Source organism: Fringilla coelebs (assembly GCF_963513975.1).
Source record: "Fringilla coelebs genome assembly, chromosome: 2".
Classification (NCBI taxonomy): domain Eukaryota; kingdom Metazoa; phylum Chordata; class Aves; order Passeriformes; family Fringillidae; genus Fringilla; species Fringilla coelebs.
The window spans coordinates 2,217,453-2,360,957 of record NC_140029.1 but is presented as its reverse complement, the minus strand read 5'-3'; the positions used below and the strand labels follow the sequence as shown (position 1 = coordinate 2,360,957).

Below are 143,505 nucleotides of genomic sequence, written 5' to 3'. Positions count from 1 at the left end.
TGTCCTTTACATTTATCTCTGCTCACTTCGAGCCACGGCAACCATCACAGGTTTGGCTCCATTTGCCCTCAAGATGTTTTAAAATTCAGCCTTTTTAAGGAGGAAAGAGCCCAGAGAGAGGCAAAACGAGATGTGTGAGTCATGGGGAACAGCTACAAAGAGGAACAGGAGGAAAGGGAGAGCATCGCTGCAGACCAAATGTGTTTCACACATCTCGAGCTCCTGCCCTCCATGCCCTGCCCCACATCTCCTTTCTGCTCCAGGAATTGCTTCCTCTTCCCTTTTTTATTATTCCTTTTCTCTGCTTCATGTCTGAGTTCTATAACCCTCACCTGTAATGAGATTTATTTTCTTTCCCTCGCTGCCTCTCAAGACAAGGAGTTGTTGTACCAACAGCTTCTCTCCTCAAATCCCCAGATCACTGGAAAGGAAAAAAAGGAAAAGCTTGAATTTAAGGAAAATAATAGAATTGTCTGCGAGTTTTTTATGGAGTAATTGTTATTTTAATGTACAGCCAGAGGCACTCTGTGAATATTTCTGCTGAATCCTGTGGTAGGAACTGATTTGGAAATGATGTAGCTCCTCCAGTACTTCACTGGTTGGGAAAATGTTCTCTCCTGTCCTTTGGGATACCTCCACACACAAAGAACTTTTTGTGGGGTTTTTAACTCTGCACAAAGCACAGAAGCCAAGTAAACTCCTGAACCTGCCACACTGGGGCCATGAGGCAGCTCCAGGGAGAATCTAATCACCAACCTGTCACCTTCCCTGAGCTCTAGGAGGACAGGGGAGATTACTTTATCTGTCCTCAGGAAATGTGCCTACCACCTGCTTCTGATGCCAAGAACATCATGGGGAGGTGGGACCCTAAATCCTTGCTTTTCATTCAAACCATTCCTTTCTGAACCTGGCCTCAGCTGTTGGGAACCCTTCTTCCCTGCACATGGGATCTTCAAAATTCCATTTTCCTCACATGGATAAAACTTTCACAAAAATCCAGGAGTGGTAGAAGATGAAGCCACTGCAAAGTACAAAGATAAATGCTCCTAAATCATGGAATCCCAGAATGGTTTGGGTTAGAAGGGACCTTAAAGCTCATCCAGTGCCACCCCTGACAGGGTCAGGGACACCTTCCACTGTCCCAGGTTGTTCCAAGCCCCTTCCAGCCTGACCCTGGACACTTCCAGGGATCCAGAGGCAGGGATCCAGGGATCCAGAGCTAGAACTTCTCTGGGCCTCCCCACCCTCATAAGGAACAAATTTTTCCTCACAATGTCTGTTGATATTCTGGAAAATGGTGCCTGCTGCCCTTACTGATCCCTCTTCCTTGCAGAGCAAGAAGTAACAAAGCTGAGTTCTGTGAGACACACCTGGGCCATGTTGAGATTTTACAGATGAAAGACAGGATTGCTGAACCTTTAACTGGACCAGGAGTTCAGGGCACTGGTGTGGAGTGCTTTGTCTGGCTTGTCTGACTTGGGAGACAAACCTGAACCAGCCATGGGTTCTCAGTGCCTTTTTGTGCCTGACTCCACCTTGAAAGTATAATCCTTGCCATAGCTGAACTTGAAGGTGATGAAAGCCTGATTTGCTCCACCAAGTTCCCCATCCAAACACGAGTGGCACGATTTCCTGGCTAGTTGGAGGTGAAATTAGGTTTTCCTGTTGTTATTTTGGTTTTTTCCTGAAGCAGAGAGAGCAGTGGGACCCTTGGCCCCACGTCCACCTGAGCTGCTGGAGGGCAAATCCTGACAGCATAGATGAAACCACAGCTCCTGCAGGCCTGATGCTTTCTCCCTTTTTTTTGCTACACTCCCAATCCTCATTTTCTCCAGGCTTAGCCCCTTCCCAGCTCCCTCAGGAATTCTCCAGCCCCTTCCCAGCTCCGTTCCCTGCCCTGGACACGCTCCAGCCCCTCCAGGGCTCTCCTGCAGGAGCAGAACTGGACCCAGCACAGAGGGACAATCCCTGCCCTGCTCCTGCTGCACACACAATTCCTTGTGCTGCAGATTGAAATGAAACCCTTTTCTGGGCTCAGCAGTCTTGAAAAGCCTGGAGAGCAAATGCAAATGTGTAAGTGAGTAATACATGTTTGTGTCTATCAGAAGAGGAGGCAATTAGAAGGGTTTTAATAAGATTATCCTGGCTCTTTTTGATGCTGAGCTCTTGCTGGAAAAACTTGTGGGTCACAAGAGTGGTTTCATTTTCCTTTTTTTTAAATGTCTGTGGGTCACAAGAGAGGTTTCATTTTCCTTTTTTTTTAAATGCCTGTAAAATTTGCAAATGTTGTGTGCACCCTTATTGACTTTGCAATTATCCTTCAAGAGCAGTGCTCGCTCTCTTGGCCTCATTTTGGAATTGCTGTAATTCTCTTTTGGGAGGATTCCCAGACAGAGGAAGATGCAGCCACTGCACAAAGCTGTGCTTGCCTCACTGGGTTCCCTCACTGGGCTGACATTTGAGAGCACACCGTGGAGCCTGCCCTGAAGAATTGCTGCTGGGGTGTGGCCAGGAAGATTTGGGCTCAGATCTGTGCCCTCAGAAGGGATCTCAGCTCTGTCTGGAGAAGTTTCCTCCTGAGGAAATGGGAAATGTGGGAATCGCTTCCAAGCACCCCTCCCAGTCTTGTGTGTGACCAAATATAGGAAAGACACAGAATTATTGGAGAGCATCCAAAGGAGGGACAGGAGGATGGGGAAGGGTCTGGAAGGGAAGAGGAGCAGATGAGGGAGCTTGGAATGTCCAGCTGGAGGAGACTGAGGGGGAAATCCTCAGGGGCTGCAGCTCCTCAGAGGGACAGCTCCAACCCCTGCTCTGGGACAGGGACAGCACCCAGGGAGGGCTGGAGCTGGGCCTGCAGGGATTTGGGTTGGGTTTTAGGGAAAGGCTCTTCCCCAGAGGGTGCTCTCGGGTTTCTGTGGTTGAGATGACCCCGAGGTGTTGGAAAGTCTCTCTTTTCCCAGCCCTGCCACCGAGGAAGTCGAGATTTGTCAGTTCTGCTTTCCAAGGCTGTTTATTTTCTCTTACCCATTCCATTCTTTCCCTGACCTGCTGAGATCTGTCCAGCAGGTCGGGTTGTGGCACAGCCCCTGCCCTTGGGGTGCTGTTGGCTTTTTATACAATGAACTACCTGTACTTTATTTGCAATAATTTCCCAATACCCATCACCCATGTCAGACAGTCTGTCTCTACTCTAAACCAATCCAGAAGTGCCACCATCCCAGCAGAGGATGGAGGACAAGAAGAAGAAGAAGAAGGACAGGACATGCCCAGATTCCTCCATTTTGCCTCCTAAACCCCCATTCTAAACCCCCAAAATTCTACATTTTCACCCTGTGATAAATTCACTGTCACTCTACTCAAACCCTTGTGGCTGTAACTCCTCACACAAAGTTGGTCATTTTTTCCCTGGGCTAAAATCCAAGGCACAGGTGTCTGTGAGTCCATCCCAAGGTCTCTGAGCCCCCTGCCAGGGTCTGGAATCACCCAGGGCAGCCAGAGGAATGTCCTGGGTCCTGACAGGTGCTGGCACTGCCCAGGCAATGGGCACGGCCCCCAGGCTGCCAGAGCTCCAGGAGCCTTTGGCCAGCGCTGCCAGGGATGCCCAGGCTGGGCTTGGTGGGCTCTGGGCAGGGCAGGGGTGGCCCTGGATGGGATCCCTCCCAAATCAGGATATTCCATTATTTTTTGATCTCTGTACCCCAATTTCTCCTCACCAGCAGCAAGTGAAACACCTTCTGTGGGTGACTCTGGTCTGAGCTCCAGGGTAACACAAATCCACTCAGACTTTGCTTTTAAAATACTCTTAGTCTATTCTTTTTTTTAGTCTATTTTTTTTTTTTTAGTCTATTTTTTTTTTAGTCTATTTTTTTTTAGTCTACTTTCCCCCTCCTAAAAGTGATTTCAGCATCTGGCACTCCCAGGCCCAAAGTGGATTGCTGTACAGCTGAACTGGAGCAGTGCAATAAGAGAGGTTTGAAGTTCAGATTGCTTTCATGGTGTGCCCAGGAGCAAGCCTTGCAACTGCAATTATTGTCAGATAATTTTTCATTTTATTGATTTAACTTTTTCCCCATGATTGTCAATAAGAGCTGCTTTTTTTCTTTTTCCCCTGGACCGTTGGGTGTAAGGCAAAATAACCTGCAGTCTAGTAAAAGGGTAATAATTGAGCAGTGATATACACAGATGTGGCTGGTGAGGTTTCAGGGTTATTTTCTCAGTGGAACTTACACAATTCCAGAAGTCTGAATTTGTCATTTACTTTTTGTTTCGGGGGTTGCACTATTCAGCCTAACAATATATAATTTTTACAAACAGAATCTAATAGAAATAACATACTTTTATTTTTTTTAAAAAAACCCAAAAAACAAAACCTCCAAGGTTTTGTAATAACCCCAGACCTCCAGTATTTAAAGATGAATGTAAAGCCTTGGTGCCAGCTACTCAAAAACCATTTAGAGACCAGAAACATGGGATCAGATTCTGCTGCTGTTCCTCAGCACAAGTGGTTTTTCTGCTTCAGCTCCAGTCTTTGGAGGCTAATTTTCAATCAGATAAATCTCTGTGAGAAAGAGCAGCAGAGCTGGGCCCTGAGTCACCTGGCACTCAGCAAAAATTGAAAAATACCAGAGGCACCTGAAATTTTCACTGAAGACTGGTGGTCACCAGCAAATAATGATTAAAATAGTGGTAACAGCAAGTCTTGGCTTCACTGGCCTTTTACTACTTGGAGTAAGCAGTCACTTGCCAGATTATTATTATCTTGGCACTTGATGCAAAAAAACCCCTGAAATTTTCCATGTTCCTTAAAGCTGAGCATACATTTATTGAAAGAAAGCATTTATTAAACATGTGGGGACAGATTCTCCACAGGCATTAAATAACTTCCCTGCATCTGCCAAGAACTCGTGCTTGTTACCTTTTATTATGCTGAGAACTGCAGGTTGAAAATGGTGGAAAAAGGGGGGGAAAGAGGTGGAAATGGAGCTTCAATATGAAAAGCCAAACTGGTTTCTATCTCCTGATATCAAATAAATTTGAACTCCATGTCTGCATTGCCCTCCTAGTGGCACCTGTGTTCCAGAGATGTTAAACTGGGAATGACAACCTGGCTTAGTGGAAGGTGTCCCTGACCATGGCAGGGATCTTTGAGGTCCCTTCCAACCCAAACTATTCTATGGTTCTAATACAGAAAGAAAGGAGTATGCAATAAAACTGGGATGGAAAAGGTTCAAAATATTAGGAAAACAAAGAGTTTTGTCCCTTTTGTTATGGGATAATTGACATCAAACTCCTTCATGGGTTCAAAAAATAACTGGAGAGAACAATGAAAGAAAAACTCATTAGGGTGAACCATTAAAGTAACACTTGAGGGTCAAGAAATCTGTGATGATCAGCTTGTAAAGATAATATTCTGCAAAAGCCATGCCACATCCTCTTCCTATTTTTTATTACCTAATCCACAGCTATTGGCAATGCTGGGACACTGTGTTGATCTAACCCAACACAATTTTTACATTCATAGGTAAAACAGATTCGTTGAGGCAGAGAATGAGAAAAACTCACACAAAAAGACTTCAGTGTGTGGAGATTCAACTTCAGCTGCAAACTCAGCCTAAACCATAACCCAGATCTCCCAAATCAGATGTGTCCAGGCTCAGGTTTTGGTGAGATCCCATGGCACACAGAATTATTTGGTGTAGGGATATCCTGACTTCAGAATTCAGGCAGGTTAAAAGGGAATTGTTTGTGTTATCAGGTAAAAGTTAATGCCTTTTAATCTGCAGGAGAACAGGGCAAAGCCTTGCTGAGCTTTGCACAGCCTGGCTCAGCTTCCAGCAGAGCCAGCAGGACTTGTGCCCTCAGGGAAGCATTTTTGAGTTTTTCCAGCAATGATAAATATCAGTGGACAGAGCCATGCTCCTGACTGAGTACAGGCTGTAACAAGGGTCAGAAATCAAAATGTGTGACAGGGGCTCAGGGACAGAAATGAACCTGCCCCACTGGTTGCTGGCACGCCTTCCTCAGCTCATGTGGACACCACCAAACAAAATATTTTGATGTTGCTTAACACAGCCTTGCATAAAAAGCATCTGCTGGCTCAAATTCTGTCTGTAATTTGCTCCTCTCTGAGCTTTTGATCAGCATTCACCCTTGTGAGGTTTCTTGTTGTCAACAGTGACAGGAGAATAACGTGGCACCACCCAGGATGAAAATCCTGGCTCAGTGGCCGCTGAATTCAGGTCTGACAATTCCCAATCCTTGTTCCTTCATGTCTTTTGTGTCATTCTAAGAACCCCAGGTAGGCAGCTCAGCAAACATCCAGGGACAGGCTCTGAAGTCACAGCAAGGTCACAGAGATGTCACAGGAGGCCTGTAGGCTTTTATTGCCTCCTTTCTTTTTGGCAAGAACTGCTTTTTTAAGCGATTCAGCAGCCAGGCACTGCTTTGTCCATCAGCATCCAGCTGGACTCGCTGCTACTGGGCAAGGATGGTGATTCCATAGCAGGGATTCACCCACAGGAAGAGGAAGGTAACTCAGTGGGTGTGGAAAGAGGCTTCTCTCCATATCCTTAATGAGCCTGTAAAGCACTTGGGAAGAGACAGAGAGTTCCCAGGGAGAATCCAAGATGGGATTCAAGGAAAACTCGACCTTTCCACAGCACCTCCATCCCAGGGCTGAGCAGCTGCTGGGATCTTCAGGAAGCATCCCAGCCTGGTGAGATGCAATAGAATGCAGGACAAATGAACCAGAAAGGGCAGGGATTAGAGAGTTTAGATCCAAAAAAAGCCCTAAATGGCCCCTGATAACTCCTGGGAGCTGTTTATTGATTCCTTCTCCGCGCGGCGCATTCCCATTAAATGATTTCATTTCCTTATTTCTCCTAATCACATCACTTGCTTTAGAAGTCTTTTGCTCCCTGAGACCTGGGGCTACACAGATAACTTCAATTTCTCGTGTGGCTCCGCTTTTTATGACATGTGAAAAGTTGATCCAGTAAAAAGTAACTCCTTGGAGCCAGCAGGTCTGGAGCTTTCATCACCAGGAATCGCAGCTCCAAGGAAGGACTGGAGGGGCAATTCCTGTGCTGGGCTCAGTCAGAACAACAAACACCTTTTTCCACCTCTGGATGGGCACTGATAAACTCTTTGGGAGATGTGGCTGCCTCTGAAAAGGGCATTGACACCATGGAAATGGGAGTGAGAGAGGAGGAATAATAAGATTAATGAGGCAGTGGTGCTGTAATGGTCGAATCCTTGAGTCCCTGTAAAAGCTGACGCTGCAAATTTTTCCTCTGCCGTAGGAAAACTTGCTCCATGCTGGGAAAAAGGCACTGGAAGCAATACCTTCATTTTGTGGGCAAAAAGGGGATGCTGCTTGGTGTTTTCCTCTGAAAACAAAGGAAGCTAGGGAAGGCATTAAGGGGCATTCAAAGGAAAAGAACCTGCATCTCCCAACACTTCCCAAATTTAACCAGCCTCCCCCCATCCTTGTACAGATTTTTGCAAACCAGCAGTGTGAATCATTTTCTCCTGTGTGACACTGAGCCCTCTGGAAGACCTTCCACCAGGTTTTGTGGGTTTTGTAGCAGGAGTGATTTGCTTGTTTTTAAGAAGATTTTGGTTTTCCACTGCAGCCCTTGGTCCTACACCAAGGGCTGGGGTGAGTTCCTGTGGGAAATGTGTCTGCTCTGTTATTTAGGGTCAGTAATAAAACCAGATCAGCCTAGACAGGTGTAGAGTGGGATTTATGGGATTTATGGGATCCTTGCTGCCAGAGGAACAGGACTGGGTGAGATGCAGGTGCCTGGTACTGCCCCGTGTTGGGCTGAGGGATGTTGTCCTTTCTTTGCTGTCAAAATTCACATTTCCAAAAGCCACCTCATTGTGGAGAGCCAGCATCACCCCCCAGACACTGAATAATCCTCTTTGGAGGGGCTTTAAATATTCTGTATTGCTAGGGCCCCTCACAAGGGGAGAATTTGCACCTAAAAATTCCATTTAATGCAGGAACCCCCACTCTCTGCTCACCCCCAGCAAACCAGGCAGTGGTGGGCACAGAACCCAATTCTCACCTTGCCATGCCAAGCAAGCTGAGAACAGCCTGTGATTGCTCCAGATGAACTCATTTTCTCCTTCTTACAGTGCTGCTTTATAATTCCATGTAGACAGAAAGGATCCATTTCCTTCTCCTGCTCAGGGAACACAGCAGCCATTACCTGTAATTTGTCATCTGTTTAAACCCCACCTGCATCAATAGGAAAACTCAATTCAGTTTCCTTTTAGTCTGAAATATCTCTGAAGATATTCCCCCATCCAGGACAGCCCTGAAACAAGAGTTTCACCTCAGGCCTGTGAGTGGTTCTGGGGATGTCAAGTGCTTTCCTGGACAGGGCTGTGATCCATAGCAGATGTGCACCTGCACTGCACAATGAAAACTCAGAAAATGCACAAAATTAAGGCACCAGGGTACCAGAAAAATGCTTGATTATTTTTGAGGTCCTGCAATTTTGCTCCTGTCTGCAAGGTTGGAAAAAAAAAAAACAAACCCAAAAAAACCACCCTCCAACAAAACGAGGGAAATTAGCTACAGCAAGGCCACGTTTCAAAAGCACAGAGCTCTCTGAGTCCCTTGAGGGAAATTTTACACAATCCTACTTTCAAAATAATGTTCAGGTTGCAAAATTGAGCAATCATAAAAGTCAGGAAATTTAAAAAGTTAGTACGTGTCTTTCAATGTTAGCTCAGCAACAGCAAATATATGTAGTGAGAGGAGCTTGTACTTGCAATTTCTGTGTGAAATTTGAACTTGAAAAGTCTTCTTGTTGACCATTAGTATGCAGCATAAACTATATTGGTTATTTCATGTCTTGAAGAGGCATCTTAATCATGAGAATTTCCTGGCTGTGGAATTCAGAGGGGGCTTGGTTCTGAAATAAATGAAATGGCACTGCTGCACGGCCGAGTTATTTTGGGGTTTTTGTCATCACCGGGAACGAAAGGGAATTTCACCTGTGTTATAATCACCTCAGAACAACCCTGTGATGCTTATAAAAAGCTGTGATTTATATAGTTAGGGAACTGAACTAATCTTTTGGGGTTTTTTATTTTTCAGAACTTCTGTGGTGAAGAGACCACAGTGCTTCCCCCTTGCTGGCAGGAGAAGGAAACCTCCCCAAACAAACGCGCTCTACCTGCATCAGCACCGAGCCCGCGCCACAAAATGTTTCAAATGCAGGGTGATATTTCCAGGCCAGATGCAGGAGCTCTGTGTGGTGGTTTAACTTCCCATGAAAGCCTAAATGCAGTGTGATGGCAGTGTTTAGATAAGGCAGATGGAGAGCCCAGCTCGGGCTGGGTACTGCAGAAATGCCGAGCCTTATAAATGAGCTGTACCGCGCTCTGGGATTTTCCTGGCTGAGCCTTTCAAACCCCAGGCCAGATTAAATCATCGCAGCTGGGGAGAAAATATCAAGAGCTGAATAACTACTTTATGAGAGCTGTAAGAGTGTGAAGGTTTTAAGAAGCTAAATAATTATGGCACTCTCTGAGAGCCACAGGAAAGATGAATGAGCTTGTGGCCGACAGCGCTGGTTCTGCTGATGTCATTCCGAAAAACAAATGAAAATATCAAAAATGTGGGGAGAGTTTCACACATGGCCAAAGGCACAGCTAAGGGAGCAAATACAGGTTAAAGTGTGGCAGTGAGGAGTCCAACAGGGGCTCAGCTCCAAGGAAAAATGACATTTTGGTGCTTCCAGGGATTTTTGTGTGAGGTTTAGTGCCCCAGGTTGGGTGCAGGGAGCCACGAGCATCCTGAGCTCTGTGCCAGTCAGCTTTGGGCTGGTTTGGTCCTGGAACTCTGCCAGCCTGGGAATAAAATGTCTCCCATGGAGGTATGCAAGTGGCAGGACCTAAAACTTTGCGTAAAATCAAAAATTCCAGAATGGTTTGGATTGGAAGGGACCTTAAAGATCATCTCACTTCAACCCCCTGCTGAAGCCTTGGGAAGGCTGAGCTGGAGCAGAGGCTGGGCAGAGCTAAAGAACAAAGCAGGGATTTATCCAAAGGATCTCCTGCATGGACCCACCTGGGGCAGCAGCAGAGCCCAGCCAGGGCTGCACCCAAGATGAACCAAAATGGCCCCAAAATGCCCGGCCGGGCACGGGGTCTCTCCCTGGGATCAGTTCTGCTCCATTTGCACCTTGCAGTTCATTGTCCCATCCCAGCTTCAGCCCCTGCAGTCCCACCCTGCTTGTTTTTCTCTCTCCAGCCCACGGGGTTTGTGCTCCTGGCTGAGATTTGGCTCATTTGTCCTTGGTGCCCAGCTGGAGCAGGAATTGTTTTGTCTCCCTGCTCTGTGCACAGAGCTCACCATCCCATAATATGAACCCAGACCCACACACTAAAGCAGCACAGAACCTGAAAAAGAGAAAAGCTCAAACCTGAGGCATCACTGCCATGGGCAGGGGTGCCAATCATAGACCAGGTTGCTTCCAAGCCCTGTCCAACCTGGCCTTGGACCCTTCCAGGAATCCGGGGTACCCATGGGTGTCACCAGGGCAAGGTTAAGGCAAACACCTAAAGGAGAAGATCTTTGGGTCAGGTTTGATCCCATCCCTTCCATCAGATGGGTTCTGGGGAGCTGCTCTCTGCTCACACCCACCCCAGCCAGTCCAAACCTCTTCTCAGAGGTGGCAGAGCACAATGGGGATGTTTGGCCAGTCTGGGGCTGCCAAACCCATTCCAGACCTGCATTTGCCAGCTGAGCTCCTGGGGCTTGCCAAACCTGGGTGCCACAGGTGCCACCAAGCCCATCTATTCAGGAGTGGTGCAGTTTGTGCAGCTCACACAGCTGTGTGTAAATTCAGGGGGAATTTGCCCATGGAAAGGGGGCTCAGGGCTTGGAACTGCCCAGGGAGCTCTGCAGTGCCCATCCCTGCAGGTGTGCCCTGGAGGTGGCACTGAGTGCTCTGGGCTGGGGACAAGGTGGGCATCAGGAACAGCTTGGACTCCATAATCTTGGGGTTTTTTTCCCAAACTTAACGATTCTGAGATTCTGTCAACCAGACTCAGCCTTTGCTGGGAAATGAAATGGCATCTGGGACAAAAACCAACAGAAAAAATGAGACATAATGTCCATGTTTAGCCTTCATGGCCTTCGAGGCCCAGCTAAGCACCGACTGCAAAATGATGTGACAATTTATGAAACTTCTGAATTCCTGCCAGCTCATGCCAGCTTTATTTTTATGAGCACAAGGGCTGGAAAGCCAATTTTTCCATCCAAGCTTTAGTTCTGCCTGATGCCTGTGCTGCACAGGACCAGCCATGTCTGGGATAAATCCTTGGCTGGATCCGTGGGCTCCATCCCAGCTGCCTCAGCCTTGGGAGCCACGGCTCCAGAGTAAACTCCAAACAAACAGCAGAGTCTGATGTCACTAATCTGGGTCTTTACCCAGGATTAAATCACAGATGCAGCATGTTTTACTGCTGTCTCTTTCACTGATTCTCATTTTACTGCTTCTCTGCCTGTATCAGTCTTATCCTTTTGTTCCTGCTCTTTCTCCAGACCTCTGAGCTGCTCCTCTCATGCAGACCGTGGCTGCAGGTGCTTCTGCCAGGGAATTCTGCCCAGTAATTTTAGGATTTCTCTGTGCACCCTTCCCAGCTCGGTTTTACCCTCAGCACCCTCCAATTCTGCACCAATTCCCTCAGAAGTGCCAGAAATCCCTTTCAGCCTCCACACTGGCAATGCAAAATGATGTGATGTGCTTCTTACCATCTGCTAAGCCCAGCCCTTAAGTATGGACTCATTTACTTTTAAAATTAATTTTATTTGATTAATCTCTCACAGCTTGATTAATGTTTAAGGATCAGAGATTTGGGTTGTGCTCAGGTTCACCAGGCAGGTGAGTGAGGTTCCACAGCCTGGCATTGTAAATTCTGCTGTTTCAACTTTCTCTCTCACAAATATTTTCAGGGGAGAAAAAAAAAAACCCAAACCAAACAGGCTGGTAAGAAGAGCTCCCTGCTTGGATGTGGGCGAGGGTGGGCAGATCTGAGGGGAAGCAAGGCCTGCCTGGCTCACAGCAAAATTCTTCTCTTCATTCCCAGCCCTCTTTGCTTTTTGAAAGAGGAGATTAGGAAATGAGGAGAAGTTTGAAAGGCACATTGTAACCCTGATCCCACACCTACTCCCACCCCTCTGCCATGGATCGGGTGGTGCAGCTGCTGCTCTCCCTGCCAGATGTGCAGCAGGAGCCCCAACCTCTGCTCACATCCCTGCAGCCTCCAGCACCTTCCCTGGTGGGAACCTCCCTGGATTTACAACTGGACTTGAACCACCTCAGTATTTCCCCAAATTTCCTCCTGGGTGCCAGGGAAGGTTTTTTTGGGGTTGTCTTGGCTTTATTTCATGGTTTATTCCTGCTTGGGACCAGTCCCACATCATCTCTGCTGGATTTAAAAGTCTCTCTCTTTGAAATACTCCTCAAAAGACACCAAAGGTTTTGTCTCCATCACAGAATTATGCAGCTTTTAGTGGTGTGTTATTTGGGGTTTTTCTTAGAGGAGGAAACTGGCAGTTTCATCTTCACCCTGAATTTTTATTAAAGTCACTAGACTTAGAAAAACTGGAAAGGCAACAAAAAAAAACCAGAATAAGGTCTACATTTTGGTTCCATTTAATTTTATTCCCCAGATTTTAGAGTTTTGTCCCCTCAGTCGCACAGATAACCAGTGGCTGAGGAAGGTACATTCAGGGAGAGTTTTGTGTCACATATGGCATTAATTGCCAGCCCCCTCAAGGGCTGCCACTTGCTTTTTGGGGTGGCTGGGTGGATCATTTGTCACTTCTTGAACTCAGTCTCTCAGTCCTTCCATAAAATCTGTGGTGTGGAAAAAAGAAAAAAAAAAAGATTGAAAGAGCAAAATGATCTGACTGTGGTTAAAAAATGATTGATGTGGTCAGAGGAAGGGATATTCACATTTAGCTCTTTGGTTGGCATGTGAACAAAAGCTCTTGCAGCTCATATTTTCACTAAAGGAAGCCAAAGTTATTAGTTTTGAATGATAATGAACATCCACCATGGGATAACAGAGAGGAGGATATTTTCATTTATTAACTCTACATTTATAAAGTATATTTTGCATGCAAAGGACTCTTTAGTTCTGCCCTTTATTTATAGTATTAAAATACATACCCAAACCCTTCATTTCTTTTCAGAAAGTGACTGGAATTGGTTTACTGGAATAAAATAATAATAATAAAACAATTAATTGGTTTACTGAATCCTGGAGGGGATTGTTTGCCTCTGAGACTCTGCTGGAGGAGTCAACACCCCCCAAAAATGGTTCTTTTCTTGCACTTGACTCTGTGGAAGAGTTCTCAGTACCTGTCTGGATAATCTCAGATTGGATCTGTCTGCAAGCACACAAACACAATGAAATCCTGTGTATGAACATGATAAATCAACATTTATTTCCTTTAGAGCCCATCCCTCCTTTGGTCTGGAGGTAAAAGGGGAAGGAATCATTCCCAAAGCTCCTGGGGAGGCTTGGGCAGATCAGACCTGCCAGATTCCATTTCCAGGGGGTACCAAACACAAAAATTTCAGTTGGTTGATGAGACAAGGTGGTGAAACGCTCAGTGCAATTAAAATCAGGTGATTGGTTCTGTGGGAAATGGATTTCTAGAAAATTCTAAAAGTTTAATAGAAGGCTCAGTGTGCATCTGTGTGTAAACTTTGAGATGAGAAATGCTGACTTAGAAATGCCATGGAATAGGACAGACATTGTTGAGAGAGAAATGGAGCTAGAAATAAGTTTTAAAGGATAGTTTTGTAAATAAGATTAGATATTTTAGAGAAACAGAACTGTGAATGGTGCATTGCAGTGGGACCCATGAGGGGCAATTTTAGATAATTGGCTTTAAGGCATTTACAGCATGGTGTGGTAAAGCTGACAGGCCAAGAAACACTTACAGTGCATTGTAATTAGGAAATAATTAGTTTCTAATTGTAATTCTGTATTGTCACACCCTTCTTATAAGATTAAAAATGGAATGAAAGTTGTTAAAACTCCTCTCAGTTTCCCCATCTGTAGGTCAGAAAACGGCATAATCCAACAGGTTCCACGGACACTGGTGGGCATTTTTTGGGTGATAACACTGGGTGATATTTTTTGATATTTTTGACTTTTTTCCTCTATGAAAATAACTCCAGCTGAGGGCAAATCCATGGGTGCTTGAATCCCTGATGTTTTACACTGAGACCTCAGAGCCAGTGCTCTAAACTTGACGTAGCATATTTTTTTATGAGACCACTGCTCTGAACTTCATGTAGCATTTCTTTATAAGCTGATACTCAGGGAAAAGACAAGACAAGATTTTATCTCAATATTTACACACGGGATCGGAGTAAAAATGAATCTTTGGCAAAAACCTAGACGTGAGAATCAAAACAGAATTTTTTTTGTGCAGTGGGGTTGTTTTCCTTCCCAAATAAGAGCAGGCAAAGCAAGCCCAGGAAGTCTCCGTGCTGGAAACAAGCATATCCACTTGTGGAACATGATCTGTGCAGCCAGGGCCGGGCTGTGCGTGGGCTGGGCTTTTATCAGCCCCGCAGATGAGAGGGGAAGGGGGGCACCAACATCTGCACCAACATCTGGGGCTGCAGTGACGCAGAACCCGCTGGGGCTCGCTGCCCCGGGGGATTCCTGTCTGTGGCAAAGAGAGAGCCCCGGGATCAAGCGGGGCGTTTGTTCTCCGGGATGCCAGGGGGGGATGGAGCCGGGGGAGCCCCGGGGTCCGGAGCTCTGCTCTGTGCTCGTATAAATCACCCCCACATATATATATATATGTGTGTGTGTGTGTGTGTGTGTGTATATATATATATATATATATATATATATATATATATATATATAAAAAATATTATTGTATCTGAGTTTTGTAATCCATGGCCTTCTATTCATATTGTAATTATTATAATTTATATATATATATAATATTGTAATTATAATATATACATTATATTTATGTATCATTGTATCCGAGTTCTTCTAATTCACAGTAATACAAATCATGTTGTAATTATTATATATTATAGATATAATTTATATTCATTGTATCCGAGTTCTTGTAATTCACAGTAATACCAATCATGTTGTAATTATTATATATTATAGATATAATTTATATTCATTGTATCTGAGTTCTTGTAATCCATAGCCCTCTATAATATATACATTGTATTTATGTATTATTGTATTCACAGCCCTCTATTCATATTGTAATTATTATAAATTATATATATAATTTATATTATTGTATCTGAGTTATTCAAAGCCCTCCATTCATACTGTAATTATTATACGTTATAAATAGAATAATATATTGTAATTATAATATATACATTATATTTATGTATTATTGTGTCTGAGTTATTGTAATTCATAGCCCTCTAGTCATATTGTAATTTTAATACATTATATATATAATAATCTATTTTCATTATTATATATATTTGTATATATATAATTGTATCTGAGTTATTGCAATCCATAGCCCTCTATTATTATTGTAATTATTATATATTATATATTGTATATATAATATTGTAATTATCATACATACATTATATTTATTATTGTATCTGAGTTTTCATAGCCCTCTATTAATATTGTACATATTATATATTATAAATTATACATATAATAATATATTGTAATTATTATATTTTTATATATATAATTGTATCTGAGCTATTGTAATTCATAGCCCTCTATTCATATTTCAATTATATATATATTATATATATAATATTGTAATTATATATATGTATGTATATTATATATGTGTATGCATGTGTGTATATATAGATGTATATTTTTATACATATATGTATGTATGTGCATATATTATATTATATTATATTATATTATATTATATTATATTATATTATATTATATTATATTATATTATATTATATTATATTATATTATATTATATTATATTATGTTATATTATATTTCATATTAGATATTATATATAATATATTATGTATAATATAATATGTATAATATGTATTATATGTTATATAGTATATATTGTATATTATATATTATATATTATATATTATATATCATATATTGTATATTGTATATTGTATATTATATAATATATATTATGTAGTGTGTATATACAATATATATATATTTTTTATATATATATACATATGTATATATATATATATATAATTCTCTCTGAGTTACTGTAATTCATAGCCCCTCTTGTAATTCAGAGAGTTCTGTGCTTGCCCAGTTCCACGAGCGTTTCCCTCCAAATTATTCTGGGTGGTTTTCCCCACTGGGTTTGCTTGCTACCTGTGCCTCACCTGGGCTCACTCCTACTCCCCTCTCTCGTGGGATTTGTGTTATTTAACTGTGCTTAAAGTGGTTTCCAGCCCAATTTAGCTTCACCTTTGTTGCTGTGAGGTTTTGTGAGTTTTGGGCTTTGCCCTTGCCCCGTCAGCCGTGGCACAGCCTGGTCGCAGAAGGGGATTGTGATCCCCAAACTGGCCCCTTGCAAAATCTTGGTCGGTGCCATCCCGTGGTGCAGGTGCTTCCAGAAACTTCTTCCCAGCATTTCAACCCCTGCTTTGTTGAAGACCAAAAGGAAATCTGATGTGCTGCCAGTGGCTCAACCTGCTGGGGGTCTGTGTGCTCAGCTCTGCTCTCATTCCCAGAGCGCCGGTGGCTTCCCAGAGCAGCACAGCCCCTCTGCTGACCCTCCCTCCCCAGGCTCAGCCCCGGGGTGTTGCTGTCCCACATGGAGGGGCCAGAGCTCTCCCATGGAAAGATCTAAGGGAGCAAAAATGCACCAGCACAGCCCCTGAAACAGGATCTGTGCCGCCACGCTGCACAGGAGGAGGGGGAAGGGGAAGGGCAAGGCTGGATCCAGGCTGAGCTGCGGGAGCCAGCAGGGTGTCTCCCATCATCTCCATGCCCAGGGGCTCAGGGCACCCTTCCCCTCTCACTTCTGCCTCCAAAAACTTTCATCCCGCAGCTGCCTGGGCATTCACAGCCTTCTCACATCTTTTATTTTGTTTCTTTGCGTTTTTTGGTTCTTGTGTTTCTCCCAGACTGAATTGCTGGCAATGTCTGAGCAGCTCATCCTAAACACAGAATTCCTGAGGTTGGAAAAGCCCTGCCAGCCCAGGCAGTGCCAGCTGTGCCCCACGGCCACCTTGTCCCCAGCCCAGAGCACTCAGTGCCACCTCCAGGGCACACCTGCAGGGATGGGCACTGCAGAGCTCCCTGGGCAGCCCCTGCCAAGCCCTTTCCATGCAGAAATTTTTCCTGCTATCCAACCTGAGGCACAGCTTGAGGCCTTTCCTCCTCATCCTGCCCCTGTTCCCTGCTAGGAAATGGCAACTCCCAAGTGAGAAAGCAAAATCTGCTCACTTTCTAAAGAAATAGCAACAAACACAACCCACACAGGAAAAAAAAGGCTGCTTTTTGATTTAATATTTGTCTGGCTCAGCCCACAGGGAACATCCAAGCCACCCCCCACCTGATCCCACGGAACGTTCCTCAGCTGAGCTGTAAAGTGAGACATTTCCACCAGGCTGCTGATGTTCCTGGAGATAAAAGGTGTTGAGTTCCTGCTGCTTTCACCACTTGGCAGGAGGAGGGAAGGCTGGTGCCCAGCAGTGAAAGTGTTACTGAGCACCAGGGGCAGCTGGAACTGCTGAGGGAGGCGCATGGAAAACATGACGCTGAGCAAGCGGGGCTAATTAACGCTGGCTGCTTAAATTAGAAAGCTTTTAATGGCTAATGTTTAAAAATAACACCTTAATGACGTCTAAAAATAGCTGCTGCTGAGCCCCAGAGTGGTGTGACCTCCATTAAATGGGGGGTCCATTTCCCAGGACTGGTGGTGTAAATCACATTTTCCTTTGAGGTCCTGCTCTCCCCAGGATCAGCTGCAAAGCCTCGTGCCTGACCTCGGGAGCCTCTGCAAATGCACCAGAGAGAGCTGGATCACTCCTCAGGAGGGTGGGCAAGGTGTGGATGTCCTGGGTGGGATGAGGACTTGGAGAGGATAATCTTGGGTCGTGCTCATCATGAGAGAGTGAAAAAAGGAGACTCAGGGCTGCCCTCATGGCCCTGCACAGCTCCTGAAAGGTGCCTGTGCTCAGCTGGGCTGGGCTCTGTCTGCAGCAGCACTGACACAGCCAGAGCACACAGCCTGAGCTGCACCAAGGGAAATACAGGCTGGAGAGCAGGGAAAAGGTTTTGCAGCAAGGGTGAGAAAGTTCTGGAATGGCTGCCCGGGGAGGTGGTGGAGTGCCCATCCCTGGGTGTGTTTAACAAAGCCTGGATGTGGCACTGGGGGCCAGGGCTCAGCTGAGCTGCTGGGGCTGGGCTGGACTCGATGGCCTTGAGGGTCTCTTCCAACCTGGTTATTCTGTGATTCTGGGAATTCTGTCTTTTGCTCAGACCAGGCAGAAACAGGGATGAGGAAGGTGGTGCTGGGATTAAGGACACAGGAGACCCAAGCTCCGTTTCCACCTCGGCTGCTGACGCCTTGTGAGATGTCTTGAGTCCCTCATGGTCCTGCTGTGACCCAAAACCATGTGGAGATCTCCCTGATTCTGGAGGAATATTCCCAGGATAATTTCCCTGAGATGTGCTTAGATCCAGATGCACCTCACAGAAAACAAATAATAATAATAATACAAAAAGGGAAAGTACTACTTAATTTTCCTCGATATGGGAATCAAACCCAAATAACCTGTAAGGCAAACATACATGAGGACTTCCTGTGGTTGGGACAGAAATAAAATATCTCCAGTAGTGCTGGAGGTAACAATTTGCTCCTTTGTGCTGTGCTTGGCCCTAAATCATGGCCTGTCATACCTGTGATAGCTGAGAGAAATCTGCAGCCTGACCTCCCCTGGAATGGTGATTTTTGATATAAAACCTTCTGTGATTTTCTCAGAATCTGCAAACGAGGTAAATTCCTTCAGCAGCCACATCAACTCAGGTGTTTTCATTTATGTGTTCCATAAAGAGAGCCTGAGAGGCCAGGAACTGGCAACAGGAGGGAAAACTCTCCTAAAGCCAGGCACACTAAAGAAAAGCTGCTCTTTGGTTTGCTCTTCCCTTCCAGGCAGCAAATCAAACATCCCATTCCTGTCCATCCCATGGCACACTCCAAATAAAAGGAATGTGCAGGAGCACAGAGTCCTCAGCCTGTGGTGTTGTCCTGCCCAGGCCATAAAATCTTTGTGCTTTTCTATTTCCTCTTTCTTTTCACAACATCCAAGGGATTGTTTTGGGAAGAGATGACCCATGCTGCAAGAAAAATAGAGAGAGACAATTTCCAGGGGATTCAGGGACAGCACACAGGGAATGGCTTCAAACTGAAGGAGGGCAGGGTTAGATGGGATCTTGGGAATGAGGAATTGTTCCCTGGCAGGGTGGACAGGGCTGGGATGGAATTCCATCCCTGGATCCCTGGCAGTGCCCAAGGCCAGGCTGGACACTGGGGCTGGAGCAGCCTGGGACAGTGGGAGGTGTCAGGGTTGGAACTGGCTGATCTTTAATGCCCCTTCCAACCCAAACCATTGCATGATTCCATGATTTTGCTGTCAGGCAGAGAGCAGTGAAAGCCACAACAAGAGAGACCAACCCTGGCACTGATGTCCCCCCAAGCACTCCAGACTCGTTAGAGACAGGTCTGAGATAATGAGAACGTGCAGCAGCTTTCACTTTGCTCCCTCTGCCTCCTTCTGCTGTCCTGATGGCATTGATTATTGATCCTGATGCTTTTCCTTCCTTTTCCTGCTCAGGTCAGCTCCAGCAAACACTTCCACTTTCTCCTCTGAGCAGGAGCTCACCATGTGCACGGGGCTTGGCAGAGCCGGAGCCTAAACTTGTTCCTGTTTTTGAATTCCAAGCTGGATTGTGACACAAGGGTTATTTTATATATTAAAATATCGTGTTTCTGCCCACACACACCATGTGTGATGGATAACAGAGCTGGCAAGGCAGCCACTGGAAATGGCCACTTAGTCTGGGATTTATACAGGAGGAAGAGTTGCCATTCCTTGTTTTCCAGCTTGGATTTATACATGACCAAACTGTGAAGGTGTTGTCCCTCAGAAGCTCCAGGACGTTCAGCTGATTCCACATTTCACCCACAACCTGAAATCACGAGCTGAAACTCCCCAGATCCTAAGGAAAATTATTCCCCTTTGAGTTACTCTATTGAAATGCAACCTCAAGAAATACTGGCCAGTCAGGAAAGCGACTTTAATCCAATATTTGTTATCCTCTTCCACAGGTTTTAAATCACTCTTTTTGCTCCCTACTTTGAGCAAATACACCCTTATTGTTTTCCTAGTCCTGCTATGACCTTCTGGGAATGTTTTCATCGTGTAAAGCAACCTGCAGCTCCCTACTTTATAAATCTCCTTCATTCCAAGTGTTAACACTACCTAATTCTCCGCTTTAGAGAGGAAATCATGTTTGTTTTTTTGAAGAGCCTGCTGGGAAGAGGAATATTTGCATTTCAAATATTTTTTTTCCATTTCATAAATTGTCTTGAGTTCTCTTCCCAGCGGGCAGCACAAGGCTGTTTATATAAGGGAAGAGGGAAGCCGGCTTTCCCATTACTTCCACAAAAACACGATTAACAGCGATAACTATGCTAATTATTGCCCTCGCTGCGCTTGAAACGCACCTCACTGGCTGGAGAGGCAATGTTTGGGGTAATCATTAACTCTTTTTTCCCTCAATTACCTTTTATTAGGAGAGCAGGAGGCGTCGGGGCGAAGCAGCCGCGGATCTTCCAAGAAAACCTCGCGCCTTCCAAGGCAACCCGAGCGGAGGCGCCTCATTGAGGGAGCAGGACAAACATCCCCATGGCCAGCTGGGCCTTGGAGCTGCTGGGCTTCTCCTTCGGCCTGCTGGGCCTGATTGGGACGTTAATTGCCACCATCCTGCCGCACTGGTGGCGCTCGGCCCACACGGGCACCAACATCCTCACGGCCGTGGCCTACGTGAAGGGGCTGTGGATGGAGTGCGTGTGGCACAGCACCGGCGTCTACCAGTGCCAGGCGCACCGCTCCCAGCTGGCGCTGCCCGCCGACCTCCGCGCCGCCCGGGCCATGATGGTCACCTCCTGCCTGCTGGCCGTGCTGGCGGCCGCCGTGGCCGTGGTGGGCATGAGGTGCACGCGCTGCGCCGAGGGCAGCCCCGCCAAGGCCTCCATCGCCGGCTGCGGCGGCGGCGGCTTCGTGGCGGCCGGGCTGCTCTGCCTGGCGCCGGTGTCGTGGAGCACCAACGACATCGTGGTGGATTTCTACAACCCCGCGCTGCCCGCCGGGAGGAAGTACGAGATAGGGCAGGCTCTTTATCTGGGGTTTGTCTCCTCGGCCTTCGCCATCCTGGGTGGGGCCCTGCTGTGCACGTCGTGCCTCGGGAGTGAGGCGCCATTCCAGCCGCCTCCGTCCTCCAGGCCGCCCAGTGCCCCCAAGGGCGACCACGCTCCTTCCCTGACATCTGCATCCCACAGCGGCTACAGACTGAGCGACTACGTCTGAGTCCTCCCGGGATCTGCCACGGGAATTCTGTGCCTGGCGCCAGAGAACTCAGAATGGAGGTTGAAGTTTACCACTGGTCCTTCCTTCCTCTTCTTCCCCGAGGAGGAAAGGATGTGGATGCAGAACTGCTGCCTGCAAAACCTGGGAAATAAAGGCAAAGGAGGCTGGGATATTGCCAAGGCAGCACATCCCTGTCTGCCTCCCATCACGGCTGTCCAGGTAATTCAAGAGGTATTTTGTTTCAAATTGTAGTTTGGTTTGGAGTCGGTGCCCTGTGAAGCAGAACTGGCCACATCTCTTGGTTTCTTCCCCAAAAAAAAGACAGTTTTCCCTGAAACCTGGAATTTCTTGGGGATACACAGTGATTTCCAGCAGTGATTGCCTGCTCACTTCCTCATTTCCATAACTCATGAACGTTTCGTCATGACAAGGTATTAATTTTGCTTTCACTTAACTTTTTGTTTGTTTTTGTGCAGTCCCTTGAAATATGAATTTCAGTGGCACTGTGACAGATGTATTTGACAGCCTGTTACAGCCAATATTTGAAGTTATATTACAATGTTTTGACCTGATCAAAATAAAATTTCAGTGCATTTTTTGAAATGCATCACCAGGGAAACAAACCCTCCCAGTGGCTCAGAATTGGGTTTTTTACAAATGTCAGGAATAGAATGGAACCAGACATTTGATATTAAATATACTTTAAAAATTAAAATGAAAAAGTCTCCGAATTTGTCACTTTTAGCTTTTGAGCAGATTTAGCATTCTGCACAATCTATGCATTATAGGGAGTGGAAAAACAGTTTCTAGAATCCTATTTCATAAATCCCATGCAGTGAAATGTGCTCATTTCTTAGGATAAATGCTGGCATTTTGTGCCTGAAGGTGCATTAGGGTTGGCAAGGATATTTCCATCCCATCCAGAGATTTCTGGGGAACTTCCACTGGGGCACAAGGTACCCTTCATGCCAACACTCATGGACTGTGACCAGTGCTTGTCAGAAGTACCAAATCCAGACATTTCCTTCTAAAATCCTCACAAAATTCCACCGTTCCACAGTGCACTTAAACAATCAAAAATTAAAATAATGAACAAAGAAGCCCAAGCCCTCTCCATTTCACATTACAGCAAAGTCCCAGGCACACATAGCAGGATAGAAAATTATGACAAAAAAGAGAATCGATGGATTTTTCTTAAACCAGAACTTTATAGGTGTCCCACTTTCAACAGATGGACCAACACACTGAAAAAAAATAATTCCAAGACCTAGGAGGGAACAATTTTTCAGTTGGCAAAAAGAAAAATCTGTTTGCAATTATATTGTCACCTTGTGTCACCTCCAGAGCTGGGAGATTTTCAACATTTCCCCTGGTTCCACTCTGAACCTTCCTTTTTGTGGTTGATCACCATTGCCTTTGGCTTCATGTTGATTTGGATTGGGACAGAGGGTTTTCAGCACTGCTTCATGTTAACATCACCACTGTTTTTAAAAATAAAGGGATTCTCTAAGCAATTTGCTGAGACCAACAATAATAAAAGTGATCTGGGACCTGACTTTGGTTATTTGTGGCGATAGGACAAGAGGGAATGGCTTTGAACTGAAGGAGGGCAGGGCTGGGTGGGATGTTGGGAATGAGGAATTGTTCCCTGGCAGGGTGGGCAGGGCTGGGATGGAATTCCATCCCTGGATCCCTGGCAGTGCCCAAGGCCAGGCTGGACACTGGGGCTGGGAGCAGCCTGGTGTGTGTATTCATAAAATCCCAGAATCCCACAACTGTTTGGGTTGAAAAGGACCTTAAAGCCCACCCAGTGCCACCCCTGCCATGGCAGGGACACGTCCCACTGCCCCAGGCTGCTCCAGCCCCAGTGTCCAGCCTGGCCCTGGGCACTGCCAGGGATGCAGGGATGGAATTCCATCCCAGCCCTGCCCACCCTGCCAGGGAACAATTCCTCATTGCAATGATCCCACCCAGCCCTGCCCTCTGGCACTGGCAGCCATTCCCTGTGTGCTGTCCCTGCATCCCCTGGAAATTGTCTCTCTCCAGCTTTCCTGGGGCTCCTGCAGGCCCTGCAAGGCCACCCTGAGCTCAGCCCAAAGCTTCTCCTGTGCAGGTGAGCAATGCCAGCTGTGCCAGCCTTTCCTGCCAGCAGAGCTGCTCCAGCCCTCTGCTCATCCTGGAGCCTCCTCTGGGCTCTGCAGCAGCTCCAGCTCCTCCAGGGCTGGGACAGGGCTGGACACCAGTGGAAGGTGTCCCTGCCCATGGCAACTGGATTATCTTTAAGGTCCCCTCTAGCCCAAATTCCGTGATCAATGACCCTGCAAACATCTCAGGGACAGACCCTGAGGTGCAGGGAATGGACACAAAGTGCACAACAGCTTCTTAGAGGAGATGGAGACAATCTGTTCATGGTCCATTATGGATTTCTGGGATGCTTTTCTCAGCTCAGTGAAGGCTGTCAAAGCCTTGGGCTTTTCCTGGATTTCCATCCTAAGAGATGCTGCCAAGTGATTGGATATCAGCCTGAGGCAGGGCTTGGACAGCCGTGAATGCTGGAGCACAGTTCCAAGGGAGGAAATGGCTCTGGGTCATAGGGGGCCTTTGCCATCTACTGATAAACTCATTCCCTCGCCAGGTTTTGGTGTGCTGGGAACACTCCTGTGCAGGGCTGTTCTTACTGCAGCAATCCCCAAGCAGGCAGAATGTGTGACAGGAGCAGGAGCAGTTTAAAAATCCTGGCAAAAATTCCTGGAAGTGCTTGGGTGTCAATAGAGAGAGAAATGGTTTCTTTCACAGAGCTGTGAACCAGGGGATCTTACTCCATGCTAAAACTGACACCAGTGTCTGTCCTTTTTCTTTCTTTCTTTTCCTTCCTTCCTTCCTTCCTTCCTTCCTTCCTTCCTTCCTTCCTTCCTTCCTTCCTTCCTTCCTTCCTTCCTTCCTTCCTTCCTTCCTTCCTTCCTTCCTTCCTTCCTTCCTTCCTTCCTTCCTTCCTTCCTTCCTTCCTTCCTTCCTTCCTTCCTTCCTTCCTTCCTTCCTTCCTTCCTTCCTTCCTTCCTTCCTTCCTTCCTTCCTTCCTTCCTTCCTTCCTTCCTTCCTTCCTTCCTTCCTTCCTCCCTTCCTCCCTTCCTCCCTTCCTCCCTTCCTCCCTTCCTCCCTTCCTCCCTTCCTCCCTTCCTCCCTTCCTCCCTCCCTTCCTTCCTCCCTTCCTCCCTCCCTCCCTTCCTCCCTCCCTTCCTCCCTCCCTTCCCTTTTCTTCTTTTCCTTCTTTATTTCATTCTTTCTTTGATCTACTAAATGACATTATCCCTTCCTTGCATGCCTTGCTTTGCCATGTAACATGACAGAGCTGTTCTTTTTCACTTGTTCTCTTAAAATTACAAATACAGCTTGGTCCCCACATTCCTATTATCCACATTTCCTATTCTTGTCACTAAAGGGGCACCTGGACTTGTTGATTCCCAACTTAATTCAGGTCATCCTTTCCAAATCTTCAGAAGTCATGTTTAAACCCTTCACTGAGAATCCTGACAGTTCTTCAGGCAGTTTCCCATAAACTCAAACATCTGAACGGGTTTAAAATGCTCTATGGACAAGAAAGGCAGGACAGACCCAACCTCCCTCCTTTTTCCTGGGGGAAAAGGTGGTTAATTTTATTTTCTGCTTTAAGCAGGAGGAAAAGACATTAATTTCATTAGCTCAACACTTCAAAGATGTTTGGTAAGCAAACTGTTGGAAAGGGGAGTGAATCAATGCAGAGATTTGACCTGTTGAGAGCACATGTACAGACTTCATAGAGATGTGGGGATATTTAAAATGCTGGAATTCCTGCTCCATTGACTTGCCTGAGGTCACAATTTCACCCATAAGCTCATTATTACTGTCAATACTCCCAAATCTATTAGAGAGCTTTTAACTAAAAGGCCTCCAGAGCAAAGAGAATCAAAGTCAGGGGGATTTTGCCCCCTCAGAGGGATGGGATGGCAAGGAAAGGCTTTTGTTGGCCATTTCACAAAGTGTTTGGTATTGAGCAGAGCAGCTGCAACCCGTGGGATGTGTGAGGGTGTTCTCCCTTCCACCGGAGTCAAGGACAAGCAATTTTATTTTAAAAATGTCATAATCAGTGGTATTGATCACCAGGGGTGCTCTCAAATCCATCCAGGCTCGGGCTATCACCTCTATTGCCATCCCTGGCAATTCCAGCCCAATTAGGCTGCCTTGCTAATGAACCTCAGCTGCTTTTCACGGCTCTCTGTGGGAGAAACGGGCTCATGGACAGAGCAATCCCAGCCCTCCACCCTGCCCTGAGCTGCCTCTTTGTTTCATGTGGTCACATTTTATCATTCCATGGAAAACACAGAGAACAGAAGTTCTTGAAAAGAAGCCTTGAAAATCAGTCAGGACTAAAGTGCTTGGGAGAGGTTGTGGCTGCCCCTGGACCTCTGGAAGTGTCCAGGGCCAGGCTGGACACTGGGGCTTGGAGCAGCCTGGGACAGTGGGAGGTGTCCCTGCCATGGCAGGGCTGGATGATCTTGAAGGTCTCTTCCAACCTGGGTGATTCTGTGAAACACATGGTAAAGATCAGATAAAATAACACCAGATTTGGGTTACATCATGTTTGCAAAGTCAGATTGTTTTAAGCCCACTCACTCTTGAAAGGAAGCAGAGGATGAAGAATCTGGAAATTGGGACAGTTCGGTAAAATATTTTCCTTCCACTGAACACTATGAACTCAGGGGATCAGCTTTGCACTTGTTGATGCTTTCTGGAGTTTTGTGGAATTGGTGCTTGCTTCCTCTACAAGGGAAAACCATTGAGCAAGCTGCCAGGAGGAGAAAAAAAGTGGGAGCAAAGGAAAGGAATTCCCATCCCCAGTAACATACAAGTGTTCCTTTAGTGACCTGGGCATGTAAGAAACGGGGCTGTGCTGGATCCAGAACCCCACAGAACTCCTGGAACCAGGAGCTGGCAGATGCCCCACCAGAAAGGCCACCCCTCACCCCAGGGGTGAAGCTCTTTGGAGTTCTCAACTCATCCAGACTTTGGAACCGGGATCCAGTCTTTGGAACCTGGATCCAGAATTTGGAACCGGGATCCAGAATTTGGAACCTGGATCCAGAATTTGGAACCGGGATCCAGAATTTGGAACCTGGATCCAGACTTTGGAACCGGGATCCAGTCTTTGGAACTGGGATCCAGATTTTGGGACCGGGATCCAGTCTTTGGAACTGGGATCCAGACTTTGGGACCGGGATCCAGTCTTTGGAACTGGGATCCAGTCCTTGGAACAGAGATCCAGACTTTGGGACCTGGATCCAGGCTTTGGAACAGAGATCCAGACTTTGGGACCTGGATCCAGGCTTTGGAACGGGGATCCAGTCTTTGGGACCTGGATCCAAACTTTGGGACCTGGATCCAGACTTTGGAACCAGGACCCAGTCTTTGGGACCCAGATCCAGACTTTGGAACCAGGACCCAGTCTTTGGGACCCAGATCCAGACTTTGGAACCAGGACCCAGTCTTTGGGACCCAGATCCAGACTTTGGGACCAGGACCCAGTCTTTGGGACCTGGATCCAGGCACACACCCCCGTTTGGGATCTCTGGGCTCGTGGTGCTGCTCCCGTGGCCAGCAGCCCATCCCGAGCCCTGGAATGTGCAGTGCAGCCAGCAGAACCCCAGTGATGGCACCTCAGGGTCTGCCACAGCCTCAGCTCCCCCTCTCCAGAATCCCACAGCAATCCGGGCTCTCCCAGCTGTGCTTCTGTCTCCTGGCAGAAGTTACGTGGCAGACACGAGCAAGCCGATCCATAAAAGCAGAAATGGGCTGTCAACAGAACTTCTGGAATGTCTCGTTGCTTCCAAGGCCCAAACAGGAGAATTCTGGTCTTTAGAGAAGCTCACACTCCATGGACTCAACGCCCTCCCTTCCTCTGGAGGTTTTATGGTGTCTGGGCATCAGCTCCAGCTCTCCCTCACTGTGACCAGACCTGCAGCAATTTCTGTCAATCCTGCTGCCAGATCTGCTTCTCTTTTCCCAGCCCCAGCCAAAGTTTCCTCTGTTCCTCCTGCAACACATTTTGAAGATGTGTTTTGGCCAACTTTGTTGAATTCTTTGTTTTCTGCTTAATGAGTTCCATCACCTCCTGAGAGGTGTCCCTGCCCATGGCAGGGGTTTGGAATGAGGTGACCTTTAAGGTCTCTTCCAACCCAAATAAGTTTGTGATTCCATTATTTAACGTCAGAGCACACTCAGGAGGGATGCAAGGATTGTTATCCCTCCTTTTTTATGATGAGCACCGAGCAAAAATAAGAACGCAGTGAATGCTGCCAAGTTCACTAAAGGGGTTTAAAAAAGTGGCCACTGTTTAGCACTAACCAGTGGCCCCCAGTCCCTTGTGGGTTGGGACTGAACCCTCTCATCCTCCAAATGAGACTGAATCCTTCGGTCTGAGATGTCAGAGCTGACTGGGAGCAGCAGGGGCCAAGCACAGAGCCTCTGGAGCTGATCCCAAGGTTCTGCCTGGCATGGGACACTCAGGGAGAATCCCCCTCCAGGTTCCCACCAAGGACTCCTGGGCAGCTCAGCTGGGACACAGCAGCCTGAGCCTCCTTCCTGAGTACAGGAGTCACAGAATCCCAAATCCCTGGGGCTGGCACAGCCCTGCCAGCCCAGGCAATGCCAGCTGTGCCCAGTGCCCACCTTGTCCCCAGCCCAGAGCACTCAGTGCCACCTCCAGGGCACACCTGCAGGGATGGGCACTGCAGAGCTCCCTGGGCAGCCCCTGCCAAGGCCTGAGCCCCCTTTCCATGGGCAAATTCCTGCTGCTGGCCCAGCTGAGCCTGCCCTGGCCCAGCCTGAGGCCGTTCCCTCTGCTCCTGTCCCTGTTCCCTGGCAGCAGAGCCCGACCCCCCCGGCTGTCCCCTCCTGGCAGGGACTTGTGCAGAGCCACAAGGGCCCCCTGAGCCTCCTTTGCTCCAGGAGGCTTTTCCCAGCTCCTTCAGCTGCTCCTCACAGGATTGACTGTCCAGAACCTTCCCCACCCTCAGCAGGAAAGATCCATGTCTGGAGCAGAGGCAGAGACTGAATCTCCATCCCAGCTCCAGGTTATCTGCAGGAGTTCCATCTCCCTTGTCCAAAGGAAAAGCTCATTTCAGTAGAGAAATCCTTTCAGGATGAGCTGAATTATCTGCTACATCTGATTCCAACTTCACTCCAAGGGAGCCAACTCCCACTCATGTTTCACCTGAAAGCCTCTGGAAAAAGCCACCTCCAGCTCCCTGTGGGTTAATCACAGAATCCCAAAGGATGCAGCCAATAGCTCCTTCCCTATTTAAACACAGTCTGAATTGGGTATTAACTACCTGCTGTGTTTGGCAGCTCTCTTATTCCTAAAATAAATAACTGTATGAAAAGTCATAAACTCTATATTGGACTTTTTCATTAAAAAAAAAAAAGCCAGAAAAAAATCAAAGTACTGTCAGGATTTTAGCAGCCTCACTTCTTGCAGTAAATCTGCTTCCACAGCTGTTCCTGCTGTACTGTGTCCTTCAGCCAAGAGTAGCTGCAGTCCAACATTTCCTTCTTAAGTTATTCCTTACCCAGAGCAAAGCCAGGGGAATTTTGGACAGGGCTCGCCTGCTCAAAATTATGAATGTGCTCTTATTAGAGCAGGTTGCATGTTTTATATTAAATATTCATTCAAATAACAATCCAGCAAAATGTTTGTCGGGATAAGAGTTACTTTGGCTGAAAGGACACATTTTTCTTCCAGTCTCCACCAAAACTCGCCCATATTTATCATGTCCAAGATCTAAGAGGATCTTGCTTGAGCTTGGTTGAGCTCCTTCAGCAGTGCCAGATCCTGTTCTCCTGTTTCAGAGCTGCACCACTTCAGAAATTGCTTGGTTGTCACCAGGAAAAAGCCTTTTACAGGTTCCACTGCAGCTCATATAAGGGGGAAAAAAGGCAAAAAAGGAGGGAAAAAAAAAAGAGGAAAGTGGCATTTTCTCCTCCTGCCTCTTAAAAAGCTGCCCACGTTGAGCTGAGAGCCACAAAGTGTCTCATAATTGTTTGATTTCATGGAATCTTGGAATGCTTGGGGGGGAAAGGACCTCAGAGCCCACCCAGTGCCACCCCTGCCATGGCAGGGACACCTCCCACTGCCCCAGGCTGCTCCAGCCCCAGTGTCCAGCCTGGCCTTGGGCACTGCCAGGGATGGAAAGTCCAAAACCTCCTCGGGCAACCTGTGCTTCACCACCCTCTTAATAAAGAATTTCCTGCCAAAATCCCATTCTGTCCCTGCCCTCCCTCATCCTCAGGCCATTCCCCCTTTTCTCATCACTCCATCCCTTGGGAAATGTCCCTCTCCAGGTCAAACCACGAAGGAAAAGTTTCCTTGAAACCCCAGAGAGCTCCAGAGCTCCACTCCTCGTTCTGAGCCAGAGCCCAGCTCCAGGAGCTGCTTCCATGAGCAAAGTTAAGGATTAGCAATGTTGCCATCGTGTGGCTGCTCCCAGCAAAGCCTCATGAGCCTGAATTTATTCATCAGAAAGAATTTTCCACCTGGATCCTGCTGGTAAAACTCAGAGACAATGTTGAAAGTTGTTACTATTACAGGATATAATTAGAATCATTATTTTTATAGCAAGAACGTGTGTGCAATGGATAAAGTGAAACCACACTTCTGCCTGTGCTCCTTACCCTCAGGGATTCATAGATCATATTGAAAACCTCACTCCAAAATTCATCCTGAGTTATCCAAGCAGAAATTCTAGAAGTGAAAATCCCCCCTTCCTGCAGAAACGAGAAGGAAGAAAAAAGGACAAGGAATCAGTTTCAATACTCTTCATATTTGACATGGCTTGAAAGTGAAATTTTAATGTTCCAACTCTTGAATTACTTTATCCTGGCTGCTGAAATAATTTGTGATTTTATTATATTTTCTCTTATAATCCCTTCTCTGCTGTGTCACATAAATTCTTCGAGTTTGACAAGAAAAATCCAAGGGAAGGAACCCCCACAGCCACATCAGAGCAGCTGGGGCTGCCCCTGGATCCCTGGCAGTGCCCAAGGCCAGCCTGGAGCAGCCTGGAACAGTGGAAGGTGTCTCTGGATGAGCTTTAAGGTCCCTTCCAACCCAAACCATTCCATGATTCTGTGGTTTATTTGGAAAATGTCTTCCTTCCTTCTGGGAAGCTGAGAGTGAACAGAAGCAGTGGTGAATGTACAGAAATAATGGTGAATTTACCACCCCATCTGCTCCAGGAACCAGCACATCCCAGGTCCTGGCAAAGTTCTCCAATTTATTTGGTGGAAAACCCTGCCTGGGCATAAAGTGCAGTTGTTTTATGCCCACCCTTTGCCACTACACAGGATTTCCCATTGCAAGGAATAACTGCCATGGACAATAACCCATCTTTTTCCTGCACTTTCTGCTCAGAATTACATATTTTATGCAATAAAATATTGCAGCAGGACAGTGTTTTGTGCTATTCCTGCTGATCCAACAAGGAACTCTGATTTGGCTGTCCCTGGCTGTCAATTTTCCTTCTTGTAAAAATCCATCCCACAGCAGAGATGAAGATTTTTTTTAGAGATTTCAAATTTGGAATATTGGAGCACACAGCCAACACCTCCTCTCCTGCCCTGCTATTTAGTTTTAAGCACATCCACCTGGTGTAACCCCACTGGAAAGGGGAAAACAAAAATATCCAGAGGCTCCTGCCTTGCAGAAGGAGCACTCAGTGAGCTCAAAGTACCATTCTGAAGGAGATCAATTGACCAGGCTGAGATCTCACAGCCATTCCCATTCCAACCTGGCCCTTTTCCATCTCCCTCAGCAAACAACACTTCAAAATTCCTTATTTCAGCTTGGCAGAAATCAAAATAAAAACTCCTGCCCAGCTTATTTATTTACTTTTGGTGGGTGAAGGGGAGAAGTTTATGCTGAGACAAAATCTGACATTATTTAGCATCAAAATTTTGCATTATTGTGCTTAAAACTGAAATCTTGAGGAGGAAAAATGCGCAGAGCAGTAATTTCCTTCAAAATGAAACTTTCCTGGTTCAACTCTCAGCAAGGAAAACATTTTAAATGGAAAACACAAATAACTGGAGCACAAAAAGGAAGATTTGGGGAGTTCAGCCCTCACAGAAAAGATGGCAACAACTGAAAAGACACAAACAGGTTCCTCTCCTTTCAGGAGCACCAGGATCAGGTTTTCACAAGCATTGGAAGAGCCCCAGTTTATAACCAGTTTCCAGACAGAAAGAAATCTGTGAACCTTTTTAATTCTTCATGCTCTGAGAGGCAAATCCTCTCGGGTTGCAGACTCGGAGGCCTCGGGGCCAGGGCTTTTCCTGGGATTTTTCAGCTGAGGGAATAATCAGCAGGATCCTCAGCAATACCAACATCCCTGGGCTGGGAGTTCAGCAGCCACAGGAGGGAAAAGTGCTCCCAGTTCACAGAGTTCACAGAATTCACAGAATTCACAGAATTCACAGAATTCACAGAATCACTGGGTTGGAAGAGACCTTCAAGACCATTGAGTCCAACCCAGCACCAACACCTCAACTAAACCCTGGTAGATATTTTTGCCCCCAAAGTTCAGGAGAAATGATGAGGGAGACTCCATCTTATCAGAAGGCTAATTAATTCCTTGATGATACTATATTACATTATGTGACATTACATCTACACTGAATCTGCACTCATGACTCACAGTCCTGACACACACACCTGCATTCAATTGGTCAGTGAATGAAAACACTCACACCAAAATACAATTATCAATTCTTTTCAGGTAAACAATCTTCCATTCCACTTGTGAACAAACACAGGTGCAGCAAATGAGATAAGAATTGTTTTTCCTTTCTCTGAGGTTCAGACAACGTGAATCTCAGAAATATTCTTGGGAAGTTGTGCCTTGTGTGTCTCTGTGAAGAGAAATGTGGGACCCTGGCCCCCAGTGCCACATCCAGGCTTTGTTAAACACACCCAGGGATGGGCACTCCACCACCTCCCCGGGCAGCCATTCCAGAACTTTCTCACCCTTGCTGCAAAACCTTTTCCCTGCTCTCCAGCCTGTATTTCCCTTGGTGCAGCTCAGGCTGTGTGCTCTGGCTGTGTCAGTGCTGCTGCAGACAGAGCCCAGCCCAGCTGAGCACAGGCACCTTTCAGGAGCTGTGCAGGGCCATGAGGGCAGCCCTGAGTCTCCTTTTCTCCAGGCTGAGCACCCCCAGCTCCCTCAGGGCTCCTCTCAGGGTTTGTGTTCCCAGCCCCTCTGGATGTGCTCAGTGTCCCAAGGTCCTTCCCAAGCTGAGGGGCCAGAGCTGGGCACAGCACTGCAGGTGTACCCTGAGCAGGGCCCAGGGCAGGGACAGAGTGACCTCCCTGCTCCTGGGACAGCCAGGGACAGACACAGGGACAGAACGACCTCCCTGCTCCTGGGACAGCCAGGGACAGACACAGGGACAGACCCAGGGACAGCATGACCTCCCTGCTCCTGCGGCCACTCCATTCCTGATCCTGGCCTTCTTATTTTTCCCATTCCAGCTTTTCTGCTGGGCTTGGGGCACCTGCAGGGAGACTCCAAGATGATGAAGATGGAAAATCTTCTCCCATAGGGATGGGGAAGGAGCAGCCTCAGCATCTCCAGTCCCTTCTCTCTGCAGCTCTGTCAGATCCCCTTGGAAGGGGAATGGCAGCATCCCAAAATCCCACACCTGAGGAAGAACAGAGCTGCTGTGTGGGGTTGGGGCTGCTCAGGGAGAGGGATAATTGGGACCAAATGTTGGGATTTACTTCAGAGATGATTGGTAAAAGTACTGAGCGAAGCTGAGAGATGCCCAGAGCAGGAACAACTGGAATGAGCAGGGGAAAATACCTGGGAAGGACAGAGGGGTTTGGGATGGACATTAAAAATCATCCAGCTCCAACCCCTGCCATTGCAGGGACACCTCTCACTGTCCCAGGCTGCTCCAAGTCCTGTCCAGCCTGGCCTTGGGCACTTCCAGGGATGCCTCAGGTCTGAGCTTTTCTCTTTTTCAGGTTCTGTGCTGCTTTAGTGTGTGGGTCTGAGCTTCATATTATGGGATGGTGAGCTCTGTGCACAGAGCAGGGAGACAAAACAATTCCTGCTCCAGCTGGGCACCAAGGACAAATGAGCCAAATCTCAGCCAGGAGCACAAACCCCGTGGGCTGGAGAGAGAAAAACAAGCAGGGTGGGACTGCAGGGGCTGAAGCTGGGATGGGACAATGAACTGCAAGGTGCAAATGGAGCAGAGCTGATCCCAGGGAGAGACCCTGTGCCCGGCCGGGCATTTTGGGGCCGTTTTGGGTCATCTTGGGTGCAGCCCTGGCTGGGCTCTGGTGCTGCCCCAGGTGGGTCCATGCAGGAGATCCTTTGGATAAATCCCTGCTTTGTTCTTTAGCTCTGCCCAGCCTGCACAAGGCTCACCAGGGATCCAGGGGCAGCCACAGCTGCTCTGGGCTCCCTGTGCCACCCAACCAGGGAACGATTCCTGCCCAGTATCCAACCTAACCCCACTCCTTGTCATCTCAAAGCCACTCCTCCTTGTGCTGTCACTCCTCCTCCTCTCCTGTCCCCTCCTCCAGGCACTGAATGCTCTTCCCTTGCTGGACTTTTCTCCCAAACCCCAAATCCATGCCAGTCTCTCCATGAAGACTGCAGGAGCTCTGGGGGTTGTTCCTGCAGCCAGAGGTTCTGCTGGATGTGCAGTCCTGGTGAATCTGTGTCCCCTCAGCCCATGGCTGATCCAAGATCTGTGACTTGGACATTCTGTGGTGCCATTTCCTCCTGGAAAAGCCTCTGGACTCACTGAGCAGGAGAGGCTGTGCTCTGTTCATGATTGAATCATCCTGCTGTGTTCTCCCTGTAAAACCCCGTTTGCTTCTTCAGCACGTGGAAAACAACCTGAAATTATCAGTTTGTAGAACAAAAAAAATAAAAGAGGATGAAAAGTGTCTGGAAGGATGAAGTCTGGAGTAGAGGGGAGTTTCTGCTCAGTTTGCTCTGCTTTAGGGAATGCTGTCACCTGCTGGCAGGAGAGTAAGAAATTGGAGTTTTGTGGCAAAAAAAAAAAAAAAAAGAGCCTCCCCATTCCAGAGGGGAAAAAATCCCCCATAAAACCTCCCAAGTAAAAGGCAGCCTGGGAAATGAGGTGTTCTTAGGAAAGAGGGATCCTCACTGGGCTGAGGGTGCTGCACAGGGATTCCCAAAGACACCAAAGTCCTTCTCAGCTTCCCTCCCTCCCACTCCTCCAATCTTTTGTCTCCTTCTCCAGCCTCTGTGCACATCCCAGCTCCCATTAACCCCTTCCTGCCCCTTTTCCTCCCCCAGCCACCTCCATTCCCATGGACACCCCTCCTCCTTTCCAACAATCTCCCACCTTCCACGTGGCCAGAGAAAATCAGGAGCTCCCCCAGGGCAGGGACCTCTCACACCCGCCTGAATTCCACAATTCCCATTTCTCACAGGCAGCACTGAGATTTGGCACTGCCAAAAATTGTCCCTGTGCTGGCCACTCCAGGGCTGTGCTTGGGAAAAAATCAGGAAAAATTTGTTCCTAGAAAAGGAAGGATTCCCAGGGAAGTGGTGGAATCACATCCCTGATGTCATTTAATTCCTGACACCTTGTTAGCACATAATTCATCTGCCTCTTCTTCAGGGTCCTGCAGCTGCCAGAGCAGAAAACACCCAGAGGTCCCTGAAAAGTCTTTTTAAAAAATTAATTTGATGGTCTTTAAGTTTTATATAATATTTATATGATATTTATTTTCTTTTTATATATTATTTATTTATATTTTATATAGTATTTTAATCTTTTAATGTATTATTTATGTTTATGTTATACTACATCATATATTATATTATATTATATTATATTATATTATATTATATTATATTATATTATATTATATTATATTATATTATATTATATTATATTATATTATATTATATTATATTATATTATATTATATTATATTATATTATATTATATTATATTATATTATATTATATTATATTATATTATATTATATTTCTTTATATTATATTTCTTTATATTATATTATATTATATTTCTTTATATTATATTTCTTTATATTATATTTCTTTATATTATATTTCTTTATATTATATTTCTTTATATTATATTTCTTTATTTCATAACAAAATTCATATAAAGAAAGGGAATAATTTTGCAGACAAAATACAGAGTCTGTCTGGAATCCATGGGCAAGGATCAAACAAATTTTAACCAGAAGGAAGTGGTTAATTAATGACAAGATAAATTAATATTGACAGCTGGGTAGCTAAGAATTAAAACTTTAACAGCACAGGAGCACAAGGTCTGGCTGATTAAAAATAAACCATTATTACACAGCAAAAAGTCTTTTCAGGAACAAGACAATCATGAATCCTCACCCAGATAAAAAGTGACAAAATCTGTTTGAAACCCATCTGAAAAATTGCAAAATCCACTTGAAACCCATCTGGAAAACTGCAAATTCTATTTGAAATGAAACCCATCTAAAAATTACAGAATTCACCTCAAACCCATCTAAAAATTGCAAATTCTATTTAAAACCCAGGTAAAGAAAATGTAAATTCTATTTGAAACCCATCTGAGAAATTGCAGAATCCACTTAAAACCATCTAAAAAATTGCAAATTCTATTTGAAACTCATCCAAAAAATTGTAAATTCTCTTTGAAACCCATCCAAAAAACCGCAAATTCTATTTGAAACCCACCTGAAAAATTACAAAATCCACCTGAAACTAATCTAAAAAATTGCAAATTCCATTTGAAACCCATCTGAAAAACTGCAAAATCCACTTGAAACCCAAGAAATGTAAGAATTCCCTCTTTGGAATTCTTCACTAGAAGAAAACTCAGCTTTAATTAAGTTTAATGAAGATCCATCCTCATCACAGTGAGTAAACAAAGATCCCACCAAGCTTCCTACAACTTTTTTTTGCTTATTAATTGTTGAAATTTAATTGGAGGCAAGATTCATTTGCCTGAAGGAGTGACAGAGGTGTTTGTTAATATTTCCTCCCTGTGAGACTTTTGTGAGTCACTTCTGGAGCATCTGTATTTCTGCTTTTATGAAGTATTAAATGTGTAGAAGTTTCCCATCCACTGGATTGTGTTTTATTGGTTAAGGGAGTTGGGGAAAAAGGGGAAATTTCAATGTACACACTCAAATCCTGCTGCCTCAGGAAAATCTCACAGCTGCATTTCTTTTTTAAGTCCAGAAATTAAACAAGAAGAACTTTCTGCTGTTTCATTCTTCCAGCAGCTCTTCAGAGGATTCCTTCCTTTTGCTTTCTTGTTCCTTGCAGAAGAATTTTCCCATTTCTGCTTCCACATGCCAGTCCTGAGCTTTGCTGCTGAGCTCAGAGTGAATCAGCTCCACCCCACAGCTACTGGGGAACATCATTTTACACCAGAAATAACCCAAAATGCTGCAATGACACAATTTCCTCTTTTTTTTTAGGTCTTGAACAACATCAAATCTTATGAATGCATTCAGTTCTTTTTGCCAGACATTTACTGGAAGACATAATGCTTTCTAAACATGATTTAGGGACTCTGGTGGAGACTCACAGCTTACTGGATGGATTTTTAATCCCCAGATTTCCCTGATTTCCTTATTCTTGAAGTCACTTCCCAACTATTTCTCCTGCTGCAGAACCACATTCCTGAAACCTGGGTTTTCTACTGGCAGTTTCTTCACAGAAATGTTGATGTTTCTACATCAAACCTGTACAGGGAACTTGGACTGAATTTTTGCAAAAAGAAATGCACTCATTTTGAATTGAGGATTGAATTTTTGCAAAAAGAAATGCACTCAGACATGGCTGCTTTGACTTCAGGCTGTGAGGGGTCTGCTCAGCCTTTATTTGTTGGACTCTCAGCTGGTTTGGTCTCCAGCAGGTGCAGGAAGGGACAATTCCTCAGTCCTGGCACGTTTTGGGGCTGGGGGAGCTTGGAGGCTCTCATCAGATGGCAATGGCTTCTCTGGAACAAGCAGACAGGAAAATCATTTCAAATTAATAAATTCAGATTAAAAAAAAAACCCCAACCCTGATCTGAGAGTGTCCAGCACCTGCAACAAGGAGAAGCTGGAAGTACAGAAGTCTTTAAAAGCTGGAGAACATCACCCCCATGAATTCATCCTTGGTTTCACTGCATAAAACTGCAGGGACAGTCACCACCAGCTGCCCCAGAGCAGTGAGAACACATTTCATATTGCCCAAAGCACCTCTCAAAACAATCTCCATCTCAAAGCACACATCAAAACAATGAGGAAGTGTTAGAATTTGCAATCAGAGCGAGGATTTTTTTACAACAGAAATCTAAAATGGAAAAATCTGACTGGGAAAAGACTTGGCTGGTGTTAAGAGCCACAAAAACTCACCATGTTCCTGCTCTGAGGAGGGAGGGATAGGGGCTGGGTCTGGATATGCAGAGGCTGGTGTGTCTGGCTTCAAGGAAATCAAGTTTATTCTCCTTTAAAAGAGCAGAAACAATTAAATTCTTTATAGACATCACTTCCACGAGTATTCCAATTCAAGATTTAATTCATATCAAATCACTTAACTGCAAAAGTAGTTCAGATATATTTTACTGCATATTTTCCCTTCTTTCTACAAGTTGAATGGAGCATTATTTACTTCCAATCCCCTGCCATGGGCAGGGCCACCTTCCCCTGGAGCGGGGTGCTCAGAGCCCCAGTACAATCAATACCTGGATTATTGAAAATTTATAAAACATTATATCTTTTAGGAAGTCACCTAATCAATGTTTTAAGCTCCACACCAAGGGCCTGGCTAGACTTGCACTCTTCTTAAAATACTCTCTGGCAGAAGGGTGTTTAAACAGCTCCTGGCAGCTGAAGGCTTAAGGTACCATTTTTGTGCAGAAAAGTGGACCTGAAGACAGAATCACAGAATATTCTGAGCTGGAAGAGACCCAAGAGGATCAAAGTCCAACTCCTGGCCAGGACAGCCACCTTTTGTTGTGAAGGCTCAGGTGAATTTGCTGCCTCACATTTCAGGCAGAAACCTAAAAGCTCCACATTTAGGAGACATTTTGACCTCTCATTTGCAACACAAAAAAAAAAGTCCACATCAAGAGAGCTTCCACTCAGAGCCAGAGCTGGGAATTTGTGTGCAAAGCTCAGCCTTTAAACACAGCACAAGCACAGCTTGTCTTGGCCCCTGTATTTACAACTGGAAGGGGCACCAGAAATCTCACCTGGGTGTTTTGAAACAGGACTGCAGAGTGGTGAGGGTGACCCTCCTGGGCTGGGGGGCTCTGCTGCTCTGGGTGCCTGCCTGGCTGCTTCTCCTCTCCTCTGAGGATGGCACTGGAATGGTTTTGATGCCCACAGGGGTGGAAGGGGATGGCACTGCAGTGCTTTTGATGCCCACAGGGGTGGAAGGGGATGGCACTGGAGTACTTTTGATGCCCACAGGGGTGGAGGGCAGCTCTTTCCCAGCAGTGCAGGGGGTCCGGGGTTGCAGTGGGGGATCCTTGCTGGGAGGGGTCCCCTCTGGCAGCCTGGAGCCCGGGGAAATGACTTTGTGAGATTGGCTCTTCTTGGCTTTCTTGTCTGCTGCTGCTCCAGGAGTCCTGACATGGATCTGGGGCTTTTCCTTCAGGGGCACTCCCAGCTCATCCTCCTCGAAGGTGACGAAGGAGCAGTACCCGTCCGTGGAGGAAATGGCCAGGAAGGATCCATCACTGGACCTGTTTGGGATTTATTTATTTCCATTAAAGGCCAAGATTTTACTTCAACCCTCACCCAACTGATTAAGAGCCATAATTCCCTAATTTACAGAGCAAACAGGGATGGATTGCTGCTCAGACACTGAGTGACCACGTGTGTGGCAGAAATGAAATGCAAACCCAAGGCAGGACTCAAAGTGGACACGGAAAAAGGACATTTCCCACCTCAATAAATCTCAGGAACGCAATTCCTTACCATGAAATGTCACTCAGGGTGTGGTAATGGATGTTGGAGACATAACCAAAGGGGAAGGACTGCTCAGTGTCATAAAAAAGCACAGAATCTTCTGAAGCAACAGCAAACACCAATCGATAGGGGAGGTTGAACAGGGCAGGGGGGGATTTGGGACTGATTTCATCTGCAAAGAAATGAACAGTGAGAATTCTCTTGTATTGCAAGGCAGTGACTGCACTTAGCCAATCATTTAAATAAAATTACAGCATCAATCAGTGTAAAAACTGAGCAGACAGCTCTTGCATAAAATGTAAAATTTAACATTTCTGTTGTCTGAAACTTACTTTTTATTTTCTTAGTTGAAAAACAAAAGGGTACCTTTCTCCCTCTAGATTGCTACTGTTTTGTTTAGTAAATTTTCCCCTCTATTTTCCAGATGGAATTTTTCAGCATATTTATAAGAACTTTAATATTAAAGTCTCCCTTTAGAGGAGCTATAGAGACCAACTGCAGACCCTCATCTCCTTCCTTTGCAACACCATGGATCTAAAATTATGATGGAAAGAGAATAGGTAAATCCTGTAAGGAATACTACAAATTTAACCTTGAAAGAAAGGAGCCAAGCTCTGCCTTTTCACCTGAGTAATGTCAGTCTTGCTAAAATATAAACAGTCCTGGACCCACAATAAAGCTGGACTAAATAAATACAAAATAAATTCTTGTGCAACTTCACATAATCCTGTCCCCAGCTCAGAATTCCTGCTCTGGCCAGTAACACCAGCACTGCTTCCTTGAATAAACACCAGTGGTTGTAGCAAACTATTCCAACTCCCTGTGATGTGGCCAGTTGAGACTAACAGGAATTATTTCACTGCATTGCTCCTCTGGTGCTAAACCAGGCTATTTCTTTTGAACACAAAATGGTTAACAGTTCAAGGAAAATATTTCACAGTGTTCCTGCAGCCTGAGGGGCCAAGGAACAACATTCACCCACTCTACCAAAAGCCACTCATGAGGGACTTGAGGTGAACTCAGGGCCTCAGAAGCAGGAAACAGCTTCTCAGCACTGTCTTAGAGGAATGCTGAAAGGCTGGGGCATAGAACAGTGTCCAGCCACATCTCTTCCCAGATTTGCTGGGAGTTCCCACTCCCTGCAGCTTCCCATATATCTTAGGTTGGAAATGGGGCTGTGTGTTCCATGTCCATCTGTCAGAGCTGGGCAGTTCTCTGCTGTTCCCTGGGCAGTTTTTCCTTTCTCTCTCCCACAGCCCATCCTCCCTGCAGGAGATCTCTGCTGTCCATGGCCAGTGAGTGTCCCTGCAGGGCTGATCAAATTCCACCATCCCATGGGGAGATGCTGTGCCCAGGGCAGGAGCCAAGCATTCCTACCTGGATACAATCTGAGATTTCACACATTCCTGCCTGGATACAATCTGAGATTTCACACATTCCTACCTGGATACAATCTGAGATTTCACACATTCCTACCTGGATACAATTTGAGATTTCACACATTCCTACCTGGATACAATCTGCCCTGGAACAGCACAGCAGCCTTTGCCCCCTGCATTCCCAGAGGAGCAGCTTTCTCCTGCCCTGCATTCCCAGAGGGAGAGCAGGCCCATCTCCAGCAGCCCTGGAGCTGCAGAGGAAAACTCCCCCCTTGTGCAGGATCCTGCTGCAGCAGAGCCACAGCTGGCACTGCAGGAGGGCTGAGCCCCCCTGGGATGGGGCTGTGCCCCCACCCTGACACACAGGGGACAGGGACTGCTCTCACTCTGGCAGTGCTGCTTTGTATTACATTATTTATTTTTTTTTTTATTTTTTCCCTAATAAAGAACTGTTATTCCTGCTCATATCTCTTTGCCTGAGAGTCCCTTAATTTCAAAATTATAATAATTTAGGCTGTAATAATTTGCATTTTCTATCTCAGGGGAAGCTCCTGCCTTCCTTAGCAGACACCTGCCTTTCCAAACCCACACACCATACCTTTAGCAGAGGCTCCTCTCAGCTCAAAGTACACAGGGCAGCAGCGAACAGCCAGAGTGCCCTTGCCAGGACAGGGCAGGTGACCCACGGGCCTTCAGAGAGAGCCAGGAGTTCAGAAAACACATTTGCACTACTTGAATTGTTTATTTTAAAATCCAAACAGATTTTTATCTCACTAAACCCTTACCTTTTGAGATTGTTTCTGGAGAAAACATAGGTGGTGTTTGTAACGTTCTCTCCTGATTCCACACAGCCAGCTGCAAAAACAAAGGTTCCAACATTACTCATCACCTCAGAGAGCTCCTGAGCACACACCTTGTGTCCACAAACATTCCAGTTCCTGGCAATTAGGCTTCTCCAAAAATATTCTAATTCCCAGGAATTAGGCTTGTCAGTTGGGCAAAAACTGAATACAACTTAAAAAGGCATCCCAAATATTTATTTAGCGCTGGTTTTGTTTTCCCTTATACATTTCCCTCTTCAAAGCTGCTTTTTGATGTTGCCAGACATCAATAAAAGCAGGGTTTGGACAGGCACACACTGATCCCTCCTTGCTGGGCTGTTTTTACTCTGAATGCAGAATGTTCTGAGTGAAAGAGAGTCAAAAAAAACCAAAAAACCACTCATTATCCTTCATTTCTATCTCAAAACTTCTGGTTTTGCGATTTATTCAGCAAAAATGCCATAAATAGCACTTTTATCACAGGAGAAAGTTGATGTTGTGGATTGCTAATGGAGAGTGTTGTGGAGTTTTTATTTTCTTCAATAGGAAGAATGAGGAATGGCTTAATTAGGATAAATCAGCAACACTGAGATGCAAGAAATATTAAGGAACATTCAAATGAGGATATAATAGATTGAAGGAGTGGGGAAGGGGCTGAGCCTGGAGCAAAGGAGGCTCAGGGGGCCCTTGTGGCTCTGCACAAGTCCCTGCCAGGAGGGGACAGCCGGGGGGGGTCGGGCTCTGCTGCCAGGGAACAGGGACAGGAGCAGAGGGAACGGCCTCAGGCTGGGCCAGGGCAGGCTCAGCTGGGACAGCAGCAGGAATTTGCCCATGGAAAGGGGGCTCAGGCCTTGGAACTGCCCAGGGAGCTCTGCAGTGCCCATCCCTGCAGGTGTGCCCTGGAGGTGGCACTGAGTGCTCTGGGCTGGGGACAAGGTGGCCATGGGGCACAGCTGGGACTCCATGACCTTGGGAATGTTTTCCAACCTCAGTGACACAACCCAAGCCCCAGGAGATGTCCCCACACCTGGAGTGAGCAGATAGGAGCCATCAGGAGTGAAGCTGAGCCTGCGGAAGAACGACTTCATGCTGTCATCGTGAAACATCCGAAAGCTCCTCGCCTGCAACACGGAGAACAGGATTGAGGAGAAGGCCAGGAATGTCCAGCTGCCATCCCTGGGACACAAAACATCCCCTTGGACACTCCAGCCTGATGGAACTTTTCAAATAAAAGCTTTTAAAAGCCATGGCTCCTTCAAGCTCTCTATAAATTCTTCACAGCTAAGAAAAATAATCCTTGATCCCTCTTGAGCTACAAAGCAAAACACTCCCAGAGCTGTCACCTTAAACCAGCCATCAAAAAACAGTCATAACCTGGAGAACAACATGGTTTAACACCCAGTGCTGCTCAGGCATCCCATGCTAACCCCAGGATTAGAGGTTGAAAGAGAATTTCTCTCATGGCAAAGTGCCTGCTCTCAGGCCTGTTCTTCAGTGTCTATAAAACTCTTACCAATGTTTTCCCCCAAAAAGAAAAGGAATGAATAGAAGGAATTAAGAAAGTTATAGCCAGCCTGGAGGTGTTATTTTACTGTCACTTAAAGCTGTTTGAGAGGAAAAAAAAAAGCTCTTTGTTTTCCCTCTTAGGGTTAGAATTTCCTAAATGATCCCTAATTCATATTTTTCTTCACAATCTAACTACCTTCTTGAAAATTCCAGACTGTTACCTTTAAAATATCATTACTATTATTACTACTGTCACATCCATTCATAAACTCCCACCTACTGTTTGAAGTTTTTCCTGTTAAGAACTGTTTTCCCCACACTATTTTTAACAACTAAAGGATTGTGTTACTGCTTTCATCAGCAAGAGATTTTGGGGATGTGGTTTTAGGGTGACGATGGTGGGAGTGGACGAGCGTGAAGGTCTCTTCCAACCTTGATGATTCTAAAACACAGGAATTATTTGAAAGGAAAATATTTGATCCTTTGGTTTCATGGGACAGGAAGTTCAGATGAAAGAGCCCCCAGCAGAGTTTGCAGCCCCAGCAGAAGCAGGTACCTCTCCTTCAGCTCCCGACCCCGATGGCATCTTGGTGACATTGAAGGCCACTCGCTTGGTTTGGGTGCTGTAAACCCGCAGGACCCTGCGTGGGAGAGCAGAGTCAGCCAGCAGGGAATGATGGAATGCAGCAGGGTTGGGAGGACATGGAAAATCAGCCATTGCTGCCATGGCAGGGACACCTCCACCTCCCACTGACCCAGGCTGCTCCCAGCCCCAGTGTCCAGCCTGGCCTGGGACACTGCCCCAGGGATCCAGGGGCAGCCCCAGCTGCTGTGGGAATTCCATCCCAACTCCTGCCCTCCCTGCCAGGGAACAATTCCTCATTCCCAAGATCCCACCCAGCCCTGCCCTATGGCAGTGGGAGCCATTCCCTGTGTGCTGTCCCTCCAGCCCTGAGAGGAAGCCCTGAGGGAGCTGGGGGTGCTCAGCCTGGAGAAAAGGAGACTCAGGGCTGCCCTCATGGCCCTGCACAGCTCCTGAAAGGTGCCTGTGCTCAGCTGGGCTGGGCTCTGTCTGCAGCAGCACCGACACAGCCAGAGCACACAGCCTGAGCTGCACCAAGGGAAATACAGGCTGGAGAGCAGGGAAAAGGTTTTGCAGCAAGGGTGAGAAAGTTCTGGAATGGCTGCCCGGGGAGGTGGTGGAGTGCCCATCCCTGGGTGTGTTTAACAAAGCCTGGATGTGGCACTGGGGGCCAGGGCTCAGCTGAGCTGCTGGGGCTGGGCTGGACTTGATGGCCTTGAGGGTCTCTTCCAACCTGGTTATTCTGGTCATTCTGGGAATTCTGGGATTTCTGTGAAATTGTCTCTCTCCAGGTGTCCTGGGGCTCCTTCAGGCCCTGCAAGGCCACCCTGAGCTCACCCCAAAGCTTCTCCTCTCCAGGTGGACAATCCCAGCTCTCCCAGCCTTTCCTATGAACAGCTTCCTTTCACCCCAAGTTTCCCAAAAACGCCCCAGGATCTCCCTTCTCAGTCAGCACCTCAAAATATAAATCTGGTCCACCAATTAACCATTAATTAAAATCCTCCTCATGAGACACCACCAGAGGGAGGTGTGTTAATGCCTAAAGAACCAATGAACCCCTCACAATGCCTGGACTCCACAAGGTTTGGGAAGTCCCAGCACTTGGATTTATGGAAGAATAAGGGAAATAGGAAACAGGGAACTGCCAGGCTGTTCCTACCTGCACTGTGGGTTCCTCAAGAGTGGGAACTCACCTTAAAAACAATTAACTACATCTCCATCAGTCATATCATCATGGAATGCTTTGGGCTGGAAGGGACCTTTAAGATCATTTAATTCCATCCCTGACTTGAGCAGGGACCTTGCACTGTCTCAGGCTGCTCCATCCCCAAGGATGAATTTATCAGCTCATAAACACAACCTTGCAGCACCCTTTTAAGAGTACCAATAATGATCAATAACATAAAAATTTAATTCCTAAAGGAAGACTCCTACAAAAGATTATTTGCTGCTAAGAGAGACTGCAGGAATCATTGAGCACAAGCCAAAAAAATTAACTAAAATATCATTTCACTTTCACCTCAACCTGCTTACATAACAAAGTGAATAAAACAAAACCTCATGTTTATCTGGCATACTTCCTTCTAATTCATCCTCCTGGAAAAAGGAATATTCAGGAAATATTCTCACCTGTCACAACTCAAGGTTGCAATATACTGGCCCAGAGGATCCCAGGTTACTCCTTGGACATAACTCTTGTGCTCATTAAATATTGAAACTTTCTGTCCTGAAATTACAAACAGCTTTCAGATCATAAATTCCAATGTGTTTCCAAACATGTCAGACATCAAGCAAGACAAAAAAAAAATGCTTCAAAACATAGGGAAATAATTTTTTAAACATAAAAGTGTCCATTGGATGGTGGCTGATAAGAATATCAGCAAAAGTTGCTTTTGAAGTGCCAGCTTAGGGTTTGTCCACTACAAACTTAATAATTAATTAGAATTAATATTAGATTAATATTATGACTCAGATAAGCAAAGGCAGGAGCTCTCTGATCCCACTGATGTTCCACAAGGGAAGGTATCAGAGTCAAAACACTGATGAGACAAAGTTACAGAAAGTTTTAGAAATACTTTGTTGAGTACTGACCACAGGTGGGATTTTTTTTATTATTTAAGTGTTGCTTTCTTGCAAAGAAATACCAGAAGCTGACAAGTTTCAAAGAAAATAAATAGCTTTTCAAAAGGAAAGACACAGAGCTCAGGCCATGCTGCACAACACCAAAAAGTGAAGTAAGAAGCTTGTGCAAGAGTTTTGGGGGGTAAAAAATGTTTGTAGTTATTTCCTAAACATTCCAAGGTGAACAGATTCCTCAGGTGTAAAATCTGTTGGCCTGAGAATATTTTGTATCTGTTCATAGAAGGGTCTCACACACACCCAGAAAATCACACAGAAAAACAATCACAAAAAGACGTTTCCCATCTTTGGGGGGGGGGAAATGCCACTTCCAGCAGATCTGGAATTCCAAGGGATGACTGCAGCATTTACCTTTATTGACATCCCACATGATTGCTGTGTTATCCACAGAAGCAGATGCCATGTAATTTCCATCTGAGGTCCAACAAATATCATACACATCTTCCAAGTGGCCTCTAGAAGGCAGGTGAAACCAATTATTAATTTGAAAATTAAAAGCTATGTGTGAATATGAGGTTTATGAATTTTTAGATAAAAAAAATATCAAGAGGCAAATAAAAACTCCTGCTGGTGCTTCAAGCACTTCTGCAACTCTTCTCACATCAACCTCAGCAGTTGCCAGGGTCTAATCCTTCAGCTTAAAACCACTGCCCTTTGTCCTGTCACCACCTGATTATTCAAAATGTCCCTCTCCCTCCTTTTTCTGAGTCCCATTAACAGAGAGTTCAAAGGGTTAATATCAGAGCAAACGAATTGCAGACATTCTGTGCTGGAATTCTACACAAACTGAAAAGTACACATGATAAAGGCACTGAGGAAACAAAAACACTGAAAAAAAGACCAAACTCACCAAATAATAAATTACCTCAAAGTTTTAATAACTGCCCAGTTCTCCTTGTTGAGCTGAGCTTCATCTTCATCCTGAAATACCAACGGCTCCAACTCTTTGCTGTCATTCAGCTTCCACAGCAAAATGACAGCATCTGTAGAAGAAACCAGAGCAAGCTGCTTAATTTCCCACTCCCTTTTGTTCATTCAGGTGGATTTCATTTAGTCTAACTTCAAAATGCTGCTGGATGAGGTAGAGGAGAAGCAGCTCTCACCATCCCCTCCTGAGGCCAGGATGTCCCCACTGGGAGAGAAGCGCACGACGTTCACGGCCTTGGTGTGGCGCGCCAGGTTGGACAGGAACTCCACGATGGCTTTTCCATCCGGGCCTTTCTCCACTTTCCAGATCTGCTTAGGAGAGTGTTACAGCTTTCCAGGGCAAGATGGGATCATCAAGGGGGGAAGGGACCTCAGGATCATCCAGTGCCACCAGCATTGCTCCAAACCTTGTCCCCAAGGGCCACATCCAGACTCCTCCTGAGCACTCCCACAGACAGTGACTCCAAACCTCCCTGGGCAGCTCAGCCCAAGGCCTGACCACTCTGCCAGGGACATTTTCTGTCCCAGTCTCCAACCTGAGCCTGCCCTGGTGCCATTTGAGGCCATTTCCTCTCCTCCCTTCCCTGGATAAGGCCTCAGCTTTGAGCTTTTCTCTTTTTCAGGTTCTGTGCTGCTTTAGAGCTCTGTGCACAGAGCAGGGAGACAAAACAATTCCTGCTCCAGCTGGGCACCAAGGACAAATGAGCCAAATCTCAGGCCAGGAGCACAAACCCCGTGGGCTGGAGAGAGAAAAACAAGCAGGGTGGGACTGCAGGGGCTGAAGCTGGGATGGGACAATGAACTGCAAGGTGCAAATGGAGCAGAGCTGATCCCAGGGAGAGACCCCGTGCCCGGCCGGGCATTTTGGGGCCGTTTTGGTTCATCTTGGGTGCAGCCCTGGCTGGGCTCTGGTGCTGCCCCAGGTGGGTCCATGGAGGCCTTCCAATAAATCCCTGCTTTATTCTTTAGCTCTGCCCAGCCTCTGCTCTAGGTCAGCCTGCACAAGGCATCAGTTTCTGGCAACCACGAATCATTGGGACACCGCAGAAGAGCCTGACCCCACCTCACTCCACCCTCCTATCAGGGAGCTTATTTTATGTCAAAGAAAACTGACATTTTTCTAGCCCCAAAATATGTATAAAAAAGGCCTGAAACATATGCACCATCAGGGAAGAAGAGGTAAATTTGCCAGTGAGGAAGGATAAATTTTTTTTCTGGGACAACTGGAATAAACTACTACAGAGACTATTTACAAGAGTATGTAATGACAAGGGGGAGTGGCTTCAAACTAAGAGAGCACGTTTAGATTGAATATTAAGATGAAATTGTTCCCTGGTAGGGTGGGCAGGGGCTGGGATGGAATTCCCAGAGCAGCTGGGGCTGCCCCTGGATCCCTGGCAGTGTCCCAGGCCAGGTTGGACACTGGGGCTGGAGCAGCCTGGGACAATGGAAGGTGTCCCTGCTATGGCAGGGATGGCACTGGATGGGCTTTCAGTCCCCTTCCAACCCAAACCACACTATAATTATACGTACACTCTTTCCTGAAACCATCCACTCCCCTCGGCATGTACCTGCCAATAACCCAGTATTCTGGATAATGCACCAACCCAATATTTTGATAATGAAACCAGCCCGATATTTTGGATAACAAGCCCCACAGCCCGCCCATCTCCAGCCCCAGGTTCAGCTCACCCTCACGGCTGTGTCCACCCCTGCCGAGGCCAGGCGATTGATCCTCCCATCCGCTCCATGCTGGAAGTCCAAGCTGTAAACCGGCTCCTTATTATGCCACACGATTTCACAGGTGATGACCTTCATGTTTCCTGGAGAAAACAGAACAAACCCCACATCACTTCTTGTTCCTTATGGCCAAACTTTGCGCGCATTTCCCAAGCACCGCTGGCAGAGCCTGGAACTGCACCGCAGTCATTGACAGGATGCTTTGGGGAAGGCTGTTTCTAAAAGTTGCGATTGTTATGGCTAAAGTTCCTGTTTAGGGGTTGCAACAGTACGGTATCAAGCCCTGTGCATCGATTTAAGACTTGAGAGAAAAACTTTTTGGGGGGTAACAACCCTGCCCGGAATCCAGACAAGGAGCGTGTACGGGCGGCCCGGCGCAGGCAGGGGAAGGGCAGAGGCGCCGCTGGCCGCTCCCGGATCCGCGGGGATCCGCAGTCCCGCTCTCCAGACAGCGAGGATCCCCAGTGCTACTCCCCAGAGCCCCAAAACCCCGAATCCCGGCGCGGCTCCCCCCGCTCGGGTCCCCCCCCCCGCCCCTCACCTGCGGCCCGCCCGCGGCTCCCGCGCGCTCCCGCCTTCGCCCGCCCCGCGCATGCGCGCGCCCGCCCCGCGCGCCGCCTCAGGAGCCCTCGGGGGCTGCCCGAGGGAAAAAACCCGCAAAAACATCCGAATAAACCTGAAATAAAGAAAGCCCAATGCTTGCTCAAACTCCTCAAAAGAGTGTTGTTTAGGTTTTTTTCCTTTTTATTTTTTTTTTAATTTCACAGGCATTGCTGTGCTTGACCGGTGTAAATATATAAGTCCTTATGGGTAGCGTGTCCCCGAACTTCCCTGTTTCAGATGCAAACCTTTTGCCTGAAAAACATAACAATAATGACAAATTACAATGTGAGAAAACGGCTTCTGCTTTCACTTCTTGCCCAAGGGAAGAAGAGCCTTTGGGAAGAGGAGGTTGAAGCCCAAAATGGGGCGCTCTGCGAGCTCCCCCGACCCCACACGGCCTCACACAGCACGGGAGGGACGGAGCAGCAGAGGACAAAGGAAAATTAATTCTGCATCACAGAATCGTGGTATGGTTGTGGTGGAAGGGACCTTAAAGCCCATCCAGTGCCACCCCTGCCATGGCATGGACACCTCCCACTGTCCCAGGCTGTCCAGTGGCCTGGGACACTGCCAGGGATCCAGGGGCAGCCCCAGCTGCTCTGGGAATTCCATCCCAGCCCCTCCTCACCCTCCAGGGAACAATTTCATCCTAATATTCAATCTAAACCGTCTCTCGTGGTTTGACGCGATTCCCCCTTGTCCTGCCACTCTATCCCTTGGAAACTGTGTCTCTCCATGTCTCTTGTCACCTCCCTTCAGGTCCTGGAAGGCCACGCTGAGCTCACCCCAAAGCTTCTCTTCTCCGGGCTGAACAATCCCAATTCTCTCAGCCTTTCTATTCCCAAGGGAGAACTCTTCCTTGTCATCCCTGTGGCACAGCTCACTGTCATTGTCCCCCTACTCTCTGGACAATCCTTGAATTCTGGACAGCCCAGGGGCTGCTTTGGCTCCACATTGTGCATTCAACACCACAATGCTCAGATCCTTCCCAGCCTGGTGCTGTGCCAGAGCTCCATGGCAGGAGCCACCTGGCTTGGGGACACAGGGGCTGTGCCCTCCTGTCCCACCCTCATGGGGGACAATGACAATAGCTCCCTGAGGTGGGAGTGTGGGGCTGCAGGAGGAGCCCAGGATGGGCTGTGGGGCTGTGGCTCCACGTCCCTTGTGCTCCCCAGCTCTGTGCCCCAGCTGTGAGTGTCCCTGGAGATCTCTGGGCAGGGCAGCCATGGCAGAGGTCACAGCCTGTCCCCACAGAGGGCTGAGGCCTGGCTCTGGCTGCCTTTCCCTTCACAACTTGGCCTGGCCTGTGTGGAAGCAGTTGCTTCCTTTTCCCCCAGTTTGCCATGGTGGGAATTTTTGCCCAATCAGCCTCACCAAGCCTGGCACCTCCCTGGTGTTGTGTCTGCACTGTACCCGCTGTCTGCACACTGGAATCTTCTCCTGTGCTGTGCTCATTCCAAACCTTTCCCCTTCCTGTTTGCCAACCGTGCCTGTCCTGGGTGAGTTATCCTGTGGGAACTCTCTCCTTTGGCAGTGTTTGATACAATTTATTGAATTAAGTCCTGACACATCCAGTCCCTTCCTCATCCATCTCCATCAATCTTAGGCCCAGTCCCCACACCCCAGGGACCCCCAAACCCTGACCCCCAAACCAACCCCTTCCTTCTCCACCTCTTTCCAGCTGAGGGACAAGGATGTGTATGGAATAGGGGATTTTAAAATCATTTTAATGAAAGTCCTGAGGAGTTCCACAGCAGTAGGAGCTGCCTTGAGATGGTGCAAGTCCACGTGCTCAGTGAGTTTCTGAAAGCAAGGAAGCTCGTCCATGAATCAACAGCAGAACTTCCTGAAATTCAGCTCCATTCCACTAAAACCCCCTGGATTATACCAGCAGTGCTTTTTCCATATCCAGGACATTCCCATCCCATTTCCATACTGGTGTGCCCAGTCCAACACCAGATTGAGCCAGGCTTTATTTAGAAACAAACAGAAGTGGGGATCCTGCAGACTCCCAATTTATATCTTTTTATTTTTTACAAAAAATACATTTTAACAAGTAAATAGAAACCATTTCCATAAGTCCACCGTTGTCCAAAGTGTAAATGTACATTGTAAATTTGCCATTTTTAATATAGACGTGCTCTATTTCGCCAGTTGTCTACAAGAAATTCAGCTACAGTCTGATGAAACTTAATAAATAATGATTAGAAATGGAAAAGCTACACACCAAGAAATGAGAAATATAAACTTTGCAAAAGTCATACGTAGTTATATTACAGCCACCTCTTCCCAAATCAAACATTCAATTTCTCTTTTATAAAGTACAACAGTAGTGCATTCCCGTTATTGGCATAGAGAGAGATCTTCCACTGAAATACTGTCCATGGAAAGAATTCCACTGAACTACAACTCAAAGGGACACCAAGGGATTAACTCAGGACAGTAGCAGTGCAAAAGCCAAAAATATTGGCTTTATTTAAATAAAAAAAAAAAAAAGAAAAAGATACTTCCTAAGAATTAACATATTGAACACTAATTAAATTATTTTTTTAATTTCAAAGCAAGAATCATTTTTCTGGATCGCTCTTTGGGTGACCGATCCCAGCACAGAGGATTTGCTGTCTTTGCCACCCAGTTTGTCATTCCCAATGACTTGGAAAGAAATCCCTGCAGCTGGCTGGGAATTTCTCTTGGTACCATTGCTTCCAGGTTTTCCCATGATCATGGAAAAATGGGAAGATTTAGAGCACACAACTCTAAAAGGGGAGATGTGAAAAAGAAGAATTCCCTTTTCTTGCCTGTAATAAAAACTGTCCCAAGCTGTTGAAGCTGAACATTTTCACCCTGTTGTTTACACCACACATAAAGAAACATCCCTCCTTTTCCAAGAGCTTCCATCCAACTGGTCCATCCCCAGTTTTCAGGATAAAATCCTTAAGAACCCTTCTTTTGGTAGTACCACACAAATATTCCCCAAATATGGCCCAAATTCTCACCTACTACTTACATTTCTATCCCATGAATGCAACACAGAACACTGCTGGGAGCAATGGAACAACACTGTGGGATACACAACTCTGGGAAGGAAATCAAGGAAGTTTTTTCTTTTTTTTTGCATTTCTAAGATATTCCACTACTTTAGAAGAGGAAATACTCACAGGTATCAATGCTTATATAAGATCCAAAGTCAACCAAAAGGTGTCTGTAGAAAAGTATTAAGATTCCTAATAGTAAAAATATCTGCAAATTTAATTACAAATACATTTCCAAAGCAAAAATCCTTAATTAAGTACATCAGGGTGGGTCAGTATTGACAGTGTTCCTTGAGGAGGAAGTGAACAGCTAAATGTGGAATATTTACACTGAGATCCACCTATGTCAAATATATAAAGTGAAGCAGCCCCATTTACAGTCTGGAACTTACAGGTTATAATGGAAGAGCAATAAAACTCTGCTAAAACACCGAGATTTTAAGTACTGCTGATTTCATGCATTTGTTCTACCACTTGCCCTAGGATTTCATCCACCACATCAATGTCATAATTCACTTGCTGCAGGTCCAGGTCAGGCATGATGGTGGCCAGGAGCTGTCCCACGTTCACTCGGAGAGAGCGGAGCTTCAGGCTGGGGAGAGAGCAGCACAGCATTAGCTGGAGATGGGATTCTGTGTTCAGAGCTCACCTAACAAAGCTGGACTCATAATCCAGACTGAGGTGCTCCATGACTCCCATAAACCAACAAAAAAATGGATGCAGGTAAAGCTGCATCAAGATTATTTCTAAATCTACCAGTTTTTCCAAGCTTCTCTTCAGTTTTCAGCTTCAAGGGGGACATTCCCTCAGTTTCAAACCAATACTAAACTGAATTCCTGTCAGAAATATTTCAGAATGAGCATTGGTACAGTCATTTCACCCTCACCACCTGTCTTTCTCAAAGCAGTATTAAGGCCTGGTATTTTTATCCATTTAGAAACCCAAACTACCACAACCCACGGGAACAAAAGGAGAGAAAAAGAGAGGAGAAGGCAAGAAAGAGGAGTTTGCCCAAAGGCTTTAAAATCTAAATAGGAAGTAAGGGTTATAGCCCAGGAAAAAGGCTGTGCCTCCCTTTTTTTGGTTTCTTTCCTGATGTCCTTGCTGTCTCCTCTTCCTGATCAAACTGTTTTGCCATGAGCCATCCATACTGTGGCCCATTTCCTTCTACTCTCAGATCCTTTATCCAGTTCTCCCAGTGCTGCCATATCTCCATCAACTTGGGGGGGAAGTTACTTCCAAGTCCTGCATTTATTTGCTAATTCTTTTAATAAACACATGTCAGAGCTATAAGGAAAAATAAAATTAAATGCTGACAGAATGTTTATGTGGGCCAATTACAGAAAGGGGTTTCTGGAAATTATGCAGGTTATTCTCCACTCTGCCTGGGTGTCCAGAGGTGGATCCAGCACTCCCTGGATGCCCGGCACCGGGGAGGAGTCACTGGCCCAGCCCAGCCCAGCCCAGCAGGAGCCGGGTGGTGCCACCAGCAGAGTGCACTGCCGGCTCACACTGCCCTGCCGGCTCACACTGCCCTGCCGGCTCACACTGCCCTGCCACCCCCAGCACCACGGGGACTTCCTCCAGCTTCTGCTCCTGCATGAACTCACAGGTGCCCCTGTGGAATTTTCAGGGGATTTTTTTTCCAGCTCATTTGTCCAATTGGTCAAAGTCCCTCAGCAGCAGCTCTGCCCTACCGAGCTCCCTCCAATTTGATGGCATCAGGAATTTATTGAGTTCATTTGGCTCTGTCACCCAGGCCATGAATCCCAGGATCCCCAGGGCTGGAAGAGAACTTTGGGATTATCCAGTCCAACAATCACCCCAAAATGACATCCCCAGGGCTCCTCCTGAACACTCCCACAGACAGTGACTCCAAACCTCCCTGGGCAGCTCAGCCCAAGGCCTGACCACTCTGCCAGGGACATTTTCTGTCCCAGTCTCCAACCTGAGCCTGCCCTGGTGCCATTTGAGGCCATTTCCTCTCCTCCCTTCCCTTGGGACAGGGCAGCAGAGCACAACCCCCCCCTCACTGCCCCTCCTGGCAGGAGCTGTGCAGAGCAGTGAGGTCCCCCCTGAACCCCCTTTCTCCAGGCTCAGCCCCTCCCCAGCTCCCTCAGCTGCTCCTCCCAGGATGTTTTCCAGCCCCTCCCTGGCCACGCTCCAGCCCCTCAATGTCCTTTTAAAGTGGCACAGAACTGGACACAGGATTTGAGGTGCAAAAGCCTTTTCCATTCTTGGCCTTGCTGCTGATCCCCAGTTTGCCCTCAGTCACCCCAGGCTGGTTGTCCTTACTCCATTTTTGACTCACATGGGGCTGCAGGTGGCCTCCAGGTAGATTTATTCCATATTTTCCCAGGGATTGAGGCTGCAGTGCAAGGATGGAGCTCTGGCTGTCCTAAATATGAGCATAACAACTGTCTTGTTCCAGGAGTGCTAACTGCTGGAGATACTACAAGGCCCTAAAGCTCCCTCTGAAATGCCTCTCATCAGGTCCCAGGGATCAATTTGCTGAATTGATCCCTTATCTGACTCCCCTTTTATCAGAGCTGATGCTCCCCCCTTTGGATTCTCCCCTAGCAGGGACCTCAGCTCAGTCTGCTTCCACCTGCTCTGGCTTTTTTGTGTGTGTGCTATTCCCACTTCCCAAGAGCTCCAAGCTCTCCAGCTGGAAGTTTCAACCCCTGTTTAATTCCAAGACATACCCCAGACCCTGATTCCACAGGATTTGCCTGCAGCAAGGAGTTCTTACAGGAAAGTTTCAAATCCAGACTCTTCAGTTGATTCAAGAAAGAAAAACAGACTCTCAAAGTGAAGGTCATTACACAGCAGAAAATAATGATCATCCTCCTCTTTCCTGCCTCCCTTTTCTCTCCTTGGTTTGCAAGTTGTGTTTAGAAATTATACAACATTTTGGGTATTTTCAGGAGTATCCGTTTGCTATTCTGTTGTAGCCAATCCTGCTCACACAAATCACAAATCACAAACATCACTTGATAAAAAAGAAAAAACAACATTAGTTAGGAGTCACAAAAGGCAGTAGAAAAGAATTGCAAGCATCACATTTTATTATACAATTATCAAACATAACTTTCATCAAAACATTTGAAATACAATCAACAAGCAAAAACCTTGAAATAACATCTAGAAAGAACAAAACTGATACCTTTCTCCATCAGAAAAATTTACAGAGTCTTCTACATTACTGGTGGTAGAATCATTTGCACGTGCTACAGCCTGTGGGATTGAAGCTTTTAACTGAGCCAGCTCTGCCTTGAGCTCCTCACACTGACAGGCCATTTGATTCTTCTCCACTTCCAGGGCTTCAATCTGCCAATCAAAAGAAAAATAAAGCTGTAAGAACTATTCAAAACGTTGTGTAGTAGAAGTGCTGTGAAACAGGGAGTAAAAAATAGAGATAATTGAAGTGTCAGGAGTGTTTTAGCAGATGTACCTGGCTTTTGTAGCTGTCTCTCTCAGTGGTGCACTTGTCCAGCTGCCTGAAAACATCATCCAGCTGCACTGCCATCTCATCCACCTCACTCTTGCTCTCTCCATCAGCACATTTGCTGCACTCACTCTTTAGGTTCTGCAGGGTGCTGCACTGCTCCTTGAGCGTTGCTATCTCCCCCAGGGCCTGCTCATAGAGAGCTGTCACCTCTGCCAAGCTCTTCCCATCAGCATTCCCTTCTCCACAGGAGGGAACTGTCTCCGTTGCCTGATGGCACATCTCCTTTTTTACATATTTATTATTCATCTCCAAAAGCTGCTGCTCCAGTGTTTCCACCTGTTTGGTTAACGCTTCACATTTGCTTTGGTACATTTCTTTTTCTCTGCTCAATATTTTCAGCTGAATTTTCAGTTCATCTTCCATCTCTACAGATGTTTCAGGAACACCATTGACCTTGTGCTGTTCCTTTTCCATCCCTGCCCCAGGAATCTGGACAGGGATGTCTTCCACCTCCTCCTTTTTCACCACCAGCTTTGGGAGCTCTGTCTGCGTTGCTGAGCTCAGCTGTTCACTTCTTGCCTCTGAAGTGGTTGCACTGCAAGGTTCCCCCACGGGAGAGTTTTCCTTCTGCTTCTCCTCCTGATCCAAATTGATACATTCTGTTTTTACCACAGGAACGTCAGGCTCTGCTGAAGGCTTTGGAGTGCTGCTCTCCTCTAAAATGATGACATCTTCATCATCATCATCCTCCTCCTCGTGGTTGCTGAATGTTTTGTCACTGAGCCGAGGTGTCTTTAGGGACACTGGTGTCGCACAGCTCTGCGTCCTCCTTTTGAGACTGAGGAGGAAAATGTTAAAATAATCATTATTTATTAAAATATTAAAATAATAATTTATTTGCTTAAATGCTGCCAAATCATTTCTGCCCAACCATGTGCAGTGTTTCTCTGAGCACTGTTCAAAAATTGCCACTCCAGAAAATCATCTGTAGGAATAAATTCCTGCAAAAATGAGTGCCTGCCACCCACACACTCCCACATTATTCTGAAACAGACCCAGTATTCCCAGGAACATCCCCAGAGTTTCAGGAAAACAGCCTGTGGAGTGTGGAGAACACAAATTCTGTTCCTGAGTGAACAAATCACTAAAAATGCTCCTTTGTCATTTTCTTGCATTCACTTTTGTACTTGACAAAGTCTCCAGTCCCTTTAACCTGCATCTTCCCATGCTCCCAGAATTCCCACAGGAATTTCAGCAGCTGAAGCTGCCCCCAACACCATCATTTTCATTAAGTTATCAATTTTAGAAATAAACAGGAATCTCCTTTGTACAGGTGCACTCACCTGCTATCAGCATCCACATGAGGGGAAGATACTTTAATTAAAATAGGCAGAGATCTTCTAACAGAAGCATCTGATGATTTTGGTATAAGTAACCTTGGAAGAGCTTCCTTTGCATTCGGAGATGAGAATGTTTTGAAGTCTTTACTTGAAGAAACAGATGTTTTTAAAAATATTTCATTATTGATCTATAAGACAATGTAAGTTAAGAATGGAAATAAGCAGGTATTAGTAGATTCTTCAGGAGAGATTTAAGCAGTTCTTTATATACCAACACCTAAAATTCTGACATTTCCATATCTAAGTACCTCCTTGAACCCAGGCTCAGGATTCTGGGATGATAAATGCTGACTGGACTACTGCAAATCCACTTTTTCATTTTAAAGTGCTGTGCAGAATCCCAGGCAAGAGCCTTTCCCAAGCTGTGTCTCTGTCTGGAGTTTGCCATCAGACACAAACTCCAGGACAGTAATCCCTGGGAAAGCTGCTCAGGGCTCACTCCGTTGGCCCAAAATGAGCAATTTTTTCACTTCTGGAAATTCCTTTTGTACTGGGGGAGGTGTAATGGCAGAGAAACAGTAAAATGGAATAAATAGGTTAAACCAGCACATGCAGCATCTCTTCTTCAGAAATGATCTTAGGTCAGAAATACATTCTGAATGCAACTGAAATGAAATTCCACTTAGAAAATTTGATTCTGAGTTACAATCCAGACATTCCCATCAAACACCTTGATCTGCATCTGGATTTCATCTGAATTTGAGTGTCTCCCTGCACAAGTGTAGCTGTTCCATCTCTGTCTATCCCCACTGAGATCTCCACTTTTAAGGGCATCTTTACTTTATATCATCATCACATCTCTCTCCAATAAATCCCCTTTCAAGAACTGGGTGTCCTGCCATAAAAACAGCCACCAGTGACTGCCATCTTTTGGCCAGAGACCTTTGTTCCTCTCAAACCCCCTCCTAAGGAAAAAGAAATGGTGGATTTTCCATCACTGGGCAGCAAAGAAGGGGATTTTGGGTTTCCTCATGGTGAGCAAATCCTGCAAAGTACAAGGGATGTTGAAGCAGACACTGGCACCCAGGGCAGGCTCCTGCCAGCCTCAGCAGTTACCTGGTGGCTGTATTCCAGTCTCCTCTTCAGTTTTTCCCTGTCCCTGCACAGCAGCAAGGGAAAAATAGAAATTAGGAGTTTAGATTCAAACTGTTCATTCATGATAAAAACTAAGATCTAAAAACAAACACAATACTCCTCATCTCAGCTAGAGACAATAATCCAAGTATTCTTGTTTATTGAATGAAAATTTCCTCAGGAAGCTGGGAGCTTGTCTGAAGATAGCTTAACTTCCAACAATCCCTCTAGATTATTTATTAAGATATTTACAACAACCCCAAACTCCCTCTTCTAGAATGTGAGGCAGCATTATAATTACCCAAACCAGTTTTTGGTCATACACCTTAGCTAAGAACCCTTTCATTCCTAAATAAATGTATTGATCCTTTCAATATGCTTCAGTGTGGACCTTTGAAAGTTACACAGCCAAGATCTCCTAAGAGCCCTCAGAGTTTGCTTCTGGGACATCCCAAACTGATTATTCATTTATTGATGGGACATCCCAAACTGATTGTTCCCACACTGCCAAATCCTCTGGAACATCATCTCTCTGGGAGCTGGACTGTCACCCCAACTGCTGCACAGCTCTCCTTGGTAGTGTTTAGTGTTGGGAGCCCTGTAAAAGTCTCCAGCACTCACTTTTTCTTGTAGGTTTTCTCGTACGTGGGGTGTATTAAATCATCATCCTCTGGTTCTTCTGGCACGTTACAATTCCTGAGGGAAGGAAGAGGACAGAAAAAAACCCACAAGAGAAGGAGTTGAACACCTCTGCTGCAGCCAGGAGGGTCTGTGAGGGCTGGGAGGTGTCCCTGGGCTGTGTCCTTACCTGAACTGGGGGTCAGGGTTGAGGGAGCAGTACCACTTCTCTGGCAAGTGCTCGATTCCGTCCGGGAGCTTCCGCCACTTGAGGCACGCGTCACACTGCACCCACGTCTGGTCAGGCTGTTTCCTGGGCAAAAACCAAAATAAATCAGCATCTGCACACCAGAGAGGGCTCTCCTATCAGATAAACCAGGGACAGTGTGCTCAGCTCTCTACTGTCCCATGGTACTCACTGGATCTCCTCGACGGGCAGAGCTAAGGGATATTCCTCGTTTTTCTTGGTTTTCATCTCGTTCCAGTAATCGTTGAGCTTTTCTCCCAGTGCTGCTATCGTGAGTCTACAAAGAAAAGAATTTAAAGATCACCTTGAATAATCCAACTCTAGCACAGAAAGAATCTTATAAACTCCAGTGATAGAAAAAGTGCATGAACCATTTTAATATTTCTAATTGCACAAGAGTAGCAAAAAAGCTTTTCTAAAAGCTTTTCCTTTTTTCTTTTATAAAAAGTTTTTATTTAGAAACATGTAGAAATGAGGAATTGCCTGAAGTCATGTTTTTCAGGAATAGAATTTCTGGAAATACAAGTCAGAGCACAAAGATTGACATCAAGAGTGCTGATGATGGACAGAGCAAATCCTGGAGGGGCTTCACCAGTTCAGCCTCAACCAGAGAATTTAAAACCACAAAACCAATCCAGCACCTGACCCTGGTTCTGGCTGTTCCTGTACATCCCAAGTGCAGGTTCATGGCTACTCTCAGGCTGATGTCCAACTTCACACAACAAGGAGCTGGCAAACATTTAAAGGACCAGCTCAGTCCCACCCAGGGTAATTCTGTTCTGTTTCCTGCTCAGGGCTCATGGTGCAGCTCAGGGACTCCCAGAGCTGGCACACCCAGGAGGGAGAGGTGAGCAACAACAACAAAGCCCCCAGGCGAGGGAAGGTGAGGACAGCCCCTGGAACTCAGCTCTGAGCAATCCAGTGGATGAGTAACCAGGCCCAGCCCTCCCTGGCCTGGCTCAGCACCTGCCCTGGGCCTCAAACCAACACAAATGTTTGTGCAGTGAACTCAAAGTGTGACCCAGAGCTTGGATCCAGGTCACCTCAGCAGGGCTTGCTGAGCCAGGGGACACCAGAAGGGCAGAAATGAGCAGTGAGGCATGGATGGGACCATGTCCATTTTGTGGGGAGGGAAGAAGTGCAAGGCACCTTCCCATCAGGTTCACAACCTCCCAGCCCAAAACAAAACCAGCTCAGGAAAGCCTGGAGCACTTCTGGCACAAACCCTTCACAGGGGATGAGTGTGGTGTCACTGTGCCCACCCACAATCCAAATGCAGGGGAGGTGGCTGGGGGCAAAACCAGAGAAAGTCGGGCAGTTACATTCCCATTTAACAGCACTGAAACCAGAGGTGAAATGCAGTTGCTGCTTCCTGGATGGAATGCAGCTGGCATGGGGAATCTGCTCCTGGGTGACAAAGAGCACAGCAGAGTGGAGACACCAGAGCCAGGTCCTGCAGGAATCCCTGCAGGAATGGGAACTCCATGGCACCAGGAGCTGACAGGAATCCCTGCAGGAATGGGAACTCCATGGCGCCAGGAGCTGCCAGAACACAGAGCAGCCAGGACAGGAGAAGCTGTTTTGCTGCTGAAGCAGCAGCTGGGTGAAATCCCTCTCCTCAGATGAACTTGGCTCATTATTTAATTTAATTGTAAGATTAACTCACACCTCCATCCCAAAGTTATGTTCAGGAACAAATGGTTGTGGCTCTAAGGTTTGGAGGTCCTTTCCAACCTCAATGATCCTCTGATTCTCCCCACTTGTCTGAATATTGACTTAATTATATATTTTGGACAGACTGGTTGGGCACAAAGTTCCAGATTTCCTGGGGTGCTGACACACAAATCAAACCCAAGGGATTGAGGAAACCCCCTTTTCATGTGAAGTGTTCAAAAAACCCCAAAAAGTGGAAAACATTCCCTGCTCACTGTGCCTGCCAAGGGCATTCCCAGTTCCTGCCCCTCTGCCAAGGGAACTGTTGGTGCCACACACAGGAAACACTTCAGGATCACCAAGGTTTGCAATCAATGCCCAAAATTTCCACATTAAAAGCACTGCTGGGCACATGGAAAATGCTTCTTCCTGAACAGCCACAAAAGAATATCCAGGGAAAAACATGGGAACAATGCTGGTGTGGCTATTGTGGAAAAATATTTGTAAGGAAAGGTAAAGAGGCAAAGAGGGGGCAGACAAAAAAGGGTCTAAAAAGAACTGCTTGCATTTCAGCCAGGTTTGGCCACAACACCAGAAACTTTTATTTTTCCTATTTAAAGAAGCAACTTTATCAAGTGTTTCCCAGGAAATGGTAATATGGGCTAGAAAATGCAGATAAAAATACCTGTATTCATTGGTGTAGTCAAAATCTTGTTTGTTGTGAGTTGGTTTTAGGAAGTTGCATTCAATAATCCCAACAACACCCACACCCATGTTGTTTGCCTGCAAGGAATTAAAGTTTATCAGGAAAACCAACACAAAATCCATGCCAATACTGCAAGAGTTTGCTGGAGGTAATTATTAACTGTATCTACACTGGGTAAAAAGGATTTTCTGGCTTATGACTCCTCTGCAAGGAGAAAGTCTTGATATAAACCCCCTAAAGAACAAATCCTCTGCTCCACCCCTCTTTGTGTCCTGAAGGATGTACTCAGATTCATATTTTTGTATCAAACAGCCTCAAAACCAAACAATTTAATACCATTTTTAACTGCTGCACACAGTAAAAAAGGTGATTTTATAAAGTATACATCAGTATCTTGCTTTCCATCAATATTCTTTTTTAAAATCAGTGTGTGAATAAAATTTATCAAGATGTTGAAATATTCTGAAGCCTCAATTTCTTACCTTTAACTGACAGCCAACTCTTTCATAAGCTTTGATGAGTCTGTTTTTGTGGTACATCATTATTCCATAATGATCTTTGTTCCTGCAGTTAAATCCAAAAGTAATTCTGACTGTTTTAGCCTTTGAGCAGATATTAAGGAAAAACAGGGTGAATCTCATGGAACACAAAAAAATAAAGGGCTACTCTGAGTGGGTCTTAGAGCTTTCTTTTCTTATATTGAAATAATTCTTTCAGAAGGACTTAAAAAACAAAACAAAACCCCAAAAAACCAGAAAATACTCCAAAATTTATCAATATAACTGAACAAAATCCAGTCACAGAATTCAGTTCTGCAAAGGAAATATTAAAGGATACATTGAGAAATTTGGGTCTGTAAATATCCCTCTCGATGAACGCCAAACTCTTGGAAACCAGCTGTGTTTTCACCTTCTGCCCTCTCAGGATGATCTGCATGGTTGGCTTCAGGTACAAAATACTGCAGTAAGCCTATAAAAGAGATTCTATTAAAATTAAAACATTTGCACTCTCCAGCTTCCAAAAATAATCCAAATTTTAAAGATCCAACACGTACTCTTAGGGAGTAATCACTTTCTGGAACAATCTGGTCCAGCCTCTCCTGTTTTTTGTAGCCTCTTTTGCCTGTTTCATCCAAATCTTCTGGAATTCTGATGTCATATTTATCCTTGTCAAAGTCAAATTCTGGTTTGTCATTTTTATCTCTAAGAATGAAGATGGGAAAATGTATTAATTATAGGAGAAAAAAAGCAAATACAAGAGGAGGTGTTGTGGTAGAGACAGGAAAGAAGGAAAAAAAGGGGAATTCCTCAGAGACTTGCTAAAATCAAAAATGGGAAGCTGAACTCAAATGTGTAAACAGCACACAGCTTGTTCCAGTTATTCCACACACAAAGAACCCCCAAATCCTTCTGTGTTTGCAAACACTGAAAGAAAATGTGAAATAAATGAGATGTAAAAGACTGGATTTCTCTACTTTCTAATGTTCCAAATCCTTCTGTGTTTGCACACACTGAAAGAAAATATGAAATTAATGAGAGGTAAGAGACTGGGTTTATCTTTCTAAGATTCCATATTGTTGTGTGATTGCATACACTGAAAGGAAATATGAAATTAAAGAGATGTCAAAGACTGGATTTCTCTTACTTTCTAAGATTCCAAATTCCTCTATGTTTGCACACATTGAAAGAAAATATGAAATTAATGAGAGGCAAGAGACTGGGTTTATCTTTCTAAGACTCCATATTGTTCTGTGATTGCATACATTGAAAGGAAATATGAAATTAATGAGAGGTAAGAGACTGGATTTCTCTTTCTAAGATTCTGGGTTTATCTTCCTAAGAATCTGGGTTTATCTTCCTAAGATTCTGGGTTTATCTTCCTAAGATTGTTCTGTGATTGTATACACTGAAAGGAAATATGAAATTAATGAGAGGTAAGAGACTGGATTTCTCTTTCTAAGATTCTGGGTTTATCTTTCTAAGATTCTGGGTTTATCTTTCTAAGATTGTTCTGTGATTGCATACACTGAAAGGAAATATGAAATTAAAGAGATGTCAAAGACTGGATTTCTCTTACTTTCTAAGGTTCCAAATTCCTCTATGTTTTCACACTGAAAGAAAATATGAAATTAAAGAAAGGAAACATGAAATTAATGAGAGGTAAGACTGGGTTTCTCTTACTTCCGAAGGTTCCAGATGATGATCCTGGTGCCCTTTTTGCCGATGATGGCATCCAGCTCGGCCAGTAACTTCTCCTCAGTGGAGAACAAGGAGTGGGTCAGGATGGCCTTGAGGCTGTTCCGGGACTCTGCGGGGTCACTGATCTGCCGTGGGGCTGCGTTAAGGACAGGGACTGGGGATGCAGCAAAACACCCATATGTAAGATTGAAAATTTTAAAATTTGGTATAAATTTTATTATAAAATTATTTTCAATATAAAGGATATCAAATAATTTAAAATTGGATATAAAAATCGTATTTTAAAATTATATAAATTTGAAATTTTGATATAAACACCAATATATCAATTTGAAAATTTGATATTAAGTTTCATATAAATTACATCAAATTTGAAAAACTGATATAAAAATTGTATCAAAAAATTGATATAAAATTGAAATTTTGAAATAAATTTGAAAGTTTGATATAAACAGCAACATATAAACTCATTTTTGATTTAAATTATATAAAATTTGATATAAATTTGGACGTTTGACCTAAACTCGAAATTTTGATATAAAATTGAAATTTTCTCCTCTCCAAGGAGAAAAGTGAGATAAACATCCATGTATAAATTTGTGGATTTGATGTAAATTTTCATATAAATTCATATTTTATATAAATAATATGAAATTTGAAAATTTGATATAAATTTTCATATTATTTCATTTTTGATATAAATTATATTAAATTTGAAAATCTGATATAAACTTGAAATTTTCTTCTCTCCAAGGACAAAATTTTCATATAAACCTCTATATATAAATTTGAAAAGTTGATGCAATTTTTATATAAATTCGTGTTTGATAGAAATTATATCAAATTTGAAATGTTAATATAACCATCTATATATAAATTTTAAAATTTTATCTTAATATTCATATAAATTCATTTTTGATATAAATTATTTCAAATTTGAAAATTTGATATCAACTTGAAAATTTTCCCCTCTTGAAGGAGAAAATTGATATAAATGTCCATATATAAGTTTGAAAATTTGATATAAATTTTAATGTAAATTCATTTTTGAAATAAATTAAATTTGAAATTTTGATATGTTTGAAATTTTGGTATGAATTTGAGAATTTTCTCTTCTCCAAGGAGAAAATTTTGATATAAACATCCATGTATAAATTTGAAAATTTGATGTACATTTTCATATAAATTCATGTTTGATATAAATTTTATAGCAAATTTGAAAATTTTATAAAAATTTGACATAAACTTGAAAACTTTCTCCTCTCCTATGAGAAAATTGATACAAATATCCTTATATAAATTTGAAAATTTGAGGTAAATTTTCATATAAATTCATGTTTGATATAAATTATTTGAAATTAGAAAATTTGATAGACATTTGAAATTTTGATATAAATTTGAAAATTTTCTCCTCTCCAAGAAGAAAATGGATATAAACATCCATATATCAATTTGAAAATTTGATATAGATTTTCATATATATTCATTTTTTATATGTCATATTAAATTTTTGAAATTTGATATTAATTTGAAATTTGGTATTAATTTGAAATTTGATATAAACTTGAAATTGCTATAAACTTGGAAATTCTCTATTCTCTTACAGAGAAAATTGATATAAACATCCATATATCAATTTGAAATTTTGATACAAATTTTCATATCAATTTATTTTTATGTTGTATTAAATTTTTGAAATTTCATATTAATTTGAAATTTGATATAAGCTTAAAATTTTGATATAAACTTGAAAATTTTCTAGTCTCCACAGAGAAAATGGATATAAACACCTATATATAAATTTGAAAATTTGATACAAAGTTTCATATAAATTTATTTTTATATGTTGTATTAAATTTTTGAAATTTGATATGAATTTGAAATTTGATATAAGCTTAAAATTTTGATATAAACTTGAAAATTTTCTAGTCTCCAGAGAGAAAATTGATATAAAAATCCATATATAAATTTGAAAATTTGATACAAAGTTTCATATACATTTATTTTTTATATGTTGGATTAAATTTTTGAAATTTGATATAAGCTTGAAATTTTGATATAAACTTGAAAATTTTCTAGTCTCCAGAGAAAATTGATATAAACATCCACATATACATTTGAAAAACTGATACAAATTTTCATATCAATTTATTTTTTATATATATATTTTATCAAATTTAGAATTTTGATAGAAATTTGAGAACTTTGATAGGAATTTGAGAACTTTGATAAAAATTTGAAATTTTCTCCTCTCCCAGGAGAAAACTTTGCTATCACCACCCCCAAAAGCAGCGCGAGCTTTCCTTGGGGTGCCGCTATCCCCGGATTTGGGGTGCAGCCCCAGCTGTGCCCCAGCTGTGCCCCAGCTGTGCAGGAAGGATATGCTGGCTGGTGAAGGTGACGATGGGAACCATGACGTGCTCTGCCTTGGTGACCTCCAGGAAGGTCTGGGACAGCAGCCCCACGCTCATGGTGTCGCCGTTCTTGGTGAAGACGATGGCGTCCTTGCCCAGGCGCATGGAGCCCGACTTGAAGCCGTTGCCGTAGAGCCCCACGGGCACGCGGCCGTTCATCACCGACTTCTCGCTGAAACCGAAGCTGCAACGGGGACAACACAAGGAGGGTGAGGCCTCAGCTTTGAGCTTTTCTGGTTTTCAGACTCTGTGCTGCTTTAGTGTGTGGGTCTGGGTTCATATTATGGGATGGTGAGCTCTGTGCACAGAGCAGGGAGACAAAACAATTCCTGCTCCAGCTGGGCACCGAGGACAAATGAGCCAAATCTCAGGCCAGGAGCACAAACCCCGTGGGCTGGAGAGAGAAAAACAAGCAGGGTGGGACTGCAGGGGCTAAAGCTGGGATGGGACAATGAACTGCAAGGTGCAAAAGGAGCAGTATTGTATTTGTGGGGTGCCCTGTGGCAGGGAGGAAGGATGGATCTGACTCCATGTTCTCAGAAGGCTAATTCATTATTTTATGACACTATATTATATTAAAGAATGCTATACTAAACTACACTAAAGAATGCAGAAAGGATACTGACAGAAGGCTAAAAAGATAATAATGAAAACTTGTGACTCTCTCCAGAGCCCTGACACAGCTTGGCCCTGACTGGCCAAAGAGTGAAAACAACTCCCAGCAGGATGCAATGGAACAATCACCTGTGGGTGAACAATCCCCAAACACATTCCACATGAGCACAGCACAGGAGAAGCAAATGAGATAAGAATTGTTTCCCTTTTCTCTGAGGCTTCTCAGCTTCCCAGGAGAAATCCTGGGTGAAGGGATTGTTCAGAAAATATGACTGCCACAGAGCAGAACTTATAAAAATGAGAGACCTTGTGACTGTTCATCCATTTTGGGGCCATTTTGGTTCATCCTGGGTGCAGCCCTGGCTGGGCTCTGGTGCTGCCCAAGGTGGATCCATGGAAGCCTTTTATTAAATCCCTGCTTTATTCTTTAACTCTTTCCAGCCTCTGCTCTAGGTCAGGTTCTCAAGGCATCAAGGGTGGGAAATATTCCTTGTAAAACTTGAGGGTTCAAGAGATGCAAGTGCAGGACTTGGCACATTATTTAACCCAACCCTCTTTTTTTAGAGGTCAGGGATTCCTGAACAATTAAATCCTAAAATCACCCGGGCAAATCTGCTAAAATCACACAGCAAAAACTTAGGGAAATCTACTTCCAATTTTTAAATGTGGAACAGAAATATCCATACTTAGAAGTAAGTATGGAATAGAACTGTCAGATAAACTGTCAGATTCTCATAAAAATGCTCTTTCCCCTATGCAATTAGGTGAAAAAGCATTTTTATGAGAATCTGACAGTTATCCTGCAATTCACAATAAATACTAATAAAAGCCCTTAGCCCTGTCTTTTTCCTCTCCCCACTTCCTAGAAAATACTTGATTCACAAGTTTTCCATTTCTATATCACACTCCAAGTAAAACTGGGAACTGCACATGGAATTTAGGATTTATTATGGTATCTAACAAAAAAAGAACAGTTTGAATTCAAGCTTGCTCAAATTGAAATCTGCAGGCAGAGCTATTTTTTACACTAAAGGAGAAATTGCACAGAAAGCTTTTAGCTCCTGTAGAAAGAAGTGAAGAATCACTTTCAACCCTACAGAATATTTAAAGATAAACAGACAATAATTTAAAAATAGAAAATCAATTAATTTTTCTATAATACATTCTATTATTAATGTTCCAATGGGTTTGAGCTGAACATCCCTTTTTCTCTCATTCACTAAGTTCAACTAAAGCAATGTGTCTGTGCCCACAGTGCCCAAAATCCCCCCTCAGACCCTCTCAGGGGTTGCTTTGTGCTTTGAGCACTTGGATCTCACACATTGCATGTACCCAATTGTCATTATTCATTATTACTATTATTACTATTATTACTATTAATAATAAATAAATAAATAAATAAATATTTGAATTCTCCTTATCTCCACTAGCAGCCACTACAGAGAGTTGCCACAGCATCAAGGGAAGGCTGAAAGAAAGGAAGAAAGGAAATCATGAGGTAAAAGTTCCCTGACAAGCTTACAGGGATGCTTTAGCAGCATCTGCCTGCTCTGGAGCCTCACCTGGACCTTTAGAACCTTCAGAAATGCTGAATTTATCAGCAAAATCAGTGAATTACTGATGACAAACAGGAATACAGTGAGCAATAGCAGAAGCAGAGGTGGAATTTGCACAAGGCAGGTGTCAGGAGGTGCCCACCTGAGCATTTTGTGCAGTTTCTCGGAGTTCATGCCGTTGCCGTTGTCGGTGAAGGTCAGGCAGATGTTGTCGTTGATGACGGTCTTGTCGATCCAGATCTGTTTGGCACTCACATCTGGATCATAGGCATTGTCTGAGGGCAAGGAAAGCAGCGTGGGACATCAGAAAACCAAAGTTAACTGAGTGCAGACACGTTTTACAGTCAATCAGAGTGTTAGGATGGAGCAGCTACATCCAGCCCAAGAGAACCTCACCCAAACCAACACAAAACTCCCCAGATGATCAGTGACAGTGACACAAAGATCAAAGATACAGCTGGAGGTGAGCAGCTTGCAGGAGAACAGAAAATGAAACCAAGCCCAGGTTCCAGTTTCATTTCCTGCCTGCAGAGCAGCTGGTGCAATGTCTGCTTTCTCCCAGCCCTTACTGAGGGGAGCTGCAAAATGCTTTAGACTCAACTTTCTGTTTACAGGATGTGAAAATCAAACACGAGTGAAACAGAAACCAGGGCTCCACAAAGCCCTCCTGGCAGCAAAGCCAGGCCCACCTCAGCTGCCCCAACACCACTTTTGTCCATCTTTTCTCCTCACCCCCAGGGATTTGTGAGGGGGAGGAAGGGTGGGATGTGACGGCACCTCTGCCTCACTGCCTGCTCTGCGGGTTCAGCTGAGAGACAGAAAACAGCTCAAACAAATAAAAGGAATCAGAGGTTGGTGACTGAAACCTTGGCAAGTTTCTTCCTATAAACTTGAAGTCCAAATTGCATCACAGAGAAATATTTCATAAGATGTATTTCAGCATCACAAAAGAGGACAGACAGATACAGCTGAAAGTTTGGAAGTATTTGGAGTGTGAAAAGAGCTGAGATGGTTGAACAGATTGTATTCCCAAAAAAGCCAGGCCTTTCCACAGCCACAGGGCTCTGATTTCCTCCTTTGGGACAGCTTTGGCCTCATCCAGCTGAAAAAATCCCTGTTTTCTTCTGTTAGGTTAATTTTCTGGAGGGAGGGGAAAGGAAAGGGGGAAAGGATGAAGGGGGGAAAGGATGAAGGGGGGAAAGGATGAAGGGGGGAAAGGATGAAGGGGGGAAAAGGATGAAGGGGGAAGTGTGTGACCAAAGGAGTTGCTCCCTTTGGCAGCAAAGTACTCTATGAGCTTGGCTGGGGTCCGAAGCCACACCTTTATTTTGAGGAACCAGCTCATCATTCCCAGACTATGGAAAAGAGGAACACTGGAGATGTCCAATTAACTTGTGCTGAGAATCAAAGGCAAGATGATCATCAGGAGCTAACAAACAGATGCACAAGCCCCAGATAATGGAGGTAACAGGAGCAGAAAAAAAAGCAGAACACTGAGGATATTCAGCCAGGTTTCCCCTAAAAGCAAGGAAAAGGGGTTTGTAACAAGAATTATTGCAAGTTATTGATCACTTACCTATGAGTTCTGCAATTGCACTGAAGGGCCAGGTGTGACTGGTGGAGTTGGTGTGCAAGAACTTTGGGCACAGCTGGAATAAAGCACAAGCAGGGACATTAGTTTGTGCTCTCCAAGGCACAAACCAGGCTGTTAAATAAAGGAAATTTCATGAGGCTGGTTTGGACAACACCACCAAAAGGCTGTAATTTCATTGATTTCTGGGTACTGGCAGGGAACATTAACACAGCTCTTGAAGAGGAAATTCAGCACAGTTTCAGCACGTTCTGAGCATGGGCTGTCAAACTAAGAGTCTTTATCTTTATAAAAATATAAAGAACTATTGCTATCTAATGATGCCAGAGGTTACAGAAAACCTCAAAGCCATGGTCCAAACCCAGTAACAGCTCTCAGATATTAAAAACTCACATTTTAAACCAGGAGGATGCAAATTTCACATGAAGAGTGAGCAGCATCCAATACCCTCTGTGGGGCACTCTCTGTGCCCACAGTGATCAAAATCCCCTCTCAGGGGGTGCTTGGTGCTTCCAGCACTTGGATCTCACACATTTCATGTAGCAAAGGCACAGGCACTGCCAGAATTAGATTAAAATATGCAAATAAAGCACCTCCTTATGGGATGTAACTTGGAGACTGTCAGTGCCAAAAGAATTGCCAAGCAGCCCCAGCCTAGGCTCACATACATTCACTTCAAGACTTGGAAAAGCAGAACTAAAAATCCATGTAAGTTAAGGACCTGTCCAAGCAACATTTGGAAAAAATTTAACTGCTGCAGCTGCTTGTTGTGTTTGCATTACCCCTGAGGAAATCCATGGTTACACTCCTACAAAGCCTTTAACACAAACCCCCTGCAGAGATTTGCTCAAGCCCCCCTGCCAGCATCATGGTGATGGCAGAAAAAGCAGCACCTATGAACACAACACTGAAAACAGCCCTGGTACCACTGAGTTACACAAAAACCACAGCATAATTCACATTATTACACAGAGAAAATCTGAGAGGTATTCTAAATACTGTGTACATATCCATACTGTAACATTTTTACAGAGTTACTCAATGACAAGCGCTTTTATCAAGGTATGAAGTGTAAATAAAAGTGCAAATAAAAGCAAGCAGCCACCTCAATGCTCCAAGGTGAAAAGGAATGATGCTAAAAGCAAATCCTAGAGCCACAAACCAGACACCAGAGCAGGAGAGAGGCACAGAGAGAAGCAGCAGCCCTGGTTCAGAGCAACAGAACATGCCAAGAGCTGTCACCTCAATTCTCAGGTCACAGCAGCACATGACACAATTCCAACTGCAACCTAATCCCTGCATTTCTCCATGGAGCACCAGAGGGAGCAGACAGCACCTTCCTTGTTGCCATCTGTGCTGCAGAGCTCCAGGTTTACAGGATGTGGTGCATGGAGACAGGCTAAGTCAGGATGCTCCCAACAAACACTTCCAAGAAATTCTGAATCCAAAAGAAAATTCCTCTGGGCTATTAATGGAAACCTCACAAGTGCCACAGCACATGGGCAAAAGGATCTTTGGATTTCTCCCTCTAGTGTGCAGGAACTCAGGGGATCCTCAGAGCCCTGGGTGATTCTCCTCATCTGATCCTCCAGCATCTGCTCCTTGGTTTTCTAAACTTCAGGATCAAAATCCACCAGAAACACTGGTGGGGTTTTTCCCACCTGAAATCCCTCCCTAGCAAAACCAAACCAGATTTAAAAATCCCAACCCACCACAGGGATGCACATTCGGGGATTTGGCATCTGCTCAGCTCCCTGCAGAAACACTGAACAACTCCAGGCACACAGGAGGCTGAAGTGTTGCATTCCCTGCTGGATTCATTGCTGGATTCCCTGCTGGATTCATTGCTGGACTCCCTGCTGGATTCATTGCTGGACTCCCTGCTGGATTCATTGCTGGATTCATTGCTGCATTCCCTGCTGGACTCCCTGGAATCTCAGCAAGAGGGACTTGGCAAGAAGCCCTGACTCTGGTTTTGACAGCAGCATCAACTCACACTTGAGAATTTCATGGAATCCTTGAGGCTGGCAAAGCCCTCCCAGCCCAGGCAGTGCCAGCTGTGCCCCACGGCCACCTTGTCCCCAGCCCAGAGCACTCAGTGTCACCTCCAGGGGACACCTGCAGGGATGGGCACTCCAAAGCTCCCTGGGCAGTTCTTTCCAAGGCCTGAGCCCCCTTTCCAGGAGAAATTCCTTCTGAAAAGGAAGCAGCACCTCCCCTGACCACCAGACAACGCTGAGGAAGGACACCTCAGTGTCACACACAATGGCATCACCACCACTAAATTCCTTTTTTGCCTGTGAACCAAATCCTTCTGTGTGCACAGAAATCAAAGCTTGTCTGTGTAACACAACAGCTCCACTGCTGTGAACCACTGGGAATTCTGAAAACAACATCACAGGAATCCTGCTGGCATTCTCCAGATCACTGCCTGGGGGAGGGCTTGAGAAAGGCTTCGAGTGGTTCACAGGGCTGGGAATTGTGACAGGTACAGGAAGGGCAAGATGAGAACTGGAACCAATCTCCCATCCCTCAGCAAAAGCAAAGCATGTGTGCCACAGGGAATTAATGGGAAAGTTACCCCAGAGCACACAGCACCACCTGATCACAGAATCCCACACTGCTCCGGGCTGGGAAGGACCTTAGGGACCATCCAGTCCCAACCCCTGCCCCAGGCAGGGACACTTTCCAGCAGAGCAGGATGCCCCAAGCCCCATCCAGCCTGGCCTTCCTCACTGAAGCAAGGGCACAAAACCAGATGAAAGAGCAGAACAGTGGTTTAAGGCCATCAGTTTTGTAGTTTCCTCCAGAGCAACCCAGCTGTCAGCAACCACTCCCTAATTCCTGATGAACTCACCAGGAAATATTTCAGTCCGTTTGTCCTTACACTTCATTCATCAATGCACCACTTTAATTAGCTCATAATTAATTGAGATTCAGTAAGAGCTGAACACTCACTTTGCCAATCCAGCTGTTTTGCTCACTCAGCCAAACAGATTTTGTTATTAAGTGGGTTTTGTTTAGTAATCTCAATTTTTCTGTGCAGGCAAATGCAACTCAAACCTGCATAGCTGAAACTGACCTGTCCTGAGAACAGCATCTCCTGCAGTTATAACAGCAAATATTGAACAATAAAGCAGTTTATCTCTCAAAAAAGACAGGCAGCTTTGGGAATTTCAGTTTCCCACCCCTTTCAGATCCTAAGGTGTGCACAAATCCCAAACCCCTGCAGAGTTTGCCTCATCTTAGGAACTCACTGCTTGCACATAACAAATTTTTGTTGTGTCACCTAACATCACTACACCAATTCATTCACTTGAGAGAAAAATGCATCTTGGTTCAGCCTGCATTTATTTAACAACTTCTTGGGAATAACTCTGCCATTTTCATGGAATTCCTGAGGCTGGCAAAGCCCTCCCAGCCCAGGCAGTGCCAGCTGTGCCCAGTGCCCACCTTGTCCCCAGCCCAGAGCACTCAGTGCCACCTCCAGGGGACACCTGCAGGGATGGGCACTGCAGAGCTCCCTGGGCAGTTCCAAGGCCTGAGCCCCCTTTCCAGCCAGAAATTCCTCCTGAAATTTCTCCTGCCAGCTACACAATCCCAGGTCACCACTGTTCAGTGAACCACATCAAGGGACCGATCCAAATTAAAAACCACTCTTAAAATATTAACCTGGATCTCTTCCCTGCGCTGCTTCATTGTTCAGCTGGACAAAAATATTGCCAGAGCTCCAGCAGGAGATGAATTCCAGGCTGGGAATGAGTTCCCAGGCCCTCCCAATCCCTCTGAATCAACGGGAAATACTTTATTTTCCCAAAGAACTGTGACTATCAGCTCTCCTCACCATTTTCTGCACTACAAAGCCTTTTATAAACCCAGTCAAAACTGCATCAGCTGCTTCACCCGAGCAAAAAATAAATAAAATTAAAGAAAAACCCTACAAAACCCACAGCTTTCACTGGAAAGCCACTGAATGCAAATTCTCAGTTGTGCCTGCAACAGACAAAACCAAAGAGCAGCTTAAAAATAATTCAGAAAGTTACCAAGTGCATCTTGTTTCGTTTGTACCTCTGAGAGTTCAGCTTGGCAAAGTGATTTCAAACTGAGAATGATTTTAAACTCTGAACTGCCACAGGCAAAGGCTGATTTTTGACATTTTTCCTCTCAAGACAACTAATAATACATCCAAAAATTAATAATAAATCCAAATCTTTATCTAAAGAAGGGTAACAATACTGCTGCAATAAAATATCACCCAAACTGTGGGTTTCAAACACTTGCAAGAATGAAAGGCCTGAAATCAAAATCCAAATGTAATTTTGGAACTTCAAGGAGATGATGCTTAGGGATAATCTCTAGAATAATTTATTTTAGCAACTTTTATTAGGGTAATATAAACTCGCATTCAGGTACAGAAATGGATGTTAGGGTAACATAAATCGATATTAGGTGATAAAATTGCAGCCAGAGGTCGGACTCAATGATCTGGGAGGTCTTTCCCATCCTAAATTATTCTGTAATTCCAGCAGTGCTGAGCACATTCCAACACACCTTTTTCACTCAAATATTTCCTAAGTTACTCATCAGTGCACTCCTGCTCTTTTCACTGTCCTAAACCAAGGTGATGAGAACAGGTGAGATTTAGAGGCATTGACTCGGGAAAACCCTTTTTCCCCAGAAAAAGCAGCTTTAACTTCATTTCCCTCGGCACAAACAAACGAACCAATCGCCACAACAGCTCAGCAACAATACTGCGACTGAAAACCCAACACAGCAGCACTGAACTGCGCGAACACTCATCCCTCTCAGCTGCAATTAGGGTTAAACTGTAATTAGGCCGCTTGCAATAAAAGTAGTTAAGATTTGAAGTTACAAGCCGGCAATTAGAGGTCACGGCGCTCGCCAGAGGCGGGGAAATCCCGCCCTCGGCTCCGAGCCCACCCCCAGCCCTCACCTTCCCCTCAGACAGCCCGGCCGGACCGAGAGAAGGGAATTTTCCCGGATCAGAGCCGGGATGAGAGCTGGAAGCCCCCGGCCCCACGTCCCCCGCAGAGCTACGGCGGCGCTCCCCGCCCTCGCTGAGGGAGTGACCCTGGGGGTGCCCAAGGCCAGCCTGGACGGGGCTCCGAGCAGCCTGAGACGGAGGAAGGTGTCCCTGGCCATGGCAGCGGGTTGGGAGGAGCCGGTCCCGAGCGGGTCCCTCAGTTGCCGTGCCCCGGCCGGCCGCGGCCCCGCCGCCCGCTCGCACTCACCGCGCTCAGGCGGATCCCGCCCTGTGTTTTCGCCGCCATCTTCAGGCCGCGGCCCCGCGCGCGCTTCCGCCTCCCCGCGGCCTTTCGCGCTTCCGGCGCCGGGCGCGCGCACGCGGGGCGGGGCTTGTGGCGAGGCCACGCCCCCTCCACCGGTGGGCGGGGCTGGGGGTGAGGGCGCTGTGAGGGGATGGCCGAGGTTGGGACGGGGTTTGGGCATCATCCAGACCAGCTGTGCCCGATCCCCGCCTTGTCCCCAGCCCAGAGCATTCAGTGCCACCTCCAAGTGGCACCTCCGGGGATGGGCACTCCAAACCTCCCTGGGCAGCCCCTGCCGAGGCCTGAGCACCCTTTCCAGGAAAAAAATTCCCCAATATCCAACCTAAACCTCCCCTGGCCCAGCCTGAGGCCGTTCTCTCTGCTCCTGTCCCTATTCCCTGGGAACAGAGCCCGACCTGCCTGGGACTTTGGACCCGAAGTTGAACCCCTAGATACACTATTGTTCAACCATCCCAGCCTAGGGGCAAACAAACAGGACTGAGGGAGAGGGAAAAACAAGAGCCAAACCCAGCAGAGATCCTTCCCCGGCAGGGTTTGGGGTGTGGAGCCCACAGGCCACAGTGGGCAGCTTTCCACAGCCTCCCCTGGAACGAGGAGGGGAGCGGGTTTTGGCTGTCACCTCAGAGATTCACCTGAAGTCCAGAGGCACTGAACACCACAAAGCCCCACAGGGCACATCCACGGGACATTCACATCAGGGACACCTCAGGGGGTCAGAATCCATCCCAAAGTGCCCCCCTTAGTCATTCCTGAAGCGTGCACAGGATGCTACAGATCTGGAGCCTGCTGCAAGAGACAGCCCTGGGCATTCCCCCCTGGCCTGAGCTACATTAACCCTTGGGATTCTGTGCTTTGTGGGACCATCACCACCAAGAGCACTGGAAAGGATCAATAGAACATCACTGGCATCTGTGGAGTGGTGACATTTTCTTTATTCTGTCTCTGTAACTCTCTTTCTGTCCTCCCCCACCACTTTTCTCTCTCTTTATTTTCTGTCTCATATTTACTATCAGATAAACCTGTTATAGATGTATGGTTAATTCATGCTATAAGTAAATATGTGTATCTATAAAATATTACATGAATCCACCGCATGCCCTTGACCACTCCGGCTGGGAGCATAGTCCTATTTTTATTCAGTCAGTTCCCAACCACTAAAGATAATATCAAGTCTTTAGCTTAAGAATGAAGCCTTCCCCTGAGAAGATTAAGCCATTCAGGAGAAAGTTGTCCCGAAGCACAGGCACCACCACAGCTATACAGACATCGAGGCACGCCTTTTGCATCCGAATGGACTTGGTTATCCATGTGAAAAGAACATCCAGAAAGAACCTAGATGGTTGTGGAAACACTGGGACTGACTTTTACATCCCTATGTTCCAATTCTACATATGAAGAAACACAAGGGACATCCTGTTATTCAGGCCTCAGGCAAAATATTGGGGATATAAGCAGGTGCAGATTCGATCATTTATAACAAACCCCTACTATTGTCATGGCATATGGTCTTGTTTGCACCTTAATTCAGGCAGAGGCATTTTTAATAACTTTAATAAGTGGATCTTGACAGAGCCTAAAGGTCTTTTCCAGCCTTGATGATTCTGGGATTCTCTTCTCTGACCCCATCAGCCAAGTTTGTCTCCTGGAGCAGAGCAGGATGACCCTAGAGGAGCATCTGGGAATTTTGTCTGACACTCCCTGTCCCCATCCCTGTGCCAGAAGAACAACATTTGTCCCAGAAATTACTGTCCCACCTCCTCGTGGCCCCTTCCCCAGGCACACCCTGTTGTTATCTCCTCACAGCAATCCTTGGATGGCTCCTCAGCTCTCGGTGTTTGGCACATCCCCATCCATCCCTCACACAACGTTCCAGGGGAGGCCCTGGGTACAGGGAAGGGTGAAATGGGAGCAGCAGAGCTTTCCCTCAGTGTAGCCTCCACACCAAAATAAACAGATGGTAAAGTAACATGTTAAACATGTTTTAATAATGTTAAAGTAACTGTGATCCTCTGAGAATGCAACACAGAGAAAGAAGAGTGATGAAGATACTCTACCCCCAAGAAGAAGATGATTTCAGAGATAGATAATGAGAACCTTTACCTTTAAACTACTCATCTTTAAAACACTACCCCATAAGTTAGCACAGCCCATAAACACAACTATAACAAAACTTATAAAAAATGAGAAGGATTTCACAATTACAAATTTCCCTGGGTGGCTGCTGTTCATAAAGAGAACCACAAGAAAACTGTTTTCTTGTAGAGAGGTCTCCATAACACTACCAAGAGGGACTTCTCTCCCTAAGTAAACTAAAAAAGACTATTTTAGAAGTAGTAAACTGACTGAAATTTTAGGTTCTTTTTCTCTACATTGTCAGTAAAAAAGAAAAAGTTATAAGAAAAAGAAAAGTATCCTAAAGATTTTATTCTGATTCTTATTACTCTTTCTTTTAGTTACTGTTAATAAATTTTTGATACATTTTTAAAATTTTAAACCTTCTAAACCTTTTAAACTTTCTCCTAATCCTGTATCAAAGCAAAAAATAAGTAAATACATTCTAGTGAGCACACTAATATTTAACCAACACTGAACCCACCACAGTAATTAATAAATTAACCAAAAAATCTCAAATTAACAAACAAAAACCACTAAAATAATCAGTATTTCCACCCAATCTCAAACTAAAACTACCCCACAGTCATTTAAACCACACTCCTCCAGCTGAGGTGTTAAAGCTCATGGTACAGAAGAGCTTTCTTCCCTCTGGATGAACAGGAAAGTTTTCTTCCTGGGCATTCCCTTGGATATGTGAAAATGTTCAGCCTGGAGTTGTGCAGCAGCAGCTGCTGATTTCCTGGGAAGTCTCTCCCTCCATCCAGGGTCAATCCATGATCCCTGCAGCAGCTCCCTGTGCCAGACACAGCTCCCCAAAGCCTGGCCCAGGCAGGGACAGGGATCTCAGGGTGACAGTTCCAGGCTGTGAGGGCCAGGGATGCAGGAGGTGGGATGAGTGGGGAAGGGAGAAGCAGCACAGCCTCTCCCAGGGGAGGGGCCAGCAGGGTGCTGCTGCTGGGATCCTCATCCCCTGAGATGGGATTTTCAGCAGGAATTTGCCCATGGAAAGGGGGCTCAGGCCTTGGCAGAGGCTGCCCAGGGAGCTCTGCAGTGTCCATCCCTGCAGGTGTGCCCTGGAGGTGGCACTGAGTGCTCTGGGCTGGGGACAAGGTGGCCATGGGGCTGGGAACTGATGATCTTGGAGATCTTCTCTGTGATTGAATTTGGGAGCTTTTCCAGAGTCAGATAAAAATTAAAATTGCTGAGTGAGCAGTGAAGGCATGTTGAAAAATAAGAACTGCATTTGAAAAGGCATTGCAAAATAACATTTAATATTAATAGAAGAATTACATTCATGTATGGTATGGGATACACAACCATCAATTAATGCTCTACACTTCAAGTCCTGCTGCTCTTCAGCAGTTTACCTTGGTTGCAGCTCCTGATTTTTTCTTTCAGGACAGTGAAATCCTCTGGAATATTTCCAGGTCTCCCTCTGAGCACTGTGGCTCTGCTGTATCGGAGCTGAAGTGTCCGAAAGACAAAGCTGAGCTTGGTTAGACTGAAAAGCAAAATCACAGCAAAGCAAAAGCATTTCCTGCCCTGGAAAAGCAGAGAATGTCTGGAGTTCCAGGCAAAAACATTTCCAGATTCATGGCCAGTGAGGTTGTTCTGCTTTGGTAGGAGCAGCTCAGGGCAGGAGAGCCCTGCTGTGGCTCCTCAGTGGATTTATCAGCAGGAGAAAACAACCACAGTTAGTCCCACATGGAACAGTAATAAAGGAATAAAATATTCCCCTTTGGGCCTCTGGAACTCTGCCCCTCCAGCACTCAAACAGGACTTTTAGTTAAAGCCCTTTCCTCCTTTTTCACATGTTATTTATAATTATAAAAGATCTGCTTGGATACTAAATTTTAAAGAACTTTTTTTTTCTGAAGTGGAAGGATTCTGCAAATCTCTTAAATGTCTGATGCCACTGAAAGCAGTTTGATGACAAAAAGTTATCTTAGATTTTTAGCAGCCATTGGATAGAATCATGGGATAACAGAATCCTGGAATCCTGGAAGGGTTTGGATTGGAAGGGACCTCAAAGCCCACCCAGTGCCACCCCTGCCATGGCAGGGACACCTCCCACTGTGCCAGGCTGCTCCAGCCCAACCTGGGGCACTGCCAGGGATCCAGGGGCAGCCCCAGCTGCTCTGGGAATTCCATCCCAGCCCCTCCCAGCCAGGAATTCCCTCCCAACATCTCATCTAACCCTGCTCTTCTTTATCAGCACTTTAAGGGAAATATCCCAGTATGGAATGCAACCAGCAGGAAACTGAAAGTAAAAGTACCAAACCATCCTGAGTATTCAGATTATCCATAGAAAATATTGAAGATAGGCAGGAAATGAACACCAACATTTTAACAGTGGCCTGCTCCAACATTCAAGTAATGCTTTCAAAGGGTAACTTTTCATTTGTGCTCATTCCAACAGCATTAGAGACCATTAATAAATTATATTATTAGAAATAATTCACATTCTTAATGACCACACCTCAGTCCACCACTTCCTTCATTGTAAAAATGCAAAGGATTTAAATAAGTTTAGCACAAGCCTATTGTGCTGTTATTTTTGTACAGTGTTCCAGTGTGAGAGAAAAGGATGTTTCATTATTTTAGTTTATAAACCCAAGATGAAAATCTCATCCATCTGTACCTAAAACCCACTGCAGAGAAGCCTCCCTTGTTGTTATGGGAGTTTGGGAAAAAGAAATTCTTGACTCCCAATCAAATTTTTCCCATGTCCTTTTTAACTTAGGAAAATCATTGGGATGATCCCTCTACCTCTCTCACCATCCAGGAACAGCCAAATACATTCTTTTGTACAAAAAATGTTCTTACAAAAACAAACAAACAAAAAAAGAATATTATTTTCATTTTAGTTAAGCAATTTCTATTTTTACAGCATTATCTTCATTTAGTTGCATTTCAGAAGCTGCAGCCACCTGAGTCACTGAAAGAACAAAAGTTTTTAATTTAAAAAATATGAATTTAAATGTCTTAATCAATGAATTAAAATCAAAAACCCCTCAAGTAATGCTAATTACAAAATGTTCCTGCATAGGTTTGTGTTTTATGCACATTTCTGATTTGTTAGGAATTGCTAAGCCTGAAGATGCTGCTCTAGCACAGAGCTGAAATTACAGCCAGGGCAAAGCTGCAGCTCTTTGCACAATGCTGAGACTCAGACAATCCATTTGTGAGGAAATTGGGGATTTTTTTTTTAGAATTTGATCAATTTAGGTCAAATTAGGGGCTTTCACCTCAGGAAATGACTTGCTGCAAACTGATTGTACACTGACATGCAATATTGGATTTTCCTTCTATTTTTCTTCAGGACACAGTTCCAAAAGCACTTTAAAGTCCTGGAGAAGTCCCAGGGCAGCTGCTACTTCCACCAAGTCCAAAATATTCTTCCCTTATTTACAAAATGTCTTTAATCCTTCCCACAGAAAACAAATAAACCACGGAAACTCTGAGAAATTCCCACCAAACTGCCTTTTTTTCCCCACCACAGCAACTGGAGATTCCTGCTTTTTACCACCAGCTCCTGAATAATTGAAGAGAAATCCCAAAATGTAGCAGGAAATCAGGGGAAAAAACGGAATTTCAGCCAAGCTTTCCCTGTGGTTGATGCAGCAGGAGTGTCCCAGGTGAGGCTCAACTTTCCAGATTTTCCAGGAAATCGCATTCCACGCTGTCCTCCAGCTGCTGCAGGACCCTGCTGCTGCTGCTGCCCAGGGGATCCACGGGGGCAGCTGCAGAGGGCTGGGAATTGTGGGGGTCAGTGCCAGGGGCTGTGAACGCCCAGCACAGGGTCTGGAAGAAGGGCAGCAGCTGGGTGATGCTGGAGACCGCGCGCAGGCTCAGCAGCGGGAACCTGGGAGGCCTGGCAGCTCCCTCGGGGTGCTTTGGGTCCTGAAAGGAAAAAAAAAGCTGGGATTTATTAAAGGTAAAGGTTGGAAAGGACCTTGAAGATCATCCAGCTCATCCATGAGCTCTTCACTGTCCCAGGGTGCTCCAAGCCCTGTCCAACCTGGCCTTGGACATTGCAGGGATCCAGGGGCAGCCCCGGCTGCTCTGGGCAGCCTTTTCCTCTTCCTCACAGGGAATATCTAAAAATCCCTTCAGTAACTTTAAAACTGGCATTGGAGGAGAACAACAACAGGTCAAGAGTGGCTGGAAGATTGCCATGAAATAATCTCATTTCCAAACCAAAGGCCTTGAAACCAAGATTCCTGTCTTTCCTTGCTGAGGTTGTTTATCTGTTGCAACTCAGAGATACACAAATTTTATTCAAAATTAAAATAATCCCAAAGCATTTGTTGGAAAATTGGTGACTTTGCTTTCATACAGAATTTCTATCATGGAATGGTTTGGGGTGGGAGGGACATTAAAGATCAGCCAGGTCCAGGGGCAGGGACACCTTCATCTACCCCAGGCTGCTCCAAACCCCATCCAGCCTGGCCTTGGGCACTGCCAGGGATCCAGGGGCAGCCATAGCTGCTCTTCCTCTTCCTCACAGGGAATATCTAAAAATCTCTTGAGTAACTAAAAATCTTGTTTGGAAAAGTAAATTAATGGATTAAAAAATAAAAGTGAGAAGTTTCTTTACCCCATATTTCATCTTGAGCAGATCCATGATCCTCACAATGTGTGGTTGGCATTCCTGGTGGTTTTCCACCAGGTGGGAGGTGACAGGAGATGATTCTGTGTCCACCTCTGGCACAAAGGCCCATTTGTACCTGGAATAAATGGATTGATTCCTTAAAAAGGTGAAAATCCTTGTTTGGATCATGCCTACTTTAGTGCATCACGGCTTGTTTCTACAAAAATCTGTCATAAATGTTCTTCTTTGCTATTAATGAATTATTACATTACTAATTTGTCAATATTTAAATACAACCAGCTCCAAAACTTTCACAAGTGTGTGCAGATGGAAAATAATCTTCACCTTTCTCCTCTCCCAATTTTCCAAGTTCAGGAATCTCCTAATGAGGATGAGGAAATCCTCCTACACCACAACCAAATTCATCTCCCAAATCCCATTTATCACCATATTTATCAGCATATATTCAATACCACCACTCCTAAAGGAACTGAGGGAAGGCAAAACAAAATCTTGAGGAAACCAGAATTCTTTCAAAGGCTAAAGGAACAGGAGGAGAAGAGGACTCACATTTGGAAGAGCTGCATCCTGTCAGGGGGGATGGAAAGTGCTGTGTCCAGGAATTTGCAGGCTGCCAGGTACAGGCACAGCTCCTTGGGCTGGATCTCAGCCCCTGAGCCTTTGGCTTTGCTGATTTTGCTGTTGCTCCTGTGTTTCAATTTAAAAAAGTCCCATTCAAACTCCAATCCACCCAAGGTTTTTCAGTCAGTACAAGAGGAATGCTCACATTTACACAAAGGAGCTCTTGGACAAACCATTTTTATTCTGCATGGGGCTCTTGTATGAGTATTTTTATTTTATTTTTGCTCTGTAGCAGCAAAATAATCTCAAATATGCCAAAAAATGGCACCACGTTAAAATATTCAACTCCCAAGTTTGCATTTCTTTTTGTACACAATTAATACTTAGTACTTTTATATTTAAGCATATCACTATTTTAGCTGCTAAAAAAAAAAAATCTAAATTATGATTTAGCAGTAATAGAAAAATAAACATATAATAGCAAAATGTCCTGTTGGCTCCTCCCTATCCCAGAGAATGAATTAATTAATTTTAACGAAGTCTCTCAAATGGCAGCTCTTACTTTGCTGGTTCCTCTTCCTCAGTTAAATCTTCCTCCAGCTGTAGAAATGTCTGGATCTTTAAAGAAATAATTATTGAGATGCTGAAATGTTCACACAACTCAATCCCAACTAAAATTGATGATTTACATTGAAAAGGGACCTTTATGACATGTAACAAATTAATAATTCGAGCAAAAGATTCCATTAGCAACACCAAAATTAATCCAGAAGGAATTTCCTAATGACAATTTACCTTTCCCCCCCAAATTATCAGATTAATGTAAAACTGTGGAAACATTCCCAGGCAGGGAGGAGGAAAATGCTAAACTGGGAAAACCACAGGCTGATTTTTTTCAAATGGAATTTTTTTTTCAAATAGAATTTTATTTTTAAAGGCTCAAAACTTCTTCTTTCTTACCAGTTCTGTGACCATGATTGGCCACAACGAGGTGAGATGTTGAGGGGAAATCCTCAACAGGAGAACTCTGAAGAAGAGAAACATCTGGGCAGCCACCAGAGAAGTCTGGCCCACACGGAGGTTCTCAGTCAGGCGTTCTGGGGGAAGCATAAAAGAGGGAAAAAGTGAAATAAAAGCAGCATTTTCCTGAATTTGTGTTGTTTTGGGAATTCAGGTGTGCAATCCTGGAATGCTTTGGGACCTCAAAGCCCACCCAGTGCCAGCCCTGCCATGGCAGGGACACCTCCCACTGTCCCAGGCTGCTCCAGCCCCAGTGTCCAGCCTGGCCTTGGGCACTGCCAGGGATTCAGGGATGGAATTCCATCCCAGCCCTGCCCACCCTGCCAGGGAACAATTCCTCATTCCCAAGATCCCACCCAGCCCTGCCCTCTGGCAGTTTAAGGCCATCCCCCTTGTCCTGTCACTCCTTCTGAAAGGTTCCTCTCCACCTTGTGGACGGTGGCAAAAGACAATTTTTACTTTATCATCAGTTTTGAGCTGAGTTCTTTTTATTGTATTAACTGAGTTATAATTCAGACAAAGCCTGAGTGGGTTTGTGGTGCACAAAATGTGATCCAAACTGGCATTTAAGGAGAACAAGAGGTCAAGAGTGGCTGGAAGATTGCCATGAAATATCCCATTTCCAGACCAAAGGTATTTGCAGGGTGCCCTGTGGCAGGGAGGAATGATGGATCTGACTCCATGTTCTCAGAAGGACAATTTATTATTTTATGACACTATATTATATTAAAGAATACTAAACTATACTAAAGAATACAGAAAGGACACTTACAGAAGGCTGAAAAGATAATAATGAAAACTCGTGACTCTCTCCAGAGCCCTGACACAGCTTGGCCCTGACTGGCCAAAGAGTGAAAACAACTCCCAGCAGAATGCAATGGAACAATCACCTGTGGGTGAACAATCCCCAAACACATTCCACATGAGCACAGCACAGCAGAAGCAAATGAGATAAGAATTGTTTTCCTTTTCTCTGAGGCTCCTCAGCTTCCCAGGAGAAAAATCCTGGGTGAAGGGATTGTTCAGAGAATGAGAATATCACACAAATGCCTTGAAACCAAGATTCCTGTCTTTCCTTGCTGAGGTTGTTTATCTGTTGGAACTCAGAGATTCATCAATTTTATTCAAAATTAAAAAAACCCTGAAGCACTTGTTGGTAAAGAGGTGACTTTGCTTTCTTACAGAATTTCTGTCATGGAATGGTTTGGGGTGGGAGGGACATTAAAGATCAGCCAGGTCCAGGGGCAGGGACACCTTCATCTACCCCAGGCTGCTCCAAGCCCCATCCAGCCTGGCCTTGGGCACTGCCAGGGATGCAGGGGCCTCTGTGGCCACAGGGATTCGTGTTGCAGTCAGGGAAGGGCAGGGAGGGAGGCTCACCCTGGATCAGGGGCAGGTACAGGTGGTACTGGTCGATCTCCCCGCTGAAGACGGCGAACGCCTGGCGCTTCAGCAGCATGGCCTTCTGCTCACAGCTGGGGTACAGCTTCAGGGCACTGCTCTGCATGGCTGCAACACAGCACAGTTATCCACCCCACAGCAACTGCCTGCCTTTGGGGCTGGGCATCATCCCTGGCTCCTGAAATCTTCCAGAAAAAAAACTCTCCTGGGTCACTGACCGTGAATTCGTCTTGGGTAATAAAATTTGTCTTGTGTTGTGACACAATTATTGTTTTAGAAAGGATGAAAAAGAGACTAAAGGTGCTTGAGGCCAATTTAAGGGGTCTCATCCCACCCTTTTCCCCAGGATTTGTTCTTCCACACTCTCCTGGAGCCTGAAGTAGAGGTCACAGCACTGCAGCGCTGCACAGCTCATGGCAGACACCTGCAGAGTTTGCCAAACCTCCTGGAAAAGGTCATACATGGACACCTCAAAATTAGAGCAAAATGTGAATGTGGGAACCCAACAGAAGCACCTCTACAGCAAAACCTCCTCTGGTGTGTTTTAGACATGATCAAAGTCCAGATTTAACTCAGCTTTAGCTGAGAATCAAGTTCCCAAAATGATCAATTATGCACAGTCAGCACTTTATGGATAAATCAGTCTAATAAAAATGCACCCAAATGGCTCAAATGCAAATAGATTTCAAATTGAGGTAGAAATAAATGATCAGCAGCTCGACACTTACTCATCAAATCCTTAAACATGGTTTTCTCATGTGTGAGGAGATGATCAATGATGGATCTCCAGCTGCAGGAGAGAAAGAAGGAATTAGATATCCAGGGAAATCTGAGGTGTGGATTCACCTCAGAAATGATTTGGGTCAAACTTTCCATACAAGGAAACAGTTTCCAGGCAGGATTTGTGTGCAGACTCTTGTCTGGAGCAGAATTAGTGCTGGGACCCATTTTTAACATTATCCCATTCCATAAGAAAGAACTAAATGGAATTTTCTTCCCAATGTTAGTGTTCTCCTTTAAAGCCTTTCCTTGGAAATTCAGAATACAAGTTTGGAGTGCTGCAATTCCATGTCTTACTGAGTGCAGGAAGTGTCCATCTGGAAAAAAGATGGATCCATGTACAATTCCAGCACTTCTTTCTTCCAGGCTCTCTTGGTGTAGGCGTATCCACTCAGGGAGCTGAGCAGCTGAGCACCAGCACGGAAACTGGGAATGTTGTAGGCACTGGGGGACAGGACAAAACTGATCAATACAGGCTTTTTTAAAGTTCAAAAATAGATTCCAGCTCACAAAAGGGTTGGTTTGAATGAGATTTTTAGGAAAGAATTGTTCCCTGGGAGAGGCTAGGATGGAATTCCCAGAGCAGCTGGGGTTGCCCCTGGATCCCTGGCAGTGCCCAAGGCCAGGTTGGACACTGGCACAGTGGGAGGTGTCCCTGCCATGGCAGGGGTGGCACTGGGTGGGCTTTGAGGTCCTTTCCAACTCAAAACACTCCAGGATTCCATGCCCTGTGTCCCCATTGGGTAACATCCATCTTTCCCACATTTGTGAGTAAAACCAGGGAGGGGATAGGGAGAGATGATGCTTTCCTGCCTCCTGGCGGATCCTGGGACATGCCCATGCTCTGCTGCCCCATCCCCATCCCCTGACAGGCACAGAAAGGGGAGATCTGAGCAAAACCCAAAATCCCAGGGGGGGCAACCAGAACTCCAACAACAACAGGTTCAGCTCCTGGGGGAAACTCTGCTCAAACCCAGCTCAAACCCATTAGAATGGGAACAGAGAATGGAGAAACAAGGGAGAACAAAAAGATGAGGGCAGGAAGATGGCAGGAGCAGGGAGAGACTGGCCTGTGGTTCCTCAGGTAGGGGAACACGAAGTAGAGCAGGCGGGAGATGAGGGGCACGGCCTTGTCCTTCTCGTCGCTGCGGTACACCACGTCCAGCAGGGAGGCCAGCACCTGCACAGGGCACAGGGAGCTCTGCACACACACAGCTGCCACTGCTGCTCCAGCCATGGCTCAGGCTGGAAATCTGTGCAATGGAACAGCCCCCAAAAGATTGGCACTCCTGTTTAATCTATCAGGGAAATCCTCCTCGCAGAATTCACAGAATCCCTGGGGTTGGGAAAGACTTTCAAGGCCATCGAGTCCAGCCCAGCCCCAGCAGCTCAGCTGAGCCCTGGCCCCCAGTGCCACATCCAGGCTTTGTTAAACACACCCAGGGATGGGCACTCCACCACCTCCCCGGGCAGCCATTCCAGAACTTTCTCACCCTTGCTGCAAAACCTTTTCCCTGCTCTCCAGCCTGTATTTCCCTTGGTGCAGCTCAGGCTGTGTGCTCTGGCTGTGTCAGTGCTGCTGCAGACAGAGCCCAGCCCAGCTGAGCACAGGCACCTTTCAGGAGCTGTGCAGGGCCATGAGGTCCCCAGCTTAAAAACCCCACAGATGAGAGGGCCCCACTGACCTCTGCCAGGAGAGAAAGGGCTTGGACACTGTAGATTGAAGGAGCAGAGGCAGAAACCATTGAAGATGGTGCCACTGATGTATCTAAAAAATAGCAAAATAATCAAGTTTTCTCTTCAGACAGGTTTAAATGCTGATTCCTTATCTGCTGCCCAAACAGAACATTTATGTGCAAATTGGTGTTCATGAAATATGAAATCATGCAAACCACACACCATCAAACACCTCATGCTCTTCACTGCCTGCAGCAGAGGACAGGGAGCAGCAGGAGCCAGGGAAAGTCAAGTTACCATTGACATCCTCCATGTTGAATTCATCTGGTAAAATCTGAGGCTGAGCTTTCACTTCCAAGTTCCTGCTCAGCCAACTGGTCTGTTCCAGGGAAGAGCCAGCAATGGTCCCCACAGCCTCCAGGATCTTCTGGGTCACTTCCTGTAATGTAACCAAAGTGGCATTAGATATTTAATTGGCATGATTAATTCCCAGGGACATGAGGAGCTGCAATGAAACCAAATTCAATCAAAGCAAGGTTGAATTGAAAATGACATTTTCTGTCATTTTACTGGCAAGACTCTGAAGCAGAAGGGGAGATTGAATTTCTTTGCTGGCACATGAAACCCAAACCAGCCAGGTAAGCAGTGTTCAAACTGTGCTGGTGAAATAAGGCAGAACAGGAGGAGGATCCTGCTCTGCTCCTTTCTTTACACAGCTGAGCTCAGAGCCATTGCCATTGCCAAGCCCAGCTGGGAGCTCCAAGGATTCATTAATTTTCCTAGACAGCTTGGAGATTTCAATATCCACACACAGGTTGTGAACTCAGGACACAGCACTTGTGTTACCAGCTGAGTTCTGAGAAAAATAACAAAAAAAAAAAAGCTTTGAAAAGATTTCAAGCATGTGGGATAAAATTCTGTTTGTCTCTCGTGTTTGAGTCTGTCCTGTTCCCCAGGCCTCAGCCAAAATGGGTGGATGCACATGCAGGCACTCGCAGAGCACAGGGATTCAGATCCAGCACAGATCAGGCCATCTCCACTTGCCCTTCCACGATGCCAGCTTTAGGAACTAAAAGGTGCATTTGAACCCTCTGTACCTGCAGGTCTTTCTGGTCCTTTTTGTTCTCCAGGGTGGGTGTCCTTGTCACAAAGTCATTCAGGATGCTGTGGGCAGAGAGGAGCACCCTCAGTTAGGAATGGCACGGTCCAAACCCTCAGTGGAACCTCTGCTCTCTCCCACAGTACCTGAGCAGAAGGAAGTGGCCAGGAGGAGCCAAGTTCAGCTGCACAGACTCTCTGAGGAGCCCTAACAAGGGCTGGAAGTTCTCCTGCAGGGCTGGGACAGGGAGTCTGCCAAAAAAAATAAAAGCAAAGCACACCTGAGTGAAGGCAGAGTTACAGAAAGAACAAAAATCAACAAATAAGAGGAACTTGGTGGCCTAAAAGCTTCAGGATCAGCCCTGCCCTTCCTGAGTGTCAGTGTGACAGCCCTGGCACTCTGTGTGTGTGTCAACAACCAGGGGACAACACATTTCCTGCAGAGAAGTGTTCTGGGACATGGAGATCAGAGGACAGAAAAATGGCAATAGGGGCTGTTCCCTCGCTGGAGTCAAACAGAAAATTCTCTTTCAGGACTCAGTTACCTCTGAATGAAAGCAAAACTGAACTGCAGCACTGGGATATCCACCAGAGAGGATTTCTGAAAAAGAAAAGCAAACCCACACTTATTTGTTATCAGAAGGAAGAAGAAAATCCAAGCTGGCCTTGGGCACTGCCAGGGATCCAGGGCAGCCACAGCTGCTCTGGGAATTCCATCCCAGCCACCCCCCACCCTCCCAGGGAAGGATTTATTCCCAAAATCTCATTTTAGTACTTTTTAACTATAGTACTTTCTAATGATATCATTTCATATATATTATTAATTATATATATTATCTCATTTATTCCTAATTATTACCAATTTCCTCTTCACTACATACATTGTTTTGCTCTAATATTTCCTCATACTCCTAACCAAATAATATTATTAATAAGTTATATCTTTATCTTATATATCTCTATACAACTTTACAAAACAAAACTAATCAATATTTTATTGCTCACACAAAACACCATTATATGCTGGTTTTTGTCTTCTTTTTTCTACTTCTGTTGGAATTGGGACCGAAGGTACTTGAGATGCTATTTTGTGTTTAGGATTAGATGTTTACTTTTTTCTTATTTCTGTTACAGTCTCACAGCAGTGAGTTCTGTAGCAAGGTGTAAAATGGTTAACTATCTTGCATTACAAGGATTTTTAAGGTTAAACTATCTAATTAGAAATGACACTTAAATTATTTTTACTTTTAACCTAATAAATAATCACTCGAAGTCAGCAATGGGGAATTTTTTATGGAATTGCACAAAAACACCCAGAAGAAGGTGAAGGAGGAGAAGGAGAAGGAAAAGAAAGAGAAGGTGAAGAAGGAGGAGCAGCTTCCACCCTAAAACCTCCATCTTGCTCTCTGTATATATATTTTTATATTCTAAACCCTCCAACTCTGAGTTTCCCACCCTGTGATATCACACACTTCTATCCCCCCAAACTGCACCCCCACAATCCCAGTTCTGTCATTCCATTCTGGAAGCTTCTCCAGGCCCTCAGGTCACTGCAGTGTTCTCTGGGGGTCGGTGCCTGGCAGCACAGACAGGCTGGAATTCTCAGTGCCCAGGGCTCCAACACATCTGTTTGTGTTTGCCCATTCAGCAAAGCCTGCAGTGCCCTTCACTTGCAAATTTTCTTTTGGATAGTCAGTGACTTGAAGAGAAAACTGATTTATTTCCCTGCTGAAATGCTCTGGTGGCTCAAGGAAAGGAGTTCCCTTTCCCAAGAAGGGAAGCACAGTTTTTTCTAAAATTTTTCTAAAATTTTTTCAAATCTTATTTAAATATTTCCTGCCCTAAACATCCTTTACTTGTCCATGCATGCAGTGAGTTACCCAATTCAGTGAATGCAGCCACAGAGAATTCCAGAGCAGAGGCTTTTATCCCATTTCATCACCTCTGCTTTGGATGGAAGGTTTGTTATTTTTGTTATTTTTGTTTCAGATATTGGGGAAGAATTTGTTCCCTGTGAGGGAGAGGAGGCCATTCCCTTTGTTCCATCACCATCTCCTGATATATTTTAAATTATCTGCTTGTTGTGGATCAGACACAATCTGGAAACCAAAACTTCTTCAGGAGCAAAGAGCAATCCCACATTTAAAAGCAAACCCTTCTAAGAGTGCTTCAGACACACTGAAACACATCCAGCCTGGAACACACTGAGAAAATGGAATTATCCTCCTGCTTCCAGTTTTGTTTTGTTACAATATTATATATATTTTATTTTTAATAACTAAATAGAAAAATTACTTATGTTTATATATTAGTTATATAATTAATATAATATAATATAATATAATATAATATAATATAATATATATAATAAATATAATATAATATAATATAATATAATATAATATAATATAATATAATATAATATAATATAATATAATATAATATAATATAATATAATATAATATAATATAATATAATATAATATAATATAATATAAGTTCTAGATTGAATATTTCTGTATTTATATTTATTTATACATATATTTATTTATATTATTATGTTTATTTATTTAATGTATTTATATAACACATTTCATATTACATATTTATATTTTAAGCATAAAAATGTTGAATTTATGTAAAAATTCCTTTTTATAGAACTAAGGATTTTTTAATTTTTGGCGTTTAAAGGATGTTTAAGGAAGGAATGTGGTTTAAATACTTTATTTATTAGAGGGATTTATAATCAGTTGTGCACGATGTGGAGGAATGGGTTTTGGTATTGGTAAATTGATTAAATAAGTTTAAAATGATTTATTAGGGTTTGAATGAGTTAAATAGATGGTATTTAAGTTTGATATATTGGTTAAAGTTATTTTAATGTTGGTTTTGGTTGATTAATGGGTAAAACTATTGTTGAGAGTAAATAAAATGAAAATAAATAAATATGATATTAGATTTAATTTTATGCTTGTAGTTTTTGTATGTGAAGTAAGAGGTGCTTGTTTTTAGTTGTAATTTTTGTGTGGTTTATGTTTGTGTGTTTTCTTTTTTGGTTTCAGAGTTTTTAACATGTTTTTGTGTTTGATATGGTTTTATGTTCTTTGCTGGAATTTATTTTGGTTTTGAACTTGTGGAGATATAAGTATTCTTTCTGCTTTAGGTTATTAATGGAAATGGGTTTTTAATTTGTTTTGGTTTTTGATTAGGATTAAAGGATTTTTTAAACATTTTGTTTGTGTACTATTAGAAAAATGCTTAATGCTTGGTAGATTTGGTTTTGTAAAAGAGCTGTTTAAAAAATGTAGAGCATTTAATACCTCCTCCCCCTTGATTTGTGCTGGTTTCTTGACCACCTCTTTGACCAGACACAATATGGTGTCAATTTTCAGGGTGTTCAGGGCACAAATTAAGTCCACCAGAACGAGCTGGGATGCACTGGCCACTGGGAGAATCTGACAAGAGAAAACAAAACAAAACACAGACATTTCAAAATGAAATGTAAATTACAGAGCAAAATCAAAGCCAGCCCTTGCCATTTAAAGATCTCCCAACACCTCATGAAACCAACTGGATTCTGCCCCAGTGAAGGCAGGAAAGGAAAAGTTCTCCCCAGAATAAATAATGAGTTCCAGAGAACACAGCTCTCATTTTCTCTGGAGATTGAGCTGATCCATGAGCTTTAAAGTATAATTGGCCAGTTGCAATCCAGTATTGAATAAAAAATGGCTTTTACTCTCAGATTTAAACCCACAATGTGGGTTTTATTTGATTATTTATTGAGGTTTAATTGTAGTCCTGATGCTTTTCCAGTCCTATTTAAAAAACCCCAAAGAATCAACAAACAGAGTTGAGAACTGACCACATAAATGTAACATTTGCTTTTATATAGGAAATAAAAGGCTGCTTTTCTTTAGCTTCACCTTGGTTTTACTGTGACTCCTGTGAGGTTTTTTGCTGTTCCACACTGCTGCAGTTGCTGCCATCAGCTGGATTCCAAGGTGTGCTGTCAAGGGATTCAGAAACTCCAATATTTTTGTTCTTAGTGTCTGTAAAGGGAGGAAAATAATTATTAATGTAAGGCAAAGAGCAGCTCCTGGTTAATAAAATATTATTTCTTTTCCCAGGATATACAGAAAATAGGGTATGTTTAATTCCCAGGGAAATGAGCAGCTGCAGTGAAACCAAATCCCACACCAGTAAAAATAGAAGAACAATGTAAAAACAAAAGAACAATAAAAGAACTCCATGTAAAAAGCACTGGGGAGGATGAGGAGATTAAAAAATCAGCCTTTTAAAAGAGCTCCTACTTTGGTTGCTTTAAAGTAGACTGAAGAGGAGCCTTTAGTTGTCCCAAAGAAGTCAGTTGGTCTTTTTTGGGAGTCCTCCCTCTTGATGACACTCCAGAGCAGGCTCATGGTGTTGATAATTCGGGGCAGCTCCTCCAGGATGGCATTCCTGGCATTCCTCAGGTTGGCAGGTTCAGCTGAACAGGATGACTGGGGAAAAAAAACCCCAAAATATCAATGTTAAAATTATTTATTATGCACAAGAGACTAAAAATTGTAGGGAACACATCAAAACATTAGCAACCCAAAAGAAAATAAACCAGCTTGTAAGGACAAAGGACTGATATTTGCATCACCAAGATCTTTGTGAACAAAAGCTTAAAATTCACTTTCCAGGCTCCTTTCACTTTGAGTCAGCTCAGTCCTTTGGGTGTGCTCTGAGGCCTCTCCAAGGTTATTTTCTTGTCCAGTTCCCTGTTTCTATTCACCTGGAAGGGAAGGGGATGTGACTCTGCTCTCAGGGGGTTCCATGTACCTTTTTTGTTGGATGGGGATGATCCAGAAGGCAGAAGTGCCCGATGGTTGTCAGCCCTTCCAGAAGGGTCAGGGGGTAATCAGGAGTCACATTTTCTCTTTTAGAAGTGAAGCTTTTGGAGGGGGAAAAACAACCCAAACATGTTAATAAGCCAAGTGGTATTTTCTTAATTCAAAATTCCTGTCTCCATTCCATAGCTAAAATTGGAGGGAATATTAGGAATATCAGGTCAGGAATATCAAAATTAAGGGATACATAAATCTGGGAGCTTTAATACTTGGACAGAAGGCAGAGGGAGCCAAGAAATATCAGAGCTGCTGCTCCTCTCTCCTCTCTTCCTGCAGCTGCTGCACCAATCCTGTCTCCAGCTCACTCCAGGTGCAGCAGGAATTAAGGATCAAACTCTGGGACCCACAGTGGTGACCCAGGGAGTTCCTACACACTCCCAGCTCTGTGGAAAGGGGAATTTTTGGAATAACAAATTCCCCCCCACAGTGGCTCTTACCTGGCAGATGTTTTGGCAGAAGCCTTCACAGCTTCATTCTCATACTGCTTGACAAGCTCATCCAGGTTTTTACAGATCTGCACCACAAATGGGGCCACGGTCCAGCCCAAGGACTTCCCAAAGTAGGGCAGGGAGCTGGTGACCAAGGCCACCCAGGTGGGATGCATCCCGTGGCCGTACTCGGGCTGGAGCCCCCTCACCACGGCGGACACAAACAAGCCCTGGGAGGTGATGGGGTGTGGGTACACGTACTGCATGGCCCCGATGGCCTGCTGGAAGTTCAGAGCCTGCTGCCACTCCTTGGACAGGTCTGACTGGTTCTCCTGCTCCTCAGGCCTCTGGCCAAGGTGGTGCTCCAAGACAATCAACACCTGCAGCAGCTTCAGCAGCTCGATCTGGAGAGGGTGCTCGCTCCAGATCTGATCGTGGCCAAAGTTGATGAGGCTCTCCTGGAAGAGCTCTTGCTCCTGGGGGTCGGCCCCGCCGGCCAGGAGCCGGTAGCGCTTGTGGCTGACGTACATGGAGGCCGAGAGCGAGAGCAGCACCAGCTCCTGCACCCGGCACCTCCCCAGCAGATCCCGGATCGGCTCCACCTGCCTGGGCTCGGCCGCCTTGGCCGTGGCCGCCAGCTGGGCCATCATCCTGATGAGCACCTCCACGCTCTTGACCTGCACGTCCCTGTTGGCCAGCAGGTCCCTGTGGCTGAGCTGCAGGCAGCAGGGGTAGTAGGAGCGCAGGAAGCTGAGGCACAGCGAGGTGAGCAGCTCGATCAGCAGCGAGTGCGGGCACGCCGCGGGAGACTGAGGCTGCAGCTTGCCGTAAAAGCTCTGCCCTACCAGAGCTTCCTGGTGGCGAGCCAGGAGGTTGTAGATGAGGTTCAGGTGTGCTGTGGAGCTGGTGTCCATGCTGGTGGTGGCCACGGCCTCGATGAATTCCTTGGGGTTGGTTTTGAGCACGGCCTCCAGCACGGAGAAGGCGTAGAGCACCCGCCGGGAGTCGTAGGGCTGCAAGTACAGCAGCGTGTGCTTGAACAGGGCCTCTGCCAGCTCCTGCTTCTCCTTCTGCTGCCTCAGCAGCCTGCTGTGGGCCATCTCCTGCAGCTCCAGCTCCACCTCCTCGTCACTGGACAGAGACTCCGAGGCCTGAGTCCTCTCGGAGTCGGCCCTGACGAGGTTGAGCCCCGCGCTGGACCTGGAGCTCTCGGAGGCACTGAGGGAATTGCCGTGGCCTGGAGCCTCTCTGCCATCAGCTGCAGCCTCCTTGTCCTCGCTGCTCACCTCCTGCAGCTCCAGGGAAGGGGACAAGGAGGAGGTGTTGTCGCTGTCGTGGCCTGTGCTGGTGTCTGCGGACTCCGTGTGCTCGCTGTTGTCCTGGTCGCCCTCGGTGTCCTGGGAGGATCCATCGTTTTCAGGCTGCTCAGCTTTCAGCTCTGCTTTCTCTGGATCAGTTTCCACTTCTGCCCAAATTGCTTCTCTGTCCACAGTAGTGAACTGGCTCAAGGGAAGGTTTTCCTCAGAATTGCTCTCAGAGATGCCAGACTCTTTCAGAGGGGCCTTTTTCTTGCAAAGCCAATCACGAACATTGTCTGAGAAAAAGATTTTTTTCAATTAATTTCTATTTCACACTTAAAATCATATCACAGCCTGGCTTGGAAGTTATCTTTAAGGGCCATTTAGTCATCACATCATGCTTTATATTCAATAAATCCTTTTTTAAAAAGTTTATAAAGCTACTTTGCTCCAGTCCAGTATTAATTGTGATGAGTGGGGCTAAAAAAAAAGGGACAAGAATTATAATTGAGGCAAGAATTATTTCTCTTTTAAAGTGGTTAAAAAGCAGTGCTAACCTCCTGCTAAAAGAACAGGATCAAAACATAGAGCCCTTTTAGGCTGAGACACCCTAAGAGTGACAATTGTCTGTTTTTATGCTTCCTGAACATTAACTATTTGTGGAGATCAGGAGGGCAATGAGAAGGATGGAAGAAGAGGGATTGATTAATTAATTAATTAATTAAAGAGCTAATGTTTTCCTTGATTAAATGCTGTGGAACTAGGAAGGAATAGATTAGCTCTGTGTTTCTAGAGCAGCCCTGTGGATGCTTTAATTGTGTGACATTTATTTGTCAATTGACACCAAAAAATGATGCTGAAAGCCCAGCCTTGTAACAGGCACGGGACAGGGAACAGGAACTTCCTGTATATAAAACTCCCAGAAGCTTCTCCACTTCCTGCTCTACTCCAGTAAAAAAAAAAAATATTAGAAAATTGGATATTTGGGGCAAATCACAGAATTGTTAAAGCTGGAAAAGACCTCCAAGATCAGAGGCCAACCATCACCCAGCACCATCCCCCTGTTCACCTCTAAACCTGTCCCCAAGTGCCACATCCACACAGATTCCAACACCTGCAGGGAAGGTGACCCCATCACTGCCTTGGGCAGCCCCTGCCAATGCTTTAAAACCCTTTCCATGGGCAAATTTTCCCAATATCCACCCTGAGCCTGCCCTGGCCCAGCCTGAGGCCGTTCCCTCTGCTCCTGTCCCTGTTCCCTGGCAGCAGAGCCCGACCCCCCCGGCTGTCCCCTCCTGGCAGGGACTTGTGCAGAGCCACAAGGGCCCCCTGAGCCTCCTTTGCTCCAGGCTCAGCCCCTGCCCAGCTCCCTCAGGAATTCTCCAGCCCCTTCCCAGCTCCCTCAGGAATTCTCCAGCCCCTTCCCAGCTCCCTCAGGAATTCTCCAGCCCCTTCCCAGCTCCATTCCCTGCCCTGGACACGCTCCAGCCCCTCCAGGGCTCTCCTGCAGGAGCAGAACTGGACCCAGCCCTCGAGGGACCCCAGCACAGAGGGACAATCCTATTGTGGTCATGGTCCCCTGAACAGGGAATAATTCCTATTGACTCTATGATTGCAGAAGGCTGATCAATTGTTTCATTAAGCTAGACTATATGATTATACTATACTATCTCACTAAGAACTTTCTAATCCTTACCAACAGTCTGATACAGCTCTGACCTAATTGGTCAATCCCTCTCAGCACCATCCAGTGTCTAATTAAGAAATCACTCTTTGGTAAATAATCTCCATAACACATTTTGCATATGCACAACAACAGGCCTAGCAAATGGAGATAAGAATTGTTTTTCATTCTCTTCTCTGAACTTTCTCACAGCTTCCCAGGAAAATCCTGCCAGACAACTGTGTCTCTCTCTGTGATTGCCACACACTCTCTGCTGCACACACAATTCCTCACCCAGCCCAGCTGCCAGTGCCCTCCTGCCCCCCTGGGCACCCCTGGGCTCGTGTCCAGCCCCTGCCAGCAGCACCCCCAGGGCCTTTTCCAGCTCTCCAGCCCCTCTGCCCAGCCTGCAGCTCCAGGGGTTGTGGTGAGCCAAGGGCAGGACTGGCCCTCACCCTGCTGGCCTCATCCCATGGATGGGGCAGTGCCCCAGAGGGCCCTGTGGGATTCACATGCTCTGAACCAGAGAGAGGCAGTGAGAGAAGCAGAGAAAAGAATGATCAAAACAATTCTTATCTCATTTGCTGCTCCTGTGTTTGTGCCAAAGTAGAATGCAATATGGAGATTGTTTACCAAAGTGATGGTGGTTTGTTTCCTTGGCCTCCCAGGGCCAAGCACCTGTGCAGAGTGTCACTCAGGAGGCAGTCACAAGATTCTGTTCAGTGCAGCTGAGTGCCTGTGCAGGTTCAGTTTAGATGTGGTATAATATAGCATAGAATAATATGTGGATGCCATGGGACAGAGAGAGAGAAACAGCAAGCATTGCTCACAGTGGCTTCTGAGAATTTTTAGGGAGTTGTAAGGATGTGATAGCTTGTTAAGTAAGAACAATCTGCAGGTGGTGTGAAATAGGAGCCTCCTTGAGCCAGGTCTCATAAGCTCTGGGAGGTCTATTTCACACCCAGGATAGCTCAGCTACCTTTGGAGACATAAAAATCAGCAGGATGGCTTCTGTTGCAGTGTTGGAAACAAAAAGGTTTGATAGAAGACAAAATAACAAAGAGAGAAAAACTCATCCAAGTGCAAGAGGTTCTTGCCCCTGGTAAAACACCCCACAAAAGCCATTGGTTTCTTTGTTCTCTTCTTTTTCTAGTAAATTACCCAGGCGGGACTTTTTGGCTTCTAATAGGATAGGTCTAATTACCTATCCTTAAGTTTGAGGTGAAGCCCCCCAGGCCCTATGAGATGCCTTTTTCACCTAATTGAAAAAAGAAACTTCTGGGCTTTTTTCCTTTTTAAGGGGACAAAGAAGAGTTTTGTCACTCCCTCAACAAGGGGCACATTCCAACAGCAGTGTTTTTCTACTTCACCTTTCTGTCCTTCTCAAGGACAGTGTGTGAGGAAGGTGTTTTTGTTAGTTAGTCAATCAAATAAAAACTGTCATATCACTCTATAAAAACCCCGTGGTCCTCTTGAATAAAGCTTCTTTGCTCTTTCTACAGCACTGCCTCCTGCCTGTTCCTGTGTCATTCTTGGCACAATGTTGAATTTGTGAGGGATCCCAGGACCAGGTGAGAGATGAGGATCTGACTCCATGTTCTCAGATAGCTGATTTATTTTTTATGATATTATATTTTATTAAAGAATGCTATACTAAAACTATACTAAAGAAAGGGAAAGGATACAGACAGAAGGCTTAACAAGAATGAGAATGAAAAACTGTGGCTGACTCCTCAGAGTCCCACACAGCTGGCTGTGATTGGTGATTGAGTAAAAACAATTCACATGGCACCAACCAAACATGACCAGTTGGTAAGCAATCTCCAACCTCATTCCAAAGCAGCAAAACAGGGAGCAGCAAATGAAAGAATATTGTTATTTTTTCTGAGGATTCTCATCTTCCCAGGAGAAGAAATCCTGGCAAGGGGATTGTTCAGAAAACACGGCAGTGACAGTGCAAGAGTGACAATAATATAGGATAATAAAGTAATTAATCAGCCTTCTGATACCCATGGAGTCCTCCTCATCATTTCTCCCTGCCATGGGGGCTGCCTGCTTTTCCAACAGGCCCAGCCATACCTGGCGAGGTAGATAGTAATACAGTATTGTAAACATGTATATATATAGTGTGTGTATATATTTTCAATATATAGTAAATATATTATATATTACCTATTATATTTTTAAATTTTATATAATATATATTATATATGTAGTATAATATATACTATATTGTATATAGTATATATAGGTATACAGTAATATAGTATAATATATATAGTATATAGTATAATATATATAGTATATAGTGTATATATAGTCTATTTAAAACATATAATAGATAGTATATATAATAGTTAATTATATACAATAAAAATATATGTACTATATATCTTATATATTATATATAATGATAATATAATATTTTATATATCTATGGGTACATATATGTGTGTGTGTGTGTATATATATCTATATAGTGTAATAAAGTAATTAATCAGCCTTCTGATATCCATAGAGTCCTCCTCAACATTTCTCCCTGCCACGGGGGTTGCCTGCTTTTCCAACAGCCCAGCAGTACCTGGGGAGGTAGATAGTAATATAGTATAATATATACATTGTATATAGTATAATATAGATAGTATAAATTGTGTGTGTATATATATGTGTGTGTGTATATATATATTAATTATAATAGAATGTATATATGTGTATGTGTGTGTGTATATATATATGTATATAGATATATAGTATATTAAAGTAATTAATTAGCCTTCTGATATCCATGGAATTCCCCTCATCATTTCTCACATAATTTCTCTCACTTGCTTTTCCAACAGCCCAGCAGTACCTGGGGAGGTGGATAGTAATATAGTACAATATATACATAGTATATAGTATCATATAGATAGTATATATTGTGTGCATGTGTATATATATGTGTATGTATATATATTATATATTAGTTATAATATAATATATATATATACACATATATGTGTATGTGTGTGTGTATATATATAGGTATGTAGTATAATAAAGTAATTAATTAGCCTTCTGATATCCATGAAATTTACCTCATCATTTCTCACATAATTTCTCTCACTTGCTTTTCTAACAGCCCAGCAGTACCTGGGGAGGTAGATAGTAATATAGTATAATATATACATAGTATATAGTATAATATAGATAGTATATAGTGTGTGTGTATATATGTGTGTGTGTATATTATATATTATATATTATATATTATATATTATATATTATATATTATATATTATATATTATATATTATATATTATATATTATATATTAATGATAATAGAATATATATATGTATATATGCGTGTGTGTATACATATAGGTATATAGTATAATAAGGTAATTAATTAGCCTTCTGATATCCATGGAATTCACCTCATCATTTCTCACATAACTCGCTTTTCCAACAGGCCCAGCTGTACCTGGGGAGATATATAGTAATATAGTATAACATATATATAGTATATAGTATAATATAGATAGTATATAGTGTGTGTGTGGTTATATGTGTGTGTATATATATATTATAGATTAATTATAATAGAATGTATATATGTGTATATGTGTGTGTGTGTACATATATGTGTATATAGGTATATAGTGCTATAGTATAATAAAGTAATTAATTAGCCCTCCTCCTCATTTCTCTGTGGCACGGAGTCTGCGCGGCGGTACCTGGGGAGATATATAGTAATATCATATAACATATATATAGTAAATAGTATAATATAGATAGTATATAGTGTGTGTGTGTATATATGTGTGTGTGTGTATATTATATATTATATATTAATGACAATAGAATGTATATATGTGTATATGTGTGTGTGTATATATATGTATATAGGTATATAGTACTATATTACAATACAGTAATTAATTAGCCCTCCTCCCCATTTCTCCGTGCCCCGGCGGTACCTGGGGAGGCGCGGTGGCCGAGGCAGCGCAGGGAGGTGCGCTGGGTGCGCGGGTGCAGCAGCAGCAGCAGCACGGGCTCCAGGATGCGCGCCACGTCGCTCAGGGACAGCGCCCGCAGCAGCCAGCCCTGCGCCGCCGCGCCGATGGCCCCGTCCGAGCACGTCAGGCTGTCCAGCACCACGAACAGCGACCTGCCGACAGAGGGGGATGCCTCAGCGCGGCCGTGAGACCGAGTGGAAATCTTCCAGAGGAGAAATCCATTTGCATTTAGGCGAAATGTACATCTTTGAGTTAAGCATGTAGCCTGCAAACATAGCTGTTTGGTCTGACTGCCTGTTCTCACTATGAGCCTATGCTTCAGTAGAAGGACAGAGATAAGGAGGGGGCCCCTTGAGCTCTGAAACAGACAGAGGCTGCTGTGGGAAACAGGGCAGGGTGACCCAGGAGTTCTTTCTGATAAAGAAAAAATCAGCAGCAAATGTCACGTGAAATCAGTAGAATGAATATGCAGAACCTATTGTGAAATTGCATGCATGTTATTTGAGAGGGAGATAAAAAGGATCTGGAGTTCCCAGAAGCACACATGTCCTATTAAGGGAAATAAACATAAACATAATAATAGTATTAAGGTAACAAACCATAACATACCAGCTTTACAACTTTCACAAAAGTTGTGGAGTGTGTTTGTTTCTCCAAACCAGCAGCTTCTCTGGTTTTTAAATCCTGTACTGCATTGATGTGAGGAATGGATTTCTCACACATTAGTGCATGGATTCTGACACATCAGTGTATGGATTAGTGCACTGATTCTTACAAATCTATTCTTACAAATCTTACAATGCATTCTTACAAATCCATTTCTCACACATTAGTGCATAACTCTAAACTCCTTATAAAGTGTTAGTTACTGTTGATGCCTTTAGTTTTAGCTTTTATGTTTTCCAGATTCTGCACTGCATTACTGTGTAACTCTGCACTTCATGTCAAGAGTTAGCAAGTTCTCCTCAGAGTTCAGTCCCACCAAACAATCCTTTTCCAGGCCCAAAAAGTGCAAACAGCAGCGAACTGAGGAGAGCAATCTGGGAGGATGGGACTGCATAACCTGGAGCTGTAACTGGACAATTAGCCCCAATATGGAAATGGACTAAACCTCTAAAAGTGTGAAAACTCATGACCCAGGGTCCATCTTGGGTGTAGCCCCAGCTGGGCCCTTGTGCTGCCCAAGGTGTGTCCTTTAGAGGGCTTTTTAATAAATCCCTGCTTTATTCCTTTAACTCTGCTCAGCCTCTGTTCCAGGCAGCCTCTCAAGGCATCATTGTCTTAACATTTTGTTCAAACAAAACAATCCCTCTGGGCCCGAGATCCAAGGACACCCTACAGCCTCAGGCCCTGAAAATATCAACAAAAGTGAACTGGGAGGGAGCAAACTGGGGCTCATGACTTCATTACCTGAAGCTGTAAGTGGAGAATGAAACCCTGATCTGTGAATGACCAAACTGAAAATTGTGTGGAACACTGGTGACCATTGTCCAGCTTGGCTGAGGCCTCTGGGAGGCTTCTGAGTGCCCAAGGTGCATCTGTGGAGGCCTTTAATAAATACCTGCTCTTATTCTCTTAATCTTGTCTAGCCTCTGTCCTAGGGAGCCACTCCAAGGCATCACCAGCACCAAGGACAGCTGAAATCCCTAAAAAAAGTTAAATCCAGCAATAAAATCCTGGCAGGGAACACCCCCAGAGCGTGCTCAATGGCTCAGGTCTGCTCCAAACAGCTTTGGCCAAGCAGCTTTTCCTGGACTGAGTTCAGGAATTGTACAAGCAAGGCCACACAAATCCTCCCACTTTGTAAGTTCTTTCCCATATTTATTTGCTTTTATCTCATTTTATCACATAGGAAGTAAAACTAAACTAAATTTTTTATTTTTACAATGAGCTGGTGTTATTTTCTTTGGAAGGCAAATTTAATTCACTCCAAGATAAAAAATATCTGCTCTCCAGAAAAGCTACTTCTCCTTTATGAAGCTCTTTCTATTTTTACAGCAAGTTCCTTCCAAAAAAACCACAGAGTATGCAGAGTGCCCTGCAAAGATAAACTCCAAGGAAGTGCAATATGTTCCTTTTGTTCATTTTTTTACTCTCCCTACAGAGAACTCCTCCCCACCTCAGAAAAGAGAATAAAGCACAATATAATGAAATATAAAAAATGCAAATGGAAGTGGAAATACCTATCAAAGGAGCGATTGTGGGAAGTCACTCTGCTGCCTTGGATCTCTCTGGTCAGGTGCCACATGACAGAGAATCTGAACAGAGCTTCCAGCCTTGTCCCCTTGGCAAGGAAAGAAAGGAGATTTAGGGAGGTTTCCAAGTTGAAAGCAAATTGGAATACATTGGTTATTGGTGGAAAGCTTTAAAAATGTTTGCAAGCTTTTATGTTGCAAAATTGCAAGGACAGGAAAACAATAGCAATGACTGGTTAAAATCTTAGTGGGCAAAATGTTCTGCCAGCTGTTAAAGAACTGTGCTGTCATTATATTAGGGAAGGAAAATAATTAATAACTGGCTCACTTAAAATACAGTTTATTGTCAGACCAAATACTGTAAAAAATAAAGTGATTTGACAGATATTGGTAGAGCTGGGGCAGTGGGAAATCCTGACAAAAACTACAGGATTTGTGCTTGAACAAAAAACCCCAGCTAATATCTAGTGCTGGATTTTGTATCCAGGGGTTAAACCCAGCACTAATCCCAAACTGAACAAACCCCAGGGAATTGTAGAAGCATGGACAGAACCTGTCAGACTCTTGGAAAACACAGCAACCACGGGGGTGAGCACATGGAGAAGGGAACAGCAGGAAATTTGGGAAGCACTGGAACAGTTCCACAGCGCGGGAGGAGCCTCAGTGCCTGCAGGACCTGTGGCAGAATCAGGTGATCCCAACATCTGGGGTGATGGGATCTGACTGCATTGACTCACAATGCTGAACAACTGCTCCATTACACTACACTACATTCCATTAATGCTGTATTGTAACTCTACTAAAGAGATACTGAAAGGATACTAAAGAAAAACATGACTGTCTCCAGAGAGTCAGGACACAGCTTTAAGTGATTGGTTAATTCATATAAACAACTATCACTGGAATCTAATTGCCAAATTCCTTCAGGTAAATAATCTTAACACATTCCATGTGTATCAAAACAACAAAACCCGAAAGTATAGATAAGATTTCAACTTAGTAAAAAAAATTTACCAATAAACACTTAACCAATACCAAAAACCATTCCTCCACATTGTTCCAAATTCATTCTAAATCCCTTGAATAAATAAAGCATTTAAACCACAGTTCTTCCTAAAACATCCTTTAAACAACAAAAATGAAAAAAAATCAGATCTATTAAAATAAATTTTTAGATTAGGTTCAACATATTTATACTTTAAATATTTTATATATAATGTAAAATAGACTATATAAATACAAAATAAAGATATTAAATAAATAAATATAATAATATAAATATATGTATAAATATTTAAAGAATAAAAATGAATTATTATATTGTGTTATACTATATTATATTGTGTTATATTATATTGTGTTATACTATATTATATTGTGTTATATTATATTATATTATATTATATTATATTATATTATATTATATTATATTATATTATATTATATTATATTATATTATATTATATTACATTACTTTATATTATATTATATTTTACCTTATATTACATAACATCACATCATATCATACAATATTTACATTATATTATATTATATTATATTATATTATATTATATTATATTATATTATATTATATTATATTATATTATATATTTTTCTCTAAAAAATATTTTATTTTATTTCTCTAAAGTTCCTCACTGCAATTCCCAAGAAATGCCCTTGCCAAGTTGTGCCAGCTGCTCTGCATGGAGGGAGCTGCAGCTGCTCAGGACCTACTTTGTCGCGGTGCAGGAGGGCCTGGCAGATGATGTCCTCACAGATATTGGCAGAGGGAGCCAGGCAGTGAAGTCTGTAGAACAATTCCACACAGGCAATGTGGTGCTCCCGAGTCTCCTTGTTCAGCTGATTCCAGAGCACACAGGCAACTCTCTAGGGAAAAAGAGCAAATAACTAAATCTGAATTTATTCATCATTAGATCAATAATAAGAGCCATTTCCTTCCTGGCTTCCTGTTACCAGAAGGCATTCCCAAATTGCCTCAGAATCCCAGGATTCTATGAATTAGAGGCTCAGAGTAGCTGGGCAGTTAAAAAAGGAAAAGAAAATGGACACCTGGTAGAAATCTGTTTTCTCTGAGATCATCTTCAGGACTGCAGGAGCAATGGGAGGAAGGGTGACCATCTGCAGCTTGCCAAGGAAAGGGTTGTGGCCAGACACTTTGTACCTCTTCATCCTGTCCTCAATCACCAGTGCCAGGGACTGGGAGTGGTTGATGACCTCCAGCAGGGTGAAGATGGACACGTTCTGCACGTAGCAGTCATTGACACAGCAGCAGATTGTCATCAGGGACTTCAGCCACACAGGGAAGCTGGGATCACCTCCTGCTCACAAGGGAAGGGACAGAAAGGGTTTGGAACTGTTGGAACCCTGGTGACTGAGAATTTTGGGATTTCTGTGCTGCCAGGCACTGATTCCCAAGAGAACACTGCAGTGACCTGAGGATGTGGAGAAGGCTTCAAAATTCAATAATAAAACTGAGATTTTAGGTGTGGAGTTTGGATAGAAGTGTGTGATATCACAGGGTGGGAAACTCAGAGTTTGAGGGTTTAGAATGCAGGAATAGACAGAAAGCAAGGTGGAGGTTTTAGGGTGGAGGCTGCTCCTTCTCCTTCTCCTCCTTCTCCATGGGTTTGGGTGGTTTTGTGTCATTGGATAAAAAAGTCCCCATTGTGGGCACGGGTGGTTGGGTATTGGGTTAGAAGTGAAAATAATTGAGGTGTCATTTCTTAATTGGACAGTTTGTCCTCCAAAGGCCTTGGAGAGAGACAGGGCTCCATTTTTAGTTTGTTGCAGTGAAGTGCTGCAGAGCTCAGGGTGTGTGAGACTGTGACAGAGATCAGAACTGATAAACATCTGAGTCCAATGAGAGCCTCTCACACATTTAATCCTGACCCTGGCAGAAAAAAGAAGCAAAAGAATCCACATGAAACAGCCTCAGGGTTGGGGTCATACTCCCAAAAATCCTCTAAGCAAGGTCACAGGAGCAAAATGACTGCCCAGATCCTGTGACCCAAAGCTCATGGAATCACAGAAGGTTTGGGTTGGAAGGCACCTTGCAGATGGCAGGGGCACCTTCCACTATCCCAGGGTGCTCCAAGTCTGGCCTGGAACATTTCCAGGGATGAGGCAGCCATAACCTCTCCATTTTTTCCCCACTTCTCCTAGCAGAAAGCTCTTGCAGGACCCCAAAACCTCCAGGATTTCCGCTTTGCCCTTTATGTTTATTCCCAACCCAATAATATATCATATTCCTAATAAATATTCCCAATTAATATGTTTATTATTTAGAGCTGCTGGTTTGTTTTCCAGCTGCCATTGTCACAACCAGCTCCAGAGGGCTCAGCATCCATGGATGCTCTTCCAGTAGCACTGAGGCCCCTCCTTTCAGGATTTATAAATGATAACTGAAGTGGCTGACATCAATCCAAGCCATCTTTTCCTGAGGGAGCAATGGAAATATTCCATGTCCATGCCATGCTCAGCCATGGAGATGATGGGAATATCATCAGACAGCAGGAATGTGGAGTGAGGTGAGGAACAGAACCCAATTTTCCAGTTTCCCATCTCTCCACAAACCTGTTTGTGAGTTAACCTTCAGGTCAATACCAGCTCCTGCTAAAGCCAAGGAATGAACTGGAAATCCAAGAACAAACAGGCCCTGAAGCTGTACAGAATTATTCTTATTTGTTACATTGAACTCCTTTGAATCCTGAGGGTTTGGGGTAAGAGATGATTTTGCCTCTGTTATGGTTTAGAGCTCAAATTTTCCACCTACACTCATCTTCCTCTAAAACATCCTTTTCTGGGGACACAACCCATGGACAACAGGGATGGATATCCTGAAAATCCTGAACCATGCAAGGCTGTACAGGCCAGGAGGTCTTTGTCTCCCTTCAGCTCTAAGTTTTCTAGTGGAATTAAAAAAAAAAAAAAGTTGAATTTAAGAGGTTTGGCAGAACTCAGCTGCCAGACACACCCCAGATGCTGAAGTGGGTGAGACTTTAATTTCCAATTTGCTTTAATTGCCAATTTCCCCTGTCCAAGGGTTTTTACTGAATCTAGTCTTGAAAACAGCCAAGCTCTCACTGTTTGCATCCTAAAAAAGCTCAGAAAAGGAAAATTCTTACCAGGCCCCTGAAACAGAGAGAGATACAACTGTTCCATCTCCTCCTCAGACAGGTAGACTGGGAATGTGGTGCAGTCCAGCAGCAGGTGACAAGCTGCAGAGAAAGCTTCCTTGCAGTCCCCTCTGAGGGGTCCCAGCACCAGCTCCAGGTCCCACTCCTCCTCCTCCTCCTTCTCCTTTTTGTGTTCAGAGAGGAGAGCAGTGGAATTCTTGCTCCTGAAGGGTGAGCCCCGGGCTGAGAACAGCTCTGAGAGCATTTGCTTCACCTGAGGCACAGTGATTTGCTTGCCATCCCAGGGACTCTTTTTCTTGTTGCCACTCTCAGGTAACCTGTAGCCATTCTCTTTTTTCTCCTTCCCACTCAGATTTATTGCTGCAATCCCTTCAGGACTCATTTCTTGGAGTTGCATCCCAAAAATGTATTTGCTGGCAAACTTGGCCACCAGCTCCTGGATGCAGTGCAGAGTTTTCTGGATGCTCCCTCCTTTTTTCCAGACATCATCTCTCTCCAGGGTGACCGTGGGCACCCCCAGGTGCTGGCACAGCTCTGGGGAGGAGGCACTCAGGCCAATGCCACTGTCCTCTGACTTGAGGGTGGGGAATGGAGCCTCCTCCTCCTCCTCCTCCTCCTGCAGCCCAGGTTTGGTCTCCAGGGTTATGTCAACATCTTTTGGCACTGGGCTCTGCAACAGAGGTAGGGATGTGGTTAATGTGGCACTGCCAACAGAGGATTCACTTGGAGAACAGCAGTGACAGAAAAAGGAAAAATTCCTCTTTGTGATCCCAGTTTCAGGATCACAGTTGTTTATAAAAAGCTCCATTCATTTCCCTTTAAAACCCAACATCTGTATAAATATATAATATAAAATATATACATATATTTATTATATATATATGGACACCTGGTAGAAATGAATGAAATACCTGTATAAACCTCACAATTGACTCATCAAACAGAGGGATGTGCTCCCTTAAAACCCATTTCCCCCCAGAGCAACTCCATTCATTTCCCTTTAAAACCCAATATCTGTATAAATATATAATATAAAATATATTATATACATATATTTATTATATATAAATATCTGTATAAACCTCACAATTCACTCATGGAAACCCATTTCCCCAAGCAGCTCCATTAATTTCCCTTTAGAACCTAATACCTGTATAAATATATAATATAAATCTTTCTTTCTTTTCTTTCTTTCTTTCTCTTTTCTTTCTTTCTTTCTTTCTTTCTTTCTTTCTTTCTTTCTTTCTTTCTTTCTTTCTTTCTTTCTTTCTTTCTTTCTTTCTTTCTTTCTTTCTTTCTTTCTTTCTTTCTTTCTTTCTTTCTTTCTTTCTTTCTTTCTTTCTTTCTTTCTTTCTTTCTTTCTTTCTTTCTTTCTTTCTTTCTTTCTTTCTTTCTTTCTTTCTTTCTTTCTTTCTTTCTTTCTTTCTTTCTTTCTTTCTTTCTTTCTTTCTTTCTCTTTCTTTCTTTCTTTTTTCTTTCTTATATATAAATATCTGTATAAAGCTCACAATTGGCTCATGAAACAGAGGGATATGCTCCCCTAAAACCCATTTCCCCCCAGAGCAACTCCATTTATTTCCCTTTAAAACCCAATATCTCTATTAGCCCAATATCTGTATAATATAAAATATATTATATATAGTATTTTTTATATATAAATATCTGTATAAACCTCACAATTGACTCATGAAACAGAGGGATGTGCTCCCTTAAAACCCATTTCCCCCCAGAGCAGCTCCATTAATTCTCATTTAAAACCCAATGTCTGCATATATATAGAATATAAAATACATATTTTTATATATGTATGTATGTATATATGTATATATATGTGTGTGTATATTTATTTATTTATTTATTTATTTATTTATTTATTTATTTATTGTCTCTATAAACCTTGCAATTGACTCATCAAACAGAGGGATGTGCTCCCTTAAAACCCATTTCCCCCCAGAGCAGCTCCATTAATTCTCATTTAAAACCCAATGTCTGTATAAATATAGAATATAAAATACATGTTATATATATATTTATATATTTATTATCTCTACAAACCTCACAATTGACTCATCAAACAGAGAGATGTGCTCCCTTAAAACCCATTTCCCCCCAGAGCAGTGTTCCATCTGCTGCATTATTTCTGCTCCAGTGCAGCTGTTTGTTCTGCTGGCACATTTTGGCAGGCTGTGCTCCTGGCCTTGCTTTATCCCATTTATTCCTCATTCCTCAGCATGGTCCTTTGCACACCAACAATGCCCCATTGTGTTCCACTGAAATATTCATTGAAAGCCCTGCAGACCCAACCAGCTGTGAAGCTGGGCTGCATTTGGTAACTTCAGTTTTTAGCTACTGCATTCTGCTTCCAAAACCATTTAGATCCCATCCTTCTCAGGGGCAGACAAGACCAAGCACCTTCAGTGCCACAAATAATTCAAACAGGCCAGAACTGAACACCCAGTGAGAGTAACAAGGCAGCAGAGTGCTCTGGAAGGAGCCAAAGAAGGGAAGTTTCAAAAATCTTTATTGTTGTACTTAAAAAATTCATAGAATTATAGGTTTGGGTTGGAAGGGATCTTAGAAATGATCCAGGGGCACCCCTGGCATGGCAGGGACAGCTTCCACTGTCCCAGGCTGCTCCAAAGCTGCTCCAAACTCTGTCCAGCCTGGCTTTGGACACTTCCAAGGATGAGGCAGCCACAGTTTCTCTGGAAATTCCATCCCAGACTCTCCCCACCCTCTGAGGGAACAATTCCTAATTCCCAATATCCCATCTAAACCTTCTCTTTTTTAGTTTAAAGCCATTCCCTGTGTCCTTTCCCTCCATCCCTTGAAATTTTCTGTCTCCATCCAATGCTGAAATTAAATTTTCTGAAATTTTCTCTCTCCATCTTTCCTGTGGCTCCCTTCAGGTGCAATTGTCATTGAGGCTGAAGGAGAATTAGCATTTTAAATTCTGTCCCAAAATCCTTTAAACCAAGAATTTTAAAGGGTTTTACCCATCTCTGAAGGGGTTAAAAATCACCTACCCCATTGCCACTGCCTGTCTCGATGTCCAGGTAGGAAGGGGGCATTTGCACCTTGCTGAGCACCTTAAAACAGGTTTTTAAGGCATGAGTGAGTTCTGGCAGTCCCAAGACTTCCATGTTTTCCAGGAGAGACTGCACCATGTAACTGAGTATCTGGGGCAGGTACTGAGTCTGCACTTCTGAGTAGAGCTCCTGCAATAAAAAATGAATGTTTGAAGGAGTTATCCCATCTCATCCATCACTGAGCAGGGATTGTTCAGCCCAGCCTTACCAGAGGAATCACATCCAGCAGGAACACCAGCAGAGTGCAGAGCTCTGAAATGGTAGGAGGAGTGCTCACATTTTCCAGAGGATACCTCATCCCTGTGGATTTGTTTCTGGAGTGAAAGAAACATTCTTATGGAAGGTTTTTTTTTTTTGTCATGGCAAAATTCTGGTTACAAGCAAAAAGCTTTGTTAAAATCAGCACAAAATACTGAACAGTTCTGAGGCAAAGGGTTTCTAACAGAGCAGGGGAAAATATTCTGGCAAAACAACCTCAGCTCTGTGTGGTATGATGAAGAGCTGCCAATTTTCAGATTGCAGAATCTTCTTTCTTAGAGTTAGAAAATGATAAAAAGAAAGATATCATCTAACCAGAGGGCCCTAAAACCCATTTAGTATCTTTATTTTTCTTCTACAAAGATCTCTCCACCTCCCCTCCCAACCCCTTTTCCTTCTTCTGTTGATTTGAAAGGAATTTCTTTTGTTCCCAGGTTGAAATTCCCATCTAATTGTTTACCTGGTTGCACTCCTGAATTATTTGTGGACACAACTTACAGACCTGGCTGGTTCTACCATGTGTGATGTCCCTTAAAAGCTTCAGTAAATATTATTATCCTGAACAGACAGCTCTGAAGTGGCATTTTTGAGAGCACAACATAAACACCTGAAACAATCTTCAAAGCATTTGGTCAGGTAATCCCAGAGGAAATCAGTGCTTAAGGATGTGATCAACAAATTCACTGTTTTGACAATTTCTGAAGCATTTTTGTTTTCTTTGATTGCACTGGAAGGGAGAGAAAAGAAAAAGAAAAGCAGATGTCAGTGAGGATTCACATCATATGAGCTCGAAAATCTCTTTTCCCCTTTCTCTACAAGCTAAAAAAATGTTAATTTTTTTTTTTAAATCAAAGGCTAAATCATTCTGGAGCTGGAGCATCTCTCAGATGATGGGAATCACAAGGCTGAGCTCTGTCAGCAGCCTGATGTCACTGTGGTTACTAAACACCCATCACATGCAGCAAACTTCACTTTTTCTTTGCCAAGAGAAATTCATTGTGTGTAGAGAAAAGGGGAAGCCAGAGAAAAATTTCATCCTCTGACCTGAAAGTCACTTTGTGACAACCCAAAACTTCATCAACTCCTTCATTTTAACCATTAAACTTTAAAAAAGTGATCCACTTTCAGCTCAGAGCTGGAAATTTGTGATACCTTGCCAGGGTGTTGCCACTTTGATTGTAGCTGAGTTTGAGATCAGAACCCAGGGTGTCTTTGCAGTAGGAATAAAAAGCTCTAAGAACTTCCAGGAACAGATCTCCAACAACCTGTGGTCCTGCAAGGAAAGGGAAAAGAGAATCCAGGAATTGTCTATAGAGGAGGGGAGGAAATAATAATTTCAGTGCTCTAAATTTAGAATAATTAAAAAAAATAGAAGTAGTGTATAAAGCATTGCAATGAGTGCTTTAAAAAATGAAAATATAAAAGTTTAAGTGACTAAGAATAGCAGAAAAGGTCAAAGCTTGTTATGTTTGATTTGATACCTTTAAATAATTGTTGCATTGTTAAATCCATTTCTAAAGGGAGTGAAAGTCTTAATGGCTTAAGGCTCAAGGAGTCAAACTTTATGTTCTGACTGGGAAGATTAAACTGGATAATGCAGTTTAGCTAAATATCCCTGGTTTAAAAGGGATTTATGATCCCTTTATTTGTACTTTGGATTAATGCAGATTGTCAGGCAGCCAAGCAACACATCCAGCAGGGCAATGCCTCTCATTTACTTTCTAAATTAGATTAATCAATACATTTCTAACAGGAACAACATCATTCCCCACCCAAAATATTTTTAAAAATTTGTTAAGTCACTTTGGTTTCATTCTTTGCTGCAGAGAAGTGAATTTGCCCTTGAAATAAGGATGGGCAGAGCCTCATCCTGCTGGTGCTGCATGGACAGACACAGAGAGCAGGTCCACCCTAGGAAAAAATGGAGCTGAATATTGACACAAGGGTGGAAGTGCTTTTTTAAAGTGCCCTCAGATGCCAGCTCAAGGCTCAGAACCCCCAAATTATCAAGGCTGGAAGAGCCCTTCAGGATCCCCCAGTGCCATCACCCCAAACCTTGTCCCCAAGGCCACATCCAGGCTGCTCTGGGACAATTCCAGGGACTCCAAACCTCCCTGGGCAGCTCAGCTCAAGGCCTGACCATTTTTCCAAGGAAATTTTCTTTGCCAATCTCCAACCTGAGCCTGCCTGGTGCCATTTGAGGCCATTTCCTCTCCTCCCTTCCCTTGGGACAGGGCAGCAGAGCCCGACCCCCACGGCTGTCCCCTCCTGGCAGGGACTTGTGCAGAGCCACAAGGGCCCCCTGAGCCTCCTTTGCTCCAGGCTCAGCCCCTTCCCAGCTCCCTCAGGAATTCTCCAGCCCCTTCCCAGCTCCCTCAGGAATTCTCCAGCCCCTTCCCAGCTCCCTCAGGAATTCTCCAGCCCCTTCCCAGCTCCATTCCCTGCCCTGGACACGCTCCAGCCCCTCCAGGGCTCTCCTGCAGGAGCAGAACTGGCCCCAGCCCTGGAGGGGCCCCAGCACAGAGGGACAATCCTATTGTGGTCATGGTCCCCTGAACAGGGAATAATTCCTACTGACTCTATGATTGCAGAAGGCTGATCAATTGTTTCATTAAGCTAGACTATATGATTATACTATACTATCTCACTAAGAACTTTCTAACCCTTACCAACAGTCTGGTACAGCTCTGACCTAATTGGTCAATCCCTCTAAACACCATCCAGTGTCTAATTAAGAAATCACTCTTTGGTAAATAATCTCCATAACACATTCTGCATGTGCACAACAACAGGCATAACAAATGGAGATAAGAATTGTTTTTCATTCTCTTCTCTGAACTTTCTCACAGCTTCCCAGGAAAATCCTGCCAGACAACTGTGTCTCTCTCTGTGATTGCCACACACTCCCTGCTGCACACACAATTCCTCACCCAGCCCAGCTGCCAGTGCCCTCCTGCCCCCCTGGGCACCCCTGGGCTCGTGTCCAGCCCCTGTCAGAGCACCCCCAGGGCCTTTTCCTGCTGGAGCAGCTCTCAGGACTCTGTCCCAGCCTGTAGGGTTGGGGTTGGCACAACCCCCAGCCTGAGCTGTGCTGACCCTACAGGAGGACACAGATTTGCATTTCCCTCCCTGGGATCCATCCATGCCCTGCAGGGCTCTGTGGGGCAGCCAGAGAGAACCTGGAGAGGGAATTTGTTCCAGAGAAGGGCAAGGCAAGGAACAGCCTCCTGCACACCCCCACACAACACAGGTTGGGCAGGGTTTTGTTAAGTCCTGCTCAGATTTAGGCTGAACACTTCACCTATTTCAGGTTTGTCCAGGAGGCTGATGAGGATCCGGAAGGGTTTGAGATAAGCCTGATGCTGCTCCTCTGGGTCAGCCTCTGGGAATTTCTGATGCAGAATCACAATCAAACTCTAGAAAAAGGAAAACATCACAATGTTATCCATCAGAGACAGATTGTCATCTTAGTAAGTGCTGAAGTGTTGCTAAATTTGATTTTGTTTAGGACTGACTACAAATGAACTCCAATTTTCCATCCAGGGTAAACAAATCAATTCCAACTTCCATCATCTCTACTCAAGGGCTGATCTTATCCAGAGAAACATTTTTAAATAATTCAGGTGGTTCAGCCAAGATGCTTTCCTTTGGTTTCCTTAGATTCCATCAGCAATCCACTATTGGGATAAATACAGCACAGAGGCTTTGAGAAAGAGGGAAATGTAACCACAGGGACAGAGAGGGAAGGACAAACCAATAATTGGGAATAATTCTGGACACAGTTTGAGCTAAAATTGCAAGGATCATAAATTTATCTGGAATATATCTGTATAAAATGAACACCAACCTCAACCAAAAGATCTTTAGAGTATTTTCCAAAGAAATAAACAGCATGGTCTTCAGAAGTGGTGGAGTCTGGAGCAAAAGTGCCACCTTTAATATCAGAGCCTACAAGAAAGCAGAGGCAGGAGGAGCTCAGAGAGCAGCACAGAGCACTGAGGGGTTTCTATTGAATTTACTCTGCATTTTTAATCTTTGGCATTTCAACAGCCCCCAGGTCCCAGTTTGAGGGCATTCAGATGTTCAGCACAACACATAAATCAAAACCAAGGCCAAATATAATGGGAATCACTAGTTCTTCCAGAAAAATAAGGTTAAAATAGTAACTTTTAGTCCTTTTAGTCCACTGAACCACTTCACAACAAGCTGTGGGTGGAACCAGAATTTATCAGATACCCTGGGATTCAGAGAGAAATAAAATCACCTCTGAAGAGAAGCCCTGTTTACCAAATATTTAATTGTATTAAGGCCCTTAATAAATGGCAGATAAACACCACTTTACTTTATCATCATTCATTAACAGCTAAAGAAGTTTATTTCAATTTTAAACACTGATTTTTTTTTTTTTTTTTGCTTTAAAGTATGCAGAACACTGAAAATCCCTGGATTTTGCACAGTACCTAGCAGCCATGCATACAATCTCCTGTTGAGGGACATGTCTCTCCTCAGCAGTGTCTGAGTGGCTGCTGACAGGATATAAACCAGATCAGCCCTTCTGAGCAGGATGGTGCTTTCCTTGCAGTCCTAGGACAGAAAAGAAAGATTTTTCAGCTGTTGGTGAGCACTGAAAGGAGTCAAACTGGTGATGGGCTGGGCTTTTGAACTGGGAATAATAATGTTTGGGGAAAAAGGTAACAAAGCATCAATAGGAAAATGGTTTGTGTGCAAAAAATGTCAAGAATTCCCAGAATCCCTGGGTTGGGAAAGACCTTCAAGGTCATTGAGTCCAGCCCAGCCCCAGCAGCTCAGCTGAGCCCTGGCCCCCAGTGCCACATCCAGGCTTTGTTAAACACACCCAGGGATGGGCACTCCACCACCTCCCCGGGCAGCCATTCCAGAACTTTCTCACCCTTGCTGGAAAACCTTTTCCCTGCTCTCCAGCCTGTATTTCCCTTGGTGCAGCTCAGGCTGTGTGCTCTGGCTGTGTCAGTGCTGCTGCAGACAGAGCCCAGCCCAGCTGAGCACAGGCACCTTTCAGGAGCTGTGCAGGGCCATGAGGGCAGCCCTGAGTCTCCTTTTCTCCAGGCTGAGCACCCCCAGCTCCCTCAGGGCTCCTCTCAGGGTTTGTGTTCCAGCCCCTCTGGATGTGCTCAGTGTCCCAAGGTCCTTCCCAAGCTGAGGGGCCAGAGCTGGGCACAGCACTGCAGGTGTGCCCTGAGCAGGGCCCAGGGCAGGGACAGAATGACCTCCCTGCTCCTGGGACAGCCAGGGACAGCCACAGGGACAGACACAGGGACAGAATGACCTCCCTGCTCTGCTGGCCACACCATTCCTGATCCAGGCCAGGAGCCTTTGGCCTCCTTGGCCACCAGGGCACTCTGCTGGCTCATGGTCAGTCAGTGCCCCCAGGTCCCTTTCTGCCTGGGCACTGCCCAGCCACACCATGCCCAGCCTCTGGCACTGCAGGGGGTTATTGTGGCTAAAATACAGGACTTGGCACTTGGATTTATTAAACTCCATCCTGTTAGACTCTGCCCATCCATGCAACCATTCCAGGTCTCTCTGCAGAGCCCTTCTTCTTCCAGCAGAAGGACACAGCTCCCAGCTTAGTGTGGGCTGCAGATTTACTAATGAAAGGCTAAACACTCTCATCCTTGTCAATAAAAGAAACGTGACACAATCTCAAGGGATCTGAGAAAAGTGGGATCATGGAGTCACAGGATGGGAGGGAGCCCACCCAGTGCCACCCCTGCCATGGCAGGGACACCTCCCACTGTCCCAGGCTGCTCCAGCCCCAGTGTCCAGCCTGGCCTTGGGCACTGCCAGGGATCCAGGGATGGAATTCCATCCCAGCCCTGCCCACCCTCCCAGGGCTGAATTTTTTCTCCAGTATCCCATCTAACCCTACAATCTCTCAGTGTGAAGCCATTCCCTGTGTGCTGTCCCTGCATCCCCTGGAAATTGTCTCTCTCCAGGTTTCCTGAGGTTCCTTCAGGCCCAGCAAGGCCACCCTGAGCTCAGCCCAAAGCTTCTCCTCTCCTTAAGACTTAAAAACTCTCCCTCCATCCTAAACACTGCCTGTCCTACAGGGAGGTGAGGAAACAATGGGAACAAATTTTGTTTTAAGTAAGATTTTCTCCCCTGGTCTTTACCAGAAATAACTTCATGTGGACAATTCTAAATTCCAAAATCCTACTTGAATAAACTCCAAATGTTTTCCACATGAGCTTCTCAGGCCTGAATAGTTCAAGCACATCCCAAACATCCCCCAAATCCCCCTGTGAAATCATTGATTCAGCCTTGGAAGTTGTAAAGACTCTGAGAAGCAGCAGAGTCTCCTCCACTCCTCAAATAGATGGGGCACAAGAAATCCCAAAATTAATGGATTTTGAAGGTTCAAAATTCAGCCATTTGCCAATAACAGAGGTGGGAGCTGGGCTGCTTGCACAGAACATACCTTCCATGGGAAAAGCCCAAAAGAGTCCCCTTACCAAAGCTGTATAAAATGGAAAAAAGAAGAGGATTGCTTCCAGAGTGTTCCTCTGCACAAGGACATTGGAATCCAGCACTGACACACACAGAGACTTGATCTGGAAAAGGAAAACACAACATTTTATTTGATTTTGCTGTCAAATAATCACTGAAGGGAAGGGAAGAAAAAGAAAGAAAGAAAGAAAGAAAGAAAGAAAGAAAGAAAGAAAGAAAGAAAGAAAGAAAGAAAGAAAGAAAGAAAGAAAGAAAGAAAGAAAGAAAGAAAGAAAGAAAGAAAGAAAGAAAGAAAGAAAGAAAGAAAGAAAGAAAGAAAGAAAGAAAGAAAGAAAGAAAGAAAGAAAGAAAGAAAGAAAGAAAGAAAGAAAGAAAGAAAGAAAGAAAGAAAGAAAGAAAGAAAGAAAGAAAGAAAGAAAGAAAGATTAGCTACCTATGAATAATATTTTGTTTGAATAAGAGGATATTAGCAATTTAACTCCTGTACCCAAAGTGAGTTAAAACAAATTTTTGTGGCTATTAAAAGAATTGTTAATATTGGGTTTGTAAGAGTACAGAATGTCCCAGAGTTACAAGATGTAAAACCTCCCAAAATGCAGATATTACTCTAATTAGCCTTACACTTATTCCATCACTCAACACAAATTACTCCCTACAGAAGATTTCAATTTCATTGGAAAAATAAAAAGGCACAAAACCTCAGAACAGCAAACACTTTGGGAGCTGTACATTAAACACTGAAAACCAGAAAAGCTGCTCTTCAAATTAAATGGATGGAGCAATTTTAGAGCATGGACATTTCAGTCTCTCTTTTCAAAATATTTTTAATTGCATGGCATCCTAATTTAATCCAGAGAAGGCTGGGATTAAGGGGTTATTTTAGGTTACAAGATGTGGCTGGGCTGTGTGTTCCATGTCCATCTGTCAGAGCTGGGCAGTTCTCTGCTGTTCCCTGGGCAGTTTTTCCTTTCTCTCTCCCACAGCCCATCCTCCCTGCAGGAGATCTCTGCTGTCCATGGCCACTGAGTGTCCCTGCAGGGCTGATCAAATTCCATCATCCCATGGGGAGATGCTGCGCCCAGGGCAGGAGCCAAGCATTCCTACCTGGATACAATCTGAGATTTCACACATTCCTACCTGGATACAATCTGGGATTTCACACATTCCTACCTGGATACAATCTGAGATTTCACACATTCCTACCTGGATACAATCTGAGATTTCACACATTCCTACCTGGATACAATCGGAGATTTCACACATTCCTACCTGGATACAATCTGAGATTTCACACATTCCTACCTGGATACAATCGGAGATTTCACACATTCCTACCTGGATACAATCTGAGATTTCACACATTCCTACCTGGATACAATCGGAGATTTCACACATTCCTACCTGGATACAATCTGAGATTTCACACATTCCTACCTGGGTACAATCTGAGATTTCACACATTCCTACCTGGATACAATCTGGGATTTCACACATTCCTACCTGGATACAATCTGCCCTGGAACAGCCCAGCAGCCTTTGCCCCCTGCATTCCCAGAGGAGCAGCTTTCTCCTGCCCTGCATTCCCAGAGGGAGAGCAGGCCCATCTCCAGCAGCCCTGGAGCTGCAGAGGAAAACTCCCTCCTTGTGCAGGATCCTGCTGCAGCAGAACCACAGCTGGCACTGCAGGAGGGCTGAGCCCCCATGGGATGGGGCTGTGCCCCCACCCTGACACACAGGGGACAGGGACTGCTCTCACTCTGGCAGTGCTGGTTTGTATCACTGCATTTTTATTTTATTTTTATTTTTTCCCTAATAAAGAACTGTTATTCTTACTCCCATATCTTTTGCCTGAGAGCCCCTTAATTTCAAAATTATAATAATTTAATGGGACTGCTGCCACCACCCTGACTCACAGGCTGTCAGGGCATCTTCTGACTCTGGCAATGTTATTTAGTATTACTACATTTTTATTTTTATTTTTTTTTAATTTTAATTCTTTCCCTAATAAAGAACTGTTATTCCTGCTCCCATATCTTTGCCTGAGAGCCCTTAATTTCAAAATTATAATAATTTGGAGGAGAGGGTTGACATTTTCCATTTCAAAGGAGACTCCTGCCTTCCTTAGCAGACACCTGGCTTTTCAAACCAAGGCAGAGGTGTAAAATGAACTTACAGTGAGTTTATAATCAGTGCCAAGCATGAATTTCTGCTGTTTGCCAGAGAGTTCCCTGTTGATGTGGCTGACAACGAAGAGGGAAGCAGGGAGCCTGATGGAGGGGCTGCCCAGGACACTGCCCCAGAGAGCTCCATAAAACACCTCCTGGCCCATCAGCAGGGACAGCTTCACCAGCAGAGCATCTGTTCTGTACCCAGACAGAGAAAAAACCCCTTTGTTAGCTGATTTCATACCACAGAAATGGAATTATAGAGAGTTGATATAATTTATTTGATGTTTTGCAGCTTTTTGTTGTCAATATTTCCCTTTGTCACAGAATCCATTCCAGAGAATGTTGGAATGGACCCAAAAATCATCTCATTCCACCCCCTGCCACGGGCAGGGAACCTTCCCCTATCCCAGGTGGTGATGGATGAATTTCATTGTATAAAAAAATCAAACCCACAATTCTTTGTCATAAAAACAAAGTCTCTGTTCACACACTGCAAAATACTCCAGGAAATAACTGCAAAATATTTAGTTCTGACCAAACAACTGCAGCACCTCTGATTAATGAATGTTTTTTGTCAGAGGTGTGAAAATATAAATTGGAAGTCATTTATGCAGATGCTGAAGTCTGAAAGGCGATTTTGTCAGTCTGGGAGCTGGAGGTTATCCTAAAAATTCCTACTTTCAAACCAACAGGGTCAGTTTTTAAGGCACTGGATGAAGAAAAACAAGAGATGTGAAGTTCCCTGGATCCCTGGCAGTGCCCAAGGCCAGGCTGGACAGGACTTGGAGCAGCCTGGCACAGTGGGAGGTGTCCCTGCCATGGCAGGGGTGGCACTGGGTGGGCTTTGAGGTCCCTTCCAACCCAAACCATCCCAGGATTCCATGAGATAAAACAACAAATTGCACACAGGACACCCTGAAATGAATTCCAGACCATCCCACTGAAAATCCAGGGGCTGCAGCACAGTCCCTGCTCTGGAACACTTTGGTATTTTAGCATAAAAGAGGAATTAAAACCTCACATGAGGAATGCAAGGTTGAGAAAAGAGGAAAATCCCAGCTCAGAAGAGGAAACACCTCCCAGTGTGATGTTCTTTTCCATTTATTTATAAAAAAATCCCTCAAAGCAGTTTTCCTCTCCCATTTTCTGTGTGAGTGCACAAATTCAGGGAAATTTGGAGCTGGAAATGGTGTCTGGGCTGAAGCACAACCTCAGCACTTTGTTCACTTTCAGGAACAGCAGGAGATGGATTAATTTTAGTCCTCGGTATTGAATGTTCTGAAAACACTCAGCAGAGAGCCTCTCATGAAAAAGAATTGAAAATTAACCTAACACATCTTCTGACAAAATATTCTTAACACAGAATCATTGCAATGAGGAAACAAAAGAAAAACTCCCTCATGGAAACTGGTATTTAAAAAAAACCCAATAAATTATTTTAAAATAAGTATTTCCCAAGATTTATGAAATATATGTCAGATCCTCTTTGTTCAAGGCAAAGAGGAAAATAATGCCATCAAAAATAGGGGAAAAAGGTGTAAAACCAGAGGTCAGATCTTGGAAGTTCATCTAGTTAATTTTATTGCTCAATACTGAAGGTTCTGAGAACACTCAGTGGAGAGCCTCTCATGAAAAAGAATTGAAAATTAACCTAACACATCTTCTGACAAGATATTCTTAACACAGAATCATTGCAATGAGGAAACAAAAGAAAAACTCCCTCATGAAAATTGGTATTTCACAAAAAATACCCCATTAAATTAACTTTAACACAAATATTTCCCAAGATTTATGAAATATATGTCAGATCCTGTTTGTACAAAGAGAAAAATGGTACCATTAAAAATAGGGAAAAAGGTGTAAAACCAGAGGTCAGATCTTGGAAGTTCATCTAGTTAATTTTATTGCTCAATACTGAAGGTTCTGAAAACACTCAGTGGAGAGCCACTCATGAAAAAGAATTGAAAATTAACCTAACACATCTTCTGACAAGATATTCTTAACACAGAATCATTGCAATGAGTAAACAAAAAAAAAACTCCCTCATGGAAACTGGTATTAAAAAAATAAACCAATTAAATTAATTTAAAATAAATATTTCCAAGATTTATGAAATATTTGTCAGATCCTGTTTGTTCAAGGCAAAGAGGAAAATAATGCCATCAAAAATAGGGGAAAAAGGTGTAAAACCAGAGGTTAGATCTTGGAAGTTCATCTGATTTTTAATCCTCAATATTGAATGTTCTGAGAACACTCAGCAGAGAGCCACTCATGAAAAAGAATTGAAAATTAACCTAACACATCTTCTGACAAGGTATTCTTAACACAGAATCATTGCAATGAGTAAACAAATTAAAAACTCCCTCATGTAAACTGGTATTGAAAAAAACAAACCCCAATTAAATTAATTTTAACAAAAACATTTCCCAAGATTTATGCAATATAAGTCAGATCCTCTTTGTTCAAGGCAAAAAGGAAAAGAATGCCATCAAAAATAGGGAAAAAGGTATAAAATCAGAGGTCAGATCTTGGAATTTCATTTGCAATTCCCTTTAATTCCCTGCTCTGTATTTTCCCCAGATTATACAGAAATATTGAAAAGAATTCAGCTGCTCTCTCAGGTTACAGAATTCAAATAGAATTGATTTCCAGAGCAGTGGTTTGGGGAGTCAGGTGAATTATTTAGGAGTCAGAGGAGCTTTAAGAAAATTTTTATTCCTTTCTCTCAGCATTTTTATTTTTAACCCTCCTCTTCCTCTTCTCTTTTTTTAACCCTTCTTTTCCTCTTCTCTTTTTTTAACCCTCCTTTTCCTCTTTTCTTCTCCTCCTGGGATGTAAATAGAGAGGAAAGGGTTTTTTTATTTCAGCATTTTTCCTGATCCTACCATTCATCCCTCTTTAGAAGCTCTTTCATTTATAAAAATCTGACAGAAATTTCTTGAGAATTCCCTAACAAATCAAAACACTGGATATTGCTTCAATGAATATGGAATAATTAATAATACCTGTCATAAATCTCTGATCCTTCTTCCAAGCCAGGCAGCAGCCCAATGACAAAGGCCTGGAGACCAGGCAGGAGGGATTTTTGGAGAGGGAGAAAATATTTCTCATACAAGCCAAGGAGAACAGGTCTCACTGACATTGCTGCATTCGCCAGCAGAGGGAACAAACCAGAGCTTTAAATAATAAAAGAAAAAGACAAAATGAGAGTTAATTTAAATAGATTGAGATGGTTATGCCTTAAAAAAAAAAAATTAAAATGACATGTGCCTTAGAAAAAAAAATCAAATTACCTGTATAAGAATAAATCCTTGGCAAGCCATTTTGTGCCAATGATTTTAAAGATTATTTCATAGGTTTCTAAAGCCTTTAAGTGCACCCCACTAGGCAGGGCTGGGTGCAAGCACTGGGATAATCTTTTACTGATGATCAATCTTCTGGGCAGCAGAGAATATTTCAGGTTACTCTGCAGAGCCTGGGGAGAAAGGAGAGGAGAACAAATGGTTATAAAGTGAAATATAAAATATCTAATGGCTGTTTAGTAAAGGTTGAGGAGAAAGGAGAGGAGAAGAAATAGATTTAATGTGAAATATAGAATATACAACAGCTGTTTATTAAAGGTTGAGGAGAAAGGAGAGGAGAAGAAAGAGTTATAAAGTGAAATATAAAATAACTAATAGCTATTTGTTAAAGGTTGAGGAGAAAGGAGAGGAGAAGAAATAATGTGAAATATAGAATATATAACAGGTGTTTATTAAAGGTTGAGGAGAATATTGGGAGTTTGAACTCCTAACTGCATTTTGTTACAGCAGAACTGTGCAGCTGAGTTTTGATTTGGGATCAGCCATGGAAAATTTGGAAAAGCCTGGTTTGAGTCTGCTTAAAGGAGGGAAAAGGAACAGGATTTGGACAGGGTATCCCATTATCCCAGATTATCCCATCTCCAGGAGAAAAGGGAAGTGACAAGAAGAGCATCTCAGCTTTTAGGGAATAAAGAAAGAATTCAAGATTTCTCTTTCCTCATAAATTCTCTCTTCGTGGATGGAATCATGGAATGGGTTGGAAGGGACCTTAAAGATCATCTTGTTCCAGCACCTTCCACTGTCCCAGGCTGCCCAAGCCCTGTCCAACCTGGCCTTAGACACTTCCAGGGATGAGGAGCTCACAGCTTCCCTAGAAAACCTGTGCCAAGGCCTCCTCTCCCTCACAGGGAACAAATTTTTCCCCAATATCTGAAACAAAAATAACAAAAATAATAAACCTTCCAACCAAAGCAGAGGTGATGAAATGGGATAAAAGCCTCTGCTCTGGAATTCTCTGAGGCTGCATTCACTGAATTGGGTAACTCACTGCATGCATGGACAAGTAAAGGATGTTTAGGGCAGGAAATATTTAAATAAGATTTGAAAAAATTTTAGAAAAATTTTAGAAAAAACTGTGCCTCCCTTCTTGGGAAAGGGAACTCCTTTCCTTGAGCCACCAGAGCATTTCAGCAGGCAAATAAATCAGTTTTGTCTTCAAGTCACAGACTATCCAAAAGAAAATTTGCAAGTGAAGGGCACTGCAGGCTTTGCTGAATGGGCAAACACAAACAGATGTGTTGGAGCCCTGGGCACTGAGAATGCCAGCCTGTCTGTGCTGCCAGGCACTGACCCCCAGAGAACACTGCAGTGACCTGAGGGCCTGGAGAAGCTTCCAGAATGGAATGACAGAACTGGGATTGTGGGGGTGCAGTTTGGATAGCAGTGTGTGATATCACAGGGTGGGAAACTCAGAGTTTGAGGGTTTAGAATGCAGGAATAGACAGAAAGCAAGGTGGAGGTTTTAGGGTGGAGGCTGCTCCTTCTTCTTCACCTCCTTCACCTCCTTCTCCTTCTTCTCCTCCTTCTCCTTCTCCTCCTTCTCCTTCTCCTTCTTCTCCTCCTTCTCCTCCTTCTTCTTCTTCTTCTCCTTCTCCTTCTTCACCTTCTTCTTCTTCACCTTCTTCTTCTTCTTCTTCTTCTTCTTCTTCACCTTCTTCTCCTCCTTCTTCTTCTCCTTCTTCTCCTCCTCCTTCACCTCCTTCTCCCTGGGTTTGGGTGGTTTTGTGTCACTGGATAAAAAAGTCCCCATTGTGGGCACGGGTGGTTGGGTATTGGGTTAAAAGTGAAAATAATTGAGGTGTCATTTCTTAATTGGACAGTTTGTCCTTAAAAAGCTTTGTAATGAAAGATAGTTAACTATTTTGTGACTTGTTAGTGAAATCCTGCAGAACTCACAGCTGTGAGACTGTAACATAAATAAGAAAAAATAAACATCTGAGCCTGAATGTGAACTATGTCTGAAGTGCCTTCAATCCTGACCTCAACAGAGGCAGAAAAAGGAAGCTGAGAACCAGCACAGATGTTCCAGAGCCTGTGGACATTTGGGATATTTTCAGGATCAGGCAAATTCTTGTCTCTTCCCCAAATGAAATGATGGTTTTATCCTATGGCATTATTTTCAATTTGAGGTTATTCTGTTTTGCTTGGAAAAGCAGCAGAAAGTGGAGTAAGCATTCCTGGAATAAGCCTACAGCAGGTGACTTTACCCTGAGCCCTCCTCAGCAGGAAGGGGAGGAGATAAAATCCTTTTAGGGAGAGCAGCTGGCAGGAAATTTACCCAAGAAGAAAAAAAGGGTTGGGAGTTTACAACAACAGCAAACAGAAAAGTCAGCCCATCCTGGCAGACACACAGATGTCACTTCATTCCCTCCTCCTCTCCCCAGCAGGCAGAGCTGCATTTAATGCATGATAAAAACCAGAATCCAAAAATAAACCATTATTTCACATATTTATGAAGTTACTTTTATGATACATTTTATATTTGGGCCTTTTGCTCAGGTGGTACATGAGGAATATTATTTCATTATATTGAAATCCTTAAGATTGTAAGAACTGTGAAGATTTCTGGAAAGCTGGACTTTGAAACTTTCTATTTATATTGCTTGGCTTGGATTTGCCCACACCCTCTCTGCATATTTAGAGATACAAAAGGAGATAATTACAAAAATAGCAGGCCAGGGGTAAATTGTGATCTTTTACTTGTGGGGAGTTTTGGAAGGAATTTGAGATGGAATTTTTGAATTGTTTTTGATGATGGGTTTTGTTATTTTTTATTTTTTACATAAGTAGGAAGTCTGAGTTTGGTTTACATTGTTATAGTATGATTTAGAAGTTTACAAGACTTTTAGTTATAAAACTTTTTAATGAGTTATTGATTAATAAACCACTGTTAATAAGGATATTTATGTTTTTGACCTAATTTTGAAATATTTTGGTTTATGGACTTATACTACAGGGTAAGTTTTCTTAGTTAATTATAACACACAAACTCATAGCACTGTATTTAAATTATTTATTTACTTTTGTAGTTACTTTATTTTTTCTATATTTAAAATTTTAAAACTCTAAACTTCTTTTTACTTAGTTTAACATATTTTTCTTCTAAATTATAAATTTACATTTTTGCTTTTAGCACCTAAATTTGGAAGCCTTTTCCAAGGTTTCAGATTAAATCTCATGATTCTAAGTTTTGGTTTACAGGCTCAAAATTCTGATAGTTTTTTGTATTTTGGATTCTAACAGTAAATAGATTCTCTCTCAGTGTTCAGACTGAACAAATACCATCTTAATAGTCTAATATTTAAATATTTAAATATCAACCAGGCAGAAAATGGAAATATTCACTGTTTATTCCACAGCTCCACCACAGCAAGAATGGCACCTCAGCTTTGGCTCCAACATTTCCTGAGGATTTGAAGGAAATAAGAACTCCCTTCCCCAAACATCAGGGACAATGATATTTAATGATAAATGGAATATTCAGAATCATGGAATTATTTGGAAGGGAACTCAGAGATTATCCAGGGCTGGGCAGTGACACCTTCCACTACCCCAGGGTGCTCCAAAGCCCATCCCAAATCCCTTTGGGCACTTCCAGGGTCCCCCAGCTCCTCTGGGCACCCTCCCAGCCAGGAATTCCTTCCCACTATCCCATCTTATTAAAAATTCCCACTTGTCCCTGATAATTGGCACACCAAAATGATCATACACTGAATTTGATGAAAATTTTGATAGTCAATGTGGTGGTTTTGGTTTGAAACTGGGTGGAAATATTAATTTTGTGTAGTGGTTTTGGTTGTTAATTTAAAATTTCTTTAATTTTAAGATTTTTTTGGTTTAATGTATTTAAGAGTGTGGTATGTTTTGGTGTTGGTTAATTAGCCATGTACTTAATTTTTGTTGTGAGGTAGGAAGATAGGATTAGGAGAAAGGTAAAGTAGGTTTAAAACTAAAAGGGTATAAAGAAGAGTAAAAAAAAAAGTTCTCTTGTGGATCTTAATGAATTAATTAATTAATGCTGGGGGCACAGGATTACTTTCACAACTGGAACAAACAAAAGAGAGTTGTGGTCTCACTGTTTTTACCTTGGGTGGCCACAGCTGAGGGTCTGGGTGAGCTGTGTCACTTGGAATGTTGGATTAGCAAGAAGGCAAATGTCACCTCCTCTGACTCAGGGACCTGCTTGGTGACACTGAGACTGCCAGGCAGGCAACATTGCAAAACTGAGGAGCAACAGACTTTTTATTGCTGTAACTTTTTATTGCTTGCCCATGGCATTGGTGTTGGGCAGTGCCCCTTTCCTGACCCAGAGTTGGGGCAACTCAGAGGTGTTTTAAAAACTTTCATTCTATTTTCAGCCTCATGAGAAGGGTGAGACAATACAGATGTTATAATTCACAATCAGAAGCTAATTATTTCCTAATTACAATGCACTGTAAGTGTTTCTTGGTCTGTCAGCTTTACCACACCATGCTGTAAATGCCTTAAAGCCAATTATCTAAAATTACCCCTCGTGGGTCCCACTGCAATGCATCTTTCACAGTTCTGTTTCTCCAAACTCTCCAGTCTGATTTGCAAGGCCATCCTTTGGAACTTGTTTCTAGCTCATCTCTCTCTCAGCAATGTCTGTCCTGTTCCAGGGCATTTCCAAGTCAGCATTTCTTGTCTCAAGGTTTGCACACAGGTGCCCACTGGGTGAGCCTTCTGTCAGGCTTGGAGAATTCCCTGCAAATCCATTTCCCACACATGGCTGCCAAGACTTTGAAGGGATGTGCTGCCTCAGCCTTTCCTCACACTCAGAATCCATCCACACAAGCATCCACAAGTTGGGATCAAGTAGAGGAACTTCTACTTGCTCCCTCTACTTGAGCAAGTGGGAGAGTAAAAGTTGAGAATTCAAATTGGATCAATGAATTTTTGGACAATAGGGGTTGACAGGATGGGTTTCACCTTGTGTTAAAGGAATTTTTTGGGTTGTAATCATTGTTTTATTGTTTTACTCATGTTTCCCTGTTTAGTTAAGTGCCTGCAGAGGTCCATTGGGGAAAGCTTCATGGTGAGAAAAACCAGGGGAGTTGTGGAATCCTTTGGAACCTTTGGGGAAATCCCCAGGGCCTCACCTTGGAAGAACAAACCATGGAGTCTCCACCTGGGCTGAAAGAGAAGACTTCTCCATGGAGCTTTACAACACCATGATCCTTTCCCATTTGTCCCAAATTCTCCTGGTTCCTCCTTCCCCTGTTCCCTCACTGCCTGTGTTATTCCTGGTGGCCACCTCATCTTCCCTGTAGGGCAGTGCCCTTTGTGCCACCCCCTACTGAACCTTGTGCAAACCCCATGGTCTGTGTTCTGTCCCTGATTTCCCTTGGGATTGCTGGAATAAACCTTGATTTATTACACAAAAGCCCTTCTGCCATGCTGAGTGTGGTGTGTTGCTGCTACACCTAAAACCACAGCAGCAGGAATACCTCAAACCAAAACCCAACAGTGTGGGAAACCCTCCAGCCCTTGGAAATTGTCTCTCCCCATCTTTCTTGCAGCGTGGGTCCTCTCTTCCCAAAACAATCCCTTGGATGTTGTGAAAAGAAAGGGGAAATGGAAAAGCACAAGGGTTTTGTGGCCTGGGCAGGACAACACCACAGGCTGAGTGTAGGAATGTGATCCTTGTTGAGGGAGTGACAAAACTATTTTTTGTCCCCTCAAAAAGGAAATAAGCTCAGAAAATTCTTTTTTCAATGAGATGAAAAAGGCATCTCATAGTCCTGGGAGACTTCACCTCAGACTTAAGGATGGCCAAATGGACAGGAGCCAAAAAGTCCCACCTGAGCAATTTCCTAGAAAAGGAAGAGAACAAAGACACCAATGGCTTTGGTGAGGTGTTTCACCAGGGGCAAGAAACTCTGGCACCTGGATGGGTTTTTCTCTGTAAAGAGTTTTGTTATTTTGCCTTTTATTACAACTTTCCTGTTTCCAACACTGCAACAGAAGCCATCCTGCTGATTTTATGCCTCCAAAGGTAGCTGAGCTATCTTGGGTGTGAAACAGACCTCCCAGAGCTTGTGAGACCTGGCTGGAGGAGGCTCCTATTTCTGCTGAGGACTCTGCTCCTGCACATTCCTTTTATTTGGAATTTGCCATGGGATGGACAGGGATGGGATGTTGGATTTGCTGCCTGGAAGGGAAGAGCAAACCAAAGAGCAGCTTTTCTTTAGTGTGCCTGGCTTTAGGAGAGAGTTTTTCCTTCTGTTGTCAGTTCCTGGCCTTTCAGGCTCACTTTATGGAACACATAAATGAAAACACTACACAAAATTAATATTTCCACCCAGTTTCAAACCAAAACCACCACATTGACTATCAAAATTTTCATCAAATTCAGTGTATGATCATTTTGGTGTGCCAATTATCAGGGACAAGTGGGAATTTTTAATAAGATGGGATATTGGGAAGGAATTCCTGGCTGGGAGGGTGCCCAGAGGAGCTGGGGGTCCCTGGAAGTGCCCGAGGGGATTTGGGATGGGCTTTGGAGCACCCTGGGGTAGTGGAAGGTGTCACTGCCCAGCCCTGGATAATCTTTGAGTTCCCTTCCAAATAATTCCATTATTCTAAATATTCCATTTATCATTAAATATCATTGTCCCTGATGTTTGGGGAGGGGAGTTCTTATTTCCTTCAAATCCTCAGGAAATGTTGGAGCCAAAGCTGAGGTGCCATTCTTGCTGTGGTGGAGCTGTGGAATAAACAGTGAATATTTCCATTTTCTGCCTGGTTGATATTTAAATATTTAAATATTAGACTATTAAGATGGTATTTGTTCAGTGGTTGTCCAAAGAGCCCTCCCTGCTGCTTTGCTGGAAGGTTCAGCCTCTTCCCAGCTTGCCCAGAATTGCAGCTCCAAGGATTTTAAGAGGTTTGAAAATCATTCTTTAGCAGAGAGATCTCAAATGTTCACTGAAATAAAAGTGAGGTGATAATAGAGAGATTTTTAAATGAAAATTAATCTCCTCTAGCTGACAGGCCAAGTTGAGAAGTTGGATTTTTTAGTATCCTGAGCTTCCACAAGAGAGAAAAGAACAAAGAATCAGGGTCCAGAAATGCTGGATTATAACTTTGGCTGGTAGAGGTGAATAAACTCCAGATCCCATCCCAACATTAACACCCAAGGATACTCAGAATTTCTCTGGAATTGGGCTATAAAAATACAGAATTGTCTACAAAAATTTGCTATTTTTGCACCTGTGCCTTAAAATTAAACCACAAGCACAGAGGAATATTTGCATTTCCTCAGTTCCTGGTTGAGTTCCTTCTGCAGTAGAAATCTGTTAAAAATAATGATAAAAATTCCATGCAAATCAAGGAAATATTTTCATTTCCACCACTAGAATTCCAGGAAAAGGCAGCATCAATTTCTAAGATTATCTTCAATTAGGAAATAGCTAATAATAGAATTAATAATTCTTGCTATTAAATAATAATAATTTAATGATCTAATAAATAATTCTTGTTGAAACAACAGTGGTTGTGAGGAGAGGGGAGAAGAAGAACCTGTGATTCTGTTTTCCACTGATTCATTTTCCAAGTTAAAAAAAAATCCAAACATAACTGCAGCTTCTATAGAGATACCATGAATAGAATTGATTTTAAAAGAGGAGAATTAATTTTAAAGTTGATTGTCAGGAAAGTAGGAGCTGGAGTGAAATTTATTTATAATATATAAAAATCTATGTAATAAATACAAAAATTTTTACCCAAGGATAAAAAGCAGTTTGAAAGTTTGAAATTTAGATAATAAATATATAAAAAAAGCACTTTAAAAGTTTGATATTTATATAATAAATATATTAAAATAAGTTATATTAAATATTAAATAATTTCTCTATATATTTAAATAATTTTATACATATATAATTTATTGATAATAAATAGAAAAATTATATAATAAATATAAAAATTTTTATCCAAGAATAAAAACCAGTTTGAAAGTTTGACATTTGATAATAAATACATTAAAATAATCTATAATTTAATATTAAATATTTTAAATATTTTAAAATTTAAATAATTATTATATATCAGTTTATTTACAATTGATATAAATTTATATAATAAATATATAAATTTTAATCCAAGGATAAGAATCACTTTGGAATTATGAAATTTATATAACAAATATATTCAAATAATTAATAATATATGTTTATTATATTATTATATATTAAGATTTACTATAATATATTATATTATATATTATATTTATTATATTATTATATATTAATATAATAATATATCATATTATTTTATAACTATAAATTGAAATAATTTTTATATACATTCTACTGTATTAAAAATTGTATAAAAATTATATAAAAATTTTTATCCAAGGATAAAAAGCAGCTTGAACGTTTGAAATGTATATAATAAATATATTTTTAAATTTATAAATTAATATTAAATTATTTATATCTAGACATTAAATATTTTTAATATATATTTATTTATAATGTATAAAATGTATATAATAAATACAGAAAATTTTATGCAAGGGTAAAAAGCAGTTTGAAAGTGCACTTTTAGACCAAATAATAATGAAATTCTGAATGGATTGGCTTGGAAGGGACATTAAAGATAAATAAATAAATAAATAAATAAATAAATACATAAATAAATAAATTTTTAAAAATCGTTTTATTTATTTATATTCTTATTTTACTTAATCATTTAAATGATTTTTTAATTTATAAATTTCATTTATTGTTAATTTTCATTTTATTTTTATATTTAATTTATTTTTAATTTAGATTTTATCTATTTATATTTATAATTTTATTTATTTTTATTTATATATTTATTAAAGATCAGCCTTTGCCATGGCAGGGACAGCTCCCACTGTCCCCACGCTGCCCTTGGGCACTGCCAGGGATCCAGGGGCAGCCCCAGCTGCTCTGGGAATCCTCTGGGAATCCTCACCACCCCAAATTTCAGGGATTTTTTAAAACTCCTCCTTTCCTTATTTCCCTACAGAACCAAAATCCAATATTTTGTACTCCAATATATCTAATAATATATAATATATAATATATAATATATAATATAGTATATACTATATACTATATACTATATACTATATACTATATGGTATATTCAATATATCTAATAATATACAATATACAATATATATCTAATATTATATCCAATATATCTAACATATTCCAATATATCCAATTTTTCACTGCTTCATGTTGCTATTTGCCCACGTTCTGCCCCCACCCAGAGTTGGTATTTATGGCAAACACATCCCCAGGATCTGGCTAAAACCCTCCTGCAAAGGGAGCACTTGGGTTTCCAAACTCAGCACATTTTTATCCTCCAACTGCCTGAAATTCTCCAGCCATGAACCTTTGATATAGATTTGCTATTTGTTTATTCTCTGAATGCAGTACCAGGCATTTTGGATATAAAAATGATAATATTTTGGATATAAAAATAATATTAAAAGCAGCTGTTGCATTGACAAACCCACCTGTACTGAACCAGCAGCTCTTTTTAAGTTTAAAACTTTTAAACTTAATTTTTAAATTTGAACATTCCTCCACCCCAGCAGCTGTTAAATCAAAGTCTGAAATGATTTCTCACTGAAAATGAAGCTGAAACCTCTTTAAAACACTGACACCCATGTTTTATCCACCTGGCCATTTATAGTCTTATTAGAATATAATATTTATATTATAATAGTAGAATTTAATATTGATATAAATGTTAGATACAAATATTAATTATAGAAATATTAAAATATAATTTTATATTCTAATATTTTAATTCTTTATATTTACATAAAGAATTTAAAAATTATATAAATAATCATGCATATTTGCATCTGCACATTTAAATTTCTATTAGACTATAATATTTATATTCTAATAGTTGAATATAATTTTCTATAATACTATATATAAATATTAATTATATAAATAGTAGAATATAATTTTTATTCTAATATTTTAATCCTTTATATTTATATAATATTTATATATTTGCATATGTACATTTAAACTTCTATTAGACTATAATATTTATATTCTAATAGTAGAATATATATTTACAGAAATATTAGCTATAAATATTATATCAATATTGTATGAATAATATTTATATTGTAATATTTTTATTCTTTATATTGATGTAATATTTCTATATTTGCATCTGCCCATTTAAATTCTTTTTAGAATATAATATTTATATTCTAATAGTAGAATATATTATTTCTAGAAATGTTAGATATAAATATCCATTATATAAATATTAGAATAGAATATTTATATAAAGATTATATATAAATATTATTTCTATATTTATTTTATAAATATTATTTATAAAGTAATATTTAATTATTTCTATTTCTATATTTCCATCTGCCCATTCATACTCTGGTTCTCATTTCCCCTCATGATCTATTCCACCACCATTATCCAAAATAACCCCCAAGATCCTTCCCTTCTAAGTTTGGGTGTAAAATCCATGAGCAGATCCTGCCAATTCTCTCCTGCTCACACCTGGAACCTGCAGGATTTTAACTCTGAAGGGGAAATTCATCTCTCCTGACCTCAGAAACCCCAAAATGAGCCCAAAAAATGGGGTAAAACTCCAGCAGCTCCTCAGGCTCCCCAGAACAGCCACAAGGAACACACACAGACAACATTCCTCTGACCTACTTGAAGCAAGAGATGAGTCACAAAACAAAAAATAAACCCCTTTATTCCTCTGCCTGCCTCAAAGCTACGCAAGGTGAAGCTGGCTGCAATGAAATGTCAAGTCATTTAAAGCTCATCTCCCTTAAATGATATAAAAATAAAATAAAATAAAGAATAAAATCAAATCTCTGCAGATCTGCCAACTGAGCATTCAGATGTTGCTTCACTGGTTCTACAAGTCAGCAGAAAATATTATTTTGAGCTGTAGAAGGAACAGAGAAACTCAAAAACAAGCTCCAGTTTATCCTGAGTAGAATCATGGAGGTTGGAAGAGATTTTAAGATCATCAAGGAAAAACAGAGAGGCAGCAGAGTTGTTTCTCTTCACCAAGCTCCATTTTTTACCTCATTTTTAAGGGATATTTTAAGGGATCTTTCCTTCTCTCCTTTGCTACCTCTGACCCCAGTTCTGTCAGAAAACATCAAAATATTCTTCTAGAATAGTTCAAAACTGCTTAGGTTTAGGTTTAGGTCAATCCCTGCTGCTCAAGTCCAAGGTGTTGTGCCAAAATGCCAAGCCTTGCATTATAACCTCCCTCTATTTCAATAAACAATTTTTTATATTTTTATATGTAAAGATCAGCTGTTCAGACTTGATTTCCCTGTGTTTTGAAAGGCATTTTGGTTAAAAATTCCAATATACCTGCTTTAAAACAATGGAACCCAAGCATGGTTGGATTTTCCCTACTTAGAAAATCCTTCCTTCTCTCCTTTGCTGCCTCTGACCCCAGTTCTGTTAGAAAACAGCCAAATATTCTTCTAGAATAGTTTAAAAATGTTTTGGGTTTAGGTTTAGGTCAATCCCTGCTACATCACTGATATAGAAAAGAAATCACAGCTCTGGAACAAAACATTTTACATTTCTGAAGGACATTTTGCTTTTCCCAGCCCTTGGATTATCTGGAAGGTGATGCCACTGAGCTTTAGGAAAATAAAATGTTTGTGTCTCAACAGTGCCTGCAGGAGAAAAAGTCTCAGAAAATATGACAGCAATATGGTGTAATGCTGATTTCACACTGCTCTGGAATAGAACTTCTGAACTTCTTGATTTCTTGTGTTTTGTCCTTCCCTTTCTCAGCATTTTCATGGGGGATTAATCTCAGTTATTCCTGCACACGAGTGACCCCCAGGATCTTTAATATAACCAGGTGTAGTTTGTAAAAACAATTTTATCACTGCTCTCCTTCCTGCTTATCCACCTCCAGCACCGAGGTTTTCCTGCCAGAAGCACCTCCCACAGCCCTGATAAAATCAACAATAATATTTATAATAATATTTATAATAATATTTATATTTGAGGCTGTCAGAGACCAACAGGGAATGGTGACTTGTTGGAATCCAAAATACAAAAAACTCAGAACTTTGGGCCTGGAAGCCAAAGCTTAGAATTAAACCCAGGATTTGATCTGAGATCTTGGAAAAGGCTTCCAAACTGAGCTGCTAGAAGCAAGAATGGAAATTTATAGTTTAAAGCAGAGAAAGATTAAGCTAAGTAAAAGAAAGTTCAATGTTTTAAAGTTTAAGATATAAAAAAAATAAAAGTAACTGCAAAAGTAAACAGAGAAATTAGAATGGGGCACTGTAGGTTTGTGTGTCAGAACATAATTAGCTAAGAAAGCTCACACTGTAGTCCATAAGACAAAATATTTAAAGATTGAGTCAAAAACATAAATCTTCTTATTAACAGTGTTTTATTGGTCAATAAATCCTTAAAAACCTCATAACTTAAGGGTCTTGTGACCTTCTAAACAATATTGGAACAATGTGAGCCAAACTCACCCTTCCTACCTGTACAGAAAATAAAAAATTAACCACATCATCAAAAACAACTCAAAAACCCCATCTGTAATCATTCAAAGCTCCTTCAAAAATCCCCACAAATCCTCCAAAAATCCCCACAGTTAGTGACATCTTATTTTCCTTCCCCTGACACATCCCTCCTGATTTTCAGACAACAGAATGGGATGAACACTGGGGAGGATTTGCTCCAGCAATTCTTAAGCTCCTAAAAAGATTAAATCCCTAAAACCCCCCAGCAGATGGGCTCTGGATCAGCTTTTCCTTTGGTTTCTGCTCTCCTGGCACAGATTTTGGCAATTCTGTACCTGAGTAAGAGCTCAGGTAGGTGCTCAGTGCTCATCTGGGTCAAGAGAAAAGATCAAAGCCTTCCTCTCACTCTAATTATTTCACATTTTCCCTTTGGAGAAAAGCGTTTTGAAGGCATCTGGCTCTTGATGAGAGCCAGAATCATGATGAAAAACTGAAGGCAGAAATGTGGAACTCCTGTTTCAAAACAATATTTCTGTCTCTCTCCATGGTCATGCAAAACCCACCAGATTTCCCCAAATTCAAGGGGAGGGCACAGCCAAGGAAATGTGACCTTTAAATAAAAGCTTTGACTCAGAAAATATTCTAAAACTTGTCATTTCCTCTCTTCTAGAAAAGCTTTTTAGCTGCTCTAGAGTAAAGGTTTCTTTGATGCAAAAATTAAATTAATTAAATTAAATTAAGTTAAATTAAGTAGCAGCATAAAGACAGCAAACACCATTTGCAGGAAAGCTCTTTTATATAAATACCTCACATTTTTATAAAAAAAATCCTGACTTAGCTCTTCCATTGTTTTTCTTGAGTAAATTTTCATTTTTTTCAAGTGCTGAAAGTGCCAGAAAAGTTCATAGCAATACAATTATCACAAATAAATTATAAAAATTCCCTTCACACTGTACCTTGTTGAGCTTGCCAAGGGAAGAGATCAGATCTGCCCATTCACTGGATGATTCAAAGTTCCTCAAAGCTTTCTCAATTGCTGAAGAATAATTCCTGTATCTGTAATCCCCAAGTAAATCCTGCTCTTCTGGATCCATCTTGGCTGCTCATAGCAAGGTGGAGCCTCCTGGAAAACAAAGACATGCAAAGAGTTACAAAAATCATCCAAATTTCAGTTCTGCCACAGCTGAGATTGTAAATATGGAGCACAATAAACAGCTCAAAATTTCAACACAAAGTCAAAAATAATTTTGACTCCCCACTGCCTCTCCCTAAAGATTTTCAGTCACTTTTTCCTCTTTCTGGAAGCTGTTTTCATATTCCATGCATAATAACAAAGGGGAGGATCCCAAAGTTTCCCTCCAAGGAGATGGGAATTGCCTTCAGAACTCATCCCCTGTGCTCTGGAATGGGGAGCCTGGAATGGGGAATATTCCTGGAGCCTGGAATTGGGGAATATTCCTGGAGCCTGGAATGGGGAATATTCCTGGAGCACAGAATGGGGAATATTCCTGGAGCACAGAATGGGGAATATTCCTGGAGCATGGAATGAGGAATATTCCCTGTGCAAACACAGCTTCCCAGAGAAATCCTGCTCAAGGGCTCTCAGCCCTCAGCACAAGGAACTCTCAGAGAACAATAAACAGGTCAAAATTTCAACACGGAATTTAAAATAATTCCCAAAATAATTTCCACACTGACTTTTCCAAAAGATTTTCAGTCACTTTTTCCTATTTCTGGAAGCTGTTTTCCCATTCCATCCACAAAAACAAAGGGGAGGATCCCAAAGTTTCCCTCCAAGGAGTTGGGAAGTGCCTTCAGAACTCATCCCCTGTGCTCTGGAATGGGGAGCCTGGAATTGGGGAATATTCCTGGAGCATGGAATGAGGAATATTCCTGGAGCATGGAATGGGGAATATTCCTGGAGCCTGGAATTGGGGAATATTCCTGGAGCCTGGAATTGGGGAATATTCCTGGAGCCTGGAATGGGGAATATTCCTGGAGCCTGGAATTGGGGAATATTCCTGGAGCACGGAATGGGGAATATTCCCTGTGCAAACACAACCTCCCAGAGAAATCCTGCTCAAGGGCTCTCAGCACAAGGAGCTCTCAGAGCACAGTAAACAGCTCAAAATTTCAACACAGAATTTAAAATAATTCCCCAAATAATTTTAACTTTTCCAAATAATAATTTCAATAATTTTAACTTTCCCCACTGACTTTTCCAAAAGATTCTCAGTCATTTTTTCCTATTTCTAGAAGGTGTTTTGCCATTCCACACACAATAACAAAGGGGAGGATCCCAAAATCTCCCTCCAAGATGGGAATTGCCTTCACAACTCATCCCCTGTGCTGTGCAGGGTCACGTGGAGCACGGAATGGGGAATATTCCCTGTGCTTCCCAGAGAAATCCTGCTCAAGGGCTCTCAGCCCTCCACACAACGAGCTCTCAGAGCTCTGCAGCTCCACTTGGCAGCAGCAGATGCTCAAGTGCAAGTCCAAGGTGTTGTGCCAAAATGCCAAGCCATGCATTATAATCTCCCTCTATTTCAATAAACAATTTTTTATATTTTTATATTTAAAGATCAGCTGTTCAGACTTGATTTCCCTGTGTTTTGCAAGGCATTTTGGTTAAAAATTCCAATATACCTGCTTTAAAACAATGGAATCCAAGCATGGTTGGATTTTTCCTACTTAAAAAATCCTTCCTTCTCTCCTCTGCTGCCTCTGACCCCAGTTCTGTTAGAAAACATCCAAATATTCTTCTAGAATAGTTTAAAAATGTTTTGGGTTTAGGTTTAGGTCAATCCCTGCTGCATCACTGATACAGAAAAGAAATCACAGCTCTGGAACAAAACATTTTACATTTCTGAAGGACATCTGCATTCAGTCTCCTGCTGTTAGGACACAAAAATAAACCCAAGCCATCCTCCAAGTCCTTTAAAACATTAAATGTGTTGTAACAAACAACTTAAACTCCATCAATAGAAGGGATTTGGCAAGAAACTTCTCCAAACCAGAAAAATGCTGGATGAAATGAAAAACCAGAAAGGATTTTAAGTGCAGGTTTAAGGCACCTTTGCACTCCCCTGAGCAGGATTGAGGCATTGCCAATAAAACCACTCAGTGCCAGCCAAGCCAGATCCACCTGCATGGAAAAATAAAATTATCTCACAATGTCATCAGGGCCAGATTGGGTTGGTTTGTTTGGCTACAAAGAGGATTTAATTTTGTTTTTATCAAGATGTTTGCAGTGCTGCTCACAGCAGAGAGAGTGTAATCAGGGAATAACATTTCATTTATCTGGGATCCAGCTCTGCTTGTTACAAAAAAAAAATTAAAGTCAATCCTCCCATAAAACCCAACAAAGTGGAAAAGCTGCAAGATACTGTCAGCAAAAATTAAGAGTAATTTGATACAAACACTGGGCAAGAAATGGAGCTCTATTTCCCTCATCTCATCCAAGGATCTTAATCATGGGATTGTTTCCACTCCTAAGGACAAAGCAGGAGCTGGGAAGTTTTTCCAGCAGCTCTCTGCCAAGTCAGGGCTGCTGCCACTTCCATGGAGAAGAGATTTGTCTGGGTCACTCAGAATCAGGCAGCTGCTTTGCTGACAGGACACTCAGCTCTCAAGGTATTTAATCTGGATTTTTGCACTGAAAAGACAGGTAAAGGGTTGATTTCCACGCAGGAAAGCAGGGATGGAAATAATGATTGATATTCCTGCACCTCAGCTGCCAGATGTCAGCAAGGTTAGATAAAATCCAATAATGGAAATAAGGTAAATAGAGCATGTTGGTGCTTGGACACAAAGGCAGGAAAATAAGTACTAACAAAATAATTAAAAACCCATACGAAAGCTACTTGCCAGTGACCTTTGGGCACATAACCCAAACCCAGGTCACAAACTTCCCTAGGAAATCCCGATGTAAATAAACATTCATCACCTTCCACCACTGATGCTGCCAGGATCTTTTCAGCGGTCAGGACGAGCAGCGATGGCCAGAAATTAAAACAGGAAATTCCACCTCAACCTGAGGAAGAGCTTCTTCCCATGGAGGCGGCGGGGAGAAGCATGGAATATGCTGAGCTGGGGAAGACTCATCAGGATCACCCAGATCCTGCCCAGAGCCCCAAATCCCACCCTGGGCACCCCTGGCACCGCTGTCCAAAGGCTCCCGGAGCACCGGCAGCCGCGGGCCGTGCCCATTCCCTGGGAATGCCGCGGGTCCCCCTGGCCTGACCCCGCCTGTGTCACCTGCTCCAGGTGAGCGCCTTGGCAGGGCTGGGCTGGGCTGGGGGGGCCGATCCGATCCCCTTCCAACCCCGCCCGTTCTGCGATCCCGGCATTCCGGCCTGGGGCAGCGCTGCCCCCTCAGCCGGGTCCCCCCCGTCCCCTCCCCGCCACCGCCTACCTGCACAGGGCCCCCGCACCTCCCGGGGCCGGCGGCGGCGACGTGAGGGGAGCCGGGCGGCGGCGGGGCGGGAGCGGCTCCGCAGTGCCTATGGAAACGCGCCCTGTGGAGAGCCGGCCCTGGGGAAATGTGCCCTATGGAACGCCGGCCCTACGGAATCCCGGCCTATGGAAGCCCGGCCCTATGGAAGCCTGGCCCGATGGAACGCCGCTCCTATGGAAGCCCGGCCCTATGGAACGCCGGTCCTATGGAAGCCCGGCCCTATGGAAGCCCGGCCCTACGGAACGCCGCCGCCCCCGCCCGCGCCGCCAGGCCCGCAGCGGGGCCGCACCACCGAGCGCCGCGCGGGGAGCGCCGAGGCATCGCGGTTCGGGAGGGCTCCAGCTGTCTCTATAAGCCGAGGCCGCCGGCGTTGTCGTTGTCACCCGCTGTCGTTGTCACGCGCTGTCGCTGTCACCTTTCTCCCGGTGTCACCCTCTGTCGCGTCGTGCCACAGCCCGCAGCGCGTCACATGCAACCCCCCCGCGTAGTGAGATGGTACAGCCCGGCGGGCAGGCAGGGGTGCTCAGCGCCCTCTGGCGCCGCGAGCGGGGACGGCGGCTCCGCGCTCCCCCCGCGGCCGCTCCGCACCGGGAGAGCCCCGGGAAGCACCGGGAGAACCCGGGATACACCGGGAGACCTCCGGGAGAGCCCCGCGATACACCGGGAGAGTTCCGGGAGAGCCCCGAGATACATGGGGTCTGTTCCGGGATGCACCGGGAGAGTTCCGGGATGCACTGGGAGAGCTCCGGGATGCACCGGGAGAGGCCCGGCATGCACAGGGAGAAGCCAGGATGCACCGAGAGAGCTCCAGAAAGCACCGGGAGAACCCGGGATGAACCCGGACAGCTCTGGGAAACACCAGGAGAGCCCCGGGAAACGCCAGGAGAGCTCAGGGAAGCACCGGGAGAGCCCCGGGAGACACCGGGAGAGCCCCGGGAAGCACCGGGAGAGGCACGGGGATGTGAGAGACACGGCTCACTGTTTTAAATTTTTACAAAAGTTTATTAAGGGATAAAAGGGATAAAATCCAGCGCTGGGTGCTTGGCTATTTGCCAAAAGCACACGGTTAACTTAAACTATGTTTTATTTTTAAAATATTTTAAATTTTTATGTATTTTATAATTTCACTTATTTTATCATTTTTATATATTTTATATTTTAATATATTTATATTTTTTCCTATTTTATATTTTTTATATATAATATATTTTTATTATATTTACAGTTACATTGCAGGGGGTGCATGCATATTCATAAGAGTTCATACATATTCACACATTCCTTTGAGTTTAGATGTTCTTTAGTTTTAACCTTTGAATTGTTTTCATGCCCTCTTGTAGGTGAAACTAATAGATTTTATTTCTTTTTCTGGTTCCACCCTGTTGTATTTTCCCTCCCTGATAATGAGGGTCAATAAATACTTATTTTTTCAGTGCTTTGGTCTCTGTTTCTGTTATCTTGTCTTTCAGACAAAATAGTCCCCAAATCTGGGAAGTCACATAATTATTTCATTTATATATATAAAAACATATATTTATATATTTATAATTATATATATTATATAAAATAATATATTATTACACTGAGTTAGTGACATGAAAAAGCATTTCAACATTTCACAATCTCTATTATGCTACAGTCTAAGATAGGATATTAGATATATAGTTATTACACTACTATGTGGATTTAAGGGGGAAAAAAGCATTTTTGGAAATTTTTATGGTTTTTATGAGTGGTTGGATGTCACATTTATAGAATGTTTGAGTTCCATGTAAGGAACTGTCTTTTTGCTTGGAAGAGGGTGATTGTGCTGGAGGAATTTAATCCAGTGACAGCAAACCAAAGGAACAAACCAACCAAACAAAATCAAAATACCCATGGGAAGTAAAATACAGGATTGTACCTGAAAAGGATTCAAATGTTGATTCATATATTGTGGAAACATTATTGAACTTCAGTTTCTCTTCCCTTCACTTCTTGTTTTTTCCTTTGTCATCCCTTCCCCTTTTTTCTTCCCTCTTTCTCTTCTCTCTTGTTTTGGGTTGGGTTTTGTTTTGGTTTTTTGGGGGTTTTTTTTGGTTGGTTGGTTTGGTTTGGATTTTTTTGGTTTTGGGGGTTTTTTTGTTAGTTAGTTAGTTAGTTAGTTAGTTTGTTTGTTTGTTTGTTTGTTTGTTTGTTTGTTTTTTACATGCAGACAGAAAATCCTGGTTTCTCAAAGCAGCTGGAAAAAAAAATCAATGGAAATGCATGAATTCAAGGTGAGAGAAGAGAAACTGTTCAGATTTGGATGATACTGTTTCAGCAATGGCCCCTGACAAGTTACATTAAATATTAAGTAACACATTAAACATTAAGTTACATTACACTCAGTACAATAAATGTATTTTGTGTTACATTAATCTACTGTTTTCCTTTCTTGGCACCACCTGCCTCTCCCGTTCCTTGCTAGATTTTAGGAATTTAACCTTTCCAAACTGCAATGCCACCAATTCAAATTTCAATTTTTAAATTTTAGAATTATTCTTGGAAATGCTGCTCAGAGCTTCTAAGCATGTGCCTGACTGAGCAAAGAAATTGTATTTTTGATAATTTCCTTAAGACATAACATAAATGTCCTAAAATATGGTGTATTTTTTAGGGTGTTTTCCAATTTCTTTCTCAGGGGGTAGAGCTGGATGATCTTTAAGGTCCCTTCCAACCTAGAGATTCTGTAATTCTGTGGTAGTGACATGCCATGGAAAGACCAGTAAATCAAACAGCCCATGATTATTTCATTATTAATTCATTATTATTTTATTATTATTATTTTTATTAACCCTTAAACTTCACACTCAGCAAGGGCACCAAAATCTGACAGCCACAAATCAATTCCCACACAACAGACCTGGGAGAGGAGCAAGGGAGGCAGTTTAAAAAAAAAAAAAAGAGAAACGAAATAAAGAATTGATAAATTTGGGTTGAGCATTTCAAGTTCTGTGCAAAGCCCTGCTCTGGCACTGTGCCCCATCCCAGGGCACATTCCCACTTCCAGGGGCAGCAACTGCTACTCTGAGGCCCTCCTTCTCTGCAGCTGCAAAACATCTGTGTCCTGTCCTTCCTTCTCTTCATCCCATTGGAACTTGTAAAAAATGACCAGATAATGGTCATAAATAAGAAAAAAAAGCCATAAATGGCTTTTGCACTTATGTATTAGCTGTTGAGTTTTGTTATTGATCATAAGTATTTAGGTATGGTAAAAATTATAACTTTCAAACTGCTTGTTAATAAATTATAATAAATATAACATATTGTCATAGAATGTAATTTGATATGATATATGATATAATAAATATGATAGAATAGAATAGAATATAATAGAATAGAACAGAATAGAAGAGTAAAATGTCTTTTAATAAAATATAATAAAATGTGATACATATCCATGAGTTCAAGTATGTACTGTATTACTCATAGAGGACAGGAAGCCAATGAGCACCTGGAAAGATGATGAACTTGCTGATCTCAGCTTATTGATATTCGCTGATTGGGACTAACTAAACACATTGGAAAATGCTTTGTAGGCCTAAAACCAGGGGATACACAGGGCCCGTCCGTGCGGCCAATTGCTCGTGCCCTGGGCAGCGCAGCCGGCAAAGCCAGGGCTCTGCACCGTGGGGCCGGGGCTGTCCTGTGGCAGCGTGGCCAAAGCCTCTCAGGGCTCTGGGCACAGCAGGGGCCAAAGGCCACGAGTGCGGGGCTGCTGCCAGCCGCTGCCTGGCTGCTGCACTGATGTCGGGCGGCCGGCGGTGGCCCTTTGTGACACAGGCACACGGTGTGGGGGCCCTTTGTGATGTGGGACGTGGTGGTGGCCAGAGAGCCTTGTGACATCAGGGAGCCCCGCCCTGGCTGAGGGTGTCTGAGGGGCGCAGAGCCCTGGGGTGCCCAGTCACAGGAGAGCCGCTCTCTGTGCAGGAAGCAGCTCCCTGTGTCTGTCTGTCTGTCTGTCTGTCTGTCTGCGCTGGACGCCCACAGCCACAGAGGCCGACAGCGACAGGCAACGACAGCGACGAGGACAAAGGCAACTCCAACTCCCGGTCGCCAGCCCCTGGCCC

The 143,505-nt window shown here is 43.5% G+C and overlaps 4 protein-coding genes across 6 annotated transcripts; 1 reads left to right on the top strand and 3 right to left on the bottom strand.

The window, feature by feature from the left end:
* Window positions 1-20,930: 20,930 nt before the first annotated feature.
* Window positions 20,931-21,611, top strand: CLDN14 (claudin 14; the record flags this gene model as incomplete). The annotated part of the gene is made up of 1 exon (XM_084200978.1): window positions 20,931-21,611. The coding sequence occupies one exon, from the start codon at window positions 20,931-20,933 to the stop codon at window positions 21,609-21,611; it is 681 nt and encodes a 226-aa protein (XP_084057104.1).
* Window positions 21,612-36,799: 15,188 nt separating this feature from the next.
* Window positions 36,800-49,627, bottom strand: CHAF1B (chromatin assembly factor 1 subunit B). Its single transcript, XM_084226377.1, has 14 exons — window positions 49,258-49,627; window positions 48,669-48,799; window positions 47,153-47,285; window positions 46,915-47,032; window positions 46,401-46,504; window positions 45,540-45,636; window positions 43,884-43,968; window positions 42,849-42,942; window positions 41,786-41,855; window positions 41,599-41,690; window positions 39,631-39,793; window positions 38,901-39,395; window positions 38,062-38,153; window positions 36,800-37,661 (listed from the first exon to the last, which is right to left on the bottom strand). Exons 2-14 carry the CDS (start codon window positions 48,792-48,794, stop codon window positions 37,555-37,557), a joined length of 1,776 nt encoding a protein of 591 aa, XP_084082503.1. The 5' UTR covers window positions 48,795-48,799; window positions 49,258-49,627; the 3' UTR covers window positions 36,800-37,554.
* A 1,691-nt stretch (window positions 49,628-51,318) lies between these two features.
* Window positions 51,319-75,207, bottom strand: MORC3 (MORC family CW-type zinc finger 3). Of its 2 annotated transcripts, XR_014616845.1 has the most exons (18): window positions 75,127-75,207; window positions 69,860-69,932; window positions 68,426-68,558; window positions 66,083-66,296; window positions 63,681-63,829; window positions 62,555-62,702; window positions 62,338-62,469; window positions 61,983-62,102; window positions 61,480-61,577; window positions 59,314-59,418; window positions 59,085-59,207; window positions 58,898-58,972; window positions 58,259-58,301; window positions 57,146-57,330; window positions 55,806-56,640; window positions 55,518-55,681; window positions 55,104-55,343; window positions 52,807-52,943 (listed from the first exon to the last, which is right to left on the bottom strand). XR_014616845.1 is itself a non-coding variant. In XM_084223537.1 (17 exons), exons 1-17 carry the CDS (start codon window positions 75,163-75,165, stop codon window positions 52,790-52,792), a joined length of 2,790 nt encoding a protein of 929 aa, XP_084079663.1. In that variant the 5' UTR covers window positions 75,166-75,207; the 3' UTR covers window positions 51,319-52,789. The 2 variants fall into 2 exon arrangements, 1 of the variants encoding a protein (XP_084079663.1); XM_084223537.1 differs by lacking the exon at window positions 55,104-55,343 and having other exon boundaries at window positions 51,319-52,943.
* A 3,373-nt stretch (window positions 75,208-78,580) lies between these two features.
* DOP1B (DOP1 leucine zipper like protein B) lies at window positions 78,581-139,742 on the bottom strand. 2 transcript variants are annotated; one of them, XM_084223519.1, is made up of 37 exons: window positions 139,373-139,742; window positions 135,915-136,081; window positions 122,376-122,557; window positions 122,088-122,258; window positions 119,088-119,277; window positions 116,920-117,018; window positions 114,889-115,012; window positions 114,276-114,376; window positions 113,730-113,844; window positions 111,581-111,701; window positions 111,036-111,155; window positions 110,379-110,484; window positions 110,108-110,299; window positions 107,070-107,751; window positions 104,995-105,263; window positions 104,659-104,811; window positions 102,913-103,013; window positions 100,691-100,881; window positions 93,779-95,363; window positions 93,274-93,385; window positions 92,760-92,948; window positions 92,373-92,498; window positions 91,770-91,904; window positions 88,996-89,051; window positions 88,598-88,702; window positions 88,450-88,516; window positions 87,650-87,791; window positions 87,361-87,443; window positions 86,746-86,855; window positions 85,973-86,119; window positions 85,624-85,685; window positions 84,875-85,003; window positions 83,435-83,571; window positions 83,037-83,092; window positions 82,463-82,600; window positions 81,899-82,028; window positions 78,581-81,201 (listed from the first exon to the last, which is right to left on the bottom strand). In XM_084223519.1, the coding sequence occupies exons 2-37, from the start codon at window positions 136,050-136,052 to the stop codon at window positions 80,944-80,946; spliced, it is 6,822 nt and encodes a 2,273-aa protein (XP_084079645.1). In that variant the 5' UTR covers window positions 136,053-136,081; window positions 139,373-139,742; the 3' UTR covers window positions 78,581-80,943. The 2 variants fall into 2 exon arrangements, with proteins under 2 accessions (XP_084079645.1, XP_084079646.1); XM_084223520.1 differs by lacking the exon at window positions 139,373-139,742 and adding an exon at window positions 138,905-138,930.
* Between the last annotated feature and the right edge of the window lie 3,763 nt (window positions 139,743-143,505).

Bases quoted from the DNA above. Each gene is read 5' to 3' on its own strand.
- CHAF1B (XM_084226377.1), bottom strand. From the start codon at position 48,794: ATGAAGGTCATCACCTGTGAAATCGTGTGGCATAATAAGGAGCCGGTT. The intron at 47,033-47,152 runs GTGAGAGCTGCT...TTTCTTCTACAG, and splicing joins CCTGGCCTCAGGAGGGGATG to ATGCTGTCATTTTGCTGTGG. The intron at 38,154-38,900 runs GTGAGATTTCTG...GCTCTTTTAAAG, and splicing joins TCCTGTTTCAAAACACCCAG to GAGAATAAACTTGATTTCCT.
- MORC3 (XM_084223537.1), bottom strand. From the start codon at position 75,165: ATGGCGGCGAAAACACAGGGCGGGATCCGCCTGAGCGCG. The intron at 66,297-68,425 runs GTGGGCACCTCC...TCCCCGTTGCAG, and splicing joins AAACTGCACAAAATGCTCAG to CTTCGGTTTCAGCGAGAAGT. The intron at 58,973-59,084 runs GTAAGGACACAG...TCCTTCCCTCAG, and splicing joins AACCCTGACCCCCAGTTCAG to GAATTGTAACGTGCCAGAAG.
- DOP1B (XM_084223519.1), bottom strand. From the start codon at position 136,052: ATGGATCCAGAAGAGCAGGATTTACTTGGGGATTACAGATACAGGAAT. The intron at 113,845-114,275 runs GTTGGTGTTCAT...TCCTTTTTCTAG, and splicing joins CTAAAGATCTTTTGGTTGAG to AGTTTGATTGTGATTCTGCA. The intron at 83,093-83,434 runs GTAAGAAAGAAG...ATTTCTTTAAAG, and splicing joins CAATCATGGTCACAGAACTG to ATCCAGACATTTCTACAGCT.